General features: G+C 50.9%; 14 protein-coding genes and 9 non-coding genes across 30 annotated transcripts; 12 read left to right on the plus strand and 11 right to left on the minus strand.

The window, feature by feature from the left end:
- Nucleotides 1–543: 543 nt before the first annotated feature.
- LOC101871148 (beta-keratin-related protein-like) lies at nt 544–2117 on the minus strand. The gene is made up of 2 exons (XM_034067831.1): nt 2094–2117; nt 544–1162 (listed from the first exon to the last, which is right to left on the minus strand). The coding sequence occupies exon 2, from the start codon at nt 1139–1141 to the stop codon at nt 821–823; it is 321 nt and encodes a 106-aa protein (XP_033923722.1). The 5' UTR covers nt 1142–1162; nt 2094–2117; the 3' UTR covers nt 544–820.
- Nucleotides 2118–4204: 2087 nt separating this feature from the next.
- Nucleotides 4205–4821, plus strand: LOC117436818 (beta-keratin-related protein-like). 2 transcript variants are annotated; one of them, XM_034067856.1, is made up of 2 exons: nt 4205–4226; nt 4480–4821. In XM_034067856.1, exon 2 carries the CDS (start codon nt 4501–4503, stop codon nt 4819–4821), a length of 321 nt encoding a protein of 106 aa, XP_033923747.1. In that variant the 5' UTR covers nt 4205–4226; nt 4480–4500. The 2 variants fall into 2 exon arrangements, with proteins under 2 accessions (XP_033923747.1, XP_033923748.1); XM_034067857.1 differs by having other exon boundaries at nt 4207–4259.
- A 1503-nt stretch (nt 4822–6324) lies between these two features.
- On the plus strand, nt 6325–6406 carry TRNAS-GCU (transfer RNA serine (anticodon GCU)). Its single transcript has one exon. It is a non-coding gene; the product is annotated as a tRNA-Ser (tRNA).
- Nucleotides 6407–10743: 4337 nt separating this feature from the next.
- TRNAS-GCU (transfer RNA serine (anticodon GCU)) lies at nt 10744–10825 on the minus strand. Its single transcript has one exon. It is a non-coding gene; the product is annotated as a tRNA-Ser (tRNA).
- Nucleotides 10826–12069: 1244 nt separating this feature from the next.
- LOC117436817 (beta-keratin-related protein-like) lies at nt 12070–13457 on the minus strand. The gene is made up of 2 exons (XM_034067853.1): nt 13434–13457; nt 12070–12502 (listed from the first exon to the last, which is right to left on the minus strand). The coding sequence occupies exon 2, from the start codon at nt 12479–12481 to the stop codon at nt 12161–12163; it is 321 nt and encodes a 106-aa protein (XP_033923744.1). The 5' UTR covers nt 12482–12502; nt 13434–13457; the 3' UTR covers nt 12070–12160.
- Nucleotides 13458–15504: 2047 nt separating this feature from the next.
- Nucleotides 15505–16168, plus strand: LOC117436822 (beta-keratin-related protein-like). Its single transcript, XM_034067891.1, has 2 exons — nt 15505–15573; nt 15827–16168. Exon 2 carries the CDS (start codon nt 15848–15850, stop codon nt 16166–16168), a length of 321 nt encoding a protein of 106 aa, XP_033923782.1. The 5' UTR covers nt 15505–15573; nt 15827–15847.
- A 1892-nt stretch (nt 16169–18060) lies between these two features.
- On the plus strand, nt 18061–18142 carry TRNAS-GCU (transfer RNA serine (anticodon GCU)). Its single transcript has one exon. It is a non-coding gene; the product is annotated as a tRNA-Ser (tRNA).
- A 4317-nt stretch (nt 18143–22459) lies between these two features.
- On the minus strand, nt 22460–22541 carry TRNAS-GCU (transfer RNA serine (anticodon GCU)). The gene has a single exon. It is a non-coding gene; the product is annotated as a tRNA-Ser (tRNA).
- Nucleotides 22542–23751: 1210 nt separating this feature from the next.
- LOC117436821 (beta-keratin-related protein) lies at nt 23752–24198 on the minus strand. Its single transcript, XM_034067888.1, has one exon. The coding sequence runs from the start codon at nt 24196–24198 to the stop codon at nt 23878–23880; it is 321 nt and encodes a 106-aa protein (XP_033923779.1). The 3' UTR covers nt 23752–23877.
- A 3070-nt stretch (nt 24199–27268) lies between these two features.
- LOC101876712 (beta-keratin-related protein-like) lies at nt 27269–28022 on the plus strand. Of its 2 annotated transcripts, none has more exons than XM_034067843.1 (2): nt 27269–27290; nt 27544–28022. In XM_034067843.1, the coding sequence occupies exon 2, from the start codon at nt 27565–27567 to the stop codon at nt 27883–27885; it is 321 nt and encodes a 106-aa protein (XP_033923734.1). In that variant the 5' UTR covers nt 27269–27290; nt 27544–27564; the 3' UTR covers nt 27886–28022. The 2 variants fall into 2 exon arrangements, with proteins under 2 accessions (XP_033923734.1, XP_012983274.2); XM_013127820.3 differs by having other exon boundaries at nt 27271–27323.
- Nucleotides 28023–29775: 1753 nt separating this feature from the next.
- On the plus strand, nt 29776–29857 carry TRNAS-GCU (transfer RNA serine (anticodon GCU)). Its single transcript has one exon. It is a non-coding gene; the product is annotated as a tRNA-Ser (tRNA).
- Nucleotides 29858–33193: 3336 nt separating this feature from the next.
- TRNAS-GCU (transfer RNA serine (anticodon GCU)) lies at nt 33194–33275 on the minus strand. The gene has a single exon. It is a non-coding gene; the product is annotated as a tRNA-Ser (tRNA).
- Nucleotides 33276–34608: 1333 nt separating this feature from the next.
- On the minus strand, nt 34609–35225 carry LOC117436819 (beta-keratin-related protein-like). 2 transcript variants are annotated; one of them, XM_034067863.1, is made up of 2 exons: nt 35204–35225; nt 34609–34950 (listed from the first exon to the last, which is right to left on the minus strand). In XM_034067863.1, the coding sequence occupies exon 2, from the start codon at nt 34927–34929 to the stop codon at nt 34609–34611; it is 321 nt and encodes a 106-aa protein (XP_033923754.1). In that variant the 5' UTR covers nt 34930–34950; nt 35204–35225. The 2 variants fall into 2 exon arrangements, with proteins under 2 accessions (XP_033923754.1, XP_033923755.1); XM_034067864.1 differs by having other exon boundaries at nt 35171–35223.
- Nucleotides 35226–37319: 2094 nt separating this feature from the next.
- Nucleotides 37320–38926, plus strand: LOC101876546 (beta-keratin-related protein). Its single transcript, XM_005144284.3, has 2 exons — nt 37320–37343; nt 38275–38926. Exon 2 carries the CDS (start codon nt 38296–38298, stop codon nt 38614–38616), a length of 321 nt encoding a protein of 106 aa, XP_005144341.1. The 5' UTR covers nt 37320–37343; nt 38275–38295; the 3' UTR covers nt 38617–38926.
- Nucleotides 38927–39948: 1022 nt separating this feature from the next.
- On the plus strand, nt 39949–40030 carry TRNAS-GCU (transfer RNA serine (anticodon GCU)). The gene has a single exon. It is a non-coding gene; the product is annotated as a tRNA-Ser (tRNA).
- Nucleotides 40031–44294: 4264 nt separating this feature from the next.
- TRNAS-GCU (transfer RNA serine (anticodon GCU)) lies at nt 44295–44376 on the minus strand. Its single transcript has one exon. It is a non-coding gene; the product is annotated as a tRNA-Ser (tRNA).
- A 1815-nt stretch (nt 44377–46191) lies between these two features.
- LOC117436779 (beta-keratin-related protein-like) lies at nt 46192–46863 on the minus strand. The gene is made up of 2 exons (XM_034067346.1): nt 46833–46863; nt 46192–46612 (listed from the first exon to the last, which is right to left on the minus strand). The coding sequence occupies exon 2, from the start codon at nt 46589–46591 to the stop codon at nt 46271–46273; it is 321 nt and encodes a 106-aa protein (XP_033923237.1). The 5' UTR covers nt 46592–46612; nt 46833–46863; the 3' UTR covers nt 46192–46270.
- A 3094-nt stretch (nt 46864–49957) lies between these two features.
- On the plus strand, nt 49958–50559 carry LOC117436780 (beta-keratin-related protein-like). Its single transcript, XM_034067347.1, has one exon. The coding sequence runs from the start codon at nt 49958–49960 to the stop codon at nt 50276–50278; it is 321 nt and encodes a 106-aa protein (XP_033923238.1). The 3' UTR covers nt 50279–50559.
- A 1023-nt stretch (nt 50560–51582) lies between these two features.
- TRNAS-GCU (transfer RNA serine (anticodon GCU)) lies at nt 51583–51664 on the plus strand. The gene has a single exon. It is a non-coding gene; the product is annotated as a tRNA-Ser (tRNA).
- Nucleotides 51665–57668: 6004 nt separating this feature from the next.
- ACOX1 (acyl-CoA oxidase 1) lies at nt 57669–78175 on the minus strand. Of its 2 annotated transcripts, none has more exons than XM_005144282.4 (14): nt 77993–78175; nt 76715–76874; nt 67917–68077; nt 66117–66224; nt 65485–65604; nt 64307–64422; nt 63961–64130; nt 63497–63659; nt 62609–62799; nt 62215–62388; nt 61518–61623; nt 61286–61429; nt 60312–60518; nt 57669–59359 (listed from the first exon to the last, which is right to left on the minus strand). In XM_005144282.4, the coding sequence occupies exons 1-14, from the start codon at nt 78102–78104 to the stop codon at nt 59309–59311; spliced, it is 1983 nt and encodes a 660-aa protein (XP_005144339.2). In that variant the 5' UTR covers nt 78105–78175; the 3' UTR covers nt 57669–59308. The 2 variants fall into 2 exon arrangements, with proteins under 2 accessions (XP_005144339.2, XP_005144340.3); XM_005144283.3 differs by lacking the exon at nt 67917–68077 and adding an exon at nt 70781–70941.
- A 65-nt stretch (nt 78176–78240) lies between these two features.
- On the plus strand, nt 78241–82774 carry TEN1 (TEN1 subunit of CST complex). Of its 2 annotated transcripts, none has more exons than XM_031044863.2 (4): nt 78241–78330; nt 80306–80402; nt 80510–80667; nt 81940–82774. In XM_031044863.2, the coding sequence occupies exons 1-4, from the start codon at nt 78258–78260 to the stop codon at nt 82077–82079; spliced, it is 468 nt and encodes a 155-aa protein (XP_030900723.2). In that variant the 5' UTR covers nt 78241–78257; the 3' UTR covers nt 82080–82774. The 2 variants fall into 2 exon arrangements, with proteins under 2 accessions (XP_030900723.2, XP_030900725.1); XM_031044865.2 differs by lacking the exon at nt 78241–78330 and adding an exon at nt 78343–78364.
- Nucleotides 82775–84705: 1931 nt separating this feature from the next.
- On the plus strand, nt 84706–88865 carry CDK3 (cyclin dependent kinase 3). Of its 3 annotated transcripts, XM_005144281.3 has the most exons (7): nt 84706–84835; nt 85469–85546; nt 85922–86042; nt 86550–86720; nt 87147–87248; nt 88055–88258; nt 88694–88865. In XM_005144281.3, the coding sequence occupies exons 1-7, from the start codon at nt 84708–84710 to the stop codon at nt 88817–88819; spliced, it is 930 nt and encodes a 309-aa protein (XP_005144338.2). In that variant the 5' UTR covers nt 84706–84707; the 3' UTR covers nt 88820–88865. The 3 variants fall into 3 exon arrangements, with proteins under 3 accessions (XP_005144338.2, XP_030900721.2, XP_030900722.2); XM_031044861.2 differs by lacking the exon at nt 87147–87248; XM_031044862.2 differs by lacking the exon at nt 86550–86720.
- A 4263-nt stretch (nt 88866–93128) lies between these two features.
- Nucleotides 93129–118013, minus strand: EVPL (envoplakin). The gene is made up of 22 exons (XM_005144280.3): nt 117840–118013; nt 111940–112039; nt 111315–111469; nt 110509–110632; nt 109730–109855; nt 109409–109447; nt 108516–108677; nt 107883–107990; nt 107171–107266; nt 106656–106781; nt 105581–105727; nt 105299–105453; nt 103433–103530; nt 102438–102619; nt 101511–101689; nt 100963–101101; nt 100222–100415; nt 99565–99715; nt 98922–99005; nt 98726–98836; nt 98039–98131; nt 93129–96938 (listed from the first exon to the last, which is right to left on the minus strand). Exons 1-22 carry the CDS (start codon nt 117911–117913, stop codon nt 93489–93491), a joined length of 6093 nt encoding a protein of 2030 aa, XP_005144337.2. The 5' UTR covers nt 117914–118013; the 3' UTR covers nt 93129–93488.
- Nucleotides 118014–122774: the final 4761 nt, after the last annotated feature.

Below are 122774 nucleotides of genomic sequence, written 5' to 3' on the forward strand. Positions count from 1 at the left end.
CTTTGCTGTGAAAAAAGGGGGGTTTTGTCACACAGAACAATTCTATGACATGCAGGAATTTCCCTAATTCAACTGTGTGAGTGTGTATGTACATGTTTGTGCACGTAAATGTGTGTGTGTATTGAATATCTCCCTTTCCTTGTATGCACTAGGATTCGAGCGAGGAGGCACAGCATGAAGTCAGTATCTAATGGGAGCAGGTAAAGCTCAAGTGTTTAAAACTAGGCTTGTCGAATCCAGAGAAAATAAAGAGGTTGTACACTTTGGAAAGCATGCACCCACCCAACTCCTTGTATTTATGGAAAGGTAATCTCCACTGCTATGGGATGTCAGGGACAAAAGATGAGGCTCTCTCAAGGCCAGAAACTATGGAGAAATCTGAACATTTACAAAGGGTCAAACACTTCTGGATAAGATTGGAGATTAGGATTGGAGAAGAGGAAGAAAGATGACTCTTGCAAAGAAGATGCCCAATAACTTTATTGAGAAAATCACAGGAAACTGGAACACACAAGTGCTTAAGAAACATATTTGGAGGTCACGTAAAGCTCAGAGAAGTGCTGTAATCTTAAAAGGAACCTCCACACCAGGGAAGCTCATTTTTCTACTCCCAGTCACTGCTCTGGTGAACAGGTATCACTTGGAAGTGTTAATATGGGAGGAAGAAGGAGATTAAGGAATTTGATGGGGAGCATGAAGCAAAACAGGGTAAAAGGGAAAAAGCGGAGGTTTCATGAGGAAGAAAGGAGGCCTCAGGGCTGTCTCCAGGGCTCTCCTGGAGGCTGCTGGCGCTGGAGCACGGGCAGGCAATGCACGGGCTTCAGCAGATGAGATTGCCACGTCCCAGAGCCCCGCAGAGCCCCCGGCCCCAGCCAGAGCCCCCCAGCCCCAGGGAGCCCCCAGAAGCGATGGGCACACTGGCAGCGCTCAGAGAGCTGCCCACGGCAGCCGAGGCGCTGGATCCCACGGCTGTGCTCTGCGGGAAGGAGCTGAGGATCGGGCCCGGCAGCGTCACCAGCACTGGCGGGGGCTGGATGGCAACGCTGGAGTCGGCGCAGCGCAGGACGCACGGCTCGTTGCAGCTGTTGGCAAGCGGGGCTGGGCCGCAGGCAGCGGGCAGGCACGGGCTGTAGCACGACATGTCTGCTGGAGGGAGGAGAGCCTGCGGGACGCACACAGGGAGCAGAGGCCATGAGCTGCCGGGCCCTGTCAGGCGCCAGCTCCGCGCCTCTGGCAACGGGCACTGCCTGGCCAGGGCCAGGGAAAAGCCTTCCCTCTTCCCGCACCATCCCACCTCCCAGCAGAGGGGAGCACGGGGCATTTTCCAGCCTGGAGCCCTGCTCACAAGGACTCCACACAGGACTGGAGCAGTCCCCCTCCAGCTGCTCTGCTGCCTCTGGGTGCTCCAGGGGATGTCTGCAGGCCCTGAGGGGATTTCACTGCAATCCTACTGCTTGCTCTTGAAGGCTTGGTGGGGAGGGCCCCCAGAGAGAGTCCTCGTGAAGCCCTTCCCCAAATGAGAATATGGATGTTGGGTTTTCCAGATGGGCTGAGCACAGCCTTGACGCTGTGGCCTTAGGCAGGGGAAGATTTTCTATTGCAGATCAAGAGGATCCCTCTCCTTGGAATTGGCTCTGCACTTCCCGGCCATCAGCCCTTGTACCAGCACCCATTTGTTCACACAGCCAAACGCCCTGCCCTTGAGCCCCCTGGTCTTGCCAGGTCAGGCTCCTTTCACCCACTGCTCTCAGGAGGGGACATGGCTGGGCACAACGCAACAGGCTCCTGAGGACAGCAGCCACTACGGAGGAAGGCGTGAATGGTGGGACCGGCTCTGCTGAGGGAGCTCCTCATCCTGCCACTAGTGCAAAAGCAGCATTGCTGAACTGTGGATGGTGGAGGAAGTGCCCAGTCATCGGTTAGACGGTGCTGGCCACAGGACCTGAGCCTTGGCAAGAACCCCGGCTGGCAAAGAGACCAACCAATGTCCTGATCCACATGCCAGACCATTCACCAAGAACCAGGGAGTCTCTCACCCCAAAAAACTGTTCTGCCAACCAGGGAGACAAGAGGCAAAATGAAGTGAGACTTACCAACTTCCCGGAGCAGAGGAAGGCACGAGGAGAGGATGGAGGAGCTGGCAGTTGGGCCACTTTTATACTGCGGCCCAGAGCCCCAGGGGAGCTGAAAAATGACCCAAACACGAAGCATGTTGAGAAACGGCAATTTTGGCTTCTCAGAGCTGGGCTGGAAGATGAAAGACATGCGTCCTCTGCTTGAAATGCTTGGCTCCCTTTTCATCCTGGAAAAATCACTCCTGTCACTGTGTTGATAGCAATTGTGGTTCTCCCGCAGACCAGCCCTCCTTTGAGGTCCCATTCCAGGTGCTGCTGAAGCCTTGGGGCAGATTGAGGCCATGACTGGGTGTTGTGCAGGTCCTGCCCTTCCTGAGCAACGTGGCCGCTGCTTACTTAGCACTCTGCCTGTGGAGCAAGCGTGGAGGGCACTCAGAAGGGTCTCTCTTTGGTGGGCTCTGGCTGACCCTGAGCAAGACCAGTGCCGGCAGGCCATGGAGATGCTCAGAGCCCAGGCAGGCCCCTGCAGGATGGCTGCTCTGCTGAGGGGACTGGGAACGCCAGCGTGGTTGGGAGGTGATGTTGAAACAAAGCCCTGCTGAGCTTGGGAGGGAAACCCTCTCCCGAGTAGAAGCAGCGGCTCAACATGTCCTGGAGAGCGATGAAGGAGCTGTTGACTCATGCCTGAGTGTGACCATCACCAAGTGGACCTGTTGGCGTCGGCACACTCTTGCTAAAGAAAACAACGCTCCTCTTTGCATCATTGGAGGGAGGCTTGTTCAGGCCACTTGACCCGCAGGGTCCGGCTTGTTTTGGCCAGCTCAGGGACAGATGGGCACCTTCAGGGCCCTTTAATTGCAAGGTGGCAGCAGCAGTCACCAGAAAGTGCTGAGCCACTGTGAGAGAGCTCAGCTCCAGCTCCGGGTGAATCACCCTTGCCCTGGCACCAGGGGCTCTGGGGGAAATGGCTTCAGATGTGCAGAGGTACAGCTTCACATCCGCGTTCCTGCAGACACGCAGCTTTTGGTACGGTGTGGTCAGGAATGTCAGCGTCTTGCCCAAACACTTGGGGACTCCTTGCAACCCTGTTGTGCTCCTGTGTGAAACAGCAGCCACAGGAGGACAGCACAGACATGCCCTGACGCTCCCACTCAGAGACGTTTCCGGAGCGCAGACCAAGGGGAGGCAGGCAGTGAGCACCGTGCCTGGGCTGCTCTCCTGCTTGGCCTGCCCCTGCCCCTGCCCCGCAGCTGGATGCAGAAGGGTGGGAGCCATTCCTGTGCCATGAGGAGCTTGGCCTTGGCTGTGCCTGAGCAGAGCTGAGGCGGCTGGAGAGGGCACACGCATCCACCTGCCTCAGCATCCGTGTGGGAACGCCCGAGGGCAGGAAGCGGACACCACAGGCCCTCACTTGCTCCCCAGGAAGCCTTCTGCTTTGAACTGCAGGCACCAGAGGACACGTCCTTCCCAGGCCGGGCAAGGACACCCAAAGTAAAAAGCACCCTCAGGCAAATGCCCATGGGTTTGCTGCTCTGCCCCTTTGAGCTGGCACCGTTGGGGCTGACAACTCACTTTGGGAATGAGAATTTTGGGATTGAGAAATGACACATTGCCCTGAAGCAAGACCTTTCCCCCTTCAACCTTTTTATCCTTACTTTGAGGCCACTTCTAGGAATGCTCCCAGTGGCCCCATCATTCACACAATGGTGCTTCTCGCCATCCCACCAAGGGTCCTTCTTTGACCTTCACCTTCCAACCACCTCTGGGGATCTGAGTTCCTTTCTTTCTATGTCCCTCACTGAGAAAGGCATCCAGCCAGGGCTTGGCTGGTTACTGAGCCCTTCGGTGGCCCTGCAGAATCAGTGTTCCTCAGCCTCCGCCCTTCCACAGGTGACCCAGGCAAGTGCCCTTCATCAGCAGCGCTCTGCACTGCTGTGCTCTCACCCAATGGGCAAATGCAAATCAGATCTTTCAGATGAAATTCTCCATCTCATGGCTGTGCTTTGCAAACCTCAAATTGCTGTTTGTTAACGTGCTGCACAAAGATACACGTGTTCCACGTGTCCTGAGGCACTGGCTCACCGTATAAAAGGCCGTTCTACTCCAGGCCCTTCCATCCACATCTCTTCCCTGCTTTCCTCGGTGAACTCGGTACGTCTGAACTCCCTTCTTCTCTTCCTGCTGGTAAGGGGCGACTGCTCCAGTCCTGTGTGGGGTCCTTGTGAGCAGGGCTCCAGGCTGGAAAATGCCTCGTGCTCCCCTCTGCTAGGAGGTGGGATGGTGCGGGAAGAGGGAAGGCTTTTCCCTGGCCCTGGCCAGGCAGTGCCCGTTGCCAGAGGCGCGGAGCTGGCGCCTGACAGGGCCCGGCAGCTCATGGCCTCTGCTCCCTGTGTGGGTCCCGCAGGCTCTCCTCCCTCCAGCAGACATGTCGTGCTACAGCCCGTGCCTGCCCGCTGCCTGCGGCCCAGCCCCGCTTGCCAACAGCTGCAACGAGCCGTGCGTCCTGCGCTGCGCCGACTCCAGCGTTGCCATCCAGCCCCCGCCAGTGCTGGTGACGCTGCCGGGCCCGATCCTCAGCTCCTTCCCGCAGAGCACAGCCGTGGGATCCAGCGCCTCGGCTGCCGTGGGCAGCTCTCTGAGCGCTGCCAGCGTGCCCATCGCTTCTGGGGGCTCCCTGGGGCTGGGGGGCTCTGGCTGGGGCCGGGGGCTCTGCGGGGCTCTGGGACGTGGCAATCTCATCTGCTGAAGCCCGTTCATTGCTGCCCGTGCTCCAGCACCAGCAGCCTCCAGGAGAGCACTGGAGACAGCCCTGAGGCCTCCTTTCTTCCTCATGAAACCTCCGCTTTTTCCCTTTTACCCTGTTTTGCTTCATGCTCCCCATCAAATACCTTGATATCCTTCTTCTTCTGGAGAGGAGCCGAGCTCCGACCGCTCTGCCTGCAGGAAGGGGCCTGCGCTGCCCTTCTTTCTCTCCCCAGGAATCCTCTCTCTTCCCTTCTCTTGCTCTGCTTTCCCCTCGCATGGCACCTCTTACCTGAGATTTACTTGGCCTCCAAAATGCATTGCTCAGGTTCTTGTCTGTTCCATTTTCTCTTGATTATCTCAATAAAGACATCAGGCATCAATGAGCTCTGCAAGAGTCACCTTTCTTTCCTCCTTCCCTCTTCTCCAGTCCCAACCAGCAGGGTACCCAGAAGCGTTCGTCCTTGTTAAAGCTATGGCTTTCTCCATAGTTTCTGGCCTTGAGAGAGCCTCCTCTTTTGCCCTTGACATCCCATGGCAATGAAGATTGCCAGTCCACAGGTGCAATGAGGTGGATGGCTGGGCGCTCCGTGGCTGTAACAAGAACTCTTGTAGCCTGGCAAGGGTAGAGAGCAGCGCTCCGAGATCTGGATGTTTGGGAAGACCCCGACTGTACCCGGATCACTTCTGGGCTGAGCAGGCCTTTCCTGACAACCTGGAATAGAACTGTTGTGGAAGGCACACAGAGCCGAGGTCAGGATGGAACTGATGGCTAAAGCCAATCATCTTATGGCCCTGCAAGTAATTGTCCCAGGAGAGAGACACTTTGGGCTCTCCTGGACTGCACTGAGCTGCAAGCAGGTGGCTCCCTCTGAGTGGGGCGCCCCTCAGAGTTCATAAACTCTCAAGGTTACATTCACTGCACGCAGCATTGGCCAGGTCTGAGACTAAGATAGGGACCAGGTGCACCCAGGCTCCATAGGGAGTTTAGAAAGCAACAGGGGTCTGTTCTGAAAGCTGTCACTTAAGGGGAGGGTCCCCCTTGCCCCTGTCAACTTCAGTCTCGATACAAACACTTTAGCTTGGTTCTACCTCCATTTTCCCTTACGCATTCCATTGGACAAAATTGCTGACCAAGTCTGAGACTAGGACAAGATCCAGCCACATCCAGGCTCCGTCAGGAGTTTAGAAAGCAGGGGTATCTCTTCTGAACTTCAGGACTCAGCAGCAGGGTCTCCCTTACATCTTTATGCCTTCAGGCCCTACACTGATCCCCTTTAGCTCTTTGTCACCTCAATTTCCCTCTCTGCACTTCATCTATGTAATAAGTAGTAGAGTGAGCCTTGCCGTCAAATTCTGTCCAATCATGCCTTATTTATAAATTGCTCTTGCTAATACCTTTGACTGTCATTTTTTGAGAGACCCTAAACCAGTCATTTTCCACCACACTCTCCCACATCAAACAGAATAAAGAGCCACCAGAAGCTGGAGCAGCAGGACTGACACTGATGAGGTGGCCGAGTGGTGAAGGCGATGGACTGCTAATCCATTGTGCTCTGCACGTGTGGGTTCGAATCCCATCCTCATCAGTCAGCTCAGTGTGTGCCCCAGATAAGGCTTTGTTTTGAGATGGCAGTGGCCTGGAGAGATCTTGCAAGGTTTTCAAGTGGCTCCGCACACACCTCAACCACTTCTGCCTGCACCTAGGCAAGAGGAACGAGAAGGGAAACAAGGGACATCCACAAACTCACAGGAATCTCACTGCCGCCTTGATCCATGCAATGATTCCTTGATTCCTTTATCGTCTGCAATGATGAGGGAGCAAAAGACCTGGGAAGTGTTTTACAAGAACAGGTAGCAGAGGAAGGTGCTTCGGATTCAGAAGCATGGGTTTATGAAGTAGAAGTCACCCTTACCATGCTTGTAGTCTTCTACAGGGAGGTGAGTAGCCTGATAGAGAAGGCAAGAGCAGTGGATGCTATTCCCCTTGCCTTCAGAAAAGCTCAACAGGCGATAGGATCGAAAAAGAAAATACAAGTAAAGCTCTTTCTGTCACACATTTGAAGTAAGATTTTGTTGTGAGACATTACTCTTACCTGTTCACAGAGTCTCAGAATTGCTGGGGATGGAAGGGACCTTTAGAGATCCTTTAGTGCCAGCCAACTGCTCCAGCAGGCTCACCTTGAGCTTCTTGCTTAGCTCTATGTAGTCTAGTTTGGTTTTCAGCATTTCCAATGATATTCACCACAGGAACTTTATCCTCCTCTGCAGGGAGTAAAAGCTCTGATTTTCCTGGGCCAGCCTAGTTGGCACATCCCCTCGTGTTTACCAACCAGGTGGCTTTTGGTAAATGTGTGTCCCCACATTTGAAAGTCCCCCCACCCATAGCTCTCAGTGTAGTTTTTAACAGCCCATTATACTGTTTGATTTTCCCAGAGGCTGGTGCATGGTAGGGGATGTGGTATACCTGCTTAGTGCCGTGCTCTTTGGCCCAAATGTATGAGGTTGCTCCAGAAATGAGTCCCATTGTCTGAGTCAGTTCTCTCTATGGTGCACTATTACCTGAAAATCTGTTTCTCAAGGCCCAGGACAGTGTTCCTGGCAGTGGTGTTGGGCACAGCGCATGTTTCCAGCTATCCAGTGGTTGCTTCCACCATGGTAATCACATGGTGCTTGCCTTGGTGGGTTGGTGGGTGTGTGTTATAATCAGTCTGCAAGGCCTCCCCATATTTGTACTTCAGCCATCGTCCTCCATACCAAAGAGGCTTTAACAGCTTGGCTTGCTCAATTGCAGCACATTTCACACTTGTGAATAACCTGGGCAATAGTGCCCATTGTTAAATCCACCCCTCGATCACGAGCCCATCTGTATGTTGCATCTCTGCCCTGATGGCCTGAAGTGTCATGGGCTCACCGGGCCAAAAATAATTCAGCCTTATGTTGGCAGGGCTGAAAATAATTCACCCTTACATTGCCAATCTAAATCCGCCTGAGAAACTTCAATCTTAGCAGCTTGATCCACCTGTTAGTTGTTCTGGTGTTCCTCAGTGGCCCCACCCTTGGCTACATGGGCACCTACATGGTGTATCTTCAGCACCAGGTTCTGCACCTGGGCGGCGATAACTTCCACAGTGAAGCAGCCCAGATGGGTTTACCTCTGTGTTGCCAGTTGCTCTGCTTCTGTTGCTGCAAACACCCCCACGGGCATTTGCCACCCCCACCTTGCCACAGTGCAAGATATCCACAACCTCTCTGGGCAACCCGATCCAGTCTTTGACCCACCTCAGAGTGCTGCTGATCCCACCCCACACTGCCTGCCCCTGCAGCCTCCCCCAGCTAAATGGGACCACTGCCCCCACTGCCCTGGCTCTGAGGGACAGTGTGATTATGACACTAATGAGAATAATAAAGATAATAGTAATAAATATGATTATAATGTGGATAACAATGATAGTAGTAGTAATAATTATGAAAACAATATAGATAATGATAATGATAAAGGTGATAATTATAATTATGGCAATAGCGATAATAATAATATAATAATGTTAATAATAACACTAGTAGTAGTAGTAATAATAATAACAATAGTAATAACGGATACAACAAGGGGAGAGAATCTGAAACTAAAAAGGGAACATACAAAACCCAGCAGTGCTGCACAACACAATTGCTCAGCACCCACCAACAGATACCCAGCCTAACCCGAGCAGTGATTGGTAACTTCTGGGTGATTTTCCCCCAATTTCTATACTGGTCATGACTTGCTGTGGTATGGAATAGACCTTTGATTAGCTGGGATCAGCTGTCCTGTCTCTGCTTCCTCTCAGCTACTAGGAGGAACAAGAACTCTATCCCAGCTGAAATGAGGACAGTTTAGTATTGGGTAGCTTATTCTCCAAAGGTGACAGTGATTTGAACTTTGTTTCTGACTGGCCAAGCTCTTCCTTCTGTTTTTCCACATGCTTTCAGTTTTTCTTGCTTTATTGAGTTTTGTTTCTCAGCCTGTGTTGGTTTCTTTGCCTTGGTAGCAGGCTGATTGGTCACATTCAGTGGAAATCCCCTCCTGTGAGCTTATTTATCTTCAGCATGAGAAGAATACTGAGCCATCCTATGATGGGCTGATAAGAGACGGCAGCTGCAGTTGAATCCCAGCAGAACTTGCTCCATTTTATTTAGCTCCTGAAGTCAATGGGGCTTAGGAGCTTCATTAGTCCCCCTAGGAGACTTCTATTTGTATTTTAACTAAAATGCCACATGGTCTGTGTGGATGTGAGATACCTTGCATTCTTTTCTTATAAGAAAGATAGTGGGGAGGCTCTTTTCTTCGGGAGGGTCTTTATATTCTCGTGCTTTGTGTCGCACAGACACTCAAATACAGGAGTTAGCTGGCTGGTCTTACACCTCCAGAGTGCCTCTGAATCAGATTTCCTTAGCCTAAAAACTCACTGCAAGATGAGAAGAGCTAAAATGGGTTAAAGATGAGGCCTGATCTGCTTGTAACCACTGTCTCCTCTTACAGGTTCACGAGTCTTTCCACAAACACCTGAAGCCAATGCAAGCCAAGCTGTGAAACCTGCTGGGTTTTTTCCTGAGCTGAAAACCGTGTCCTTCCTTCAGACACTTAAATCAAAGCTCTCAAACCCTGGTAGCTGTAGGACAGTGAATAAGTGTAGCCTTTCTTTCCACTTTCTGAGTCAATGAGGTGTTTGGGGAGAGTGCATAGGGATCAATGCCTGATTTTAAAGTGCAATTCTAATGGTAAGATGTAACGTTTTAGAAATCTGGGAAAGCTTTATCTATTCACACAAGGATTGCTTTTGTGAAGTCTGCATGGGCACTCCTTTCCTGAGGTAGCTGGGAAGGAAATACTCATCCTTCTGGAAAGTAAATAACCTTCCTCCTCTGGAGCTCTGCTTCCTTCATCCTCCCAGAAAACAGCCTCATGTTTTCCAGTGCATCTTTCCACTGCCTTTCACTGCTGCATTCTCCTGCCTCCACAGGGATCTTTTCCGCAGATCCCTGCTTTGTCACACAACTGGTTAAGGGCTGTGTGTGTCTCAAGTATGAGAGGAGGCTGTGAGTGCTGTGGGAATACGGATTCTTCTCCTACCTGATGGGAGAGGATGAAGAGGGAGCCAGACTCTTCCCAGCAGTACCAATGAGAAGTGCAAGAGGTAAAGGGCACAAATTAAACACGTGAAACTAAAAGCAAATCTTGGTGTGAGGAGGGTTAAAAAGAGGAAGAGGTTGCCCAGAGAGGCAGTGGAGGCTCCATCCTTAGAGATGCTGAAAACCCAACTAGATCATGTGCTAAGCAAGCAGCTCAAGGTGAGCCTGCTGGAGCAGTTGGCTGGCACTAAAGGATCTCTGGAGGTCCCTTCCATCCCCAGCAATTCTGAGACTCTGTGAACAGGTAAGAGTAATGTCTCACAACAAAATCTTACTTCAAATGTTATCTGACAGGAAGTGCTTTACTTGAATTTTCTTTTTCGATCCTATAGCCTGTTGAGCTTTTCTGAAGGCAAGGTGAACAACATTGACTGCTCTTGCCTTCTGCATCAGGCTAGTCACTTCCCTCTAGAAGACTATCAGATTGGTGAGGATGATTTCTCCTTCATAAACCCATGCTTCTGAATCCCAAGAACCTCCCTGTGCTACCTGTTCTTGTAAAACATTTCCCAGGTCTTTTGCTCTCTCATCATTGCAGATGATAAAGGAATCAAGGAATCATTGCATGTATCAAGGAGGAAGTGAGATTCCTGTGAGTTTGTGGATGTCCCTTGTTTCCCTTCTCGTTCCTCTTGCCTAGGTGCAGGCAGAAGTGGTTGAGGTGTGTGCAGAGCCACTTGAAAACCTTGCAAGATCTCTCCAGGCCACTGTCATCTCAAAACAAAGCCTTATCTGGGGCACACACTGAGCTGACTGATGAGGATGGGATTCGAACCCACACGTGCAGAGCACAATGGATTAGCAGTCCATCTCCTTCACCACTCGGCCACCTCATCAGTGTCAGTCCTGCTGCTCCTACTGATGCCGATACTGCCACAGCTGCCGCTGCTTCTGGTGGCTCTTTATTCTGTTTGATGTGGGAGAGTGTGGTGGAAAATGACTGGTTTAGGGTCTCTCAAAAAATGACCATCAAAGGTATTAGCAAGAGCAGTTTATAAATAAGGCATGATTGGACAGAATTTGATGGCAAGGCTCACTCTACTACTTATTACATAGATGAAGTGTAGAGAGGAAATTGAGGTGAAACCAAGCTGAAGGGGATTGATACAGGGCCTGAAGGCATAAAGATGTAAGGGAGACCCTGCTGCTGAGTCCTGAGTTACAGAAGAGATGCCCCCTGCTTTTTAAACCTCTGATGGAGCCTGGATTTGGCTGGCTCCTACCTTAGTGTCAGACCTGGCCAACGCTGCGTGCAGTGAATGTAACCTTGAGAGTTTATGAACTCTGAGGGGTGCCCCACTCAGAGGGAGCCACCTGCTTGCAGCTCAGTACAGTCCAGGAGAGCCCAAAGTGTCTCTCTCCTGGGACAATTACTTGCAGGGCCATAAGATGATTGGCTTTAGCCATCAGTTCCATCCTGACCTCGGGTCTGTGTGCCTTCCACAACAGTTTTATTCCAGGTTGTCAGGAAATGCATGCTCAGCCCAGAAGTGCTCTGGGTACAGTCGGGGTCTTCCCAAACATCCAGATCTCAGAGCGCTGCTCTCTACCCTTGCCAGGCAACAAGAGTTCTTGTTACAGCCACGGAGCGCCCAGCCATCCACCTCGTTGCACTTGTGGACCGGCAATCTTCATTGCATGGGATGTCAAGGGCAAAAGAGGAGGCTCTCTCAAAGCCAGAAACTATGGAGAAAGCCATAGCTTTAACAAGGAGGAACGCTTCTGGGTACCCTGCTGGTTGGGACTGGAGAAGAGGGAAGGAGGAAAGAAAGATGACTCTTGCAGAGCTGATTGATGCCTGATGTCTTTATTGAGATAATCAAGGGAAAATGGAACAGATGAGAACTTGAGCAATGCATTTTGGAGGCCAAGTAAATCCCAGGTAAGAGGTGCCAAGTGAGGGGAGAGCAGAGCAAGAGACGGGAAGAGAGAGGATTCCTGGGGAGAGAAAGAAGGGCAGCGCAGGCCCCTTCCTGCAGGCAGAGCAGTCGGAGCTCAGCTCCTCTCCAGAAGAAGAAGGATATCAAGGTATTTGATGGGGAGCATGAAGCAAAACAGGGTAAAAGGGGAAAAGCGGAGGTTTCATGAGGAAGAAAGGAGGCCTCAGGGCTGTCTCCAGGGCTCTCCTGGAGGCTGCTGGCGCTGGAGCACGGGCAGGCAATGCACGGGCTTCAGCAGATGAGATTGCCACGTCCCAGAGCCCCGCAGAGCCCCCGGCCCCAGCCAGAGCCCCCCAGCCCCAGGGAGCCCCCAGAAGCGATGGGCACGCTGGCAGCGCTCAGAGAGCTGCCCACGGCAGCCGAGGCGCTGGATCCCACGGCTGTGCTCTGCGGGAAGGAGCTGAGGATCGGGCCCGGCAGCGTCACCAGCACTGGCGGGGGCTGGATGGCAACGCTGGAGTCGGCGCAGCGCAGGACGCACGGCTCGTTGCAGCTGTTGGCAAGCGGGGCTGGGCCGCAGGCAGCGGGCAGGCACGGGCTGTAGCACGACATGTCTGCTGGAGGGAGGAGAGCCTGCGGGACGCACACAGGGAGCAGAGGCCATGAGCTGCCAGGCCCTGTCAGGCGCCAGCTCCGCGCCTCTGGCAACGGGCACTGCCTGGCCAGGGCCAGGGAAAAGCCTTCCCTCTTCCCGCACCATCCCACCTCCCAGCAGAGGGGAGCACGGGGCATTTTCCAGCCTGGAGCCCTGCTCACAAGGACTCCACACAGGACTGGAGCGGTCCCCCTCCAGCTTCTCTGCTGCCTCTGGGTGCTCCAGGGCATATCTGCAGGCCCTGAGGGGATTTCACTGCAATCCTACTGCTTGCTCTTGAAGGCTTGGTGGGGAGGGCCCCCAGAGAGAGTCCTCGTGAAGCCCTTCCCCAAATGAGAATATGGATGTTGGGTTTTCCAGATGGGCTGAGCACAGCCTTGACGCTGTGGCCTTAGGCAGGGGAAGATTTTCTATTGCAGATCAAGAGGATCCCTCTCCTTGGAATTGGCTCTGCACTTCCCGGCCATCAGCCCTTGTACCAGCACCCATTTGTTCACACAGCCAAACGCCCTGACCTTGAGCCCCCTGGTCTTGCCAGGTCAGGCTCCTTTCACCCACTGCTCTCAGGAGGGGACATGGCTGGGCACAACGCAACAGGCTCCTGAGGACAGCAGCCACTACGGAGGAAGGCGTGAATGGTGGGACCGGCTCTGCTGAGGGAGCTCCTCATCCTGCCACTAGTGCAAAAGCAGCATTGCTGAACTGTGGATGGTGGAGGAAGTGCCCAGTCATCGGTTAGACGGTGCTGGCCGCAGGACATGAGCCTTGGCAAGAACCCCGGCTGGCAAAGAGACCAACCAATGTCCTGATCCACATGCCAGACCATTCACCAAGAACCAGGGAGTCTCTCACCCCAAAAAACTGTTCTGCCAACCAGGGAGACAAGAGGCAAAATGAAGTGAGACTTACCAACTTCCCGGAGCAGAGGAAGGCACGAGGAGAGGATGGAGGAGCTGGCAGTTGGGCCACTTTTATACTGCGGCCCAGAGCCCCAGGGGAGCTGAAAAATGACCCAAACACGAAGCATGTTGAGAAACGGCAATTTTGGCTTCTCAGAGCTGGGCTGGAAGATGAAAGACATGCGTCCTCTGCTTGAAATGCTTGGCTCCCTTTTCATCCTGGAAAAATCACTCCTGTCACTGTGTTGATAGCAATTGTGGTTCTCCCGCAGACCAGCCCTCCTTTGAGGTCCCATTCCAGGTGCTGCTGAAGCCTTGGGGCAGATTGAGGCCATGACTGGGTGTTGTGCAGGTCCTGCCCTTCCTGAGCAACGTGGCCGCTGCTTACTTAGCACTCTGCCTGTGGAGCAAGCGTGGAGGGCACTCAGAAGGGTCTCTCTTTGGTGGGCTCTGGCTGACCCTGAGCAAGACCAGTGCCTGCAGGCCATGGAGATGCTCAGAGCCCAGGCAGGCCCCTGCAGGATGGCTGCTCTGCTGAGGGGACTGGGAACGCCAACGTGGTTGGGAGGTGATGTTGAAACAAAGCCCTGCTGAGCTTGGGAGGGAAACCCTCTCCCGAGTAGAAGCAACGGCTCAACATGTCCTGGAGAGCGATGAAGGAGCTGTTGACTCATGCCTGAGTGTGACCATCACCAAGTGGACCTGTTGGCTTCGGCACACTCTTGCTAAAGAAAACAACGCTCCTCTTTGCATCATTGGAGGGAGGCTTGTTCAGGCCACTTGACCCGCAGGGTCCGGCTTGTTTTGGCCAGCTCAGGGACAGATGGGCACCTTCAGGGCCCTTTAATTGCAAGGTGGCAGCAGCAGTCACCAGAAAGTGCTGAGCCACTGTGAGAGAGCTCAGCTCCAGCTCGGGGTGAATCACCCTTGCCCTGGCACCAGGGGCTCTGGGGGAAATGGCTTCAGATGTGCAGAGGTACAGCTTCACATCCGCGTTCCTGCAGACACGCAGCTTTTGGTACGGTGTGGTCAGGAATGTCAGCGTCTTGCCCAAACACTTGGGGACTCCTTGCAACCCTGTTGTGCTCCTGTGTGAAACAGCAGCCACAGGAGGACAGCACAGACATGCCCTGACGCTCCCACTCAGAGTCGTTTCCGGAGCGCAGACCAAGGGGAGGCAGGCAGCGAGCACCGTGCCTGGGCTGCTCTCCTGCTTGGCCTGCCCCTGCCCCTGCCCCGCAGCTGGATGCAGAAGGGTGGGAGCCATTCCTGTGCCATGAGGAGCTCGGCCTTGGCTGTGCCTGAGCAGAGCTGAGGCGGCTGGAGAGGGCACACGCATCCACCTGCCTCGGCATCCGTATGGGAACGCCCGAGGGCAGGAAGCGGACACCACAGGCCCACACTTGCTCCCCAGGAAGCCTTCTGCTTTGAACTGCAGGCACCAGAGGACACGTCCTTCCCAGGCCGGGCAAGGACACCCAAAGTGAAAAGCACCCTCAGGCAAATGCCCATGGGTTTGCTGCTCTGCCCCTTTGAGCTGGCACCGTTGGGGCTGACAACTCACTTTGGGAATGAGAATTTTGGGATTGAGAAATGACACATTGCCCTGCAGCAAGACCTTTCCCCCTTCAACCTTTTTATCCTTGCTTTGAGGCCACTTCTAGGAATGCTCCCAGTGGCCCCATCATTCACACAATGGTGCTTCTCGCCATCCCACCAAGGGTCCTTCTTTGACCTTCACCTTCCAACCACCTCTGGGGATCTGAGTTCCCTTCTTTCTGTGTCCCTCACTGAGAAAGGCATCCAGCCAGGGCTTGGCTGGTTACTGAGCCCTTCGGTGGCCCTGCAGAATCAGTGTTCCTCAGCCTCCGCCCTTCCACAGGTGACCCAGGCAAGTGCCCTTCATCAGCAGTGCTCTGCACTGCTCTGCTCTCACCCAATGGGCAAATGCAAATCAGATCTTTCAGATGAAAGAGACAATTCTCCATCTCATGGCTGTGCTTTGCAAACCTCAAATTGCTGTTTGTTAACGTGCTGCACAAAGACACAGGTGTCACACGTGTCCCGAGGCGCTGGCTCACCGTATAAAAGGCCGTTCTACTCCAGGCCCTTCCATCCACATCTTTTCCCTGCTTTCCTCGGTGAACTCGGTACGTCTGAACTCCCTTCTTCTCTTCCTGCTGGTAAGGGGCGACTGCTCCAGTCCTGTGTGGGGTCCTTGTGAGCAGGGCTCCAGGCTGGAAAATGCCCCGTGCTCCCCTCTGCTGGGAGGTGGGATGGTGCGGGAAGAGGGAAGGCTTTTCCCTGGCCCTGGCCAGGCACTGCCCGTTGCCAGAGGCGCGGAGCTGGCGCCTGACAGGGCCCGGCAGCTCATGGCCTCTGCTCCCTGTGTGGGTCCCGCAGGCTCTCCTCCCTCCAGCAGACATGTCGTGCTACAGCCCGTGCCTGCCCGCTGCCTGCGGCCCAGCCCCGCTTGCCAACAGCTGCAACGAGCCGTGTGTCCTGCGCTGCGCCGACTCCAGCGTTGCCATCCAGCCCCCGCCAGTGCTGGTGACGCTGCCGGGCCCGATCCTCAGCTCCTTCCCGCAGAGCACAGCCGTGGGATCCAGCGCCTCGGCTGCCGTGGGCAGCTCTCTGAGCGCTGCCAGCGTGCCCATCGCTTCTGGGGGCTCCCTGGGGCTGGGGGGCTCTGGCTGGGGCCGGGGGCTCTGCGGGGCTCTGGGACGTGGCAATCTCATCTGCTGAAGCCCGTGCATTGCTGCCCGTGCTCCAGCACCAGCAGCCTCCAGGAGAACCCTGGAGACAGCCCTGAGGCCTCCTTTCTTCCTCATGAAACCTCCGCTTTTTCCCTTTTACCCTGTTTTGCTTCATGCTCCCCATCAAATACCTTAATCTCCTTCTTCCTCTGGAGAGGAGCCGAGCTCCGACCGCTCTGCTTGCAGGAAGGGGCCTGCGCTGCCCTTCTCTCACTCCCCAGGTATCCTCTCTCTTCCCTTCTCTTGCTCTGCTTTCCCCTCACTTGGCACCTCTTACCTGAGATTTACTTGGCCTCCAAAATGCATTGCTCAGGTTCTTGTCTGTTCCATTTTCTCTTGATTATCTCAATAAAGACATCAGGCATCAATCACCTCTACAAGAGTCATCTTTCTTTCCTCCTTCCCTATTCTCCAGTCCCAACCAGCAGGGTACCCAGAAGCGTTTGTCCTTGTTAAAGCTATGGCTTTCTCCATAGTTTCTGGCCTTGAGAGAGCCTCCTCTTTTGCCCTTGACATCCCATGGCAATGAAGATTGCTGGTCCACAAGTGCAACGAGGTGGATGGCTGGGCGTTCCGTGGCTGTAGCAAGAACTCTTGTAGCCTGGCAAGGGTAGAGAGCAGCACTCTGAGATCTGGATGTTTGGGAAGACCCCGACTGTACCCGGAACACTTCTCTGTTGAGCAGGTGTCCTGGGTTCAGCAGTAGCAGTCATTTTTTCTCCTTCTTGGTAGCTGGTGCAGTGCTGTGTTTTGACTTCTGGGCTGAGAATGGTTGCTGATAGCAAGTATGTTTTGAGTTACTGCTCAAATGTTTGGTTTGTCCAAGGCCTTTTCTGAGCTCATGCTCTGCAGGGGAAGGAGGGAGTCCGGGAGGAAGGAGAGACAGGACACCTGACCCAGGCTAGCCAAAGAGGTATTCCATACCATAGCACGTCATGTCCAGGATGTAACCTGGAGAAACCCAGAAGGGCAGGAGCTCTGGGGGAATGGAGGTGGTATCATTCGCTGCTCAGTTGGGCAGGGTGGGGTGAGTTATGTTTCAGTGGCTGATGAGGTGTTGTATTCTCTTCACTTGTTATTGGCTTTATCATTATTATTTGTAGTACTAGTAGCAGTAGTGATTTATGTTATACCATAGCTATTAAAAAATTCTTATCTGAACCCGTGGGGGCTACATTCTTTGGATTTTCCTTCCTAACTCTCTGGGAGTTGTGGGAGCAAGGGAGAGGAGTGAGTGAACTATGCGGATTTGGTTTAAACCACGGCAGCACGCATTTCCTGACAACCTGAAATAGAACTGTTGTGGAAGGCACACAGAGCCGAGGTCAGGATGGAACTGATGGCTAAAGCCAATCATCTTATGGCCCTGCAAGTAATTGTCCCAGGAGAGAGACACTTTGGGCTCTCCTGGACTGCACTGAGCTGCAAGCAGGTGGCTCCCTCTGAGCGGGGCACCCCTCAGAGTTCATAAACTCTCAAGGTTACATTCACTGTACGCAGCGTTGGCCAGGTCTGAGACTAAGATAGGAGCCAGGTGCACCCAGGCTCCATCAGGAGTTTAGAAAGCAGGGGGCATCTCTTCTGAACTTCAGGACTCAGCAGCAGGGTCTCCCTTACATCTTTATGCCTTCAGGCCCTACACCGATCCCCTTTAGCTCTTTGTCACCTCAATTTCCCTCTCTACACTTCATCTATGTAATAAGTAGTAGAGTGAGCCTTGCCATCAAATTCTGTCCAATCATGCCTTATTTATAAACTGCTCTTGCTAATACCTTTGACGGTCATTTTTTGAGAGACCCTAAACCAGTCGTTTTCCACCACACTCTCCCACATCAAACAGAATAAAGAGCCACCAGAAGCTGGAGCACCAGGACTGACACTGATGAGGTGGCCGAGTGGTGAAAGAGATGGACTGCTAATCCATTGTGCTCTGCACGTGTGGGTTCAAATCCCATCCTCATCAGTCAGCTCAGTGTGTGCCCCAGATAAGGCTTTGTTTTGAGATGGCAGTGGCCTGGAGAGATCTTGCAAGGTTTTCAAGTGGCTCCGCACACACCTCAACCTCTTCTGCCTGCACCTTGGCAAGAGGAACGAGAAGGGAAACAAGGGACATCCACAAACTCACAGGAATCTCACTGCCTCCTTGATCCATGCAATGATTCATTGATTCCTTTATCGTCTGCAATGATGAGAGAGCAAAAGACCTGGGAAGTGTTTTACAAGAACAGGTAGCAGAGGAAGGTGCTTGGGATTCAGAAGCATGGGTTTATGAAGTAGAAGTCACCCTTACCATGCTTGTAGTCTTCTACAGGGAGGTGAGTAGCCTGATAGAGAAGGCAAGAGCAGTGGATGCTATTCCCCTTGCCTTCAGAAAAGCTCAACAGGCGATAGGATCGAAAAAGAAAATACAAGTAAAGCTCTTTCTGTCACACATTTGAAGTAAGATTTTGTTGTGAGACATTACTCTTACCTGTTCACAGAGTCTCAGAATTGCTGGGGATGGAAGGGACCTTTAGAGATCCTTTAGTGCCAGCCAACTGCTCCAGCAGGCTTACCTTGAGCTTCTTGCTTAGGACTATGTAGTCTAGTTTGGTTTTCAGCATTTCCAATGATATTCACCACAGGAACTTTATCCTCCTCTGCAGGGAGTAAAAGCTCTGATTTTCCTGGGCCAGCCTAGTTGGCACATCCCCTCGTGTTTACCAACCAGGTGGCTTTTGGTAAATGTGTGTCCCCACATTTGAAAGTCCCCCCACCCATAGCTCTCAGTGTAGTTTTTAACAGCCCATTATACTGTTTGATTTTCCCAGAGGCTGGTGCATGGTAGGGGATGTGGTATACCTGCCGTGCTCTTTGGCCCAAATGTATGAGGTTGCTCCAGAAATGAGTCCCATTGTCTGAGTCAGTTCTCTCTATGGTGCGCTATTACCTGAAAATCTGTTTCTCAAGGCCCAGGACAGTGTTCCTGGCAGTGGTGTTGGGCACAGCGCATGTTTCCGGCTATCCAGTGGTTGCTTCCACCATGGTAATCACATGGTGCTTGCCTTGGTGGGTTGGTGGGTGTGTGTTATAATCAGTCTGCAAGGCCTCCCCATATTTGTACTTCAGCCATCGTCCTCCATACCAAAGAGGCTTTAATAGCTTGGCTTGCTCAATTGCAGCACATTTCACACTTGTGAATAACCTGGGCAATAGTGCCCATTGTTAAATCCATCCCTCGATCACGAGCCCATCTGTATGTTGCATCTCTGCCCTGATGGCCTGAAGTGTCATGGGCTCACCGTGCCAAAAATAATTCAGCCTTATGTTGGCAGGGCTGAAAATAATTCACCCTTACATTGCCAATCTAAATCCGCCTGAGACACTTCAATCTTAGCAGCTTGATCCACCTGTTAGTTGTTCTGGTGTTCCTCAGTGGCCCCACCCTTGGCTACATGGGCACCTACATGGTGTATCTTCAGCACCAGGTTCTGCACCTGGGCAGCAATAACTTCCACAGTGAAGCAGCCCAGATGGGTTTACCTCTGTGTTGCCAGTTGCTCTGCTTCTGTTGCTGCAAACACCCCCACGGGCATTTGCCACCACCACCTTGCCACAGTGCAAGATATCCACAACCTCTCTGGGCAACCCGATCCAATCTTTGACCCACCTCAGAGTGCTGCTGATCCCACCCCACACTGCCTGCCCCTGCAGCCTCCCCCAGCTAAATGGGACCACTGCCCCCACTGCCCTGGCTCTGAGGGACAGTGTGATTATGACACTAATTATAGATAATAGTAATAAATATGATTATAATATGGATAACAATGATAGTAGTAGTAATAATTATGAAAACAATATAGATAATGATAATGATAAAGGTGATAATTATAATTATGGCAATAGCGATAATAATAATATAATAATGTTAATAATAACACTAATAGTAGTAGTAATAATAATAACAATAGTAATAACGGATACAACAAGGGGAGAGAATCTGAAACTAAAAAGGGAACATACAAAACCCAGCAGTGCTGCACAACACAATTGCTCAGCACCCACCAACAGATACCCAGCCTAACCCGAGCAGTGATTGGTAACTTCTGGGTGATTTTCCCCCAATTTCTATACTGGTCATGACTTGCTGTGGTATGGAATAGACCTTTGATTAGCTGGGATCAGCTGTCCTGTCTCTGCTTCCTCTCAGCTACTAGGAGGAACAAGAACTCTATCCCAGCTGAAATGAGGACAGTTTAGTATTGGGTAGCTTATTCTCCAAAGGTGACAGTGATTTGAACTTTGTTTCTGACTGGCCAAGCTCTTCCTTCTGTTATTCCACATGCTTTCAGTTTTTCTTGCTTTATTGAGTTTTGTTTCTCAGCCTGTGTTGGTTTCTTTGCCTTGGTAGCAGGCTGATTGGTCACATTCAGTGGAAATCCCCTCCTGTGAGCTTATTTATTTTCAGCATGAGAAGAATACTGAGCCATCCTATGATGGGCTAATAAGAGACAGCAGCTGCAGTTGAATCCCAGCAGAACTTGCTCCATTTTATTTAGCTCCTGAAGTCAATGGGGCTTAGGAGCTTCATTAGTCCTCCTAGGAGACTTCTATTTGTATTTTAATTAAAATGCCACATGGTCTGTGTGGATGTGAGATACCTTGCATTCTTTTCTTATAAGAAAGATAGTGGGGAGGCTCTTTTCTTCGGGAGGGTCTTTATATTCTCGTGCTTTGTGTCGCACAGACACTCAAATACAGGAGTTAGCTGGCTGGTCTTACACCTCCAGAGTGCCTCTGAATCAGATTTCCTTAGCCTAAAAACTCACTGCAAGATGAGAAGAGCTAAAATGGGTTAAAGATGAGGCCTGATCTGCTTGTAACCACTGTCTCCTCTTACAGGTTCACAAGTCTTTCCACAAACACCTGAAGCCAATGCAAGCCAAGCTGTGAAACCTGCTGGGTTTTTTCCTGAGCTGAAAACCGTGTCCTTCCTTCAGACACTTAAATCAAAGCTCTCAAACCCTGGTAGCTGTAGGACAGTGAATAAGTGTAGCCTTTCTTTCCACTTTCTGAGTCAATGAGGTGTTTGGGGAGAGTGCATAGGGATCAATGCCTGATTTTAAAGTGCAATTCTAATGGTAAGATGTAACGTTTTAGAAATCTGGGAAAGCTTTATCTATTCACACAAGGATTGCTTTTGTGAAGTCTGCATGGGCACTCCTTTCCTGAGGTAGCTGGGAAGGAAATACTCATCCTTCTCGAAAGTAAATAACCTTCCTCATCTGGAGCTCTGCTTCCTTCATCCTTCCAGAAAACAGCCTGTTTTCCAGTGCATCTTTCCACTGCCTTTCACTGCTGCATTCTCCTGCCTCCACACGGGTCTTTTCCGCAGATCCCTGCTTTGTCACACAACTGGTTAAGGGCTGTGTGTCTCAAGTATGAGAGGAGGCTGTGAGTGCTGTGGGAATACGGATTCTTCTCCTACCTGATGGGAGAAGATGAAGAGGGAGCCAGACTCTTCCCAGCAGTACTAACGAGAAGTGCAAGAGGTAAAGGGCACAAATTAAACACGTGAGATTGAAAGCAAATCTTGGTGTGAGGAGGGTTAAAAAGAGGAAGAGGTTGCCCAGAGAGGCAGTGGAGGCTCCATCCTTAGAGATGCTGAAAACCCAACTAGATCATGTGCTAAGCAAGCAGCTCAAGGTGAGCCTGCTGGAGCAGTTGGCTGGCACTAAAGGATCTCTGGAGGTCCCTTCCATCCCCAGCAATTCTGAGACTCTGTGAACAGGTAAGAGTAATGTCTCACAACAAAATCTTACTTCAAATGTTATCTGACAGGAAGTGCTTTACTTGAATTTTCTTTTTTGATCCTATCGCCTGTTCAGCTTTTCTGAAGGCACGGTAAACAACATCGACTGCTCTTCCCTTCTGCATCAGGCTAGTCACTTCTTTCTAGAAGACTATCAGATTGGTGAGGGTGATTTCTCCTTCATAAACCCATGCTTCTGAATCCCAAGAACCTCCCTGTGCTACCTGTTCTTGTAAAACACTTCCCAGGTCTTTTGCTCTCTCATCATTGCAGACGATAAAGGAATCAAGGAATCATTGCATGGATCAAGGAGGCAGTGAGATTCCTGTGACTTTGTGGATGTCCCTTCTTTCCCTTCTCGTTCCTCTTGCCTAGGTGCAGGCAGAAGAGGTTGAGGTGTGTGCAGAGCCACTTGAAAACCTTGCAAGATCTCTCCAGGCCACTGTCATCTCAAAACAAAGCCTTATCTGGGGCACACACTGAGCTGACTGATGAGGATGGGATTCGAACCCACGCGTACAGAGCACAATGGATTAGCAGTCCATCTCCTTCACCACTCGGCCACCTAATCAGTGTCAGTCCTGCTGCTCCTACTAATGCCGATACTGCCACAGCTGCCGCTGCTTCTGGTGGCTCTTTATTCTGTTTGACGTGTGAGAGTGTGGTGGAAAACGACTGGTTTAGGGTCTCTCAAAAAATGACCGTCAAAGGTATTAGCAAGAGCAGTTTATAAATAAGTCATGATTGGACAGAATTTGATGGCAAGGCTCACTCTACTACTTATTACATAGATGAAGTGTAGAGAGGGAAATTGAGGTGAAACCAAGCTGAAGCGGATTGATACAGGGCCTGAAGGCATAAAGATGTAAGGGAGACCCTGCTGCTGAGTCCTGAGGTACAGAAGAGATGCCCCCTGTTTTTGAAACTCCCGACGGAGCCTGGGTGCACCTGGCTCCTATCTTAGTCTCAGACCTGGCCAACGCTGTGTGCAGTGAATGTAACCTTGAGAGTTTATGAACTCTGAGGGGTGCCCCACTCAGAGGGAGCCACCTGCTTGCAGCTCAGTGCAGTCCAGGAGAGCCCAAAGTGTCTCTCTCCTGGGACAATTACTTGCAGGGCCATAAGATGATTGGCTTTAGCCATCAGTTCCATCCTGACCTCGGCTCTGTGTGCCTTCCACAACAGTTCTATTTCAGGTTGTCAGGAAATGCCTGCTCAGCTCAGAAGTGCTCCGGGTACAGTCGGGGTCTTCCCAAATATCCAGATCTCGGAGCGCTGCTCTCTACCCTTGCCAGGCTACAAGAGTTCTTGTTACAGCCACGGAGCGCCCAGCCATCCACCTCGTTGCACTTGTGGACCGGCAATCTTCATTGCCATGGGATGTCAAGGGCAAAAGAGGAGGCTCTCTCAAGGCCAGAAACTATGGAGAAAGCCATAGCTTTAACAAGGACAAACGCTTCTGGGTACTCTGCTGGTTGGGACTGGAGAAGAGGGAAGGAGGAAAGAAAGATGACTCTTGCAGAGCTGATTGATGCCTGATGTCTTTATTGAGATAATCAAGGGAAAATGGAACAGATGAGAACTTGTGCAATGCATTTTGGAGGCCAAGTAAATCTCACGTAAGAGGTGCCAAGCGAGAGGTGAGCAGAGCAAGAGGAGGGAAGAGGGAGGATTCCTGGGGAGTGAGAGAAGGGCAGCGCAGGCCCCTTCCTGCAGGCAGAGTGGTTGGAGCTCAGCTCCTCTCCAGAGGAAGAAGGAGATCAAGGTATTTGATGGGGAGCATGAAGCAGAACAGGGTAAAAGGGAAAAAGCAGAGGTTTCATGAGGAAGAAAGGAGGCCTCAGGGCTGTCTCCAGGGCTCTCCTGGAGGCTGCTGGCGCTGGAGCACGGGCAGCAATGAACGGGCTTCAGCAGATGAGATTGCCACGTCCCAGAGCCCCGCAGAGCCCCCGGCCCCAGCCAGAGCCCCCCAGCCCCAGGGAGCCCCCAGAAGCGATGGGCACGCTGGCAGCGCTCAGAGAGCTGCCCACGGCAGCCGAGGCGCTGGATCCCACGGCTGTGCTCTGCGGGAAGGAGCTGAGGATCGGGCCCGGCAGCGTCACCAGCACTGGCGGGGGCTGGATGGCAACGCTGGAGTCGGCGCAGCGCAGGACGCACGGCTCGTTGCAGCTGTTGGCAAGCGGGGCTGGGCCGCAGGCAGCGGGCCGGCACGGGCTGTAGCACGACATATCTGCTGGAGGGAGGAGAGCCTGCGGGACCCACACAGGGAGCAGAGGCCATGAGCTGCCGGGCCCTGTCAGGCGCCAGCTCCGCGCCTATGGCAACGGGCACTGCCTGGCCAGGGCCAGGGAAAAGCCTTCCCTCTTCCCGCACCATCCCACCTCCCAGCAGAGGGGAGCACGAGGCATTTTCCAGCCTGGAGCCCTGCTCACAAGGACCCCACACAGGACTGGAGCAGTCCCCCTCCAGCTGCTCTGCTGCCTCTGGGTGCTCCAGGGGATGTCTGCAGGCCCCAAGGGGATTTCACTGCAATCCTACTGCTTGCTCTTGAAGGCTTGGTGGGGAGGGCCCCCAGAGAGAGTCCTCGTGAAGCCCTTCCCCAAATGAGAATATGGATGTTGGGTTTTCCAGATGGGCTGAGCACAGCCTTGACGCTGTGGCCTTAGGCAGGGGAAGATTTTCTATTGCAGATCAAGAGGATCCCTCTCCTTGGAATTGGCTCTGCACTTCCTGGCCATCAGCCCTTGTACCAGCACCCATTTGTTCACACAGCCAAACGCCCTGCCCTTGAGCCCCCTGGTCTTGCCAGGTCAGGCTCCTTTCACCCACTGCTCTCAGGAGGGGACATGGCTGGGCACAACACAACAGGCTCCTGAGGACAGCAGCCACTACGGAGGAAGGCGTGAATGGTGGGACCGGCTCTGCTGAGGGAGCTCCTCATCCTGCCACTAGTGCAAAAGCAGCATTGCTGAACTGTGGATGGTGGAGGAAGTGCCCTGTCATCGGTTAGACGGTGCTGGCCGCAGGACATGAGCCTTGGCAAGAACCCCGGCTGACAAAGAGACCAACCAATGTCCTGATCCACATGCCAGACCATTCACCAAGAACCAGGGAGTCTCTCACCCCAAAAAACTGTTCTGCCAACCAGGGAGACAAGAGGCAAAATGAAGTAAGACTTACCAACTTCCTGGAGCAGAGGAAGGCACGAGGAGAGGATGGAGGAGCTGGCAGTTGGGCCACTTTTATACTGCAGCCCAGAGCCCCAGGGGAGCTGAAAAATGACCCAAACACGAAGCATGTTGAGAAACGGCAATTTTGGCTTCTCAGAGCTGGGCTGGAAGATGAAAGACATGCGTCCTCTGCTTGAAATGCTTGGCTCCCTTTTCATCCTGGAAAAATCACTCCTGTCACTGTGTTGATAGCAATTGTGGTTCTCCCGCAGACCAGCCCTCCTTTGAGGTCCCATTCCAGGTGCTGCTGAAGCCTTGGGGCAGATTGAAGCCATGACTGGGTGTTGTGCAGGTCCTGCCCTTCCTGAGCAACGTGGCCGCTGCTTACTTAGCACTCTGCCTGTGGAGCAAGCGTGGAGGGCACTCAGAAGGGTCTCTCTTTGGTGGGCTCTGGCTGACCCTGAGCAAGACCAGTGCCTGCAGGCCATGGAGATGCTCAGAGCCCAGGCAGGCCCCTGCAGGATGGCTGCTCTGCTGAGGGGACTGGGAACGCCAGCGTGGTTGGGAGGTGATGTTGAAACAAAGCCCTGCTGAGCTTGGGAGGGAAACCCTCTCCCGAGTAGAAGCAACGGCTCAACATGTCCTGGAGAGCGATGAAGGAGCTGTTGACTCATGCCTGAGTGTGACCATCACCAAGTGGACCTGTTGGCGTCGGCACACTCTTGCTAAAGAAAACAACGCTCCTCTTTGCATCATTGGAGGGAGGCTTGTTCAGGCCACTTGACCCGCAGGGTCCGGCTTGTTTTGGCCAGCTCAGGGACAGATGGGCACCTTCAGGGCCCTTTAATTGCAAGGTGGCAGCAGCAGTCACCAGAAAGTGCTGAGCCACTGTGAGAGAGCTCAGCTCCAGCTCGGGGTGAATCACCCTTGCCCTGGCACCAGGGGCTCTGGGGGAAATGGCTTCAGATGTGCAGAGGTACAGCTTCACATCCGCGTTCCTGCAGACACGCAGCTTTTGGTACGGTGTGGTCAGGAATGTCAGCGTCTTGCCCAAACACTTGGGGACTCCTTGCAACCCTGTTGTGCTCCTGTGTGAAACAGCAGCCACAGGAGGACAGCACAGACATGCCCTGACGCTCCCACTCAGAGTCGTTTCCGGAGCGCAGACCAAGGGGAGGCAGGCAGCGAGCACCGTGCCTGGGCTGCTCTCCTGCTTGGCCTGCCCCTGCCCCTGCCCCGCAGCTGGATGCAGAAGGGTGGGAGCCATTCCTGTGCCATGAGGAGCTCGGCCTTGGCTGTGCCTGAGCAGAGCTGAGGCGGCTGGAGAGGGCACACGCATCCACCTGCCTCAGCATCCGTGTGAGAACGCCCGAGGGCAGGAAGCGGACACCACAGGCCCACACTTGCTCCCCAGGAAGCCTTCTGCTTTGAACTGCAGGCACCAGAGGACACGTCCTTCCCAGGCCGGGCAAGGACACCCAAAGTGAAAAGCACCCTCAGGCAAATGCCCATGGGTTTGCTGCTCTGCCCCTTTGAGCTGGCACCGTTGGGGCTGACAACTCACTTTGGGAATGAGAATTTTGGGATTGAGAAATGACACATTGCCCTGCAGCAAGACCTTTCCCCCTTCAACCTTTTTATCCTTGCTTTGAGGCCACTTCTAGGAATGCTCCCAGTGGCCCCATCATTCACACAATGGTGCTTCTCGCCATCCCACCAAGGGTCCTTCTTTGACCTTCACCTTCCAACCACCTCTGGGGATCTGAGTTCCTTTCTTTCTATGTCCCTCACTGAGAAAGGCATCCAGCCAGGGCTTGGCTGGTTACTGAGCCCTTCGGTGGCCCTGCAGAATCAGTGTTCCTCAGCCTCCGCCCTTCCACAGGTGACCCAGGCAAGTGCCCTTCATCAGCAGCGCTCTGCACTGCTCTGCTCTCACCCAATGGGCAAATGCAAATCAGATCTTTCAGATGAAAGAGACAATTCTCCATCTCATGGCTGTGCTTTGCAAACCTCAAATTGCTGTTTGTTAACGTGCTGCACAAAGACACAGGTGTTCCACGTGTCCCGAGGCGCTGGCTCACCGTATAAAAGGCCGTTCTACTCCAGGCCCTTCCATCCACATCTCTTCCCTGCTTTCCTCGGTGAACTCGGTACGTCTGAACTCCCTTCTTCTCTTCCTGCTGGTAAGGGGTGACTGCTCCAGTCCTGTGTGGGGTCCTTGTGAGCAGGGCTCCAGGCAGGAAAATGCCCCGTGCTCCCCTCTGCTGGGAGGTGGGATGGTGCGGGAAGAGGGAAGGCTTTTCCCTGGCCCTGGCCAGGCAGTGCCCGTTGCCAGAGGCGCGGAGCTGGCGCCTGACAGGGCCCGGCAGCTCATGGCCTCTGCTCCCTGTGTGGGTCCCACAGGCTCTCCTCCCTCCAGCAGACATGTCGTGCTACAGCCCGTGCCTGCCCGCTGCCTGCGGCCCAGCCCCGCTTGCCAACAGCTGCAACGAGCCGTGCGTCCTGCGCTGCGCCGACTCCAGCGTTGCCATCCAGCCCCCGCCAGTGCTGGTGACGCTGCCGGGCCCGATCCTCAGCTCCTTCCCGCAGAGCACAGCCGTGGGATCCAGCGCCTCGGCTGCTGTGGGCAGCTCTCTGAGCGCTGCCAGCGTGCCCATCGCTTCTGGGGGCTCCCTGGGGCTGGGGGGCTCTGGCTGGGGCCGGGGGCTCTGCGGGGCTCTGGGACGTGGCAATCTCTTCTGCTGAAGCCCGTTCATTGCTGCCCGTGCTCCAGCGCCAGCAGCCTCCAGGAGAGCCCTGGAGACAGCCCTGAGGCCTCCTTTCTTCCTCATGAAACCTCTGCTTTTTCCCTTTTACACTGTTTTGCGTCTTGCTCCCCATCAAATACCTTGATATCCTTCTTCTTCTGGAGAGGAGCTGAGCTCCGACCGCTCTGCCTGCAGGAAGGGGCCTGCGCTGCCCTTCTCTCACTCCCCAGGAATCCTCTCTCTTCCCTTCTCTTGCTCTGCTCTCCCCTCGCTTGGCACCTCTTACCTGAGATTTACTTGGCCTCCAAAATGCATTGCTCAACTTCTCATCTGTTCCATTTTCCCTTGATTATCTCAATAAAGTCATCAGGCATCAATCACCTCTACAAGAGTCATCTTTCTTTCCTCCTTCCCTATTCTCCAGTCCCAACCAGCAGAGTACCCAGAAGCGTTTGTCCTTGTTAAAGCTATGGCTTTCTCCATAGTTTCTGGCCTTGAGAGAGCCTCCTCTTTTGCCCTTGACATCCCATGGCAATGAAGATTGCCGGTCCACAAGTGCAACGATGTGGATGGCTGGGCGCTCCGTGGCTGTAACAAGAACTCTTGTTGCCTGGCAAGGGTAGAGAGCAGCGCTCCGAGATCTGGATGTTTGGGAAGACCCCGACTGTACTCGCAGCACTTCTGAGCTGAGCAGGTGTCCTAGGTTCAGCAGTAGCAGTCATTTTTTCTCCTTCTTGGTAGCTGGTGCAGTGCTGTGTTTTGACTTCTGGGCTGAGAATGGTTGCTGATAGCAAGTATGTTTTGAGTTACTGCTCAAATGTTTGGTTTGTCCAAGGCCTTTTCTGAGCTCATGCTCTGCAGGGGAAGGAGGGAGTCTGGGAGGAAGGAGAGACAGGACACCTGACCCAGGCTAGCCAAAGAGGTATTCCATACCATAGCACGTCATGTCCAGGATGTAACCTGGAGAAACCCAGAAGGGCAGGAGCTCTGGGGGAATGGAGGTGGTATCATTCGCTGCTCAGTTGGGCAGGGTGGGGTGAGTTATGTTTCAGTGGCTGATGAGGTGTTGTATTCTCTTCACTTGTTATTGGCTTTATCATTATTATTTGTAGTACAAGTAGCAGTAGTGTTTTATGTTATACCGTAGCTACTAAAACATTCTTATCTGAACCCGTGGGGGCTACATTCTTTGGATTTTCCTTCCTAACTCTCTGGGAGTTGTGGGAGCAAGGGAGAGGAGTGAGTGAACTGTGCGGATTTGGTTTAAACCACGGCAGCACGCATTTCCTGACAACCTGAAATAGAACTGTTGTGGAAGGCACACAGAGCCGAGGTCAGGATGGAACTGATGGCTAAAGCCAATCATCTTATGGCCCTGCAAGTAATTGTCCCAGGAGAGAGACACTTTGGGCTCTCCTGGACTGCACTGAGCTGCAAGCAGGTGGCTCCCTCTGAGTGGGGCACCCCTCAGAGTTCATAAACTCTCAAGGTTACATTCACTGTACGCAGCGTTGGCCAGTCTGAGACTAAGATAGGAGCCAGGTGCACCCAGGCTCCATCAGGAGTTTAGAAAGCAGGGGTATCTCTTCTGAACCTCAGGACTCAACAGCAGGGTCTCCCTTACATCTTTATGCCTTCAGGCTCTACACTGATCCCCTTTAGCTCTTTGTCACCTCAATTTCCCTCTCTACACTTCATCTATGTAATAAGTAGTAGAGTGAGCCTTGCCGTCGAATTCTGTCCAATCATGCCTTATTTATAAACTGCTCTTGCTAATACCTTTGACGGTCATTTTTTGAGAGACCCTAAACCAGTCATTTTCCACCACACTCTCCCACGTCAAACAGAATAAAGAGCCACCAGAAGCTGGAGCACCAGGACTGACACTGATGAGGTGGCCGAGTGGTGAAGGAGATGGACTGCTAATCCATTGTGCTCTGCACGTGTGGGTTCGAATCCCATCCTCATCAGTCAGCTCAGTGTGTGCCCCAGATAAGGCTTTGTTTTGAGATGACAGTGGCCTGGAGAGATCTTGCAAGGTTTTCAAGTGGCTCCGCACACACCTCAACCACTTCTGCCTGCACCTAGGCAAGAGGAACGAGAAGGGAAACAAGGGACATCCACAAACTCACAGGAATCTCACTGTCTCCTTGATCCATGCAATGATTCATTGATTCCTTTATCGTCTGCAATGATGAGAGAGCAAAAGACCTGGGAAGTGTTTTACAAGAACAGGTAGCAGAGGAAGGTGCTTGGGATTCAGAAGCATGGGTTTATGAAGTAGAAGTCATCCTTACCATTCTGGTAGTCTTCTAGAGGGAGGTTACTAGCCTGATGGAGAAGGCAAGAGCAGTGGACGTTGTTCTCCATGCCTTCAGAAAAGCTCAACAGGGGAGCAATAACTTGCCACAGTGAAGCAGCCCAGATGGGTTTACCTCTGTGTTGCCAGTTGCTCTGCTTCCATTGCTGCAAACACACCCACGGGCATTTGCCACCACCACCTTGCCACAGTGCAAGATATCCACAACCTCTCTGGGCAACCCGATCCAATCTTTAACCAGCCTCAGAGTGCTGCTGATCCCACCCCACACTGCCTGCCCCTGCAGCCTCTCCCAGCTAAACGGGACCACTGCCTCCACTGCCCTGGCTCAGATGGACAGTGTGTGGGAGATGACATCAGTTTTGATGATACTACTGAGAATAATAAATATAACAGTAATAAATATGTAAAAATGAGAATAATGATAGTAGTAGTAATAATTATGAAAACAATTGTGAAAATAAGAATGATAAGGATGATGATATTTATGATGACAATAGCAATAATAATAATAGTAATCGTAATAGTAGTAATAATAATAATGGATGTAACTAAGGGAGAGAATCTGAAACTAAAAAGGGGACAGACAAAACCCAGCAGTGCTGCACAACACAATTGCTCAGCATCCACCAACAGATACCCAGCCCAACCCGAGCAGTGACTGGTATCTTCTGGGTGATTTCCTCCGAATTTCTGTACTGGGGATGACTTGCTGTGGTATGGAATGGCCCTTTGGCTAGTTGGGATCAACTGACCTGTCTCTGCTTCCTCTCAGCTACTAGGAGGAACAAGAACTCTATCCCAGCTGAAATGAGGACACTTTAGTATTGGGTAGCTTATTCTCCAAAGGGAACAGTGATTTAAACTTTGCTGTGAAACCTCCTGTTTTTTTTCCTGAGCTGAAAACTGTGTCCTTCCTTCAGGCACCTAAATCAAAGCTCTCAAACCCTGATAGCTGTAGGACAGTGAATAACTGTAGCCTTTCTTTCCCCTTTTCTATGTCGAGGAGCTGTTTGGGGAGAGTCCATAGAGATCGATGCCTGTTTTTAAAGTGCAATTTTAATGGTAAGATTAACTTTTTAGAAATCTAGGAAAGCTTTATCTATTCACACAAGGATAGCTTTTGTGAAGCTGCTAAGTGGAGACAAGTTGTTGTCAACTGGAAAGGTAGCAGGGTTTTACTAAGAGGTAGCTAACAGCCCTCCATCCATGGCTTCTAAAGAGCAGTTATGTCCTCCCCCCAGAAAGTATCAATGTCTTGATTTTGATTTTTGTCGTGGTTTAAACCAAGTCCCCCAACTCCTGGAGAGTTAGGAAGGAAAATCCAAAGAATGTAGCCCCCCTGGATTGAGATAAGAACGGTTTAATATCTAAGGTATAACATAAATCACTACTGCCACTAGTACTACAAACAATAATGATACAGCAAACAACAAGTGAAGAGAATACAACACCTCACCAGCCACCAACCCATAACTCACTCCACCCTGCCCGGCTGAGCACCACGTGCTACCTCCTCCATCTCCTCCAGAGCTCCACCCTTCCAGCTCTCTCTCTCCCAGTCGCATCCTGGGCATCACATGGAATACCTCATTGGCCAGCCTGGGTCAGGTGTCCTGTCTCTCCTTCCTCCCGGCCTCCCCTCCTCCCCGGCAGAGCACGTGCTCAGAAAAAGCCTTGAACAAAAACACCCTCAAAATATGCTCGCTATCAAGCAACTGTTCCCAGCCCAGAAGTCAAAACACAGCACTGCACCAGCTACAAGAAGGAGAAAAAATGACTGCTACTGCTCAACCCATGACAAATTTATTTTTAAGATTAGCACCACCTCTCTCCTTGTTTGGCAAATATTTATGCTCCCTAAAGCCTCCTGCATAGCTTTCTGCACATCAGTCTGCATGGGCACTCCTTTCCTGAGGTAGCTGGGAAGGAAATACTCATCCTTCTGGGAAGTAAATAACCTTCCTCATCTGGAGCTCTGCTTCCTTCATCCTTCCAGAAAACAGCCTGTTTTCCAGTGCATCTTTCCACTGCCTTTCACTGCTGCATTCTCCTGCCTCCACACGGGTCTTTTCCGCAGATCCCTGCTTTGTCACACAACTGGTTAAGGGCTGTGTGTCTCAAGTATGAGAGGAGGCTGTGAGTGCTGTGGGAAAACGGGTTCTTCTCCTACCTGATGGGAGAAGATGAAGAGGGAGCCAGACTCTTCCCAGCAGTACTAACGAGAAGTGCAAGAGGTAAAGGGCACAAATTAAACACGTGAAATTGAAAGCAAATCTTGGTGTGAGGAGGGTTAAAAAGAGGAAGAGGTTGCCCAGAGAGGCAGTGGAGGCTCCATCCTTAGAGATGCTGAAAACCCAACTAGATCATGTGCTAAGCAAGCAGCTCAAGGTGAGCCTGCTGGAGCAGTTGGCTGGCACTAAAGGATCTCTGGAGGTCCCTTCCATCCCCAGCAATTCTGAGACTCTGTGAACAGGTAAGAGTAATGTCTCACAACAAAATCTTACTTCAAATGTTATCTGACAGGAAGTGCTTTACTTGAATTTTCTTTTTCGATCCTATCGCCTGTTGAGCTTTTCTGAAGGCAAGATGAGCAGCATCCACTGCTCTTGCCTTCTGCATCAGGCTAGTAACCTCCCTCTAGAAGACTATCAGATTGGTGAGGATAATTTCTCCTTCATAAACCCATGCTTCTGAATCCCAAGAACCTCCCTGTGCTACCTGTTCTTGTAAAACACTTCCCAGGTCTTTTGCTCTCTCATCATTCCAGATGATAAAGGTATCAAGGAATCACTGCATGGATCAAGGAGGCTGTGAGATTCCTGTGACTTTGTGGATGTCCCTTGTTTCCCTTCTCGTTCCTCTTGCCTAGGTGCAGGCAGAAGAGTTTGAGGTGTGTGCAGAGCCACTTGAAAACCTTGCAAGATCTCTCCAGGCCACTGTCATCTCAAAACAAAGCCTTATCTAGGGCACACACTGAGCTGACTGATGAGGATGGGATTCGAACCCACACGTGCAGAACACAATGGATTAGCAGTCCATCGCCTTCACCACTCGGCCACCTCATCAGTGTCAGTCCTGCTGCTCCTACTGATGCCGATACTGCCACAGCTGCCGCTGCTTCTGGTGGCTCTTTATTCTGTTTGACGTGTGAGAGTGTGGTGGAAAACGACTGGTTTAGGGTCTCTCAAAAAATGACCGTCAAAGGTATTAGCAAGAGCAGTTTATAAATAAGGCATGATTGGACAGAATTTGATGGCAAGGCTAACTCTACTACTTATTACATAGATGAAGTGTAGAGAGGGAAATCGAGGTGAAACCGAGCTGAAGCGGATTGATACAGGGCCTGAAGGCATAAAGATGTAAGGGAGACACTGCTGCTGAGTCCTGAGGTTCAGAAGAGATGCCCCCTGTTTTTTAAACTCCCGACGGAGCCTGGGTTCACCTGGTCCCTATCTTAGTCTCAGACCTGGCCAACGCTGCGTACAGTGAATGTAACCTTGAGAGTTTATGAACTCTGAGGGGTGCCCCACTCAGAGGGAGCCACCTGCTTGCAGCTCAGTGCAGTCCAGGAGAGCCCAAAGTGTCTCTCTCCTGGGACCATTACTTGCAGGGCCATAAGATGATTGGCTTTAGCCATCAGTTCCATCCTGACCTCGGCTCTGTGTGCCTTCCACAACAGTTCTATTCCAGGTTGTCAGGAAATGCCTGCTCAGCCCAGAAGTGCTCCGGGTACAGTCGGGGTCTTCCCAACCATCCAGATCTCGGAGGGCTGCTCTCTACCCTTGCCAGGCTACAAGAGTTCTTGTTACAGCCACGGAGCGCCCAGCCATCCACATTGTTGCACTTGTGGACCGGCAATCTTCATTGCCATGGGATGTCAAGGGCAAAAGAGGAGGCTCTCTCAAGGCCAGAAACTATGGAGAAAGCCATAGCTTTAACAAGGACAAACGCTTCTGGGTACTCTGTTGGTTGGGACTGGAGAAGAGGGAAGGAGGAAAGAAAGATGACTCTTGCAGAGCTGGTTGATCCCTGATGTCTTTATTGAGATAATCAAGAGAAAATGGAACAGATGAGAACTTGAGCAATGCATTTTGGAGGCCAAGTAAATCTCAGGTAAGAGGTGCCAAGCGAGGGGAGAGCAGAGCAAGAGAAGGGAAGAGAGAGGATTCCTGGGGAGTGAGAGAAGGGCAGCGCAGGCCCCTTCCTGCAGGCAGAGCGGTCGGACCTCGCCTCCTCTCCAGAAGAAGAAGATTAAGGTATTTGATGGGGAGCAAGAAGCAGAACAGGGTAAAAGGGAAAAAGCAGAGGTTTCATGAGGAAGAAAGGAGGCCTCAGGGCTGTCTCCAGGGCTCTCCTGGGGGCTGCTGGCGCTGGAGCACGGGCAGCAATGAACGGGCTTCAGCAGATGAGATTGCCACGTCCCAGAGCCCCGCAGAGCCCCCGGCCCCAGCCAGAGCCCCCCAGCCCCAGGGAGCCCCCAGAAGCGATGGGCACGCTGGCAGCGCTCAGAGAGCTGCCCACGGCAGCCGAGGCGCTGGATCCCACGGCTGTGCTCTGCGGGAAGGAGCTGAGGATCGGGCCCGGCAGCGTCACCAGCACTGGCGGGGGCTGGATGGCAACGCTGGAGTCGGCGCAGCGCAGGACGCACGGCTCGTTGCAGCTGTTGGCAAGCGGGGCTGGGCCGCAGGCAGCGGGCAGGCACGGGCTGTAGCACGACATGTCTGCTGGAGGGAGGAGAGCCTGTGGGACCCACACAGGGAGCAGAGGCCATGAGCTGCCAGGCCCTGTCAGGCGCCAGCTCCGCGCCTCTGGCAACGGGCACTGCCTGGCCAGGGCCAGGGAAAAGCCTTCCCTCTTCCCGCACCATCCCACCTCCCAGCAGAGGGGAGCACGGGGCATTTTCCAGCCTGGAGCCCTGCTCACAAGGACCCCACACAGGACTGGAGCAGTCACCCCTTACCAGCAGGAAGAGAAGAAGGGAGTTCAGACGTACCGAGTTCACCGAGGAAAGCAGGGAAGAGATGTGGATGGAAGGGCCTGGAGTAGAACGGCCTTTTATACGGTGAGCCAGCGCCTCGGGACACGTGGAACACCTGTGTCTTTGTGCAGCACGTTAACAAACAGCAATTTGAGGTTTGCAAAGCACAGCCATGAGATGGAGAATTGTCTCTTTCATCTGAAAGATCTGATTTGCATTTGCCCATTGGGTGAGAGCAGAGCAGTGCAGAGCGCTGCTGATGAAGGGCACTTGCCTGGGTCACCTGTGGAAGGGCGGAGGCTGAGGAACACTGATTCTGCAGGGCCACCGAAGGGCTCAGTAACCAGCCAAGCCCTGGCTGGATGCCTTTCTCAGTGAGGGACATAGAAAGAAAGGAACTCAGATCCCCAGAGGTGGTTGGAAGGTGAAGGTCAAAGAAGGACCCTTGGTGGGATGGCGAGAAGCACCATTGTGTGAATGATGGGGCCACTGGGAGCATTCCTAGAAGTGGCCTCAAAGCAAGGATAAAAAGGTTGAAGGGGGAAAGGTCTTGCTGCAGGGCAATGTGTCATTTCTCAATCCCAAAATTCTCATTCCCAAAGTGAGTTGTCAGCCCCAACGGTGCCAGCTCAAAGGGGCAGAGCAGCAAACCCATGGGCATTTGCCTGAGGGTGCTTTTCACTTTGGGTGTCCTTGCCCGGCCTGGGAAGGACGTGTCCTCTGGTGCCTGCAGTTCAAAGCAGAAGGCTTCCTGGGGAGCAAGTGTGGGCCTGTGGTGTCCGCTTCCTGCCCTCGGGCATTCCCATACGGATGCCGAGGCAGGTGGATGCGTGTGCCCTCTCCAGCCGCCTCAGCTCTGCTCAGGCACAGCCAAGGCCGAGCTCCTCATGGCACAGGAATGGCTCCCACCCTTCTGCATCCAGCTGCGGGGCAGGGGCAGGGGCAGGCCGAGCAGGAGAGCAGCCCAGGCACGGTGCTCGCTGCCTGCCTCCCCTTGGTCTGCGCTCCGGAAACGTCTCTGAGTGGGAGCGTCAGGGCATGTCTGTGCTGTCCTCCTGTGGCTGCTGTTTCACACAGGAGCACAACAGGGTTGCAAGGAGTCCCCAAGTGTTTGGGCAAGACGCTGACATTCCTGACCACACCGTACCAAAAGCTGCGTGTCTGCAGGAACGCGGATGTGAAGCTGTACCTCTGCACATCTGAAGCCATTTCCCCCAGAGCCCCTGGTGCCAGGGCAAGGGTGATTCACCCCGAGCTGGAGCTGAGCTCTCTCACAGTGGCTCAGCACTTTCTGGTGACTGCTGCTGCCACCTTGCAATTAAAGGGCCCTGAAGGTGCCCATCTGTCCCTGAGCTGGCCAAAACAAGCCGGACCCTGCGGGTCAAGTGGCCTGAACAAGCCTCCCTCCAATGATGCAAAGAGGAGCGTTGTTTTCTTTAGCAAGAGTGTGCCGAAGCCAACAGGTCCACTTGGTGATGGTCACACTCAGGCATGAGTCAACAGCTCCTTCATCGCTCTCCAGGACATGTTGAGCCGTTGCTTCTACTCGGGAGAGGGTTTCCCTCCCAAGCTCAGCAGGGCTTTGTTTCAACATCACCTCCCAACCACGCTGGCGTTCCCAGTCCCCTCAGCAGAGCAGCCATCCTGCAGGGGCCTGCCTGGGCTCTGAGCATCTCCATGGCCTGCAGGCACTGGTCTTGCTCAGGGTCAGCCAGAGCCCACCAAAGAGAGACCCTTCTGAGTGCCCTCCACGCTTGCTCCACAGGCAGAGTGCTAAGTAAGCAGCGGCCACATTGCTCAGGAAGGGCAGGACCTGCACAACACCCAGTCATGGCCTCAATCTGCCCCAAGGCTTCAGCAGCACCTGGAATGGGACCTCAAAGGAGGGCTGGTCTGCGGGAGAACCACAATTGCTATCAACACAGTGACAGGAGTGATTTTTCCAGGATGAAAAGGGAGCCAAGCATTTCAAGCAGAGGACGCATGTCTTTCATCTTCCAGCCCAGCTCTGAGAAGCCAAAATTGCCGTTTCTCAACATGCTTCGTGTTTGGGTCATTTTTCAGCTCCCCTGGGGCTCTGGGCCGCAGTATAAAAGTGGCCCAACTGCCAGCTCCTCCATCCTCTCCTCGTGCCTTCCTCTGCTCCGGGAAGTTGGTAAGTCTCACTTCATTTTGCCTCTTGTCTCCCTGGTTGGCAGAACAGTTTTTTGGGGTGAGAGACTCCCTGGTTCTTGGTGAATGGTCTGGCATGTGGATCAGGACATTGGTTGGTCTCTTTGTCAGCCGGGGTTCTTGCCAAGGCTCATGTCCTGCGGCCAGCACCGTCTAACTGATGACTGGGCACTTCCTCCACCATCCACAGTTCAGCAATGCTGCTTTTGCACTAGTGGCAGGATGAGGAGCTCCCTCAGCAGAGCCGGTCCCACCATTCACGCCTTCCTCCGTAGTGGCTGCTGTCCTCAGGAGCCTGTTGCTTTGTGCCCAGCCATGTCCCCTCCTGAGAGCAGTGGGTGAGAGGAGCCTGACCTGGCAAGACCAGGGGGCTCAAGGGCAGGGCGTTTGGCTGTGTGAACAAATGGGTGCTGGTACAAGGGCTGATGGCCAGGAAGTGCAGAGCCAATTCCAAGGAGAGGGATCCTCTTGATCTGCAATAGAAAATCTTCCCCTGCCTAAGGCCACAGTGTCAAGGTTGTGCTCAGCCCATCTGGAAAACCCAACATCCATATTCTCATTTGGGGAAGGGCTTCACGAGGACTCTCTCTGCGGGCCCTCCCCACCAAGCCTTCAAGAGCAAGCAGTAGGATTGCAGTGAAATCCCCTCAGGGCCTGCAGACATCCCCTGGAGCACCCAGAGGCAGCAGAGCAGCTGGAGGGGGACTGCTCCAGTCCTGTGTGGGGTCCTTGTGAGCAGGGCTCCAGGCTGGAAAATGCCCCGTGCTCCCCTCTGCTGGGAGGTGGGATGGTGCGGGAAGAGGGAAGGCTTTTCCCTGGCCCTGGCCAGGCAGTGCCCGTTGCCAGAGGCGCGGAGCTGGCGCCTGACAGGGCCTGGCAGCTCATGGCCTCTGCTCCCTGTGTGGGTCCCACAGGCTCTCCTCCCTCCAGCAGACATGTCGTGCTACAGCCCGTGCCTGCCCGCTGCCTGCGGCCCAGCCCCGCTTGCCAACAGCTGCAACGAGCCGTGCGTCCTGCGCTGCGCCGACTCCAGCGTTGCCATCCAGCCCCCGCCAGTGCTGGTGACGCTGCCGGGCCCGATCCTCAGCTCCTTCCCGCAGAGCACAGCCGTGGGATCCAGCGCCTCGGCTGCCGTGGGCAGCTCTCTGAGCGCTGCCAGCGTGCCCATCGCTTCTGGGGGCTCCCTGGGGCTGGGGGGCTCTGGCTGGGGCCGGGGGCTCTGCGGGGCTCTGGGACGTGGCAATCTCTTCTGCTGAAGCCCGTGCATTGCCTGCCCGTGCTCCAGCGCCAGCAGCCTCCAGGAGAGCCCTGGAGACAGCCCTGAGGCCTCCTTTCTTCCTCATGAAACCTCCACTTTTTCCCTTTTACCCTGTTTTGCTTCATGCTCCCCATCAAATTCCTTAATCTCCTTCTTCTTCTGGAGAGGAGCCGAGCTCCGACCACTCTGCCTGCAGGAAGGGGCCTGCGCTGCCCTTCTCTCTCTCCCCAGGAATCCTCCCTTCCCTTCTCTTGCTCTGCTCTCCCCTCACTTGGCACCTCTTACCTGAGATTTACTTGGCCTCCAAAATGCATTGCTCAAGTTCTCATCTGTTCCATTTTCTCTTGATTATCTCAATAAAGACATCAGGGATCAACCAGCTCTGCAAGAGTCATCTTTCTTTCCTCCTTCCCTCTTCTCCAGTCCCAACCAGCAGAGTACCCAGAAGCGTTTGTCCTTGTTAAAGCTATGGCTTTCTCCATAGTTTCTAGCCTTGAGAGAGCCTCCTCTTTTGCCCTTGACATCCCATGGCAATGAAGATTGCCGGTCCACAAGTGCAACGATGTGGATGGCTGGGTGCTCCGTGGCTGTAACAAGAACTCTTGTAGCCTGGCAAGGGTAGAGAGCAGCCCTCCGAGATCTGGATGGTTGGGAACCCGACTGTACCCGGAGCACTTCTGGGCTGAGCAGGCATTTCCTGACAACCTGGAATAGAACTGTTGTGGAAGGCACACAGAGCCGAGGTCAGGATGGAACTGATGGCTAAAGCCAATCATCTTATGGCCCTGCAAGTAATTGTCCCAGGAGAGAGACACTTTGGGCTCTCCTGGACTGCACTGAGCTGCAAGCAGGTGTCACCCTCTGAGTGGGGCACCCCTCAGAGTTCATAAACTCTCAAGGTTACATTCACTGTACGCAGCGTTGGCCAGGTCTGACACTAAGATAGGAGCCAGCCACATCCAGGCTCTATGAGAGGTTTAAAAAGCAGGCGGCATCTCTTCTGTACCTCAGGACTCAGCAGCAGGGTCTCCCTTACATCTTTATGCCTTCAGGACCTGTATCAATCCGCTTCAGCTCAGTTTCACCTCGATTTCCCTCTCTACACTTCATCTATGTAATAAGTAGTAGAGTGAGCCTTGCCATCAAATTCTGTCCAATCATGCCTTATTTATAAACTGCTCTTGCTAATACCTTTGACGGTCATTTTTTGAGAGACCCTAAACCAGTCATTTTCCACCACACTCTCACACGTCAAACAGAATAAAGAGCCACCAGAAGCAGCGGCAGCTGTGGCAGTATCGGCATCAGTAGGAGCAGCAGGACTGACACTGATGAGGTGGCCGAGTGGTGAAGGAGATGGACTGCTAATCCATTGTGCTCTGCACGTGTGGATTCGAATCCCATCCTCATCAGTCAGCTCAGTGTGTGCCCCAGATAAGGCTTTGTTTTGAGATGGCAGTGGCCTGGAGAGATCTTGCAAGGTTTTCAAGTAGCTCTGCACTGGGACATCCACAAACTCACAGGAATCTCACAGCCTCCTTGATCCATGCAATGATTCCTTGATACCTTTATCATCTGGAATGATGAGAGAGCAAAAGACCTGGGAAGTGTTTTACAAGAACAGGTAGCACAGGGAGGTTCTTGGGATTCAGAAGCATGGGTTTATGAAGGAGAAATTATCCTCACCAATCTGATAGTCTTCTAGAGGGAGGTTACTAGCCTGATGCAGAAGGCAAGAGCAGTGGATGCTGCTCATCTTGCCTTCAGAAAAGCTCAACAGGCGATAGGATCGAAAAAGAAAATTCAAGTAAAGCACTTCCTGTCAGATAACATTTGAAGTAAGATTTTGTTGTGAGACATTACTCTTACCTGTTCACAGAGTCTCAGAATTGCTGGGGATGGAAGGGACCTCCAGAGATCCTTTAGTGCCAGCCAACTGCTCCAGCAGGCTCACCTTGAGCTGCTTGCTTAGCACATGATCTAGTTGGGTTTTCAGCATCTCTAAGGATGGAGCCTCCACTGCCTCTCTGGGCAACCTCTTCCTCTTTTTAACCCTCCTCACACCAAGATTTGCTTTCAATTTCACGTGTTTAATTTGTGCCCTTTACCTCTTGCACTTCTCGTTAGTACTGCTGGGAAGAGTCTGGCTCCCTCTTCATCTTCTCCCATCAGGTAGGAGAAGAACCCGTTTTCCCACAGCACTCACAGCCTCCTCTCATACTTGAGACACACAGCCCTTAACCAGTTGTGTGACAAAGCAGGGATCTGCGGAAAAGACCCGTGTGGAGGCAGGAGAATGCAGCAGTGAAAGGCAGTGGAAAGATGCACTGGAAAACATGAGGCTGTTTTCTGGAAGGATGAAGGAAGCAGAGCTCCAGATGAGGAAGGTTATTTACTTTCGAGAAGGATGAGTATTTCCTTCCCAGCTACCTCAGGAAAGGAGTGCCCATGCAGACTTCACAAAAGCAATCCTTGTGTGAATAGATAAAGCTTTCCCAGATTTCTAAAACGTTACATCTTACCATTAGAATTGCACTTTAAAATCAGGCATTGATCCCTATGCACTCTCCCCAAACACCTCATTGACTCAGAAAGTGGAAAGAAAGGCTACACTTATTCACTGTCCTACAGCTACCAGGGTTTGAGAGCTTTGATTTAAGTGTCTGAAGGAAGGACACGGTTTTCAGCTCAGGAAAAAACCCAGCAGGTTTCACAGCTTGGCTTGCATTGGCTTCAGGTGTTTGTGGAAAGACTTGTGAACCTGTAAGAGGAGACAGTGGTTACAAGCAGATCAGGCCTCATCTTTAACCCATTTTAGCTCTTCTCATCTTGCAGTGAGTTTTTAGGCTAAGGAAATCCGATTCAGAGGCATTCTGGAGGTGTAAGACCAGCCAGCTAACTCCTGTATTTGAGTGTCTGTGCGACACAAAGCACGAGAATATAAAGACCCTCCCGAAGAAAAGAGCCTCCCCACTATCTTTCTTATAAGAAAAGAATGCAAGGTATCTCACATCCACACAGACCATGTGGCATTTTAATTAAAATACAAATAGAAGTCTCCTAGGAGGACTAATGAAGCTCCTAAGCCCCATTGACTTCAGGAGCTAAATAAAATGGAGCAAGTTCTGCTGGGATTCAACTGCAGCTGCTGTCTCTTATTAGCCCATCATAGGATGGCTCAGTATTCTTCTCATGCTGAAAATAAATAAGCTCACAGGAGGGGATTTCCACTGAATGTGACCAATCAGCCTGCTACCAAGGCAAAGAAACCAACACAGGCTGAGAAACAAAACTCAATAAAGCAAGAAAAACTGAAAGCATGTGGAATAACAGAAGGAAGAGCTTGGCCAGTCAGAAACAAAGTTCAAATCACTGTCACCTTTGGAGAATAAGCTACCCAATACTAAACTGTCCTCATTTCAGCTGGGATAGAGTTCTTGTTCCTCCTAGTAGCTGAGAGGAAGCAGAGACAGGACAGCTGATCCCAGCTAATCAAAGGTCTATTCCATACCACAGCAAGTCATGACCAGTATAGAAATTGGGGGAAAATCACCCAGAAGTTACCAATCACTGCTCGGGTTAGGCTGGGTATCTGTTGGTGGGTGCTGAGCAATTGTGTTGTGCAGCACTGCTGGGTTTTGTATGTTCCCTTTTTAGTTTCAGATTCTCTCCCCTTGTTGTATCCGTTATTACTATTGTTATTATTATTACTACTACTATTAGTGTTATTATTAACATTATTATATTATTATTATCGCTATTGCCATAATTATAATTATCACCTTTATCATTATCATTATCTATATTGTTTTCATAATTATTACTACTACTATCATTGTTATCCATATTATAATCATATTTATTACTATTATCTATAATTAGTGTCATAATCACACTGTCCCTCAGAGCCAGGGCAGTGGGGGCAGTGGTCCCATTTAGCTGGGGGAGGCTGCAGGGGCAGGCAGTGTGGGGTGGGATCAGCAGCACTCTGAGGTGGGTCAAAGATTGGATCGGGTTGCCCAGAGAGGTTGTGGATATCTTGCACTGTGGCAAGGTGGTGGTGGCAAATGCCCGTGGGGGTGTTTGCAGCAACAGAAGCAGAGCAACTGGCAACACAGAGGTAAACCCATCTGGGCTGCTTCACTGTGGAAGTTATTGCTGCCCAGGTGCAGAACCTGGTGCTGAAGATACACCATGTAGGTGCCCATGTAGCCAAGGGTGGGGCCACTGAGGAACACCAGAACAACTAACAGGTGGATCAAGCTGCTAAGATTGAAGTGTCTCAGGCGGATTTAGATTGGCAATGTAAGGGTGAATTATTTTCAGCCCTGCCAACATAAGGCTGAATTATTTTTGGCACGGTGAGCCCATGACACTTCAGGCCATCAGGGCAGAGATGCAACATACAGATGGGCTCGTGATCGAGGGATGGATTTAACAATGGGCACTATTGCCCAGGTTATTCACAAGTGTGAAATGTGCTGCAATTGAGCAAGCCAAGCTATTAAAGCCTCTTTGGTATGGAGGACGATGGCTGAAGTACAAATATGGGGAGGCCTTGCAGACTGATTATAACACACACCCACCAACCCACCAAGGCAAGCACCATGTGATTACCATGGTGGAAGCAACCACTGGATAGCCGGAAACATGCGCTGTGCCCAACACCACTGCCAGGAACACTGTCCTGGGCCTTGAGAAACAGATTTTCAGGTAATAGCGCACCATAGAGAGAACTGACTCAGACAATGGGACTCATTTCTGGAGCAACCTCATACATTTGGGCCAAAGAGCACGGCAGGTATACCACATCCCCTACCATGCACCAGCCTCTGGGAAAATCAAACAGTATAATGGGCTGTTAAAAACTACACTGAGAGCTATGGGTGGGGGGACTTTCAAATGTGGGGACACACATTTACCAAAAGCCACCTGGTTGGTAAACACGAGGGGATGTGCCAACTAGGCTGGCCCAGGAAAATCAGAGCTTTTACTCCCTGCAGAGGAGGATAAAGTTCCTGTGGTGAATATCATTGGAAATGCTGAAAACCAAACTAGACTACATAGTCCTAAGCAAGAAGCTCAAGGTGAGCCTGCTGGAGCAGTTGGCTGGCACTAAAGAATCTCTAAAGGTCCCTTCCATCCGCAGCAATTCTGAGACTCTCTGAACAGGTAAGAGTAATGTCTCACAACAAAATCTTACTTCAAATGTGTGACAGAAAGAGCTTTACTTGTATTTTCTTTTTCGATCCTATCGCCTGTTGAGCTTTTCTGAAGGCAAGGGGAATAGCATCCACTGCTCTTGCCTTCTCTATCAGGCTACTCACCTCCCTGTAGAAGACTACAAGCATGGTAAGGGTGACTTCTTCATAAACCCATGCTTCTGAATCCCAAGCACCTTCCTCTGCTACCTGTTCTTGTAAAACACTTCCCAGGTCTTTTGCTCTCTCATCATTCCAGATGATAAAGGTATCAAGGAATCATTGCATGGATCAAGGAGGCAGTGAGATTCCTGTGAGTTTGTGGATGTCCCTTGTTTCCCTTCTCGTTCCTCTTGCCTAGGTGCAGGCAGAAGTGGTTGAGGTGTGTGCGGAGCCACTTGAAAACCTTGCAAGATCTCTCCAGGCCACTGCCATCTCAAAACAAAGCCTTATCTGGGGCACACACTGAGCTCATCGACGAGGATGGGATTCGAACCCACACGTGCAGAACACAATGGATTAGCAGTCCATCTCCTTCACCACTCAGCCACCTCATCAGTGTCAGTCCTGGTGCTCCAGCTTCTGGTGGCTCTTTATTCTGTTTGACGTGGGAGAGTGTGGTGGAAAATGACTGGTTTAGGGTCTCTCAAAAAATGACCGTCAAAGGTATTAGCAAGAGCAGTTTATAAATAAGGCATGATTGGACAGAATTCGACGGCAAGGCTCACTCTACTACTTATTACATAGATGAAGTGTAGAGAGGGAAATTGAGGTGACAAAGAGCTAAAGGGGATCGGTGTAGGGCCTGAAGGCATAAAGATGTAAGGGAGACCCTGCTGCTGAGTCCTGAAGTTCAGAAGAGATGCCCCCTGCTTTTTAAACCTCTGATGGAGCCTGGATGTGGCTGGCTCCTATCTTAGTGTCAGACCTGGCCAACGCTGCGTGCAGTGAATGTAACCTTGAGAGTTTATGAACTCTGAGGGGTGCCCCACTCAGAGGGAGCCACCTGCTTGCAGCTCAGTGCAGTCCAGGAGAGCCCAAAGTGTCTCTCTCCTGGGACAATTACTTGCAGGGCCATAAGATGATTGGCTTTAGCCATCAGTTCCATCCTGACCTCGGCTCTGTGTGCCTTCCACAACAGTTCTATTTCAGGTTGTCAGGAAATGCGTGCTGCCGTGGTTTAAACCAAATCCGCACAGTCCACTCACTCCTCTCCCTTGCTCCCACAACTCCCAGAGAGTTAGGAAGGAAAATCTAAAGAATGTAGCACCCACGGGTTCAGATAAGAATGTTTTAGTAGCTACGGTATAACATAAATCACTACTGCTACTTGTACTACAAATAATAATGATAAAGCCAATAACAAGTGAAGAGAATACAACACCTCACCAGCCACCGACCCATAACTCACCCCACCCTGCCCAACTGAGCAGCGAATGATACCACCTCCATTCCCCCAGAGCTCCTGCCCTTCCGGGTTTCTCCAGGTTACATCCTGGACATGACGTGCTATGGTATGGAATACCTCTTTGGCTAGCCTGGGTCAGGTGTCCTGTCTCTCCTTCCTCCCGGACTCCCTCCTTCCCCTGCAGAGCATGAGCTCAGAAAAGGCCTTGGACAAACCAAACATTTGAGCAGTAACTCAAAACATACTTGCTATCAGCAACCATTCTCAGCCCAGAAGTCAAAACACAGCACTGCACCAGCTACCAAGAAGGAGAAAAACTGACTGCTACTGCTGAACCCAGGACACCGGCTCAACTCAGAAGTGTTCCAGGTACAGTCGGGGTCTTCCCAAACATCCAGATCTCGGAGGGCTGCTCTCTACCCTTGCCAGGCTACAAGAGTTCTTGTTACAGCCACGGAGCACCCAGCCATCCACATCGTTGCACTTGTGGACCGGCAATCTTCATTGCCATGGGATGTCAAGGGCAAAAGAGGAGGCTCTCTCAAAGCCAGAAACTATGGAGAAAGCCATAGCTTTAACAAGGACAAACGCTTCTGGGTACTCTGCTGGTTGGGACTGGAGAATAGGGAAGGAGGAAAGAAAGATGACTCTTACAGAGCTGATTGATGCCTGATGTCTTTATTGAGATAATCAAGAGAAAATGGAACAGACAAGAACCTGAGCAATGCATTTTGGAGGCCAAGTAAATCCCAGGTAAGAGGTGCCAAGCAAGGGGAGAGCAGAGCAAGAGAAGGGAAGAGAGAGGATTCCTGGGGAGTGAGAGAAGGGCAGCGCAGGCCCCTTCCTGCAGGCAGAGCGGTTGGAGCTCAGCTCCTCTCCAGAGGAAGAAGGAGATTAAGGTATTTGATGGGGAGCATGAAGCAAAACAGGGTAAAAAGGGAAAAAGTGGAGGTTTCATGAGGAAGAAAGGAGGCCTCAGGGCTGTCTCCAGGGCTCTCCTGGAGGCTGCTGGTGCTGGAGCACGGGCAGGCAATGCACGGGCTTCAGCAGAAGGGATTGCCACGTCCCAGAGCCCCGCAGAGCCCCCGGCCCCAGCCAGAGCCCCCCAGCCCCAGGGAGCCCCCAGAAGCGATGGGCACGCTGGCAGCGCTCAGAGAGCTGCCCACGGCAGCCGAGGCGCTGGATCCCACGGCTGTGCTCTGCGGGAAGGAGCTGAGGATCGGGCCCGGCAGCGTCACCAGCACTGGCGGGGGCTGGATGGCAACGCTGGAGTCGGCGCAGCGCAGGACGCACGGCTCGTTGCAGCTGTTGGCAAGCGGGGCTGGGCCGCAGGCAGCGGGCAGGCACGGGCTGTAGCACGACATGTCTGCTGGAGGGAGGAGAGCCTGCGGGACCCACACAGGGAGCAGAGGCCATGAGCTTCCGGGCCCTGTCAGGCGCCAGCTCCACGCCTCTGGCAACGGGCACTGCCTGGCCAGGGCCAGGGAAAAGCCTTCCCTCTTCCCGCACCATCCCACCTCCCAGCAGAGGGGAGCACGGGGCATTTTCCAGCCTGGAGCCCTGCTCACAAGGACCCCACACAGGACTGGAGCAGTCGCCCCTTACCAGCAGGAAGAGAAGAAGGGAGTTCAGACGTACCAAGTTCACCGAGGAAAGCAGGGAAGAGATGTGGATGGAAGGGCCTGGAGTAGAACGGCCTTTTATACGGTGAGCCAGCGCCTCGGGACACGTGGAACACCTGTGTCTTTGTGCAGCACGTTAACAAACAGCAATTTGAGGTTTGCAAAGCACAGCCATGAGATGGAGAATTGTCTCTTTCATCTGAAAGATCTGATTTGCATTTGCCCATTGGGTGAGAGCAGAGCAGTGCAGAGCGCTGCTGATGAAGGGCACTTGCCTGGGTCACCTGTGGAAGGGTGGAGGCTGAGGAACACTGATTCTGCAGGGCCACCGAAGGGCTCAGTAACCAGCCAAGCCCTGGCTGGATGCCTTTCTCAGTGAGGGACACAGAAAGAAGGGAACTCAGATCCCCAGAGGTGGTTGGAAGGTGAAGGTCAAAGAAGGACCCTTGGTGGGATGGCGAGAAGCACCATTGTGTGAATGATGGGGCCACTGGGAGCATTCCTAGAAGTGGCCTCAAAGCAAGGATAAAAAGGTTGAAGGGGGAAAGGTCTTGCTGCAGGGCAATGTGTCATTTCTCAATCCCAAAATTCTCATTCCCAAAGTGAGTCGTCAGCCCCAACGGTGCCAGCTCAAAGGGGCAGAGCAGCAAACCCATGGGCATTTGCCTGAGGGTGCTTTTCACTTTGGGTGTCCTTGCCCGGCCTGGGAAGGACGTGTCCTCTGGTGCCTGCAGTTCAAAGCAGAAGGCTTCCTGGGGAGCAAGTGTGGGCCTGTGGTGTCCGCTTCCTGCCCTCGGGCATTCCCATACGGATGCTGAGGCAGGTGGATGCGTGTGCCCTCTCCAGCCGCCTCAGCTCTGCTCAGGCACAGCCAAGGCCGAGCTCCTCATGGCACAGGAATGGCTCCCACCCTTCTGCATCCAGCTGCGGGGCAGGGGCAGGGGCAGGCCGAGCAGGAGAGCAGCCCAGGCACGGTGCTCGCTGCCTGCCTCCCCTTGGTCTGCGCTCCGGAAACGTCTCTGAGTGGGAGCGTCAGGGCATGTCTGTGCTGTCCTCCTGTGGCTGCTGTTTCACACAGGAGCACAACAGGGTTGCAAGGAGTCCCCAAGTGTTTGGGCAAGACGCTGACATTCCTGACCACACCGTACCAAAAGCTGCGTGTCTGCAGGAACGCGGATGTGAAGCTGTACCTCTGCACATCTGAAGCCATTTCCCCCAGAGCCCCTGGTGCCAGGGCAAGGGTGATTCACCCCGAGCTGGAGCTGAGCTCTCTCACAGTGGCTCAGCACTTTCTGGTGACTGCTGCTGCCACCTTGCAATTAAAGGGCCCTGAAGGTGCCCATCTGTCCCTGAGCTGGCCAAAACAAGCCGGACCCTGCGGGTCAAGTGGCCTGAACAAGCCTCCCTCCAATGATGCAAAGAGGAGCGTTGTTTTCTTTAGCAAGAGTGTGCCGAAGCCAACAGGTCCACTTGGTGATGGTCACACTCAGGCATGAGTCAACAGCTCCTTCATCGCTCTCCAGGACATGTTGAGCCGTTGCTTCTACTCGGGAGAGGGTTTCCCTCCCAAGCTCAGCAGGGCTTTGTTTCAACATCACCTCCCAACCATGCTGGCGTTCCCAGTCCCCTCAGCAGAGCAGCCATCCTGCAGGGGCCTGCCTGGGCTCTGAGCATCTCCATGGCCTGCAGGCACTGGTCTTGCTCAGGGTCAGCCAGAGCCCACCAAAGAGAGACCCTTCTGAGTGCCCTCCACGCTTGCTCCACAGGCAGAGTGCTAAGTAAGCAGCGGCCACATTGCTCAGGAAGGGCAGGACCTGCACAACACCCAGTCATGGCCTCAACCTGCCCCAAGGCTTCAGCAGCACCTGGAATGGGACCTCAAAGGAGGGCTGGTCTGCGGGAGAACCACAATTGCTATCAACACAGTGACAGGAGTGATTTTTCCAGGATGAAAAGGGAGCCAAGCATTTCAAGCAGAGGACGCATGTCTTTCATCTTCCAGCCCAGCTCTGAGAAGCCAAAATTGCCGTTTCTCAACATGCTTCGTGTTTGGGTCATTTTTCAGCTCCCCTGGGGCTCTGGGCCGCAGTATAAAAGTGGCCCAACTGCCAGCTCCTCCATCCTCTCCTCGTGCCTTCCTCTGCTCCGGGAAGTTGGTAAGTCTCACTTCATTTTGCCTCTTGTCTCCCTGGTTGGCAGAACAGTTTTTTGGGGTGAGAGACTCCCTGGTTCTTGGTGAATGGTCTGGCATGTGGATCAGGACATTGGTTGGTCTCTTTGTCAGCCGGGGTTCTTGCCAAGGCTCATGTCCTGCAGCCAGCAGCGTCTAACCGATGACTGGGCACTTCCTCCACCATCCACAGTTCAGCAATGCTGCTTTTGCACTAGTGGCAGGATGAGGAGCTCCCTCAGCAGAGCCGGTCCCACCATTCACGTCTTCCTCCGTAGTGGCTGCTGTCCTCAGGAGCCTGTTGCGTTGTGCCCAGCCATGTCCCCTCCTGAGAGCAGTGGGTGAGAGGAGCCTGACCTGGCAAGACCAGGGGGCTCAAGGGCAGGGCGTTTGGCTGTGTGAACAAATGGGTGCTGGTACAAGGGCTGATGGCCAGGAAGTGCAGAGCCAATTCCAAGGAGAGGGATCCTCTTGATCTGCAATAGAAAATCTTCCCCTGCCTAAGGCCACAGCATCAAGGCTGTGCTCAGCCCATCTGGAAAACCCAACATCCATATTCTCATTTGGGGAAGGGCTTCATGAGGACTCTCTCTGGGGGCCCTCCCCACCAAGCCTTCAAGAGCAAGCAGTAGGATTGCAGTGAAATCCCCTCAGGGCCTGCAGATATGCCCTGGAGCACCCAGAGGCAGCAGAGAAGCTGGAGGGGGACCGCTCCAGTCCTGTGTGGGGTTCTTGTGAGCAGGGCTCCAGGCTGGAAAATGCCCCGTGCTCCCCTCTGCTGGGAGGTGGGATGTTGTGGGAAGAGGGAAGGCTTTTCCCTGGCCCTGGCCAGGCAGTGCCCGTTGCCAGAGGCGCGGAGCTGGCGCCTGACAGGGCCCGGCAGCTCATGGCCTCTGCTCCCTGTGTGCGTCCCGCAGGCTCTCCTCCCTCCAGCAGACATGTCGTGCTACAGCCCGTGCCGGCCCGCTGCCTGCGGCCCAGCCCCGCTTGCCAACAGCTGCAACGAGCCGTGCGTCCTGCGCTGCGCCGACTCCAGCGTTGCCATCCAGCCCCCGCCAGTGCTGGTGACGCTGCCGGGCCCGATCCTCAGCTCCTTCCCGCAGAGCACAGCCGTGGGATCCAGCGCCTCGGCTGCCGTGGGCAGCTCTCTGAGCGCTGCCAGCGTGCCCATCGCTTCTGGGGGCTCCCTGGGGCTGGGGGGCTCTGGCTGGGGCCGGGGGCTCTGCGGGGCTCTGGGACGTGGCAATCTCTTCTGCTGAAGCCCGTGCATTGCCTGCCCGTGCTCCAGCGCCAGCAGCCTCCAGGAGAGCCCTGGAGACAGCCCTGAGGCCTCCTTTCTTCCTCATGAAACCTCTGCTTTTTCCCTTTTACCCTGTTTTGCTTCATGCTCCCCATCAAATTCCTTAATCTCCTTCTTCTTCTGGAGAGGAGCCGAGCTCCAACCGCTCTGCCTGCAGGAAGGGGCCTGCGCTGCCCTTCTCTCACTCCCCAGGAATCCTCCCTTCCCTTCTCTTGCTCTGCTCTCCCCTTGCTTGGCACCTCTTACCTGAGATTTACTTGGCCTCCAAAATGCATTGCTCAAGTTCTCATCTGTTCCATCTTCTCTTGATTATCTCAATAAAGACATCAGGCATCAATCAGCTCTGCAAGAGTCATCTTTCTTTCCTCCTTCCCTCTTCTCCAGTCCCAACCAGCAGAGTACCCAGAAGCGTTTGTCCTTGTTAAAGCTATGGCTTTCTCCATAGTTTCTGGCCTTGAGAGAGCCTCCTCTTTTGCCCTTGACATCCCATGGCAATGAAGATTGCCGGTCCACAAGTGCAACGAGGTGGATGGCTGGGCGCTCCGTGGCTGTAACAAGAACTCTTGTAGCCTGGCAAGGGTAGAGAGCAGCGCTCCGAGATCTGGATGGTTGGGAAGACCCCGACTGTACCCGGAGCACTTCTGAGCTGAGCAGGCCTTTCCTGACAACCTGGAATAGAACTGTTGTGGAAGGCACACAGAGCCGAGGTCAGGATGGAACTGATGGCTAAAGCCAATCATCTTATGGCCCTGCAAGTAATTGTCCCAGGAGAGAGACACTTTGGGCTCTCCTGGACCGCACTGAGCTGCAAGCAGGTGGCTCCCTCTGAGTGGGGCACCCCTCAGAGTTCATAAACTCTCAAGGTTACATTCACTGCACACAGCGTTGGCCAGGTCTGAGACTAAGATAGGGGCCAGATGCACCCAGTCTCCATCAGAGGTTTAGAAAGCAGTGGGCATCTCTTCTGAACTTCAGGACTCAGCAGCAGGGTCTCCCTTACATCTTTATGCCTTCAGGCCCTACACCGATCCCCTTTAGCTCTTTGTCACCTCAATTTCCCTCTCTACACTTCATCTATGTAATAAGTAGTAGAGTGAGCCTTGCCATCAAATTCTGTCCAATCATGCCTTATTTATAAACTGCTCTTGCTAATACCTTTGACAGTCATTTTTTGAGAGACCCTAAACCAGTCATTTTCCACCACACTCTCACATGTCAAACAGAATAAAGAGCCACCGGAAACCAGAGCAGCAGAAGGGCACTGACGAGGTGGCCGAGTGGTGAAGGCGATGGACTGCTAATCCATTGTGCTCTGCACGCATGGGTTCGAATCCCATCCTCGTCGATGAGCTCAGTGTGTGCCCCAGATAAGGCTTTGTTTTGAGATGACAGTGGCCTGGAGAGATCTTGCAAGGTTTTCAAGTGGCTCCACACACACCTCAACCTCTTCTGCCTGCACCTAGGCAAGAGGAAGAAGGGAAACAAGGGACATCCATAAACTCACAGGAATCTCACTGCCTCCTTGATCCATGCAATGATTCCTTGATTCCTTTATCGTCTGCAATGATGAGAGAGCAAAAGACCTGGGAAGTGTTTTACAAGAACAGGTAGCAGAGGAAGGTGCTTGGGATTCAGAAGCATGGGTTTATGAAGAAGTCACCCTTACCATGCTTGTAGTCTTCTACAGGGAGGTGAGTAGCCTGATAGAGAAGGCAAGAGCAGTGGATGCTATTCCCCTTGCCTTCAGAAAAGCTCAACAGGCGATAGGATCAAAAAGGAAAATACATTTGAAGTAAGATTTTGATGTGAGACATTACTCTTACCTGTCCACAGAGTCTCAGAATTGCTGGTAATGGAAGGGACCTCCAGAGATCCTTTAGTGCCAGCCAACTGCTCCAGCAGGCTCACCTTGAGCTACTTGCTTAGCACATGATCTAGTTGGGCTTTCAGCATCTCTAAGGATGGAGCCTCCACTGCCTCTCAGGGCAATCTGTTCCACTCTTTGACCCACCTCACACTAAGATAGTGGTTTCCTGCCTTGAATTTCATGTGTTTAATTTGTGCCCTTTACCTCTTGCACTGCCCGTTGGTACTGCTGGGATGAGTCTGGCTCCCTCTTCATCCTCTCCCATCAGGTAGGAGAAGAATCCCAGCTCCCACAGCACTCACAGCCTCCTCTCATACTCGAGACACACACAGCCCTTAACCAGTTGTGTGACAAAGCAGGGATCTGCAGAGCTGGAGGCAGGAGCCAGCTGTGCTACCAAGGGCTCTGCTGTCCCGGGTGGTCAGGAGCAACTTGGCTGAGGTCCGAGGGCCAGGAATGGTCCAGGGTGGGCCTGAAAGGCTCAGAGGCAGCTGGAGCTTCTTCCTGCCAGCACCACCTCCCCTCTCTTACAACACATTTGCACTGCTGCCTCTCTGAGCACCTGCCTCCCTCCTAATCCCTACACATTCCCTCGGGATAGCTCTTGCCACAGCCATGAGTGGGCCTTTTGCTCTGCCCACCCTGCCCCACTCTGGACACACTTCCCAAGAGCTGGCACTGCCAAGAATGCCTCGTGGCAATCGGTACCTGTGACCAGCACACAAAGAAGGTTCATGGGAGAGAAGGGATTGGGCTTTGGTCAAAGGGCCCAGAGTGCTGCTGATCCCACCCCGCACCGCCTTCCCCTGCAGCCTCCCCCAGCTAAATGGGACCATGGCCTCCTCTGCCCTGGCTCAGAGGGACAGTGTGTGGGAGAGGAGATGCTTCATCGGCACCTTCGTCTCACAGGCCAGGCTCAGGGAGGAGCAGACGGGCAGAACTCTCAGAGACAAGCTGGTTGGTTGGGGAGCCCTGGAAAATCCCTCTCTGCTGGGTGCCCCTGCACCCTGTGCCCAGCAGAGCTCCGGCTGCCCCAGCTCCAGCCTGACGTGGTACAAACCCAGTACCTCAGCACTGTGCACCCTGCTCCCAGCCCAGGCTGGATGGGGAGAATCAAAGGAATGGAAGAGCCACAGGGTGTGATAATTATATAATGTTATATATAAGAATAACATTAATAAGAGTAATGATAACTACAACAATAATAACAATAGTAATAGTGGAAATAATGAGGGGAGATAACCTAAAACTAAACAGGGGACACAGAGAACCTGGCAGTGCTGCACAATACAATTGCTCAGTACCTGCCATCCAATACCCAGACAGACCCAAGCAACGATCAGTCCCTTCTGGGTGACTTCCCCTGATTTCTCAAGTTTTTTAGGTAACAGCACTGTTCAGGATCCCCAGATCAACTTCCCTTGCTCTAGTCCTAAAGTAGCTACACATGCCTAACACAAGCAAAAACCAATGTACAGCAGTTACCACTAGAGCTTAGTGCTGTGCAAAGGAAAGTGACATGCAACTATAGAAGTTTCATCACCTCTCCTGCTCACCAGCTGTACTTTAATCTGTTCCAGCCTCAGCTCTTATTTCTTTGTTTTTCGTGAAGTTCTAACAACTACTTTTGCTTTGCCAACAATTGCTGCCTTATCACTTTCTTCTGTGTCCAATTCTCTTCTATCTCAGGAACAGCTGGAGGAGCAGAAGCACCAGAAGCAACAGCAGAAGAGGTGCATGTCCTGGGTTCAGCAGTAGCAGTCATTTTTCTCCTTCTTGGTAGCTGGTGCAGTGCTGTGTTTTGACTTCTGGGCTGAGAATGGTTGCTGATAGCAAGTATGTTTTGAGTTACTGCTCAAATGTTTGGTTTGCCCAAGGACTTTCTGAGCTTCATGCTCTGCCAGGGAGGAGGGGAGGCCGGTAGGAAGGAGAGACAGGACACCTGACCCAGGCTAGCCAAAGAGGTATCCCATACCACAGCACGTCATGCCCAGGATGTAACCAAGAGTTACCCAGAAGGGCTGGGGCTCTGGGTGTTGGAGGGGGTATCCGTCAGTGCTTGGTCAGGCAGGGTGTGATGAGTTATGGGTCGGTGGCTGGTGAGGTGTTGTATTCTCTTCACTTGTTATTTCCTTTATCATTATTATTATTGGTAGTAGCCGTAGTGATTTGTGTTATACCTTAGTTATTAAACTGTTCTTATCTCAACCTGTGGGGGCTACATTCTTTGGCTTCTCCTTCCCAACCCTTAGGGAGTTGGGGGAACAAGAGGGGGGAGTGCACGAGCTCTGTGGGGCTTGGTTTAAACCACAACAGTGCAGTAGATTCATCTGCCTAAAACAAAAGTTACATTTAAAATCCTGATGGAATAAACTAATTCCATCTCGTTTAACTGTGATCATGACCCAGTACTGGAACTTAGTTTGTACAGCAGTTATAAACTGCATGTTTAATGAAAAATATAACTGAAATAATTCATAACTTTTGCCCCATTACAATTTCCCTGCTGGGATGGTGTCGCTTCATATGAACTCATCATCATTCCAAATCTAGAGCAGTTTTGAAATCTGAACCCCAAACCTATCCAATATTCTGAATTCAGAAAGTCCTCTTGCCTGTCTACAAGGGTTAGATACTTGGAGCACTGTGTGCAGTTCTGGTGTCCCCAACGTAAGAAGGACATGGGACTCTTGGAGCAAGTCCAGAGGACACAAGGATGACCAGGGGCTGGAGCCCCTCCCATACAAAGATGGGCTGAGAACACTGGGGCTGTTCAGCCTGGAGAAGAGAAGCTGCGTGGAGACCTCAGAGCAGTTTCCAGTGTCTGAAGGGGGCTACAAGGATACTGGGGAGCAACTCTTCATCAGGGACTGTAGTGATAGGACATGGGGTGATGGGTTCAAACTGAAACAGGGGAGTTCAGGTTGGATATAAGGAAGAAGTTCTCCCCTGTGAAGGTGCTGAGGCGCTGGCACAGGTTGGCCAGAGAAGCTGTGGCTGCCCCATCCCTGGCAGCATTCAAGCCCAGCTTGGACAGGGCTTGCAGCAACCTGCTCTAGTGGAAGGTCTCCCTGGCCATGGCAGGGGGCTGGAACTCGATCTTAAGGTGCTTTCCAACCCAAACCATTCTATGATTCTACAATACTTCACTCTGAATGTACTCAATTGTCAAAAAGCAGCAGACAAGCAATGACAACTACAACGTATTTCAAGTAGTGAAGAATTACTCTTCTGTTCAGCTTTTCCCCATTTTCTTTCTCCTAGAAGAAAGCAACTCACACTTTGGGTGCAATAATGCACTTCTATGCACATTGTCAGGCAAAGGAAGAGGGGAGAAGAAAGTTTACCTAACTCACCTAAAGCGCATTTAAAGGTTAAGAGATGCTGATCTTGGCTAAAGCACAGGCTTTAACAACCAGATCTCAGCTGTGCCAAGAAACCGTTGCCCCAGTCTGGAAGCTGGGCAGAATCCCCCTGACACAAGGGCTCCCCAGTGTTACAGACAGTCATTAACAACCAAAGAACATGTGAAAATGCAAATGTCCCCAGGAATCATCTCCAGAACAGGGCCTGTGGAGGAGCAGGGCACTTTGGGGACAGGCGTATCCTAAATGCAACCCCTCTGGCTCTCTTCCCACAGAGATCAAGAAGATCCCACCAGGAACACTTTGTAGCAGGGAACAGCCAAACCCTGTTTGGAGGGAGGCAGCAGCATGGCTGCTCTCGCTGCTGATGCTAGCGTTGTAATCACAGCCTGGTAGGAGGCCAGGGATCTCCCAGGGGACAACACATGGCCAGAACAACACTCCCCCAAAAAGGGACCAGGAAAGGGATTTTCAGGAACAAGACCATTTCGTGTTCCCTATCCTACACAAAAACATGCCCTGCTCATTTGCAAGCAGGCTGTGAAAAGGAAAGCTGAATCTCCTTGTTAACTTTCTCGGGAGCCAGGTGCTTCCCTGCGATTTCTACTTCTCCTCCCAAGAAGTCATTTCCCAGCATCTTTCACAGGTGTCTCCCCTGGCCTAAGACTCATTCTGGGCATTGCCAGGATCAAAACTTCTAGGTCTTTCATGGACTGGAAAGCAAGAGGACAAGGATGGGAGTAGGGAGGGTGTTGCTCACATGGCTGCATATAATGCATGTAACTGCTCCTGGCTGCAGCATACATGGGGCTGAGATGAAGCATATTTATGCACACAGCGCCTCAGTCTACAGCAGCTCTGTCAGGAGTACTGGATTCCTGCATGCCAGGGAGGAGAAACATCACAGATGAGCAGATGTTGGAAACTCCTCACCCCTCACTCTGGCTCCTGGTTTTCCTCCCTTTGTGGGGTGGAAGAATGCCCACTCAACCCCCGCCATATCCCAATTCCTTAGCTGAGATCCTACTGCCCCGGGAGAAGCACCAGGAACACCCAAGGCCATCTTCCCCACCCCACACGGGTGCTGGAGAGGGTTTACCTCTTCAGCCAAACTTCACTGTTCACCCCAGATACCCCACTGCTGACTTGCATGGGGCAATACCAGGGGCAATCCCATCCCAGCTCAGCCCCAGCCCTCGGGACATCCAGGCTCTCTCCTGAAATTCGGGCTTACCTCTGCAGCTCCCTTGTTCTCTGCACAGCTCCTGCTGAAGAAATCCCCAGGAAGGCCCTGTGATACAAGCAGGGGGTCAAGATGCACTCAGCTGGGGGCACCCAGCCTTTGCTGGAAACTTCTGTTAGCTCTTAGGCCCAAGTCCTTCCCTGTGAGGGTGCTGAGGCGCTGGCACAGGGTGCCCAGAGAAGCTGTGGCTGCCCCATCCCTGGCAGTGTTCAAGGCCACGCTGGGCTTGGGCAGCCCAGAGGGATCTTCCGGTGGGAGAGGCTGTGTCTGAATCGCACTCACTTCTCACTGCCCTGCAAGCTGGTGCCCAGGGCTCTCCTCCTGCCTCGGCCCGGCTCGGCATCCCCAGCGAACCCACAGACATTTTGGAATGAAGGGAGCCTGAAACGAGACAAATTCAAGCTCGGTTCCACCGCTGCCCACCCCGGCTTCCCCTCCCTTTCCCCGCCCTTGCCATCCCTCCCCTCCGCAGCCCTCCACCGCAGCCGATGGGAAACGCAAGCTCCGGCAGCCGGGGCCGGGCGCTGCCTTTCCCGCAGCGCTGCACAGCCTGTGCAGAGGAATGAGCCTGCAGCGCTGACAGACAGCGCACAGGCACCGCTCGCAGCTCAAACCGCCGCTAGTGGCCGGTGCGCCCGGCAAGACACGGGGGACACTCGAGTACCACCGCCACCAGCGGCAAGATGAACCAAGTGGCCAATGCCCTGCCCCGGCGCAGGGCAGCACAGCATCAACACACACATCGCCATCCGGAAACACGGCTGAACCAATCCATCAACAGCGTATGTGAGTTAAAGCTGCTCCTGCCCGACACCACCCTCACAACTCTGCTACTTTACATGAGATCCTGAAGGCAGTGCACAAAATAGACACATTTTGTCTGAAAACAGTTTGGTCATTTATTATATCTATACATAGTTCACCAGTACTCTTCTCAGCAGTGTAATTTTAACCTGCTCCTCCATCACCTCTCCCCAGGTCTATCAACTGAACAGAAGGCAAAGCGCCCCTTTGCCTCCTTTGGTATCCATTCAACCTGAAAGACTCTGCAGCCAAAAGGCAAGTTTAATCATTTTATTTAACATCTCTTTCTGTTTAGCTCCTGCAGGTGGAGGCAAACATTGTGTCTGATCATAGTTAGTGCCAGGAAAAAGTAATCCCAAAAACTGATCCAAAATGAGAGACTAACAGATACCAAAGCCGTCAGAGCAACAGCTCCTCACAACTGCAGGATTTAGGTCTACACTAAAAGCTTTTTACCAGTTGAAGCTCTGAGATGCTCTTCTCTGCATGAAGAGAGCTTTTATTGTTACTGGACAAAGTTAGTGGTGTTGAAGAATAGCAATGAGTTTGCTCAGTGGCAGTTGCACTGATGGCCCAGGGCATCAGGAGGTTCTGTTACAAGTTCAGTCTTTGTCCCGTTAAATTCAGACAGCTCTGTCCAAATCCCAAGTCAATATAAAATTAAAATTAAGCAAATCAGAGAAAGCTCCTTGGAAATGCACAGGTAGGAAAAAATCTGGACACTTGGGATTGTCAATTTCTCTAAGAATGTCTTTAAAAACCGGAAGGACCTCCCTGAGGAACCAAGGACCTTGGTCAACCGAGTTCTGCTCTCAGATACTGGCTTCATCATTCCAGGTCAAATTTGCCGTTTCTAGCACTCCACGCAGTTTTTCACATCGAATCTTCATTGCGTAACATTTGTAAAGTGCTTTGAAATAGTGCCATGAAAACACTAAGTTAGAGGAAGGGCAAAATATCTCTTAGCAGCACCTACCTGCTTACTACTACTGCATGTTTCTTTCCCCCCCCCCCTCAGAGCAGCATCACTATATTCTCCTTCACCTTCACACTAAGAGTCTGGAGCCAGCGGTGGAGAAGGCACACAGCAAAAGTTGTTGCTGCAGGGCAGTGGAAAGATGCACTGGAAAACATGAGGATGTTTTCTGGAAGGATGAAGGAAGCAGAGCTCCAGAGGAGGATGGGTATTTCCTTCCCAGCTACCTCAGGAAAGGAGTGCCCATGCAGACTGATGTGCACAAAGCTATGCAGGAGGTTTTAGGGAGCATAAATATTTGCCAAACAAGGAGAGAGGTGGTGCTAATCTTAAAAATAAAATCAAAATCAAGACATTGATGCTTTTTGGGGGGAGGACATAACTGCTCTTTAGAAGCCATGGCCTGAGGGCTGTTAACTACCTAGTAGTAAAATCCTGCTACCTTTCCAGTTGACAGCAACTTGTCTCCAGTTAGCAGCTTCACAAAAGCAATCCTTGTGTGAATAGATAAAGCTTTCCCAGATTTCTAAAACGTTACATCTTACCATTAGAATTGCACTTTAAAAACAGGCATTGATCCCTATGCACTCTCCCCAAACACCTCCTTGACTCAGAAAAGTGGGAAGAAAGGCTACAGTTATTCACTGTCCTACAGCTACCAGGGTTTGAGAGCTTTGATTTAGGTGCCTGAAGGAAGGACACGGTTTTCAGCTCAGGAAAAAACCCAGCAGGTTTCACAGCTTGGCTTGCATTGGCTTCAGGTGTTTGTGGAAAGACTCGTGAACCTGTAAGAGGAGACAGTGGTTACAAGCAGATCAGGCCTCATCTTTAACCCATTTTTAGCTCTTCTCATCTTGCAGTGAGTTTTTAGACTAAGGAAATCCGATTCAGAGGCACTCTGGAGGTGTAAGACCAGCCAGCTAACTCCTGTATTTGAGTGTCTGTGCGACAATATAAAGACCCTCCCGAAGAAAAGAGCCTCCCCACCACCTTTCTTGTGAGAAAAGAATGCAAGGTATCTCACATCCATACAGATCATGGGGTATTTGAATTAAAATACAAATAGGAGAGGTCTCCTAGGGGGACTAATGAAGCTCCTAAGCCCCACTGACTTCAGGAGCTCAATAAAATGGAGCAAGTTCTGCTGGGATTCAACTGCAGCTGCCGTCTCTTATCAGCCCATCATAGGAGATACAGTCTGTCCAAATCAAACAGAGGCATCAAAGGCCATTGAGCCAGGATGTAGACCTCTGCTTTGGCTAATGGAAGAAGGACACTGCCTCTTCTCAGCTCAGTTTATTTTATTAGCTCAGATGCAGACATGCAACACCTGACACTGAAGTACTACTGAGAGCAATTTATCTTCTCCAGTCATTTTGCCAGGAAGAAGGTAGACTTTCACAGCTGCAGTCACTAAGCAGAATTAACAGCAAGTGATAACTGCTTTTAAATTCCATGAGATGACTCCATTGTTTCTCTGTGGAGCATGATTTCCTCCCTCTTGACTGAGAAACTCTGTTGTCCCACAGGGTGCATGTGAAGTACACAAAGGAGAGGAACTAAGTATGCTGAAAGCAGAGGAGCAGAAGCTGGGTTGCTAATTTGGTCTATTATCACCAATGACTTTTCTCCCCCCTTCATCAATTCCTTTTGATCCAATGGTCTCAGCACAGAACTCTAAATGGAGTTATTTCTCTAGGCACACATGGCCTGAAACAAAGAAGTAAGGTTCTTTACCTCTGTTTTGTTCAGTGGGGATTTCTTTGCCCACTCAAACATGTTCTCATAGACATTGCCATCGTAGCGGCCAAGCACCGATCCCAGGTGACTGTCATGAAAGTCAAAGGAGTCCACCAGGGCCACAGCATTGGGACGAATCGCAGCCAAGAGCTCTTTCACACGCTGCTTCACTTGAGTAATCTGGGCATCAGTCAAGATACCCGCCTTTGGGGGTGAAAAATGGACATTAGCAGAAGAGAATCCAGGCCACAAGAACCTTCCCCTCCCCTGTGTTCTAACACAGGTCAACCTTTTCCTCAAACACAGCAGTTCACAGAACAGTGGATTTTGGTGTTCTTCCCCAAGTGCTAAGTAATCAAATTTGCCATTGTGCAGAAGCAAAAGAAGCTGCCTAGCATAACTCACAATGCTGCCCAGCTATTTAACCCTGGGTAGAAGACTCATTCTTTAGACTGCCTGAACTTACTTTAGTAGCAAATGTCCTGAAGAATATGCGTAAGTGCATATTAAATTCAGCCTGGTTTCAGGGAACTAAAAGCAGCGAAGAGGAAAATGGGAAGACAAAATATACTGTGCCTGCCTGAAGACAAAGTAAAACAGTGCTGCACAAATACATTCTCAAACAGAGAGAATGAAGTAATGCCTGATAATATAAACCCGTTCACTGAAGTCTAACATGCATCTCCTTTACTGACTCCTTGGTTTCGAACATACAGCACCTGGTCATCAACTGTAAAACACTCAAGCTAACCTAGACTGTTGCCACATTATCATTTATCATCCAACTCTGCTTCTGTAGCAGATCGCCATTAAAACTTGACAAGAGCTTTCCATCAGACCTGCACTGCTAATGGCCTTCTGGAAGTCACCAAAACTTACCCAAAACACTCATGCAACTCCACATTTAAAGCATCTTTGCAAACAATGAGTCTGGTTCTAAAAGATTTAAAGTGTTGGAGGAAGGCACCAACCTGCAGGAAGTCCCCAGTGTTCTTGCTGATGCCACAGAGTGCATACAGGAGACACAGCTCAGTCAGGACAGCACGGACTGCTGCATTACTGACCTCAGCCAGCTTTGCTGCGAAGAGCTTCACTATCACATAGTGACAGTGTGCCTACAAGAAACAAAAAGGGAAGTGAATCAGGTTCATGAGGAGGTGAGAAGTTCTTCTAGTGCTTTCCTTTATCAGACATATCACTCACCTCAGATGCTTGTACAAGATCAACAGAAGTTTTATTCCAGGCATCCTCCTTGCTCCTTCTGTGGTTCAGTTCAGCTTCCAAATTCTTTGCTGCAGCTTCTACAAGCCTGTTTCATAAAAGGAGGAAAACCAGATTACACAGTAACATTACAGTTAACAGGATTACATACACTGAATTCACATGAATTTCAGACTAACACATCTGAACTACTCTGAGATCATGTGCCACAACTGAATAAACTGAGTGAAAAGTTGTGGCTCTAAATCATCAATCATCACTGCTGCAGCTAGAGAGTAAGAGCTCTAGTTGGATAGCATATCTGTGGTACCTGAATATCTACTCCGTGTAGGCATCTGTTCTACTCTCAGACTTCCTTCACAACAGGCTTTAGTATCAGGATTGTTTCTCTCCAGATACATCTCTCAGCAGTTTGAACAATGGATTTGTATGCGTAAATGTATTTTACATGCAAGTAAGAGATACTTCAAAATGGGACAGAGAACAGAGGAGCTAAGGAGCCTCTTTAACCTCAAAACCACTTGACACTGACTCTAATCTGGTAAAGCGTGTCACTACCTGACAGCAACACATGGAGCAAAGCTTTGCAAACCACAGTGACAGGGCAGTGCATCATCATCCCCTCCCGAGACACACAGTTTGACTGGTTCTTGGCTCAGTCTGGGAAGCATGAACTCACCAGGCAGCACGTGCTTTGTAGGCCTCTACCAAGCTGACTGGATCATTAAGCATCACAGTCCTGGCAGCCACATGCTGTGGCTGGATACGTTGCCTGGAGAGATCATTAAGGTAGGACACCATGCCAGTAACCCGCTGCCCAGAACTAACTTGGGTGTAGCTTTTGACAAGGAATCTGGAAATAGAGACAACAGCAACTCTTACACAGGAGTTGTTTGAATGACGTCAGCTTACCTAGGCTCAGACTAGCAAGGAACTTATTTTCTGTCAAAAAAACAGGGCAAGGGACAGAAACAGAAGATATGAGTTTCACGGGAAAATGGGATACTCTTCTGTTCATCACTTCAAAGATCATAATGTCAAGGCAAGCATGCCTCTGGACAGAGCTATCATACCTAGCTGTCTGCAGCATCATGACTGTGTTTTCTCCCTCATAGGTGCAGGATGGGGTGAATGTGACATAGATGTCAGGAATGCCACTGCAGCGAGAGTAGCCATGCCCACCACACGCCATTCGACATTCCTCAATACCAGCATTGGCAGTCCAGGAAGTGAACGCCTTCAGCCCTGCTGTCAGTGCATGGAGCTGATGGACAAAAGCAAAGCCAGTTTAGATATTTATTTTCCAGTTTTAGCTTGCCCACATGCCCAGTACTGTGGCTCCCAGAAAAAGTAGAGTCAACACCACCCTGCCACTGTCCCACAGGTTCTGGTTCATCTTCTAAGTACTCTTCCCTGAGGAAGACTTTGTGAATACCTCTGTAAAGACTTCTTTTGAGTAGCCCATTCTTTCTGTCCCTACACACTGCATGTGCAAAACTCTCTTCAATTGTCTGTTGTCACATTGGGTTCTCAGACAGAATCCCTAACTGAAAACTACCATTATACAACCCTAACCCCTCAGTATAGTACTGATACCTTTGATCAACACCCTAGTCACCTGGAAGGACAATCGAGGAGCTACAGCATAAGCCTAAGACCAGTCTTATCTCTGCTCTCAAGCAATATGCAATCATTCCTGAAAGTCACCTTGTAAAAGAATATATTCACAGGAGCTTTCTCACTGTGCATTAATTCATATTTTTTTAATAAAAGGCTGCTAAATTAACAGTGCAAATAAAGAAGTCACAAGCACATAATGGGCCTGGGATCTCCAAATCTCAAGCAGTACAAGTCATCTCAGGAGTGAAAGCCATAAAGGCTTGAGGCCTTTTTTCCATGCTACAAAGAAACCTTAGGTAAGATCCAAAACCACCCCTCTGATTGGCAGAGGACACAAGTACCTCTGGCAGCTCACTAAGATCCCCTTCATTGATGTCTCCACTAATACGACGATAGGTGTCTTTTATGTAGGCTCCCACAAAATGAAAAGCATATGCTGTTGCCAGGAGAGGAAAGAGTTTGTATTGCTGAGTCTGATAATCCAAGATCTGGGGTTCAGGCTCCCTAGGGCAAAATACAGATGAGTTAGCATGCCAGCAGCTAACAAACTGCTGCAGAATTCCTGTTCAGCTCTCAATAGGTTCTCAAGTACAAGCTGCAGCCATATCAAGCCAGACTAAGACTCTGGCAGGAGGAAGACATTTGTCAAGAATGTCAAGAATGAAAGATCACTCACTTCCCAGGATGAAACAGTGTTCTGAAACTATCAAGTACTAAAGCAAACATCAGCCACAGTCCTTCTTCCCTCCAGTACTTGAGGTTTTTCTCTCAGCACTTAAGGCTGCTCTTATTTCACTGCACTCACCCTGGCTTTAACTCAGACTGGTGTCTCACTGCACTGTAGCGGATGGCAATGGTACAAGCCCGAGACAGTGAGTGAGCAGAATCGCCTACAATGAGCGACCGAATGAACACCATGGTCCCATAGGTTAGCTTGTCACTGAGTGGCTTCACATAGGTGCCATCTGGTTCAACCTACCAAGAAAAAGACACAACAAAATACAGCCTATTGGTTTCTTCACATGTCAAGCTCTAAACTCACCAAGTAGCACCTCAAAGTAACCTACAATCTTTTTGTTACACAATTCAACCCCACAAGAGCATATGAAATGTCCTTTTGTAACAGCATATGCTGGAATGCACTTGTTTACCTGGGCATACTTCATCAGCATGTTTTCCCGAGGAATTCGGAAGTTGTCCATTTTCAGGTAGCCATTATCCATTTCATCATAACCAAACTTTGGCCCTATGTCACCCACTGTAATACCTGCCACAGACAAAGCCATGTTAGAAAATGGGAACTAAACATCACACAAGAGGTTCGAGCTTTCTCCAGTAAAGAAACTGGTTTTCTAGACAGTCCTGGGATTGTTAGAAGTCACAGCTAACAAGGACATTCACCTCTTTGATGAGAAAGCATTTTCCTGATTTTGGCTGGGACAAAGTTAATTTTCTGGTGCAGTGCTGTGTTTTAGATTCAGGATGAGAACAATGTTGATAACATGCTGAAGTTCTGGTTGTTGCTGAACTGTGCTTACACCAAATCAAGGACTTGTCAGTTCCTCACACTGCCCTGCCAGCAAGCAGGCTGTGGGTGCACAACAAGCTGGGAGGGGACACAGCCAGGACAGGGGACCTTGACTGGCCAAAGGAAGATTCCAGATCATATGGGGTCACACTGAACAATAAAACTTGGGGGAGCCTACCAGGGATGGTGGCTGCTGCTCAGGGACTGGCTGGCATCAGCCAGCAGGTGATGAGAAACTGCACTGCCCATCACTTGCTTTCTGTATTCTTTTATCATTATTATTAGTGTTATTTTCCCCTTCCTTTTCTGTCCTATTAAACTGTCTTTATCTCAGCCTACAGATGTTACCTTTTTCCAGTTCTATGAGGGAATGGCTGTGTGGTGTTTAGCTGCTGCCAGGTTGAACCACAAGTGGACATCAAAACATGGGGATCTTCATATGTGCAGTCCTCCTACTGAGGCAGTTAGTTCTGAAGATCATTCACAGCTCACCTCTAGCTAGATGATGATGAAAGTCACCCTTTCCCTTTCAGAAAGTGGGACATGCTGCCTCACAGAATGCAGGTCTGGGAAATACTGGGATCAAATTCCAAACTAACCTTCCCATTGAAAGCCTGACATGAAAAATGACTCAGTGGTAGTTCAGTCATAAGAAAGACTCCTTTAGGCCTTCTGACCTACTAACTAATCACTGAAATCAGCTACTGAAAGAAGCCACATACATCAAGAAGACACACACAGCTGTATATAGCTAGAGAAGAACAGATCAATCATATTCCAGGTATATTCCTTAAGTTTTACCTGGCAAAGGTTCGTGGGTGCCCAGCTGCCGTATGGGAACAATGAAGGCATGCAGCCCCTTGCACTGGCCCTGGGTATAGAGCTGAGCCAGGACAATGGCATGGTTTGATGTCTTTCCAACTGCAAAAAGAGTGGGAGTCAGAAAGAAAAAAACAAACATAACTCCATACATAGAGTGTCTTTGTTTAAAGCAGGATCTGAGATTACCTTAAGCATATCATGCATTAGAGAACTGGATTTACAACACGTTATCAGCAAAATTGTATGGCAAGAAAATGTTGCTTAAGTCAGTGAAACCTGCACGATATGATTCTCTTGACTACACAATAACAAGTCCTTGGCAAACCTGTCAGTGAAGCCGAAGGAAGTCTAAACTCTGATACAACCAGTCAAAAATTACACCAAATCCATGGAGTGTGAATGATTCTGAGAAACAATTCAGAGCACATAGACAATGCAAAGTTTTAGTAGGCTCTGCCAAGTCTGTTATTTGTTGTGCAAGAGGAACTGCCTTTCACCCAACTCTTTGGACTGCCTTTCAACCACCACCCTGTAGACAGAACACACAGGACATCACCTCCCTAAGCTCTGCTATACATATTCCAGATTTTGGCACACAGTGATGCACTTACGTCCACCAGGCCACCACTTAATGGAGGTCACAGTGGGGCTGTTGAGGATGAATTCCTGGGTAGCAGGGTCGTAAGTAGCTGTAGTTTCTAGACCTCGAAGATGAGTTCCTAAAAATAAGCAAAACACATTGTTTTGGCAGAAAGTCAGTCACGAGAGAGACAAGGACAGAACTGGACAAACGGAAGTTGAACTCCACTAGTAATGTACCAATTCAGAAAGAACAAGTGAGAGTCAGACCATATTCTGGGACCTGAAGCTAATTCTCAGAAAACATGTTCTTGTTGGTTTGGGGCTTTTTCTTCCCCCAGTGGTCTAAGACGAATTTTCCAAGCACCTCCAAACTGACACCTTTTCTATCTCAGACCCCAGAAGCTCAGTTCAAACAGTCCAATAAAGTGCACTCACCTGGATGTCACTAGAGCTGCAAATTGATTGAATGGAAAAACAGAACTCATCTACCTTTCAAGCACAAGATGAAAGAATTAGCACCTCTCATCTCTTTCTTCCCTCATCAGGCTACATTCTCCTCACTTGATGGAGCAGTTTCTCCCAAACAAGATCATCCGTAGCTCCAAGACAGCACATATAGCATGAATATGCTAGGATACTGATGCAGGTAGATGAAGAGACTGCAAAAAGATGAAGGTAACCAATCCAGGAAAGCTCTTTGTCTTCTGCTCCCAACTCCTTACACTTCACACACAACTGCCTCAGCAGTGGCATTGTTCCTACACATGTAAATCCAAAAATCACTGGGACTACTTGCTTGAACTAGAAAGCTGTGAACACTCCTGAGTCTGGACTGACAGAGCCAGTAACTCTACATGAAAGCTTCAACATGAAATCACTTTGATGCAACCACATTTCCAAAGCATGGAGTTCATGGTAGACTTCCACAGGCAGCTTAACACAGACTTACTTTGCTGGTAAAGAATCTTCAAACCTCTCTAAGTTGCAGGAGATTCTCCACAGGCTTGCTGTTAATTTGTGCTTCATTCAGTCTCTACATTTCACTTCAACACAAAGATGAATCCCGCTCATTTTTAGAAAATTATTCTCATCTGCAACTCTCAGATGTCAAAAAACAAGATCCCCAAAACATAGTATCATCCCTTTGAAACCTGAATTAAAATTGTTGCAATCACAATACTGCTGGAGTTATCAAAATCCACTTCAAACTTGAAAGCAACAGAAAAGCAATAGAGAACAAAGTCTACTTGAGACAGACAATTAAAAACATTTTGTGGTCCAATTAGAAAGAACACATGGGAGTGAACTAAACAACTGGGAGAATAAAGCTCCCCACAAAACATGAGCTTTGGAACCAAGTCATCCACATGTTCTCTGGTCCAAGGTCAGTCCCAGGGTGACAAGCAACTCAATACCTTTCTTTTTAGCATCTTTCAGTACCTTAAAGCTCTGTTCTTTGTCTTCACACTGACCATTAAGCAGAGAAAAACAGAAATCACACTGGAAAGAATGGTAAGTGTAGAAATGAGCAGATGTCATCAAACTGACATCACCACAGCCACATGTGATAGTCTATACTGGTTTGAATGGCACAAGAGCATTCAGTATGCTCATCTATAGAGCTACAGACACTAAACTATCCTATAGGAGATAAAAGACAAACAGCATGTGGCACAATGATCCATTAAAAATTCCAGCAGTCCACTTGTCCCTACAGCCCCAGCTGCACACGTGAAGACTGGGGAAAACACACACCATTTTTTCCCAGGCAGGAGACTCCTTTGAACACAAACTATTCTTAGAAAGAGCATTTAGTGAATGTACTGTACCATGGCCCATTTCAGTCTGGGCATAAGTGCCAATGATCTCCAGGTTCCAGGCAGGCATGAAGAAGCGATCCTGCTGCTCTGGGGTTGCCTGGGTGAGAAGGGTGGGGAGGAACATGCCCAGATGAAGGTCCAGAGGCTCAGGCCGTCCACGATGAACAAAGCTGTGAAGAAGTGCCATGGGATGGGAGTGTGAAGGGAATGTTATGGGAAGGAAGCAAGCATGAGGATTATGGTGGAGGTTCAGAAAGAGACAAAAAGAGAAAAAAAGAAAGATTCAGGTGTAAATCAGAATTCAGCAAATGTATTACAGAAACCAGAGCACTGTCCTTTCCCAGGCTGAATAACTTACCCTTACTCTGAAATAAACATCCTGCAGTGCATTTCCTGCTAATGCTACATAAAACATATTTGCAGCATTCCTGTATTTTTGGTGCACCATGCTTCTCAGATATAAAGAAAGATACAAAGTCCACTTTTTCCTCATTGTAGAATGAGGTAGAACTCTCAGTTTATCCAGCTGAGTGAGCCAAGTTTCAGCGGAGCTTGTTTTTCTTATTTTAAAAAGGCACATCCTACCTGTCTATGCTATCTAATTTCTCTTTTTTATTAAAGATCAGATGCAACTAGAGTACATTCAATTCCAACTCCTTCAACTTTAGCTATGTTTAAAAGCTCTCTTAAAAGGACAGTGCTCTGTATGTGTAAGTCAAAGTTATGAACACAAACAATTTGGCAAGAAAGCCAACGTTCTTCAATCATCACAGTCTCTCCCATTAAATATGTTTCATTAGAGCTACTCTTCCTCCAAGCTCTGTCAAACTCCATTATTAGTAAGTGGTCTATTAAGGTTTTGTGATATACAGAATTAAATGCATGTTAAACCTTTAAATTTTATAGCTTTGAGTATTAAAAAAGCAGGGATATAAATGGAGGATCAGTACCTTCTGTATAGAGGTTGTCCATCTGGTTCATTTATGTATGAAATAATTAAATAGGTCTAACAGGAATACATAGATTTAAATAAGAGGTACTTATGGAAAGAGCAACTGACCTGAGCTTAGCTCAAACTCAGCTGACATTCTTAGCAAAGTGGGAAGAACACATCCTCATGTTACCTCTAAACACATTAATAGGAACTAGCTCTACCTCTACAGCTTCCTAAGAACTGTAGCATTTTTCTTTGATATCTCAGACACCTACAAATAAATTCAACCATCTAATAAACCCAGTAGCAATGTTTCCTAAGCTTTCTGACTGAGCAGTGACCAAGCTCAACAGAGAGTTAATGGCTTATCAGGAATACCAGAGTTCAGTACTGGTAAGAAGTACACAGCTGACAGTCAATGACTGAAAGAAAACCCTGTTTACTAGCAAAAGCTATGACCCAGGTAGAAACAATACAGTAGTGTCAATACTCCTGGTTTCTTTTATAGCCCTGTGCTATTTGTCCTTTTTCTTTCTTTAGTTTTTTTTTCCAAGAGACATGAATTTATTATGTATTAAAATTAGTTCATTAAGATAAAACTGAGTAACCCATCCAGGCTAGGATTCAACTCAATAATGCAGAGGTCTGTTTCCACATCACCAGTTTCTAACTATCAGGATTAAATTAAGGGGAGCTCAGTGACAATTGCTGCAGCAGCTTTACTGATAAAATAGTTCAGATACTCAACATTCACCACAGGAACGCCAAACAGTTGCATGTGAATTATTCAGCATGAAGAGATTTTACCACACTATCACCATATCCGCCCTATTAAGTGTCAAACTACTAATTTTACCACCAAACAACATGAGAACTATGAACTATAATCAAACCAGACCATCACCAGGCAAAGAAGTGCATTGATATGATGTGAAATAATGAGTAGAACAAATCACTTTGGTGTGAATGTGTGTCTGATTTAAACAAGTTGGTGTGATAAAGCAAAGAAGGTCAACGGGATTCTATTGGTGCCACCCAGGTGTGCCTCAGCTTCCGATGCTAAGCCAGGTTTGTTCACTCCATCTCTCCCAAGCAGAACAGACTCAGGATTCCCTCTGTTGCACCTTTTACAAACATTTCAGCTACCACAAGTAGCTGTAAGTGAACAGCAACTGGCATTACCAGCTAACTTCTGCAGTTGTCCAGACTTGTACGTATTCCGCTTTCCAAGTTTAGATGCCAGCACAAATGCTGCTTTGTTGAACTACTCTTGCACATATTTAACAGCCATAATTCCAGGTTCAGGGCTAAAAGACTGTTTTGTGATCCATTAAATGTTCTTCCAGTTGAAGAATGAGTCATTTTCAACAGCAGTAGGAATCAGGTATTTTTCTTCTTTGAAACCAAGATCTTTCCATGAAGTTGTATAGCGGCAATCAAGTAGGATCTGGAAGAAAAGTGCCTGGGGCAAAGCATATCTTACTCTCAAAAACAAAACTGTACAATCTCACCATGCTGCATTGCATCCTAAGGTGTACTTCTGACCTGTTTAAGCAGGGCAGTCATGCACTAAGAACCGAGATACACATGACCCAAATTCAGGCAGAAATCAAAACCACAGTACTGTTGACTAACATGTTCCAACCAGTTCAAGTGAAATTCAGACTCCCACAGCTTAGAACCACCTCCTCACCTTAAAGCAAAAGTAAACTACAAAGTCAGTGATTAGCTAAGATGTGCATTCTGGAAAAGACCAAAATTAACTCTGTGATTGTTAGGATGTGAAATGAAGCAGCTGTCTAGCTACAGGACAGGAAATATCCACAGTTAACCAACCCATTTTACTTTCCCCCTTTTAGCTTTACCTAGGGAGCATCATCCATTTCCAAAGGGGAGTTACAGAACAGAGGTTACCCATGCATCCCTTCAGGGAACTAACCATGTCCCATTTCGGTTTGGGCGTAGGTGCCAATTATCTTGACTCCACGGACCAGGGGCAGCCATTTCTCCTTCTGAGCATCAGTCGTTTGGGTCTCTAAGGTTTTTTGAAACATGCTGAAGTGGAGACCGAAAGGTTCAGGAAAACTGCCCAAGCATGTTCTACAGGAGAGAAATAGAGGGATCTGGAGCTCAGTCTGAATGTGATCCTGAAAGGCTTTTTGCCAACCCTAGAATAAGATAATAATTTACCTACTTCAACCTCTTTTTTTGTCCCACAATCAGCCTCCAAATCTGGAGGCATCAGGATCATAGAATGGCTTGGGCTGGAAAGGACCTTAAGACCATCTGGTTCCAAACCCCTTGCAATGGGCAGGGACACTTCACTCTAGACCATGTCACCCAAGGCTCTGTCCAACCTGGCCTTGAACACTGCCAGGGATGGGGCAGCCACAGCTTTTTCTGGACACCCTGTACCAGCACCTCAGCACCCTCACAGGGAAGAATTTCTGCCTCAGATTTAACCTGAACCTGTTTCAGTTTAAATCCATCACCCCTTGTCCTATCGCTACAGTCCGTGATGAAGAGTTGCTCCCCAGCATCCTTGTAGCCCCCTTCAGAAGCAATGCTGATGAGGAAATAAATGTTTCTTTCAGGCATTTTCTTCACTCAGGAATCCTGCTGTTACTATTTAACTGAAAAAAAAAATCTTCTACAAAGATTCAAGGGGAACTCTAAACTGAGGACATGAAAATAAGTTATCTTCTCCCCCACCTCTCAGGCTTGGTGGGAATAAATCCCACTGCTGCTGGTAGCCTAAAACTAGGCCACTTGTAGCTACAAGCACTATGTATTGAAAAGGGAAAAGCTTCTTGGGTGACCAAGTGCTTCTCAGAAGAGCTCTGTGTTCCATGTAGCTGCTTCTACCCAATACAGAACTCAACTTCAATTAAAATTACTGTTACAGGCTAGTGCTGGAGGGGATGGAAGGAAGTCAGACATTTTAAGTGTGCCGCATCAAAACAGAAGGTATTTCATGAGAGAACTCTAGCAATTTAGTTGCCTCAATGGCAGGCAAAGTACATCCCTAATTACAAGCAGCTCTGTAACACAAACACGTTAGAAAGTTTCACTGTGTAGAATCTGTGTGGTAAATGACAACGCCTTCCCTTCAACATTCTGCAGTCTGAACAGCTTTTCCACCTTCAATCTACCGTACACAAACGTGTTCCATTCTAACCCTAAGCTGGAGAAAGGAAAAAACGAGTTCCCTGCAGGAACAGAATTCCCCACTTACTCAAAGACACATCCTTCATCCCAAGGTACTAATACCTGCCCAGGGAGCATATTAAAGAGCTTGTTGACAACACAGATCCACATTACATAGCAGATGCTGTGCATAGTTTGTCAAATTACAGCATTTGTGATTGGCATTTTACACCAGGACTGGAATAAGTGCTTGGGAGCAGAGAGCACATGCTAATTCAAAGCCACATCCCTTCTATAAGCTGTGGAGCTCAGCCTTCGGGCAAGAGAAAGCAGCACAAAACTTCTTCAAGCACCAGTGAATTGCACACTGAAGATGCTTGTTTTAAATGGAACAGTTTTCCAATAGACAAGACTGAAAAAGTGATGGATTTTTCCAGAAGCAAAACCAATCATATAATATAAAGCTGGCGTTCAACATATTAACTGGGCTTTAAGCTGGTGTCTAGAGTGTTTGCAATCAAAGCAGCTTTCTTACCAGAAAATATTCTGTTGCCTACAGGAACACATGGTTACAAAGTCAAACTTAGGGTGACCAAGGCCTTAAAATGCTACAAGGACAGCCAGACAGAGTATTTCAGCATTTCTGTGGTTTCCTACATGGGTTATTTACTCTCAGATCTATATAGCAAAAGGAGCACCCATCACTTCCTCACTGCTTACAGCACAATTACTTTGTATCTAGTCCTTGGGCCCAAAAAGGACAAACACACAGAGGGAAACCAAGTGTTGACTATGAAATGCACTGCTTCAGGGCAGCTTGGGAAGAGTGTGTGCAGTTCTCTGCATGTTTTCAAAAGCCATCGAAAGAACTTGTGAAAAAGGCGCAGCACTTGCTTTGCTGTCAGAAAAAGCAGGTCAGACACTGCTGCTTTGAAGGTAATACTCCAGAAATATCTTCTTAAAGGTCCCACCAGCAACTGTCACTGCCTATCATTAAACCTTAATCACAACTGCCAAATGTTTCATGCTTAACTAGCACCTTCTCTGACAGTAGTAAGAAGAATGACATTTTGGGAGTGAATACTTTAACATCCCTGTGTCAGAAGGTCATGCTATTTCACTAAACACAGAACTGAAAGCTAATATACAGCAGAAACTTCTCATCTCTGCATACTCCACATGGAATGTTTAGGATTTCCTTAATGTGCCCTTTAACAATTTGAATGACAAAGAGAATCCCATTTTCCTTGTGACTCAGGGCAAACAAAAGCAGTATTTGCTGTGAAGGGAGGAACAAGTTTTCTTTCCTTCTTTTTCCTCTCTCAAATCCTTACTCCTTCCCAACTTCTACATTCCCACTACTTACACAGCTTGTTCCCCAAAAGCTGCATTGTGTAACTGTTCAAGGACTTTGCTACATCAGGATGAATGTGGCATCAGCCATTTGGTCAATGAGCAATGGCCCTGTCAGTCTGAAGTCAGACTTGCCACGACAATCAGCAACTCAAGAGGAGAGCTGCAGCTCCAAACCCACTTATGGGAGAAGGATGTGGAGTAATAACACTAATTCGGCAATAATAGATCCTTCTAGATTTCACTGCAGCCAACACCACCGACAAAGTAACAGGCAGTTGTATTGGACAGATGAGTGTGACAGTGTTATCTATCAGTGAACAGAGTACAACAGAAGCGAAGTCTATGTTTTCAGACTCCAAAGATAAATGAACAACTGCAAAGATTCTCAGGCTGCAGAACTAGGTCACAGAATGAGGCCATTTACTTTATAACACAATCTGGAAGCAAGCTTTTCTAGCTTTTTGTGGTTCTTGAGGTAACCCTCTCAAAGAAGAGCATGAAGGGCTTCAGTGTTAACAGATGTTATGGTAATAAACCCTTTTTCTAGCTGTATCAAAAAGACTCATCCAACTCCAGATTAATTCAGCAGTGGTTAATAGGGCCCTACTGTGCTTTTGCTGGTTTGATTTGCTGAAAGCTACTCCAGGTCCTAACACTAGATTCAAAATAAGAAGTACATATTCTGACAGGCAAAGTCCACATTCATGCAATGCTTATGAACACAGGAATCATCTGTTGATTTGCAGCTCTCAGATCTTCTCTTCTTCTCTGACTCAGTTTCTCACAACTGTTTTTCTCTTCTTCATTTACTCCCCTTTTCCTCAGTGAAGGTTATTTAAACTTGAAGGTGAATTAAAACTGACTAGATTGCTCTCTTCAGACTTGTGTAGCACAGAACAATTCCCATTTTCCATGCTAACTTACACTTTCCTGCAGCCAGACTGTGAAGAAAATCATAACTATTAGCACTTTTAGGCTGCTGGCCTTCAGAAGCTGTAGCAACAGCAGCAACTGCAGTGTTCCCACATGTTAAGCCATGAAGAACTAGCTGAAAAGCAGTAAGAATGATTTCTCATTGTATTTGATAGATCTTCTTACGTTTTGGAATGCAAAGCCCTTTGGAAACAGGAGGAGAAGCTTTCAGTTGGACAAGTCACAGCAGCAACAACTGTTTATCTCCAGGACAGTTGAAGGAAGAAGCATTTCTCCTCTCCTGTTCATAAATTAAGCTATAAATTCAGTCAGTCAGACACAAAGCTCCCTGGGGAACCTCTGGCAGTATAGAAAAGCCACAGGAAAGTAACTAGCTCAAAATCCCCAATTTGCTTATGTGAATAAATCTGTTTGGGGGTAATCCAAGGCATGGGAAATTGATGGCAAAATATCTTAAGCTTCCATATGTAAAAATCTGATGGTCAATCACAATAAATACAACTTGACATCTGAATCAAGGACTTCCATCTATTTCAGTAACTCTGTCCAAGGCATGTCCATGTCACACCATTATACCCATTCAGTTTGGAAAAACAAAACCTCAGTTTCTCAGTCACCTTTTACACAAATAAAGTCCCTTATAAAAAAGTCCCAAATAAGGTTTTGCAAGTTGGGTGGAGTTCACTAAATTTAAAAAGTGTCTGGCACTCAGCAGGAGAGAAAGTGGGGACAGATACTGAAATGGAAATGAAATCAAAGGATGGAAAAAATAATCCATTCATTTCTTCCCTTTCCTATGCAGCACAAAGCAAAGAGCCTCCCTTGCAAACACCAGGTGTTAAAGTAAGGAAATCAGGAAGATGAACGGAATACAGTTTTCAGAGCAACCATACTCCACTTGCAGGCAAGAAGTGTATGTGCTGCTCTTCATTCTTTGTGTTATTAGAGAAGATACTGGAAAATGCAGTTTGTAGTAACGCAATTGTCTCTTGAAACCCACAATGCTCACAATTAAGTAATCCTTCCCCATGGTTTCAGTTGATTTTGGGTCATGAGCTCTGACTAGTCACACCTAACTATTCATAGCACATAACATCTGGATGTGATATTTGGTACCTATATGAAATACTAAGCTTTCATCCATTTAATGTTAAGAATTGCTGACTTCTAAATAAATTTATGGAAGGACAAAACTAGAATCTAACATTTGACTACTTCAGAAAGTCCTATCTTCATAAAGTATTGTCAGTACCAGAAGACAGCACTGATACTGCAAGCTTTGTTGAAGTCTGATAGCTGGCATGCTGGATAGGCTGCTCTGAGTTTCCTCCATAAAAATAACAAAATCTTCCCTATCACGTCCAATAATCCCCATATAGGAAAATGTTACTGATTAACTTCTGCCACACAGTACCAGAGTAACCCAATGCAGTCACTGAACTTCCTTCTTGTTGTCACTGTCCCCCAGTGCCAATTTTCAAATAACATTTCCATTAGTGCCATGAGAGCTTTCATGAAGCAGGTCAGTGTAGACCAAGTTCTTTGAAATTCAAACTCCATCAGACAAGTTTGATTCCCACTCGCTACTCCCAATATTCATGCACTGAGGCTAACAACAGCTTTCCCACAGATCCAGTCAGAGGGGGCTTGTGATGCTACCACTGCATTATTTCATGTGCAATGCTCATTTAACACGCCAGAGTATTCATATTATGTCCAGATGTGTCTAGAGCTGTGCAATCTCCCTCTGTTAAGCAGTTTCTGTCTGATTATGTGAGAATGAGTTTAACAGAACTAAGGGTAAAAATAGGTTAAAGTCAGGAACTTACTTCCCTGCAATCTGCAAGGAATCAAACTCAGATATTAAAAACACTTTTATAAAATTGATCCAAGGGTAATACTATCAGATAAAGGTCATATACAACAAAAAGCCTCTAGGTGAAAGGGAGCCACTATAGCACCAGGAGCCTGAAGCAGGAAAATAGGAGAGAGTTATAAACAATAAACATAAAAGCTATCCTGGCACATTTTCAGCTATGCCTGTAATGTAGCTTTATTAGGTCTAAGTGCAAAGTGAAGTCATCAGTTTTAAGAGATTTCATTAGAAGCTGCAACCTTATCATATCTGTCCAGATTCAAAATATTTCTGTATAATTTTTATTTCTTTTGGAAAAGAAAAAAATTATCAGACTATGAGTTCTATTTTTTTACTTTCTGCATCATATATAATAAACAGGGTATGATTATTAATGGTGCATTTCTAGTCAAAAATCTAAGGTAACACAATATTCAGGGTTTCAGCTGCAACGTACTGAAGCCAAACCTTCAGGAAGCTTTTACACAGGTCTTGAGCTTTCTTAGACAGCAAACACAGCGAAAAAGCCCAACTCTAACACCCTTGGTGATGATCCAAACAGCAAACTCCATAGCGAGGTACCTTTTAAACCAGTAGATCTCCTCTGGGTCTGCAATTCCATATTCTCTTAACTTCATCACCATCAAAGAGCTCTTCCTGATGGCTTGCTCATAGCGCTGGCTACGGGACAGGAAGTTCAAATCCTCATGCTGGAAGTCAGGGTCATTAATAACTAAGGCCTCTGGAGACAGAAGAGGAAAACAAACTCAGCTTCCACAAACTTCAACAGGCAGCAGGTGAGAAATGATTCAGCGTTCCACTTGCTGGACCGCTGGGTACAGATAACAGAATATTCAAAACAACAGCTAATGCAATTAGAAAGATATCAGAGCTCTTGGAGAACGGGACTCTAGCAACAGGGCATTCTCCCATTCCACACATAAAACACATCTTAAGTTCAAACCACACCTGGCAGGAGGGTAAGTCACTAATGAGGTCCTCAGTTTACCTGCAAGGCCCCTCAATAACCATCTCAAAGCCTCAGATAATCACCCTTACTGCCAACAAAGCTGCCTCATGAACTTTGATCCTTGCAAAAGGGCACATCTATTACTCCAAATATGCCAACTAGAAACCATGATACCCAGAAGCCACAGTCCCCTTTGACACTGAAGTTACACAACCCTCTGGAAGTCTCACCCCAGTGTGGGCTGGGAAGAAGATGTTGGTATTCTTTCATTAATCTCAAGTATCATAGGAATGGTGACAATCATGTTGTACATGTACTGTTGGGCACAAGTGTACTAGAAAGAAAAAAGGGAGAGGGCCCAAGAAATACGCCCATGGGAAGTTGCCTCTGAGCCGCTGGAGGAAGGGAAATTGAGAGGTAGGACACTGTTCTGTTACGGCCACCCTAATACTTTTAGCGAAGGGGAGAAGACAGGGATCAGGGACACAACACTGCTCCTGTCTAACCCATCAAACAGAAACCCCTCCCTCAGGCAGCACCCTTCCCCTGCAAGCCCTCTCCTCACAGCTTCCCCTCTCCCGGCGTCTCTCCCCAGAAGTTCCTACCCACGGTTTCCCTTCCCTGCAGCGAGCCGCCCCACTACCCCCTCTCCGGGTCTCCCTCTCCCCACATCCTCCCCCCTCCCACTCTCTCGCTGGTTTCCCTCTCCTCAGAAGCCCCATACCGGGCCTCCCTCTCTCCCCGCAGCCTCTTGCCTCCCCACACACCCGATTCCCCCTCCAAAAACCTTCTCCTCCCCTCACAGTCCTCCACGAGCTGTCTCCCCCCCTCCCCCCTCAGGACGCCCTCCCCTCAGCGGTAAAGGGTCACCGGGCCGGAGCCATTCCCACCGATCTCCTTGCGGCGGCGGGTGCGGTCGGGGCCGCCATCCAGGATGTGCGTGAGGAGCTCGGGCTGGAAGGTGGCGGCGGCGCGTTCCCTCCGTAGGTCCGCGTTCATCATCCTGGTGACAGCAACAGCGGCGGCTCCGCTCGGCCTCAACCCCAGCTCCCTCCCGCCCGCTTCGGCCTCCACTCCGCCGGTCACGCCCCCACACACGTCACGCCCGGCCACGTGACCGTTCCCACCCGCGGGAAGAGGCGGAGCGAGCGGTGGATGCGGAGCGGTGCGAGGTTGAGCATTAAATCCCGCTTTAAAGGGGCCGGCCCGCGGGCTGCAGGCTGGGGAGGTGGGTGAGATAGACGGACGGACGGATTAGATACGTAGGTAGATAGACAGACGATAGAGCGTTGCAAACGTTGCATACAATGTGCTGCGCCTTGGAGCGGGTGCGTAGTGAACTGCGCGCAAAGTGCTGTGCTGGACGGAAGGTCAGGGAGCTGGGCGTGTATGAAATTGGGCATTACACAAAATCAGCTAGGTTGGAAAAGAACTTTAAGATCAGTTTCACAGCACATTGAGACTGCATCCTGCACCTGCAGCCAGGCATTTTGTGGTTCATTAAATAAGTAGTTCATTAAGAGCCCATGCTGCTCTTGGTCATGCATTAAGTACTACATTAGGTGTACATATATCAACATGTAACGTGCTTCACTTGGGGCTAAGTGTATGGTAAATGTGCATGCAACATCCTGCAGTTGAGGTTACATGTTCATTAAATTGTGCACTGAGCAGGCACATAGGTGGGCATGTGTTAAAAAAAGCATTAAATGCTCATTGGGCATCCTACATTCCTGGCTGATCCCACCGTGCTGCACAGCTCGAGCAAGGTAGGACAGCCTTTGCCCTGTTAGGCAGGTGTAGACTTGAACATGCTTTTTAAATCTGGGTTAAGTAAGGTGGAGATGAAGGGAGCTGCAGACTGTGTGAAGGAGATCCACCCCCATCACTCCTGATTGGGATCCTGTCAGAGGGGTTTCATGGCTGTGCACAGGGACATGGGGCAACCAGACCCAGCACCCAGGGTTGTGCAGGAACAGGGTGAGCAGGATCACCCTGGTCTCAGTGGCTTCCCACATCAGGGATGGCAGTGGGGCATTTTGCAAGTTTGCAACCCCTGACCAATGTATGGGTTGACCAGGCATTAAAACCACAAGGTTACAGCTCACTGTGTCACTGCTGCTGCATAATCAGTATTGGGGTCCTCGAAGCTGCTGGGATGGCCCCCTATGTCTGCATTGCAGGATACCTGGGCCATTGTGCAGCTCTTGGGGGTCCCTCCCACGGGGGCAAACACCAGGATGAAAAACAGTAAATGGAGCATGGAGACATGCCAAACACAGGCCCTCTGCAAGGGAGATTGGAGGAAAAATTATGCCAAAAGAAACCACTTTGGGGCATAGCAACAGCCTAGCTATGGCACTGGTTAGCCTGCATGTGCTGCATAGTCACTACATGGTCCTGGGAGAGGCTGAACATAGGGAAGGTAAATGCTTCAGGCACCAGTGCCCTTTGCTGTTTGCTGTTCAACAGCTTCTTCATGGCTCCCTGTGTACACGGTGAGACACGCTGTCACTGAGGTTGGTGTTGGCCAAGGCAAGCCTCTGGTCACACAAGTGTGTGATTCAGGGCAGGAGCAGCCTGTCTCTCCCGGTTGACCATGAGAAGAGCCACCACCATTATTTTGCAGCTCACAGGAGGCCCCACTTGAGTCTTGTCTTGAGGTAAATCAGTCTAACTCATTGCTGCTTTCTAAATCCTCCTAGACTCCTGATGAAGACAGGCAGGCTTGTATCCAAGTAATTGTTCTCCAGCTGCAGGATCAGACACTGCCAGAATTTCTTATCCTGCAGAATAAGAACAGCCTTGGGATCATAATCTTGCTGTGTGGTACCCCATTACCCCAGCAGCTGGGTCTGTTCCTTCATCTCAGTCCCTCAGACTCTCTGAACTTCTCAGTCACCATTTTTTCCACTTACTTAACCTTTCTCAACCCATCCATAGCCTAAGGGAGACCTGGAGGATCTGGTTGTTGCTGTTGATTCTGGACTGTGGTAGGGGAGGGTAGCCCCTCTTCATGCCAGGATGCTGGGGGCTTCGCATGTGCACTGAGCTGCCAGCAGGACTCAGCAGAGAAGCTATGAAGCTCCTGCAGTTCTCTGGGTGGGAGGCCCTGGTCAAAGACAGAGTTCTGGAGCAGTGTCACCTGGTATCTATGTCAGATACTGGGGTGGTATGAACTCAGATCTTACACTTTATTGCAGGCCTGACAGAGATGCTGCCAAGTGCCGGTGTCTATTACTTTCCATGGGAGATCAACAGCTCAGTCCCAGAAGGGGAGGCACTGAGAACATTTGGCAGGTGAGAAGGGAGCACTGCTCTCCTTGCAGGCCAGGCTTTTCCTTCACTGGCTGACCCCCCTCCCTCTGTAAGTGTTGTATCACTCCAACCAAACCAATCATTCCCAGGTTATGCTGCTATGACCTGGCCCGGTCTGAAGCTGTTCTCACCGCTCACCACAGCTCAGCTCAGTACCAGGTTTGTGTCGACACCAAGTTTGTGGAGCCATTTCAAGCCCAGGTGGGATCTTGCTACATGGTCCTGGGAGAGGCCGAACATAGGGAAGGTAAATGCTTCAGGCACCAGTGTCCTTTGCTGTTTGCTGTTCAACAGCTTCTTCATGGCTCTCTGTGTACACAGACATGCTGTCACTGAGGTTGGTGTTGGCCAAGGCAAGCCTCTGGTCACACAAGTGTGTGATTCAGGGCAGGAGCAGCCTGTCTCTCCCCATTGACCATGAGAAGAGCCACCACCATTATTTTGGTGAAAATCCAATGCTCTGGCACAGATTTTGTTCTAAAAAAGAAGCACCTCAGCAGCATCACTGGCTTAGTGAAACCTGTACTGGAACCTTCTGGCATCATTGCCAGCCACCATATCATCTTCACTCCAAACGTGGCTGATTGCAGCAATACCTCACTGTGAGCTGGCTGGGTTGGTCTTTGCCATCCTTGAAAGGCTCCAATTATATCCCTGCCCTCAGATACAGGGTGTGAGGAATGCAGCAGGCTCTGTTGTGTAGCAGGGAACCCTGTTATTTCCTTTCCTGGGTGCCCTGAGCATTACTCCAGCTGCATGGTTCTTTGCCTGGGGATTTGATCTGGGCTGGGCTGTGCGGTTGGGAAGCAAATCTCTGCTGTTGTCTTGCCCACACCTGGCAGCAAGCATTCGCATTCGTGCCATTGAAACCCTCAGTGGCATGTGGAACGCTACACTGCACATGCACTGAGTAACTGGCTAAGCCACTGCTGTGGAATTCCTTTAGAAAGGCATACTACTTTGTTTATCACAGCTTAGGAGTGAGTTGTCCCAATTTTGCAGGGATGGAAGGGGAGCAGGCTGAGATGGTGGCTGTGTCACCAGGGTTTGGCCTCTTTTGTGCATCTCTCTTACCATTTGAATGCTACCAACGAACTGTCAGTTATAGGCAACACTGAGCCTGTGCTAAGCCCAGCTTTGTTCTGTCCTTGTCTGCATGGAGGCATTCAGAAATGAGCTTAGAACCCATCCCTGCTGCGTTTCAGACAGGGAAGTCCAAACTTCATCCAGTCACAAAGTAAACAGATGCTGCATGGTAGGCATTGGCATGTCCTAGGCTCAGTGTTCCCCAGTGCATGGAGAGCATGGTGTCAGCATTTTGTAGCCAACAGGCACATCACTAAATTAACCTGCTCCTGGGCCTGCTGCTCACACTGGTGGCTGGTCCAGTCTCCTGCAAGTTCTCAGGCTATGATTATTTGGCCAGCTGGAGCCATATGCTGCCTGAGGGAACTTCTCTGTTTGCCTCCGAGCTGCTCCAGCTGGTTTTCCTTATACAGAAACTTCCTGTTTTTCCCAGGTGAGGGTCCCGTGGTAAAGGCACGAATATTGACCTGCGTGGAAGGGCTGAACATGCCCTTGCTGGAACAAGCCATACAGGAGCAGAGGAAATACTTCAGCGAGAGGCAGGAGAAGAAGATGGGAAAGAGCACGTCCTGACAGCAGCTCTGAGACCAGCCATATGCTGGTCCTTGCACTGCCATTTGCAACAGCTGTGTTAAAAGTTAATTTAGAAGGTGGGTTTGCAACATACTGAGGTTTGCTGTGGTAAATGGCAAAGTCATGATGAGGGAAACGCTTGAAGACTGTGTGAGTCAGTGTGTGCCTGTGGGTTGCCCGTTCATGCAGGTGTCATCACTAAAAATAACCTCTGGGAAGTAGGTTAGTTTGTTTAAAAAGGGTGGTTAAGGAAAGGGAGCACTTGGGTTATACTGGTCCTTTTGTAATGCAAGGCTTGGAGAGGTCAGAAACAGGGTAAGTCTCTGAACCTGGAGTTAAGCAACTTACTCTCAAAGCTCAGCAGCGTATGGGCTGTTGGCAGATAGAGGGTGAAGGGCATTAGCACAAAGTTCATGAGCCCTGTGTGGCTGCAGGTCCATGACTCCATGTGTTTGGTTACCGTGACTCAGCTTCCATACAGGAACATTCCTGGCAAAACATTCACAGATCTGGGCTGACCAGCAAAGAAACAAGAAAAACAAAAGAGTTACTATTTCCAGCAGCACTGCCTCCTCAGGTTTTCAGGAGCTGGTCTACAAGGGGGAGGGGTTAACTCTAAATATTTGCAATGCCCTGAGAATCACAACTTGACTTTCTTCCTTGACACAGCTAAGTTTAGGAGACCTTAAATCATTTTTTTGAAGCTTTTGATTGATATATTCCTAAATAAAGATTAAAAAAGAAGGCAGCCTGTCTTTTCTTGCTAAGAAAAATGCATAATGCAAAGGCCTTGCAGCAACCCCTGGATTTGCTGGATGGATGATGTAAGAAAACTTGGCGATGTGCAGTTTGCCTCCTCCTCAGCACTGGGTGTATAAGGAAGGGCTTGGCTTTGAAAAAGATGCAGGAAGAGGAGTTGAAGTTACATCAGAGCCACTCTGGTTTAAGAACATGGTGCCCAGCCCACCTGGCAGAATTAAACCAGCGACAAAAAGAACGAAAATCACTAATGTGAGATGAGAATAAGTTAGTGCAAGAGAGGAGACTCCTGTGCTATAGGAAACCCTGGACCTGGAGGCAGCTGGGACTGTGGTTTGCAGGTGGAATTCAGCCTTTTCTGCTTTTTGCTGGTGAAATGTTCAGAAAATAGGGACTGAAGCAGTACAATGCACAGCAGCAGATCAAAACACAACACATATTGGCAAAGTTCCCTGTTAGCAGCAGGCTTGATTCAAGGGCCTGAGCTAGCTCAGTAATTACAGTACTTTCTATAATCTTTAATCTTAGTTTAGCCTAGAATGTTTTTCATTCACACAGTTACAGAAATACAAAAACCCTGTCTCAGCACACTTTGTTCTGCCCAAGTCCAAAAACATGAACTCAAGAGCCAAGATTTTAACCTGGTTCTTGAAGAGACAGTGATGAGCCTGTCGTGATGGGTTTATGTTTACACCTCATCTCCTGTCTCTTCTGCCTTCCTCCCCATGCTTAAATTTTATCCAAATGACCAGGCTTGCCAGAGGGTTGGGAATAGCCACGATGCCAGGATGGGGAGCAGCCAAAATACCAGATTCCTACAAGTGTTATGAAGAAAACTTCAACCAGGAAATCAACCAACTATGAAGAAGAGAGCAGATTTAGCAGTGACTTCAAGTGGAGACATGAGAACAAATTCAACCTTCACAATCCACTGGGGAACCCACACTGGAGTTGGCCATAGCCTTGTGGATCCCTCTGCAGCCACAGAACAACCGCCCTTTGGTTCTTTCACGTTGCCAGAAATCAGGATCAGTTGCACAAAGATGTTAAGCTGGCTCAGCAATGGGTTAAAACAGTCCTTTGGAGGTCACCTGGAAGTTGGGGTCTGCACTGTGGATGCACACACCCATGACCTGCTGTGCACACCCAGAGACATGGAGCCCCCAAGCTTTCCAGAGGATGGGCCCAATGGCTCTGTCTGTCTGCAGAATCTTTATAATGGTTTTTAATCTTGCTCTCTGTCAGCTATCAAGTCAATGATTAACCCCCACCAAGGACATCTGAAAGGCTGACTGAGTGGCACAGCCCACAGCGGGAAGCTTCAAGGGACAATTGTGAAGAGAAAACAAACACATGAAACAAGAAATGAAGGGGGAAAAAAGACATTTCTGCTGTATGTGTGACCTGAGCATGCCCAGGGAACCTTCACTCTTCCCTGCATCGCCTTGCTGCCGGGCACTGTAAAAGGGCTGAAGAGCCTCCCTCAGGCTGCACAGTCCCTGTGCCGCAGGCCCAAAGCACCCTTTGCCTCCATTTTGCCCTATTTTTGCTTTAGCCAGCACACTGTGGGTCACACTGTGGCCAGTACTGGTTGCTGCACGGTGTGTTTGGTGTTTTGGGTGGGCTTGAAGACCCCCAAACACCCCCCAGACTCCACCAGGCTCTGTCTGCCTGCTGCTGCCTCAGCTGAGGGCAGGCCCCTGTGCTGGGCGAGCAGCAAGAGGGGACCCAGACCCCAAGAGCAGCTCAGGGGAAGAGCAAATCCTTTCCACACACATTTGGCTCTAGGTTTTTCCCCCCTGCTTCCTTTTTCTCCTCAGAAAGCAGTGCCAGCCACCCCCGCTGCCATCTCAAGGCAGTGGCAGCATCATGGACCCCTTCCAGGAGGTGTTCCAGAAGCTGGAGAAGATCGGGGAGGGCACCTATGGTGTCGTGTACAAGGCTCGCAACAAGCGCACGGGGCAGCTGGTGGCCCTCAAGAAGATCCGCTTGGACTCGTGAGTGGGGAAAAGCCCATGGCCCAGGAATGCCATGCACAGGGTGCTGAGGGGAGGGGGGGGGGGAAGGAAAGCAAATGGCTCCTCTGGGGCCTAAGGCCTGTCATGGGGGTGAGCAGGAGGCTCCTGAGCCCTGCCCAGTGTCCGAAATGGGGCAAGAAGCTCAAAAAAGCCTGACAGGAGGGAAAGAAATGTCTCTTATCAGCTCATGCAAGCAGCTGGGGCCTGACCTGGCCCTGCATGGCTCTGGCTTCACAGTACAGGGCAGGGGGAAGCAGCCACCATTTTGGGAGGTGTTCTGTTCCTCAGGGGCATGGTGCCTGCAACACTTCATCTCTCTCAGAGACAACTTCAAGGGTCAGGCATCTCAACCACTGTTCCTTCTGCAAGTGTGCCTTCAGGTGCCCTAAAACCAGCTCTGCCTCAGAGGTTGCACTAAGACCACCCTTTCCTTCTCCTTCCCCATGGCTCCATTTCCCCCTGCCTCATTCCAGCCTGCCTTATACACAGCTCCATGGGTGCTCAGTAAGAGACACACCGCCCCACACAGGGTGATGGGGTACAAAGGGAGGGAGAAGGGACACAGCTGTGGGATCCCGGGGGTGGGTGCTATGCAGCCTGTCTCTGCCACAGGGACTCGGAGGGTGTCCCCAGCACTGCAATCCGAGAAATCTCACTGCTGAAGGAGCTGAAGCACCCCAACATAGTAAGGTAAGACCTGGATGAACCCTCCCCACCAGCTCATGGATGAGCGCCTGCTCTGGGAGCTCTGGGAGCTCTGGGTACAGGCAGCAAGAGAGGTTTTCCCGTCCTTCGTGACTGCAGGACAGGAGCCAAATAAAGAGGAAAATGCAGGAATCATTTACACTTCCCTGGTTCTCAGCAATAGCTCACAGCACTGCTACTTCACTCCAGCAACACAGGCTGGTCCAAGCTGCTGCTGTCCTGTGCTAGATTCTCCTTTTGTATCTGTCTCTCCCTGCTCCGATGGACTCCCAGAGCAGAGCCTTCTGTGGGAGCAGGGATTTCTGGGTCTGGAGGACGTGCTGAAAGGTACCCAAGGGAGCACTTGTATTTCTTTTGCAGGCTCCTGGATGTCATACACAGCCAGAAGAAGCTCTATCTGGTGTTTGAGTATCTAAATCAGGACCTGAAGAAATACATGGACTCATCCCAAACCAGAGGGCTTCCTTTAAGCTTGGTCAAGGTACAATGTGGAAGGAATGCTAACAGGCAGGGCAGAAGGCATGTGTCCTTGCTGCCTTCTGCTGGGCAGAGCCAGCGCTGAGCTGCTCATACCTGGGCTGCATCTGAGGAGGCTCATCCTTGGCTGGAGGCATTCAACCTCTCAGACCTCCAACATTTCTGCTGGGAAACCCTCATGACACTATTGCTCAGTGCTTCCTTTTCCCAGCTGTTTCCAGGCTCTCCAGCCCATCTCACTGCAGCACAAACTGCTCTTAAGAGGACAACTGAGGGATCTATTACTAATTGCCTTGTTACAGAGTAATAGATGTGTGGAATGAACTGCCACTGGACTGGAATCTCTGTATCCATGTAGGGTGGGAGTGGTTTGTGTGGGTCTCTGAGTAGTGGCCCACCAGTCTAGTGTTGCATTATAACAAAGTCTTTTTTCCCGTTCAGGTCTATAAATGAGATCCAGCCTTCAAAGTAGTTTCACTGTGGCCTTGTTTGAAATCTTTTCTCTCCATAGAACTACGTTTTCCAGCTGCTGCAGGGTGTGAGCTTCTGCCACTCACATAGAGTCATCCACAGGGACTTGAAGCCGCAGAACTTGCTCATTAATGAAGCAGGAGTAATCAAGCTGGCTGATTTTGGGCTGGCAAGAGCTTTTGGTGTCCCCCTGCGTACGTACACTCATGAGGTACTGTTGAGGCTCTCTGCTACCTGAGAGTGGGGTACACAATCCATAGTGAGTGAACAAAAGCAGCATAAGTTACTCATCCATAATGGAGGCACAGGCCTGCACAAGCACATGCTCTTAACATCAGCTGCAGCTACAGGGCTACCTCATGTCCCATGGAGTGTGCTGACTGCTCCTATCCTAGCCTGCCTGCAAGCTGGGTTCCCACCTTCTCTGCATTGGGTATATTTATTTGTTGCAAAAGCTCCTGTTGAAGGATGATCTGTTAATCCCAATCTTGCTGTCACTAAGGTATTTGTTAATTCAGCCTGGCCTTGGCATGCTCTGGTTTGTACAGTCACTGCATTATAGCTGAGAAAAGAGGATCCCATGCCTCTGGTTTCATCCAGGGAAACAACCAAAGCTTGTTTGTTTGTTCCTTACCAGGTAGTGACTCTGTGGTACCGAGCCCCTGAAATACTGTTGGGATGCAAATATTACTCAACCCCTGTGGATATCTGGAGCGTCGGCTGCATCTTTGCAGAAATGGTAGAATGGGTTTAGTCTTTTTAATGAGCAGGGAGGATGCAGCTGCAATGGGAAGTGGGGAAGAAGGGGCAAGACATAGAGCATCTGTGATAGTGTGGTCCCACCCTATGCTGGGGTGTGTTTTATGGGTAGTACACTAAAGATGATCTTAATGTCCTTTCCAACTCAAACCTTTCTATGATTCTATGACGGTTAGCTGATCTTTAACTGTGGGTTCAGAAGGAAATCTGCCACCCTCATGGGCCTGGCAGAAGGCAAAGCCTCGGTAGTCCGGCTGCAGTTCCAGGTGGGCGGGAATTTGGTGCCTCCCCTTGAAGAAGGGGCAATTTCAGTCTTTTTGCTTCAGCATTTTGATCCTGGGAGGAGATTCCTCTTGCAGGTGTTCCTATAATAGGCTGCAGAGGACTAACACTCATAGCATGACAGAGTGGATCTCCTGGGGATCCATACACCACTTTGAAGGGCTCTTGTTATCCCTGCAGTGTAATAGCACTATCCCTAGCTCCTGAAGCAGCTGGAGCTGCCAAGCAACAGAGACTGGGCAAGTAAGAGGGGAAGGAGCTAACCTGCAAGAATGGGTGTTAGGGAACTGGAGACAAAGAATAAGGCACTGGCTGAAAGGGGGGGCAGCCTCAGGGGAACATAGATCCATGGAGAGGAGTTGGAAACAAGCAGCCAGACACCTGTGGCTTTCCAAACCACTGACCTGCCTGTGTAGTTGTTTGCATCTGCTGGGACATAGGATTGCTTACAGCAGGAAATAGAGCTGATAGAAAGATGGGAATTGGCTTTTCTTTCCCCTGCAGGTGACCAGGAAGGCCCTCTTTCCAGGGGACTCTGAGATCGATCAGCTCTTCCGGATCTTTCGCACTCTGGGCACTCCCACTGAGGCGACCTGGCCTGGAGTAACCCAGCTGCCTGACTACAAGGAGAACTTTCCCCAGTGGGCAAGGAAGGAGATGATGGAAATTGTTCCCAGCTTAGATCGAGATGGTAGAGACTTACTGATGGTGAGTAACAAATGCACTGTTTTTAGGGACTTTTCTGACCACAGAGTCACCAGAACAAGACCCTTGAGACATGCAGGACCTTTTCAAACTGAGAAAAGAGCAGGGACATTTGGGACTGATCTATCTGGATGTGCATTAGCTGATATGGCTCTAATGCTCATCTCTGCCATTGCAGAAATACCAAATCATCAAACAGGGCTCAGTCCTGGCTCTAAAGTGGGACTGTCATTGCAGGTTCCTCTAGGAAACCACTGCATTGAGGGTGAAGAAACCCTTCTAACATAATTCCCATGGTAACTCCAGCTGTGGGTTACCCTGAAAGCCTGGAGAGGAGGAAAAGCAGGACCAACATCTGCATCTGGGACCAGCCACATGCAGGTACAATCCATCATTTTGTTTCTAAACTGCTAAATCTTCTGGGTTTGCTCTTGGCAGCAATTGCTCCTGTATGACCCCAGCAAGCGCATCTCGGCCAAGACAGCCCTCAGTCACCAGTACTTCTTCCAGAGAAGCCCTCAGAAGCCTGAAGAGCAACATGGGCGGCAGAAACGCTGCAGATGAGAAAACACAGTTGGGATCCCTTCTCCTGAGGAGCCTGGAGGGGACATTCTCACATTTATTGACTCTCAGCCTGTTGCTGGGGGAAAGTTGGAGTTACAGCCAGTAGAACTCTTTCAAATGGGTCACGTGCAAAAGTGGGGGGGTATTTGTCAGCGTAAAACATTGAAATATAAGTGAGCGATCATCTTTCAGAGGTTTGTCCTTACGTTAGTGAGCTAAGGTGACACAGTGATATCTGCCAGCACTGGAGTCATCCCCGCACCCCCAGCACCAGCACATCCCCAGGTGTGCGGTGGCAGTTTCTGACAGCAGGGTGTGCCGGAGCTCCACTGTGGGGACGGGAGCACTTACCTCCTCTGCTGCTGTTACCAAAGCCTTGGTTTGTCAGCACTAGACAAGTTGTTTAATCTGAGCTGTTTAACAGAGCTGACAATCTGTTCTTTCATAAGCTGAAGTGCACTATATGATGTCTTAATTTGTACATTAGCTGCGACCAAGAATCCGAAAGATCCAGTTAACATAAAGTACAATGCATACAGCTGGAAACAGGAAACAGTAACAGCTAGAACATTGGTTGTCTGTCATCAGTCCAGGCATAATGCTGTTTCCTTCACTTTATCATCTTGAAAATGTTTTTTGTTGTTCAAATGATTTGAGAATTGTCCCTAACTTTTGGTGTGGTTTTTACATCTTTTTCTTTTCAGTACAGAAGAAAAATAAAGGCTTGGCATTTGTTCTTTGGTAGAGGCAGCCCATCAGCTAGTGAGGCAGCCCAGTCTGGCTCATCCTTTTTTCCCACAGAGCTCTTGTCCTTTTCTTATCTCTTGTTCTCTTTCTTTCATCCTTTCCAGCCCAAAACCTTGGCAGGTGCAGAGATGTGCTCTCACTTCCACTGTGGACACTGGGCTGCTGGTTTTGCAGGCCAATGCTGTCTCGATATGGTAAGCTGGGCTTGCTTTCCATCAGAGGTTCCCACAAACCAGTTCAGTTATGTTCTACTTTTTAAATACCCAAAAGACAGATCTCTAATGCAGGGAAGACAAACTTCTGTGCTTCTGCTTTTCATGCACTCACACAGGTGCCCTCCTAATGACCTTGATCCTCAGAACTGATTTTAGCATAAGAATGCTATCCAAAAAGCCATCACATTCATAGACTTTCATGACAGATAAAACACTGCAGTAATGGAGAGGGACACATAGAGCACACAGAGCTGTAGCAACACTCTCCTTCCACATATACCACATACAAGACAACTTGCACAGGGGAGGGAAACTTTAGAATATGTCCTGAAAAGTCCTCTCAGCCCAAGACCTGCCTGTATAAAACCGAGTTCAGCTGTTCCTTGGCATCATAGAATCATAGAATAGTTTGGGTTGGAAAGGACCTTAAGATCAACCAGTTCCAATCCCCTGCCATATGCAGGGCCACGTCCCACTTAAACCATGTCACCAAAGGCTCTGTTCAGCCTGGCCTTGAATACCACCAGGGATGGAGCATTCACAGCTTCCCTGGGCAACCCATTCTACTGCCTCACCACCCTAACAATAAAGAATTTCTTCCTTATATCCAATCTAAACTTCCCCTGTTTAAGTTTCAACCCATTACCCCTTGTCCTATCACTACAGTCCCTAAGAACAGTCCCTCCCCAGCACCCCTATAGGCCCCCTGCAGATACTGGAAGCTTGCTCTGTGGTCTCCATGCAGCCTTCTCCAGGCTGAACAGCCCCAAGTTTCTCAACCTATCTTCATATGGGAGGTGCTCCAGCCCCTGATAATCCTTGTGGCCTCCTCTGGGCTTGTTCCAACAGTTCCATGTCCTTTTATGTTGAGGACATCCTCCACCATTCATTCCTCTTCCCCACCCAACACGAGGCACCGAGTGGCTCTGCTTAATTCCTGACATCAAAAAGACCTTTGCAATCCCTATTGCAGCAGCCACACCTCCTGACAAGTCCCAGTGACAAAACCCTAGGATACCTCCTGACACATCCCAGCAGTGAAACCCTGAGACAACTCCTGACAGATCCCCACAGTGGAACCCTGGGACATGTTGCCAAACTGCCCCTGGGCTGGGCTCAGCAGCAGCCTCCAGAGCTGCGTGGCAGGAAGACTGAGAAGCTGTGCTCCTGCAGCATCTCATAGCCTCTATGTGACAATGTCCAGCTCACAGGGGCACATTTGTGAGACATGGATGAGTTCTGCTACAGGAATATGCCCTTGCATATGTTTTTTTAGGTTATTTCATTTCATAGAGGCAATACTCTGTTGCTTCCTCTATGTAAGAAAATGCTTGTGTTGTACCAGACAAGCTGTTTTTAGAAGAAGTTGCTTTTTTATTTGTTTTCTTAAGATCTGCATTAAAAAATAAATACCAAGGACATTCATAAAATCAGAGAATGGTTCAGGTTGGAATGGATCTTAAGAGCATCTAGTTCTAACCCCCTGCTACAGGCAGGGACACCTTCCACTAGACCATGTTGCCCAAGGCTCTGTCAAACCTGGTCTTGAACGCTGCCAGGAATGGAGCATTTACCACTTCTTTGGGTAAGCTGTGCCAGCTCCTCACCACCCTCACAGGGAAGAACTTCTGCCTTATATCTAACCTGAGCTTCCCCTGTTTGAACCCATCACCCCTTGTCCTATCACTACAGTCCCAATGAAGAGTCCCTCTCCAGCATCCCTGTAGCTCCCTTCAGATACTGGAAGCTGCTCTGAGGTCTCCATACAACCTTCTTCCAGATCAGAAACAAATAAAAATACCAAAGCTCATCTACCCCAACAAAATGAAGCAACAGCCTGAATTTCAAATATTTGTGACCCAACTCCACTGCCAACAAAGGAACCCAACAATAGCTGTGTCGAAACATGCACTCTGGAAAAGCCATGATGCAGCAACATCACCCTCTGCACAGGAAGGGAGGAAAAGCACTACCTGGCTCCTGAGGAACTCACAACCTACCTGGGCTCTGGGGAAGCTCCATGGCTGTGTGGTGCTTCCTACAGACACATCAGGACTACGTGATACCAGCTATTTTCTGCAGGTGAGGACCACTTGGTATCAAAGAAAAGGGGTTTTAGTGGGGTTTTATTCTGAAAGTAAAGGCAGACCAGCCTTGAAAGGAGCCTATTCAAGCACCTGATCATCTCTTAATGCCTTAACCCAGCCCTGGGTGAACACCTCCCACCTCACAGCTGGGGAACACTTTATCCACACTAATTAACTGACTGCCTAATTACCAGGACTTCAAGTCCTTCAGTTACAGAGCACTTCCCCAGAATCATTTAATCAGCACTTCAGGAAAGAGTCACCACGTGAACATTGTGCATTAAAAGCAAGCACTGTTCTATCTCCTTGGCAAGAGGGGCAGTCCTACAGAGCTGGGCAAGGGAAGGCTGAAGCAAACTCACCTGCTGGGCAGAGGTGAACTGCAGGAAGGCAACAGCCCTGCTGCTGATGGATCTTCCTGGTGTTCAGCCAGCCAGGGGGAGAAATCTGGAGCAGAGCAAGGCCACTCACAGCAGCTTTGAGGAGCTGGGACCCACACTGGTTGTGCTGGGATGTGATCCTCATCTGGCTGTGTTCCTGTGCTCCAAGGGCTGTTGGGTTTGCTCTGGCAGGAGGTCAGGCCAGAATTTCTCTCCTGATGTGTTCCCTGGCCCAGACCAGCCAGGAGGGGAGTGCAGTGCACTGTGTAGCAGCAGTACTCTACCAGGAGGAAACTGGCTGGGAATGTATGGATGCTCTAGGGTGTGTGCATCAGTTTTCTCCATTGTAAACCAACAAATTGACCTCTGTTAATCATGGCAGCTGAGATGGCCACAGACACCAGTCACAGGCCTGACAATAAACACAGACCCTGCCAGGGATGGGACAGAGCCCAGGCAGATCTTGGACTGTAAATGGCATTTCTATACAGGACTCAACTGTTAATGTTGAGCACTACCGCTACCTACCAGCAGGAAGGGAATGGGACGTGTGACTGTGCTGTACTTGCCAGCATGAGAACAACATCTTCTTGGAGCCCAGACTTCAAATCCCAGCTAGGCTATATGGAAGCAGAGGCTATGCTGCTGCCCTGATGGGGGAAGGAGAGGGGAGAAAACCTCTACCCTTCTGGATTATTTTGGGTGTGTTAGAGTTCCCAGACAATGTCAGCTAAAGGAGCCCTCGGGAGAGGGGGAGAAGCAGCTCATGTCAACAGAAACTCCTCTTTCTCATCCCCCAAAGCCAGGGGACGCTCCACAGTGTGTGAGCATCCTCAGCCACTTTGTGCCTCAGCCTGCAGAGACAACACAGCCACAGAGACACACTTTCTATATTTATTGCATGCAGAAGAATGACCCAACTAGAAAACACCCTGGCTCTTCCTTCTTTCTGGCCATAAATACATTTAACCTACTGCCAGTGAAGTTCTCACAATCAACCGCCCTTTGCTGTCACAGCAGCATCCGGGGGGGCTGTGGAGACCCCTTTTACGCACTCACGATCACATTTTCTTCCTCACATGGCCAAGCTGCATTGGGAAGCAGATAGCTAAGATGGAACAGTGTGCAGCCCTAAATGCTAGATGCTCTGTTCCTGTGATCGCTGCTGCCTCCATGAGGAGGCATGTTTTGAAGGGAAGAACTCCTGAAAGAACCAGATCCAGTATGTGCCTGAATCCATTCAGTGCCTGAACCGTGAGAGCTTGGGGGAACGGCTCGCCTGCTGGTACCGCTGATAACCCTCTGAGGCAGCTGGGAGCAGCAGGAAGCTGCTCAGAGAATCCTTCTGGCACAGAGCCATGGCCTCCTTGTAATTTATCTTCTCTTTAGTGATAGGGTCAATGAGATCCTTTTCATAGTTGGACTCATCTTGGAGCCTGTTGGCCAGGTTGCCTGTTATCATCCCTGTCTGGACAGCTTCCAGCACGGGGATGCGACCGGTTTTCTTGGGATCGATGAGCCCTCCAGTTAGATGCTGGACCTCCAGATAGGGGAAAGCACTCTCCTTGGTTATCCATCCCTTCTGAACTGCTTCCCCCACAGACAGCCTTCGCTTGGTCACTGGGTCCTCAATCCCTGTGAAAGCTTTCTGGGCATTAAGCAGTCTCTGCATGTAGGTCCTGTCGATCAGCCCCCTCTCAACTGCCTTATGGACTGAGAAGCGGTCCCGAGAAATGAGGTCTATGATGCCCCCTGTGGCAGCCTGGGCTTCCAGGAGCTTCTGAGCCGTCATGGGATCAAGCAGCTTCTTTACAACAGCAGTCTTGATGTTGTACTTGGTGTCAGTGGTGGTGTCATACACCCCAGCAATGGGCGATGTGTCATCACAGAAGCCCTTCTGTGAGGCTGGGGGGAAGAAACTTTGGGTTTGGTGAGTGGTGGGTGATGAGACTGGGGATTTGGAGATGATGGAACCAATAGAGAGGGATGGGGGAGGCTTGGTTTCCCCAGCCACCAGCAAGGCAAATTCAGAGATGGGAATCTTGCCATCCCGATACAGCTGATATTCCTCCTTTGTGATCCTCCTCAGCCTTAACGCATCATCAATGGAGTACTGCTTCCCACTTTTCTTGTCAAGGAGCAATGAGACTTCCCCGTTTGGGCCCAGGGTGGTGATTTCCTCCCAGTCACACTCCAGCTCTTGCAGCTGGATGTACTGACCTCTGTCTATAATACCTCTCTTATAGGCCTCGTAAGGGGACATATCCTTCCCTGTCTCAGGGTCCAAGATAGAGATCTTGGTGGAGAGGTTTGTCTCTCTCATCTGGGTCTCATGGTTGATTTCTTCCCGGTTGACTCTTGACTGGAGATCTCGAATGAACCTTTCCTTGTTGTAGATCTGATCCTTCTCCCTAAGGATGTCTGCCTCCAGCAGGGAGAACTCATGTTGCAGCTGCTTCTTCTTCTGCCTGTCATTCTCTGTCCGTTGGTTGAGCAGTTTGGACTCCTCTCTCAGGAAGAGGACTTTCTGTTGTTTCTGCCTCTCCAGCTCCCGCAGTTCACTCTCCAAGTTGGCTCTCTCCTGGATGGCCAGGTTCCTGGCTTTCTGCAGCTCCGTCTCTTCGCGAGCCCATGTCCTCTTCATGCCTTCAGCTCTCTCAATCTTCTCCCTAAGCCGCCGCACCTCCTCTTCTGCCTTTTGCTTGGCTCCCCTCTCCCTGTTCAGCAGCTCCCAGATGCGTGCACGTTCACTCTCCAGTGCTCTGTCCTTTTCTACTCGAATCACTTCCTTGTAAATGGTCTTCTCCTGGGATTTTGTTTTCTGCAGGACATCAACTTGCATCTGCAGATTCTTACATTCTCTCTGCAAGTTCAGCACCTCCATCTTCTCACGGTCCAGCTCCAAGCGTAGGTTGCTAGCAGACTGTTCAAGGACTGGATCCTTCTCCAACTTGACCACTTCTTCCATAATGATCTTTTCTTGCACTGGGGCTGGGCTCTCCTCCAGCTCTTTTATTCTCAGTGTAATTTGTCTCATCTCCTTCTCCAGCGCAAGCCTCTTGCTTCGATCCTCCTGAAAGTTGAGCAACTTCTCCTGCTCTTTCACCAGCGCACGAACCTGCTGCACATCACGTTCCAGACGACGCCTGTTGCTCACCTCCTCATCCAGATTCCTGCGCAGCCTGTTGTGCTCATCTCGGAGCTTCGGATCCTTTTGAGTCAGTATCACCTCTTGAACTACTACCTTTTCCTCTGGCTTTCTCCTCTCCAGTAGCATGTATTTATTCTGCAAGTCATAGATTGCATCCTCTGCAGCTCTCCTCTTTTGAGACATGTTACGCACCTCTTGACGGAGGCGATCAGCTTCTTTTTCCAAGAGTGGATCATTCTCATAGCGGATTACTTCCTTGTTGACTAGCTTGGTTTCCACCTTGGATCTCTCCCTCTTCCATTCATCCCTTTCACCCTGCAGCCTAATGAGCTGCTCTTGGGTCCTGCCATTGGTGTTCACAAGTTCATTGAGCTGCTCTTTCAGCCTGTCTATTTCTCTGAGAATCTCTGGACTCTTCTCATGTTTCACCACCTCTTCTATAACCTCCTTAAGTTCCACCACTGGTTTCTGCAACCTGAGGACATTGAGCTCTGCTAAGGCCTCCTCCACTTCACTGTCAACCTTTGTCCTTTTCAGAGTAACTTCCTGCAGCTCCCTTTTCAGGTGTGCAATTTGCCGCTCTGTTTCAGGATCCACCAGGAAAATCTCATTGACCCTCTCTTTAACCTCTACCCTTGGTTTTTGTTTCTCTGCGATACTGTACTGGTTCTGCAGCTCTCCCAGCTCACCTGTAAGCATCACGTTTTTGCTCCTCTCTTCTTCAATCAGAGTTTTCAGCTTGGAAGACTCTCTCAATAACTCCGGGTCCTGCTCTACCTGCTTCACCTCTTTAACAATAATTTTGGGTTCTGTCATTTCAATTAGTCTTTCCACCTCCTCAATCTTGTTCTTCACTTTCACTATGGCTTCCTCTGCAGACTTCCTCTTGAAGGATTCCTCATCAATTTGTAGCTGCAGGGTCCTCACAGACTTCAGCATTTCTGGGTTTTTCTCCAGTTTGATCAGCTCCTTCACCACCACTTTCTCTCGGATGTTGGGCTGCTTTCGCTCCAGCATGTGCAGCTCTCTCTTATGCTGCTCAAGTTCAGAAGCAGCAGCCAAGCTTTCCTCCTGGAGATGTTTGATCTCCTGACGAAGACTGGCTGCTTGGCTCTCTAGGCTTGGATCTCTCTCAATTTTTGTGATCTCTTTGGTGAGGAGCTGGGCAGGAATGTCTTTCTTCTCACTCTCCATCTGGGCAAGCTTCCGGCTCGTCAAGTCAATGTCTTCTTGCAACCTCTGCCTCTTTTTGCCTTCCTCTTCAATCTGCTGTGCCATCTTAGACAGGTTGCTTTCCACCTGTGGGTCTCTGTAATATTCTATCACCTCCTTTTCTTCCACTTTTTCAACAGGCTTCTGAGTCTTCAACATGAGCAGCTTGTTTCTGTGTTCCTCCAGGTCCTCTTCAATCTTGGCCACTTTCCTCCTTTCCTCCTCCAGCTGCGATTTCAACCCCTCAGATTCCCTGCTTGTTGTCACTCTACTTTCCGATTGCTGAGTTTGCTCACGTACAGCTTCAATGTCCTCATGCACTTCCTTCTGCAAGGGAAAATCAAAAAGGAATTAAACAAAATAAAAAGGCAAGGAAATTGACTCCCTGGATCTGGCATTGAGGCCTTTCCATACCAAGGCACAGCAGGAGACAGAAAGACAGAACTGGCACAGAATCCACAGAGAATCACCAAATAAAACTGTTCATAAATGGCAAAGGGTTGGGATTGTTCAGCTTGGGGAAGAAAAGGGAAGACTTCAGAGCAGCTCCAGTACCTAAAGAAAACTGGAGAGGAGCTTTGGACAAGGGCCTGTAGGGACAGGTCAAGGGGAATGGCTTGAACCTGCCCGAGGGGAGACTGAGATGAGCTCTTAGGCAGAAGCTCTTCCCTGTGAGGGTGCTGAGGCGCTGGCACAGGGTGCCCAGAGAAGCTGTGGCTGCCCCATCCCTGGCAGTGTTCAAGGCCAGGCTGGACACAGGGGCTTGGAGCAAGCTGCTCCAGTGGAAGGTGTCCCTGCCCATGGCAGGGGTTGGAGCTGGAGGAGCTTTAAGATCCCTTCCAACCCAAACCAGTCTAGGTTTCTATGACACATTTTCAATATCTTAAGCAACTGACTTGGTGTTTTCCCTCTGTCCTGGAGGTGCTGCAGCAGCCCTAGTAGGTGCTTTGTGCTGCCTTGTATCTGCAGATGCGGGAGGGTAATGTGGCCAGTACCCGCTGTAGAGCTGGTTCATGGCAGCATCACAGAGTGCCCCAGTTTAATCTCTTGTCCTTCCTGAGCACATTGAAAGTCATACAGCCCAGAGATTTTTAATACAGGCAAATCAAGCTCTAAAAAGGCATAAAAGTTCTATTGCTTTGGAATGTTTCCAGAAGTTTGTGAGCACTAAATACCAGCCACAGCTGAATCTGAAACTCTCAATCTGTGAACATCGATTAGATGTAGCTGAGAACAGGACCAGTGTCAGTGAAACTGTGGTAACTCATGGTCTTTATCGCACAGGGGTTTCCATTCCTGTCCTTCCTCACACTTGGATGTGGAGATATGGGGAGGGAGTGGTACGATCCCAAACTGAGCTTTGAAAAGATCATTTCAATCCCCAAGCTTAAGTACCCCAGTCTTGCCAGGAGCTGTAAAGCTGGTACCTTCTCAACAATCTTCTTGGCAAACTCCAGCCGGCTGAGCTGCTGTTTGTTTGCTGCTGCCAGCTCCATGTAGAGCTTGGCTACATCGTTTTCCTGAAACAGAAACAGAAGTGAGAGCTTTGTCCCCCTGGCACTGGCACAGCCGTTTGGGATAGCACACTCTGCCACCCCTCCTTTCACCCTGATGCACTTTGTGTACTGCAATGTTCCAGGGATTTGTGTCTTCACATCTGACCTTCTAGAAACATAGAGTCTAAGGACTCATGTAGGAGATCCTGTCCCCTTCAGCTGGATGCCTGTTAAATGCCTGCTAACCTATATATGGTCCAAACTTCCAGATTCACTTTGGGCCACACATGGATAGCAGTGGGCAAACAGCCCAGTGTGATGCAGGAGAACTTGGGTGCGATTGGCAAGAGCACACAGGAGCTCTGGCTCAGTCCTGTCCCCACACACCTACCCTGTGATTTATCTTCACACACCATATCGTAAGGAGGCATCATCAGCAACCTCAACCACAGGTACCAGGCACACCCCTAATTCTGGATCACATGCTGCTTTGACCGATAGACAAAGAGATCCCTGATGATGCTTGATTTTGGGATTAGGACCATGGTCACTTTAAGGCTGGATTAAGGCTTTGCAGAGGATATGAAGCTTGGGCTTGCCTTTATCTTAATATTTTACCTGGGCCTGGATGCTTTCTTGCAGGGGGGTCACACGCAGCCTCTTTGCAGCGAAGTCAGTCAGGTTAGGGTCCAAAGAAGAGTTGTATTTGCCTGCTTGGAGCTCATAGTCCTGTTCAGAGCAGAGACAGAAGAATCAGTTGGGATCTCTCAGGTGAGACACTAAGGGAGTGCTACCTGGGAACACCCAGCCATACATTGAGCGTGGACTGCACGTTCCGGGATAGTCTGATCACTGCGTTCTTCTCTGGCTCCTTGCTTTTGATCTCCTCCACCAGCCTCTGCAGAAGACACACACGATGTTAAGGACAGGCTGAAATACAGAAATCCTGTAACACTCTTGAATACACAAGCAGTAGCTCAGCCTCGTACTGGAATGGTGGGAACAGGAATACATTTAGGAAGAGGTTTCAGAGGATCTCAGCAGCACTCCCACTTGCGCAGGACCTGCCATACTGATTTATCATGTATGAGATAAATACCAGCCAACACAAAGACCTCCACATCTCATTCTCTGAACTAGTCAGCTTAGGATCTCCTCAGGGAGAGAAAGATGCAGGACCCAGATGCAACATCTCAGTTCAAGGTACAATCTTTCAAATCTGTGTGTGCCCTCTCCATGGAGAGGTTATCAACCTGGGGGTGACTGGCACAGATGAGGATAGCAGCACTGAGGATGAAGGCAGCTGGGTGAGATACAGCATCTGTGGCCTGCAATCACTGCCTCCTTTTTCTAGTTCATTCACTGTGATGGGTGCAGCACACAACTAGGAGCTGTTCACAAGCAAATTCCCCAGCCCCAGTAACATTACAGGTTATGACGCTTGCCCTGGAACACACCTTCTGTGCCTGCAGCTTGTAGTTGATCTGGCTTGGCCCATCAGTGGTCTTCACTTGGTGCTTGGGTAGGTTGTTCATCCAGAACATTAGGTTCTCATTGGAGTTTTGGAACTGCTGGTAGGTGAGGCTGATATTTCTGAGGGTCTTCTCTCTGCATAGCACAGAAGTGATCAGGAACATAAAGGAGAAGGGCAAAGATTCATGTGCAAGTTCCTAAAAAGACACTATGGTGAGAATGCCACCACAACAAACACCAAGACAACAAAAATAAAGGGGTGATAACTGGTCCCCGAGTGGGGAGCACAACTCTGCACATTGTGGTTGCTACTGCAAAATGGGAGGATGAGAGAAAGAAAAAGGCAAGCAACAGCAATGCCTGTGAGAATTATTAAGCATCAGGGTCTCTCTGGGCAGGACCATGGATCAGGCAGAGGCCAGCACTCAGCTACTTAAGGCCACCTTCTCACAGCTATCTGGAAGTTCAAAGCCTCTGCTGTGCATAGGAAGGTGGCAACTACACAGCAAGACAGACCTAGTCCTCAGTATTCTTTGATAGTGTTCAGGATTGTTCTGCAATGAAGAACATATTCCTGGGTCTCTGACTAATGTTGGTCCATGTCAGCTAAGAGAAGCAGAGATGATGCCATAGCTCCTCACCGCTGGTCCAGCTGGTCTGCCACTGCATGGTAGCGGTCATTGAGGAGCTGCACCTCCCGCTTCTGCCTCGGCAGGTCAGGGCAGTACTCCTGGAAGTTGTTCTGCACAGCACTGCAGCTGTGCTCAGCATCCTTGAGACCCCGGTTCAGCTTCAGCACACAGTCCTCTTGGGCTACCACCTCCCGCTTCATCTTCTGCAGAGGGAAACAGGACACCTCCAAGTTTGCATCAGTCTATGCATCAACCAGAAGTACTTAATACTGTTACTCACTCTGCAGCACCTGGGGGTAGTCAGGCTCTCCAAGAGACATGCAACATGGAAGAGATGGAGCAGTGAGACTTACTCAGTAAAGAAGGTGGGAAGCAAGGTGGGTTGGACAGTGCATGGAGCAGAAGGGAAATGTTTTGAGGAAGGCAGAAAAGGATCACTGTGAGTGCTAAGGATGGGGCAGGGAGATGGGGAGCAGGAAAGAATGGGGTGAGTGTAAAGCAGAGCAATGCAGTTTAGATGCTAAAAGGTTCATCGTGTATTTTAGGGACCCCAAAGGTAACCTTGGAGGGACGGAGCTTTTTGCTAGAAAGTGAGTGCAGGTCAGCCTGCAACACCAATGTAAAGCCTTCAAATAACTGCTCCTTAGAAAGGTTTGAGGTGCTCAAATAAGCAAAGTCCAGCTATCCTCACTGGTGCTACCTGAGCTCAGAGATCTCCCTTCCTTCATGAAGACCCTACTGTTGCCCTACCTGCAGATCATTGGCCCGATCCTGCAGAGCATTGGGGGATGCAGGAATGATGCTGTCCTGAGCCAGCTTGGCCTCAAACTTGCTGACAATCTTGTCTGTGTTATCAATCTGAGTCTCCAGGTTCAGGGCAGCCTTAGCCCTGGGTAAGGGAAAACCAACAAGGTTAGCTACAGAAGACCCCATTCTTCTCTCTGATTTTGCATGTTTAAGATAATTTAACATCAGAGCTTCTGCAGCATGGCAGAGAACAAGCAACATGCACACTCACCGCCCTGTCATGCTACCCAGAAACCAAATATGTTGCATTTCACTGCATACAGCAGAGCTGGGACACACACGCATTCTAGTGGACTGTCCAGAGATTACACACAGGAACTCCTTCAGAGGTGCATTTAATGATGAATAGGAGGTTTGCAAAATGCACTGCCTGGTATGGACCTCAACCAATGCCCATATAGACCAAAGCATCTTCTCATGCCTCTGTGTTGCTAACTCTGTGCAAATACTTCCTTCCCTCATCCCCATCAGGCCTTGCCATCATCACTCACTTCTCGTTGTACAGGCTGGAGAGCATATTGACATCATTGTATTTGCTCCTGAGGGCATTCAGTGTGACAGGGAGCTGGGAAGCCGAGGTGCTGGTGGGTTTCTTGGAAAGGAAGGCCTCACACTCCTTCTGCAAGGCATCCTTGGCTGCCCCCAGGTTCTCAAGTTTCTTTGTTGTTTCCTGGCACATCAGATGGGAGCAGAGTCACCCAACACAGTCATAACAGGGCTGTTGCGAAAACGTCTCCCTCAGGGACAGGTTTTGCTGTGGGGATAAGGGTGCAGGATCCCTCTCATGAGGAGCTGGCCCCTGGGGCAGAGCCCCAGCCAGACTGTGGCTGTCTGGCAGTGCCAGGGTGTGGGAAAGGGATCCAAGTAGGCAGAGATGGAGGAAACATATGTGCCTGAGTCCATCCCTCTGCCAGGGTTGGATAAATACCCACAGGTGACAGTGTAACAAGCTGAACTGCTACAGACCCAGACCTTATCACAGAGGAAAGGAGGGGGGCTCCAGGGCACTGTCTCTTTTCCTGTCCCCCCCACATCCACCAGTCTGTACTCCCCATCACATGAGCCAAAGCTGGTCCTTGGAATAATTCCCTCTATCCCAGTCTTTTATGCTTGGGAGTGAAGGGTGACAGCATACGTGTGGCAAGGCTGAGGGCACCCCAAAACCAGCTCTGAAGCAAATGGACCATCTTGCTACAGAGCTGAGCTAAGAGAAGGGCCTGCATTTGCCTAGGATTTGGCTTAAACTGTCCTATTCCAAGGGCTCGAGCCAGCCTAAAAGCCTTGCAACAGCAGCAGGGTGTTCTTTAAAGGACAAACTCTCATCTCCCATCTAATTCCTGTATCAACTTCTCTGGGGCCAAGGACACAGCACTACCAAACTGACCCTGCTCCAGCTCTGCCGCAGCAGCAGCACTCACCTGCTGGTGTTTGATCCTCCTGGCAAGGTCGTCTGTGGGATCATTGAAGTTCACTGGAGACCTCACGCGGTTCAGCACCTCCTTCTCTACCTGAATCAGGTCCTTGCCAACACGATCCAGGCTACTGAGAAGCTGGTCAGCTTGAGGGTCATCCTGGACTACAGGGGGGCTCCTGGACAGAGCTGCAGTGAGACATAGATGAGGTTAATCCCTGTTTCCCATCTGCCATCCCAGCCTAGGTGCATGGCCCTGAGAGCTCTCCCATGCATGGTCCCTGAAGCTCCCTCTCATGACAGCCCTGCTGCAAAGCTCTGCCCTTTGTGTTTTGCAGCTCTGAGGCACAAAGGCTTCTCCTGAGCATGGGTTTTGATGGAACCATAAAAGATTCAGTTACCATTTCTAATCCACAGAGGATCATGCAGATGCAGGTGTCTACCCATGGCAAAGGCTTAGGAAAATGGTTTTATCTCTGTTTTGGTCAGCCAGAGCTCACATCCAAAGGAGGGACACACACATCCATATGTTGCCATATATACACATCCCTGCTCAGCTTTGCTGGGAGCTTTTGAACTGCAGCTTAGCCTGGGGTTAAGATTTAGCCATGGCTGCCTGCTTATCCCACAGCCCCCAGCTAGGGAAGAGAACTTCAAGGGACCCAGATCCCAAACGAGGTTTAATTAAGGCTTCTAGATAAGCACATCCCCCTGCAACCCTAAATAATACCCTGCAGCTGTTGATGGAGCTGAGGTTGAGAAAGGCAACAGAGAATTTAAGAGAATTGCCTGAGACCACACAGGGAATCCTTGGCAGTACTAGGAGGCAGGTTATCCCATCAGCTGCTTTCTTCCATGGAGCAGAAGGCACCCTCACACTTGTACAGGTACTTCTGCCTGCCCAGGTGGGTGCTCTTCTTCCAGCCAGGTTTAGGTGTTCCACAAGGAACATCCACATGGGATGGCTTTGGAGAGAGCTCGACTAACAGTGGACATACACACCTTGCTGACTGGGCTGAACCTGCTCCTTGTGGCTCTGTTTCAGGGTGCTCTGAACCGCTGCTCGCTTCTGCTTCACCGTGTCCAGTTCTGCTTCCAGCCTGTGAACAGAGGAGCATCATCAGCCAGCAGCATGGAAACCACTGAGCAAGCCTTGATAGAGCCCGGCCCAGCAGCAGCTTTGTCCTCTCAAGGGCAGGGACTGGCTGGAAGCCTGCAGCCTGTTGTAACTCAGAGATGTCCCTCAGGAAAGGGGACAGCAGCAGGAGCAGCTGGTTGGTTTGAGCAGCACATTTCTCTCACTGGAACCTGTGTTTCCAGCTCTCAGCAGCAGCTATCACAGCTGGACATTTATTCCATATCACTGCAATGCTTTGCAGTTCTACAGGAAACAAGTACAAGCAGCTGCTTCTGTGGCTGCTGCACCAGAAATGCCAAGTCTCATTTGTAAGGATGGTTCCATTCTAACTGGAATCAGAAGGAGCTGGGAAGATCAAAAATACCTCTGGCTGAGAACAGATTGATGGAACCAGGGGCCTTTGAACCATGGAATCCTGGAATGGTTTGGGTTGGAAGGACCCTTAAACCCCTGCCATGGGCAGGGACACCTTCCACTGGAGCAGCTTGCTCCAAGCCCCTGTGTCCAACCTGGCCTTGAACACTGCCAGGGATGGGGCAGCCACAGCTTCTCTGGGCACCCTGTGCCAGCGCCTCAGCACCCTCACAGGGAAGAGCTGCTGCCTAAGAGCTCATCTCAGTCTCCCCTCTGGTTCAAGCCATTCCCGTTGGCCTGTCCCTATAGGCCCTTGCCCCAAGCCCCTCTCCAGGTTTCCTGTAGGCAATATGAAGGACCAGACTAGCTCACATCCCTGCTCTGCACTGTTCTAAATGCACTGTGCTCTAAAACCACCACATCCCAGCTTGCTGGGTGCTGTCAGGTGAGAGCTGTCTCTCTGCAGGAGCAGGACATAGCTCCATGCACACGGACTGAATGATGAAAGAGGCTGGGAAATACAACAAACATTTTGTATGTAGGAACGGAAGCAAAGACTGGGAGATGAAACAAGCTGTCAGACATGGCCTGGATAGGGTGAGTGTTTTCCAGGCAATATCTATAGAGCTGTTATCCAGGAGGATGTGGCAAATTTTTCCCTATTTTAAAACACAGATGAAACCCATAAATCCAAAGGATTCAGTAATCCAGGATGTGTGAAGTTTGCAGTCAGGAAGAGCAGCACAATGAAGTAATCACACACGGCTGAGTGGGGACCCATGCTCCCATCACAGGCATGCCCAAGGAGCCCTGGATCTAGGCTGTGGGCTCTTCCCGAAGACTTGAGCAGCACTGATTTATCCCAACACCCAGGGCCATCATTATAAAGGTAATGCCAGGGCTCCCTGCACCAGCACCCCATATTGTGGGAAGCACAGGAGCTGACTGGGCACCCCAGTGGTGGAGCACATGGTGGTTCAAGGAACACTTCTCAGTTTCCATCTGGGGCTGGCTGAGAGGAGATTCCGCAGATAACTTGTCCTGTTTGGCAAGTTCCAAGCTCCAGACTGATTCTGCAATGAATTTAGTCAAACCTATGCAAGTCACATGTTTGGGTGAAGAAATCAAGCCCGGCTGCCAGAAAACTCTTTGACAGCAAGGTCTGTGTAGCATGCAGAGCTATCGAGGAATGGCAGGGACCCGGATGAGATAGCTGGGTACAGGGAACAACCCCTCCCCAGGAGGGATTTCATACTAGGCAGTGCAGAGGTCTGTTCCCAGCTGCTATTTCTCTGCAGATGAGGCAGCCAGGCTGACTACAACATAAGAGCAAGTCTGGACATCTCTGTAAGCCAGGCCCTTCACTGCAGACTCACCTATTGACCCTGTCTATGGACTCGGGGTCTGGTGGAGGGATGGAGAAGCAAGCAGAAGGTGCCTCCTGGACCACACCGGTGCTGCTCTGCACCACCCACATCTCTGGGTTGCTGTTGTCTTTCAGAGTATACTTGTCACCTCTGGCCAGCTGCACCTGGGACAAAGACACAAAACCCGCTGGGAGACTTGGCTCCCTGGCACCAGGCTGGTTTCTCCCATCACAGGGCCAAGATCTGGAGCAATCTTGCCTCTTCTGAGGGTACTGCCAGTCAAGCCCTCACCTCCCCAGCATCCCAGTCACAGAGGGTGTCCAAGGTGAGGGTCTGAGATGAATGCATCCGGCGTAGTTTCAGTGGGCTAATCTCTTTACTCCTTCTCTTCAGGTCTGTGATGCTCTTCTCCACCTGCTTCACTGCTTTCTCCTCATTCTAGACAAAACAGGGAAGAGAGTGGTTGTGACCAGGCTTGGATGAGAAGGAAGGGGAGGGTCACACTATAGTGGGGATGCTGGGGCCAGTTGTCCACCCCTGGATGATCACTGCTGTGGTGGAGTCAGGAATTTCTCCATTCTTGACCCCTCCATGTATTTTCTTCCCCTTTTCATCACCAACACTCTCCTCTGTTTCCTTCTCTCACAGCAGGTCTGCCCTTGAGGGCACAGCCTGAGTTAACCTTAGGTGATTCCGCTGTCATTTTCTATCTCTTAGAGAGGTTTTTCTTCTCAGAAATGGAACAGAGACCTGCCAAGAGGTGGCTGCATCCCAGTGTCAGAAGGTACCAAGATCCCAGCACCAGAGCGAAATGTGCTGCATGCATGGGAAGACACTGTGTTGAACACACCCCCTCCCTCTCTCCCAGCCAAATATTCCCCTCCTATCTGTATCTCACCCCTGAGGTCAGATTTCTTTAATCTCTCCCTTGCCTTCGGCTCATGACACTGCTGAGGAGATGGGAGGACCTTTCCCTGCTCTTTCAGTGCCAGCAGCTCTGCAGGGCCTCTAATCCAAGTGTCTCACTTAGGATAACATGCAGCTCCTCCCTGCACTTCTTCACTCTGATAGTGACCTGGGGCCAGGCTGTGTGTCACTGATGAGGACCAGTCCCTTCTCATGGGGTCACTGCCCCACAGCATGAGCAGTGCAGACCTTTGGGGGCTACAGGGACTCAGCATCCAGAGCACAATACTGCCATAGGCTTCCCCCTCATCTGGGAATGAGCTGGGATGAACAGTCCCACTAGATTCAGTAGGGTTATTCATCCACCTCTTCCCCTTCCCCACTGTTTTTTCCTGGAGAGGATGTGACATTTGGTCTGCCCCTTAGGTCTGGTGAGTGCCACCAGCCCTGAAGACCTCACCTCCAGCTGAAGCAGCAGGTCTGACACCACCCCAGGGCTGTCTTTGTTAAACTTGCTGTATTTGGTGTCCAGGTCAGAGCTCATCTTCTTCAGGGAGCGGCTCACAGCCTCAGCGTCATCCTGGAACTGGAGTGAGTAGGGAAATGATCAGGGATGGGCGGACATTGCTATCTCCAAGTCCTGTTGTGGGTCTCATTTCCCAGCACATCTCCTGCAGCCTGTCTGGGGCTCACAAGGCCCTGCAGACCACCCTTAAGTGATAACAGTGATGTGCAGACCCTCCCTGCCCCTCTTCTCCAAGCCAGCCCAGCAGCACAACAGGGTTGATGAGATGGGAGCCATCCTTCCCTGCAGCACTAAAGGACTGGTCTGGAGGGGTGTTTCCCCAACATACCCTCACTAGATGTAAGCAAAGGAGCTCCCATCCTCATCCCTTTTCTATCCCTCTAACCAGCTTGCCCACTCAGGCCTGACCCTGCTGCCCCAGCGCCTGTGCTCTCCTCATTGCTTTTTACCTTCTTGTAGCTCTCCACATTTTTCAGTTGACTCTCCTGGCAAATGCAGAGGTTCAGGAAATTCTGCCACTCATTCTTCAAGGCTTCCTGGTGAGCCTGTGGTGGGACAGAACAGGACTCGGTGGGCTCCAGCTGGTCCTACCCCCCCACCACTGGTCTCCTTTCCCCAGAGATCAGAGCAAGAGTGAAGGCTGCTGTTGAGCAGAGACAAAGCTATGCCCAGGTATTGCCTGATGCTGAGCTGAGCAAGGACACTGCTCGACAAGGACCTGGCTCATACAGAGCAGCCACCATTTCCCAAGGGGCCTCAGCTCTGAGCCCACTTCAGCTTCCCACCGTGTCTGTGGGCTTGCAAATGGAGATCTAGGGCTGGTTTGACTTGGGAGAGATTGTGCCATGTCATAGCTGGAGCTTCACAGCAGCAGGAATGTGGCTGCATCAGCCACATCTGAGCACCAGAGCAGGAGCTGGTCCCAGCACACTAATGTTAGCCACTGTCTCCTGGAGGTTTCTGAAAGGGTGAAGATCCTGCACTGCCCTCAGCTTCCCCCTAGGGCTGGAGCAGGCAGACTGATGCTGTCTGTCTGTGGCAGCATGGAAGGAAAGAGTAACACAGCATCTCTGTAGAAGAGGTCTCCTCCAAAGCACCTTCTGGCTCTCAATGCAAAGACATTCATTCTCTTACAGGATTTGGGAGGACCCCTTTCCTTACCTGGATAGGTTTGACAGCTGGGTGCTTTAGCTCAATCATCCTATCCCCATCATCCTGCAGATTGTTCACAAACTCCTCCTGGCTGAGCAGCTCCTTTGACTTGAAATCCTAAAAGGGAAGAGAGATTCCATGACCATGGGAGCATGCAGGGAGCACAGAGCAGTCTCCTGCGACATCAAAGCACACACATCCTTATTGGTTTGTTTTTAAAGAAAGAAGAAGCTAAGAAAGGCTACAAGAAATTACACACGCTTGGGCCTCAGAGAGCATCAGGGCATTCATCCAGAAAGCATTTTCCTAAGCAATTATCACTCCCCTTTTTCCGGGTCCCAGCATACAGCTGTCACTGGCTGCTGTACTTTGGATGCGGAGGCTGACATGATGCTGAGCCTTTCCCTCACCAACAGCTCTCTAATGTGTGATCCCACATGCCAGCTCAGGGGACGCTCAGAGTGGCTCATCCTTAACTCCAGTGTGGACCCAGAGCATCCCTTTCACCTCTTTTTCTGTGCCTGAGAAAGCAGCAGGCTCAGGGCTGGTGGTGAATGTCCAGGAGGTTGGGATCCAACCTCGGATGCTGGGTTTGGCCAGCCCCCAGCAGCCAGGACACGCTGCCACCCCCCAGGAGCCCACCTCATACTCCCGACGCACGCTCTGGACGTCCATCATTTGGTCACTCCAGTCCTGCTTCAGGATCCTGGTCTGCCGGTCTGTCAGGTAGCCCAGCTCCTTGGTGCAGCCCTGCAGGTGCTGGTAGAGGCTGCCCAGGCTCTGCCCTCGCCAGATGGAGGCTTTCTGCCCATGCACACAGGGGAAAGACAGCGTTGGTGCTCAGGCTGAGGAGACACTTCCCCTCCTCCTCCCCAAGATCCCCCTCACTGCATATCCACTGGGAGATTCCCAGAGCCCTTGGTGAGACATCTCTGCCACCGCTTGCTCTTATCTGATGGGGCTGCCAATCCCTTTTCCCTCCGTCACAGACAGGCTGTGTTTGTCTAACCAGAATCTCAGGTGTGGGCTGGTGCCTGGGGCAGCTGAGGGCTGGCCCCACTCTGCTCTATTTCTCACAAATGCCATTCTTCAGCATCAACCTTTCCAGGCCCAGCTGGCTAAACCCAGCACCTTCTTCCCAACCACCTCCTTTGTTCTAGCTGCTCATTTCCTCCCTGGAGCCCTTGTCAGGGATCACTGCAAGCCTCAACATCTGCAATCCTGATTTGGAGCAGTGTGGGCTGGGACAGGGTTTCCTGCTGCTGCACCCCTACCCCTGCACTCATGGACACACAGGCAACTCCAGACCAGCAATACATGAGGAGGAGACACACAGATCTCATCCACAGCACTGCCCTGAGGGCAGCAAGTGTGCTCTCAATTTACACTGCAGGTGGGGAGGAAACAGGGCAACAAGATGAGGGACTCAAGCAGAGGTAGCTCCTGCCCTGAGCCAGGCATTGCCTGTCCATCAGGGATGATGTTTCTCTGCTGTGTGACCCCATCATCTGCTCAGAAAACCACTGGAAGCTTACCAGCAAGTCCTTGTACTGGCTTTTTAAATCTGCCACATCCTGGGTTACAACACAGCCAAGATCCAGGGGAAAAGAAAAGAGAAAAAAGCTGTTACCAAACACATGGTAGATGCTGATGGGCTGATTTATGGGAAGTGCTTTAGAAGCCATTCAGGAACCACCTCCCTGGCCCCTGCATGGTCTGGTCTGTCCAAGCTCAGGTCTCCCCATGCCCTCTGTGGAACAGGGGTGATATTCACCATGCAGAGCAGCAGAGGAGCAGAGCCTGCAGGGTCCCAAGCAAAGCCAACAGGAACAGGGAGGGGACGGAGGGAACCTTACCCCAGAATGGAGGTTCTTGATCTGGAGGCCATAGGCTTCAATCTCCTTCTGGAGGATGTTGTGCTCAGCTATTTGCTTTTCCAGCTCTGACATGCCGGGGCCATACTGTCCTGTGCTGACTTGTTTCTGTGCAAAAGGAGTTGAGGCAGGCATTAAAGCAGGAGACTTTATTTCAGGGAAAAGTCCCAGTGAGTGCTGGCAGGGAATGAAAGGATCTGGGATTTGACAGCAGTCCAGGAGGAAGGGAAGGGATCTGGTTTACCATGATTGTTGTAGGTTGCCATTTCCCCAGCCATATGCAGGGCAAAGATAACCAGGACATATAACCCTGGTGTACAAACCTAAACTGAACCCGCCAGCCTGTGGTGGCTGCATTGGATGCACACAGTTACCACCCAGCTTTCAAGGGAATCCAAGTTGATTCCAAACTGGGCACTCCAAATACCTGAGACTGCAGTATGAAGCCCTAGGATGTAGGGCTGTAAAGACCCTGAAGACATCACCTTCTCTATCCTTTGATCCCACATCAGGGCACCTTTACCTGGTCCCCCTCCAGCAGCTCTTAATATGAAGGGGTCAATCAAGAAGATGCTCCAGAGGGTTTTAAGAGGTGGGAAGAGAATCCTTCTCCTACCCAGAGCAGTTGAGTTACTTCCACCACCCCAAATGTCCTAGCATGATGCTGAGCACACGATAGCTCTCAGAGCCCTACAGGCAATAGCAGACATTATCTGGTCTTGCAGGATATGGGAGATGCATCTAAAACCAGCAGCTGTTACCATCTTTTGGTCCAGGATCTTGGCCCAGTCTACCCTGGGCCCCACGTCAGGGATGTTCAGTTGTTCATAGAGGGCCCGGTACTCTGCACAAAGCTGTGTCACACGGTCATGGAGCTGCTGGATGCTGCCAAGAGAAAAGGAACATGCCTCAGGGTTCCGTTTGGAAAGGGGAGAACCAAAGTGGGGGTTCTGGAGCCCAAATTTCACTCGTAAGACCCTTTGCTGTCCCTTTGTGACACTGGGCTCCTTCAGCAGCGGAGGCTCTTGTCCTGGTGCTCTCCGTCTGCAGGACTGTCTCAGAAATCACCCCCCAGGAGAAAGGAACATGCAGGGAGATCAGGGCTGTCCCTTCCCAACTAGGAAACAGCTCTTCCTTCCTGGCTTCCACCTAGAGGGGCTGGAGAGAGAAGGGGAGCAAAGCACCAAAGGCCAACTAAAGCCCTTCTCCCATTCCAGCCACCACCTCTGTGCTCGCCTGAACAAAAGGCATTCATTTTAGGAAAGGCAGAGGAAAAGGGGATTTGCTCTGCGAGCAGGGCCATGGTTTAGCTCTGCATTTTTTGGATACCTTTCACAAGAGCTCCCAAGTAAGAGTGGGCCCTGTTGGGTGATCACATTGGAAGCCACCCTACACACCCCTCTCTTTACAATATATTGGCAAAATCCCTGAGTTTAAGGATAAAGTCTATGGAAGAAAGGGTGAAACTCAACCTCTCACAGCAGTGACTGGAGCTTAATCTAGGTCTCAGCAGGGTTCTCAGCTGCTTGATGCCCCCATCACACGAGTCCTCCCCGCTTGTACTCACTCCTTCTCTATCTCAGGAGCCTGAGGGTGTTTCAGCCGCTTGGCACGGTCCACATCCAGGAAGAGGTCCTTCAGCAGGGTCTCTGCTTCCTTCAGATTCCTGGCATTCTCTGGCTGGAACTCAAAAGCCTTGCTCTTCTGGTGATTGCTGGCATCCTGGAGACCAGGGAAGACGGGAAAAAGCCTGGTTGGACCACACAGACCCCACAACATATTCCTTGGTCAATGCACAGGGCCTGGATGCTCAATGCACTGCCCCCAGAGGAACCCCACCGAGATGCAAGGGTGCAGCCAAGCTGTCTGCTTCAGCATCTCTTCCACCCAGGGCCCAGTGTGGGTCAGGCTGGCTGCCTGCCTCTGGGGTTGCTGGGAGGCACAGGGCTGTGCTGCTGTGGATGAGACAGCCTTGGCTGTGGGAAGCATGAGGTACCAAGCAGAAAGCACAGAGACTGGAATTTGGGAGGCCCTGGTATGCAGCCCCAGGGCTGGGAGGCTCTGCAGGGTGCTCTGTTCCTCCCCAGCCTCAAGTCAGCCCCCAAACCCACACCAGCAAGCTGATGCACACAGAGCAGACACCTGACCTGCTGTCCTAGACACTGTAAAGCCTTTCCCCTTCGCACCCTCACCTGCCGGAGCCTGGACTGGGTCTCCAGGATGTCCCTCTCCACCTGGTCAGCATTTGTCTGCATGCGGGAGATGAGCACGGCCAGCTCATTTGTGGAGGACCTGAGAGAGGGAGCAGCAAAGCAATGGGTGGGTGAGGGCAATTCTCACCCTCTTCATCACCACCCAGGACCTGACATGGCAATGGTTCTTCACATCTTCTCCCTGTGCCTTTCCTGGTCTCCAAAGAAAGAGTCTAAACATGCCCAAGGTGTATATGGGTGGTGGATGCCTGGCTGTTGTCTTCAGCCAAGTGAAGGTATAAGGTGGTGTGCTCAGAGCAAGCAGACGGTGGCTTTTTGTGCACCACGCAGCTCATTGGCACAGCTCCTTGCTGCAGGACACTGCAGGTGCTCCAGAGTTTGAGTGGATTCAAAAAGCAGTAAGAGTGGAAGAGAAAAGGAATCTCCTGTAGGGCTCCCAAGTACACCAGCACCACATCTGGGTGGGGAAGACCTGAAGCCACAGACAGCTGAAGGCCAGGAGAGCACCCTGCAGAGGCAGCCCAACATGCTTGCCCTGTTTGGAGGCACTTCCCTGAGTGTGTGCCCTTGGCTGCTGGCAGAGGTGGGTGAGATGTCCCCTCAGCCTGATCCATTGCTGCCATCATGCTCAGTGCTCTGCAGTTCAGCCCATTGAGATGCTGCAGAGCCCAGTGCCACCCCAGGACTGGGTTGCAGTGGACAAGGACTTGTGACACAGACAAGAAGCCCCTCTGGGCACTGTGCAGCTGCTGCAGTTGTGCTGCTTTCAGGGCCTGGGAACAAATCGCCCAAGCCCAGAACCAGTGAACATTCACTGAATTGTGACCATTCCCTATTGTCTGTCATCTCAGTGCCACCACACAACCGATGGGCACCATCACAGCCCTCACTCCATCCCCACCATTATGGGCACGAGAGCTCTGCTGGACCCAGAGACCACAGCAAGGCACGGGATGGTTCCCAAAGCTCCCTGCGGACAAGCCTTGGTGCCACCTTTGTCTTCATGTCCCCCTGAGGACAGTGCCCTCCAGGCAGGGAGAGCGCAGCACTGCCAGGATGTGGGACCAGAAGCATCATCCAGGGATGAGCCCTTGGAGAACTGCTCATGGGACAAGGTTCAGCAGAGGCTCAGCTCAGTTCCTGCTGACTCCAGGGTCTGAGGCCAGAAGGAAAGAGTTTGAGCAGCAGCAATGGGACACTGCAAGGGGTCAGCTGAAGGGGGAGGGGCACTTCTCCAGGGCTGGTTGGTACCTCTTTGGTGGAGGAGGAAGGTGCTGGCCTGCAGCAGAGCCACCCACATCTGCCCTCCAGCCACGTGCTTTCCTTCCTAGCCCCTGAATCCAGCAGAGGACAGAGGAAAGCGGTTCCCTTAACGGCTCTGTCACTGCATCATGGCTCCAGCTATGCCACGGCTCATACCAAAGGCTAGAGCAGTTGCTGGGATGTTCATTTATTACAGCCTCAAGTGACTGTAAAGTGCCAGTGAGTGTTACAGTCACCCACAGTCACCCGAAGTCAAGCACTTGGATGCCACAGTCAGAGCTTGTGCTTCAAGTCAGCTCAGCCCATGCTGATCACAGCCAAGCCTGTGTAACACTGGATGAGCAGCGCTCCTGCTCACAGCATCCTCCTGTCCCCTTTCTCCAGCTCCTCCCTTGGCTTGGATTTCCCAAGAGGGAGGTGTGGGCCTGCAGCACAGCAGCTCTCAGCTCCCTCTGGGTTTGGGTTGGCAGCGTCTCCTGGCCATACCTCAGCTTCCCTGCCTGCAAAATGCATGTCAGCAAAGAAAAACGGGGACTGCTACCCTCTTCTATGGGGTCTAATTCTGGGGATCATGGAGTCAAAGAGCCCAAGCAGAGCATTCATCATCACCATCATCAAAACATCATTGCCTGCTGCAATCTGTCTTTGATACCCCATTAAATATCCCATCTGTGGCCCGGGGATGCCTGTCCTTGGGTCAGCTGCAGTGCCTCAGGAGGTGACCAGCAGCCCCAAGCCCCAGCACCACAGGGCGGATGGAAGCAGCATGGAGCCAGGGCTGGCTGCCCGTGAGCCTGAGCTTGCAGCAGGCTGGAAGCTCTGCAGGTGCCCCCTCCCCAGCAGGTTACACAATCCCCCTCTCATCCCAGACACGCCTGGAATGAGGTGGTGTCCCATGAGCAAATACTTGAGCTCCACCCAAGTTTCCTGCTCAGGCTCCCTGTGCAGGGAGGAGGGAATGAGTCATGGGCTGGCCCATCCCAGGGCATGGACGCCTGTCCCGATGCGCAGGGGGAGCATCATGCACCCGAGAGGGCTGCTGAGCTCAGCTCCTGCCAGGGAAGGGCAGGAATGGAGTGTCCAATCTGAGCCCTGCTGTGATGTGACTGTGGATGTCCCTGCAAGTGCTCACACTCTGTGGAGACGAGGCCCTCAGTGCCATGGGGCAGTGGTGGCCTTGGCAGGGCTGGGGTAAGGGTTGGACTGGATGAGCTTAAAGGGCTTTTCTAACCTGGCTGATCCTCTAATTCTAAGAGGGGAGAAGTGAGCATCCATCTTCCCAGGGATGGGGAATTGCCAGTAGATTCCTGCTTATTTCTGGTGGCACCTCCTTCCTGGCTGAAGAAAACACTGGGACACCCCCTCCCTTGGTTCAGAAGGCTGGACACACAAATCAGCTTTATTTAGGCCATGCCACAACTAAACTATGGACTGAGAAGATCTCAGCAACCTCCCAGTCACAGGGACTCAGCCTTCCCCATCCCCACTTGCACTGCCTTCATATGGGGTGCCTGAGGTTAGGAACAAGGATGCTGTAGCAAACAGCCTGATCTTTAGGGAAGAAGTGATGCTTCCTGCAGAGCACTGTCTCAGGAGCAGAAGAGGTCTCCCCTGTGTGTCCTGGATTGGAGAGTCAGGTCCCCTTGCTGGCCAAGGAAGGAAGCCTGGCAGAGGAGGACACCATGGCCCTGTATCCAGCAGCCAGGCTGGAAGCAGCTCCCCAGCCCTATGAGCACCTGAACCACTTCAGAGTCTACAGAAGAGCGGTTTGGATGCTTGAGGACACTGGAGCCAGGTAAGGGATGTCTCCTGGGAGGAGAGAGGTGTCTGCACACTGCCCTGGGGGCCAGAGTAAGGCCTGAAGCCATCTCAGCTGAGCCTCCCACCCTCACATTGCTCCGCTGTCAAGGTGAGAGCAATACTGTGGAACCCACTTGGTCCATGCATGCTTAGAGAAGTGCTCAAACCACCACAGACCCTCTTATCCCATCCATAGACCATGGCAAAAGGAACGTGAGTGTCTCCTGTCCATGCCAACACCCATCCAGAGAGCCTGCAGTGACACAGACACATCTCTGTCCCTCCTGCTCCTGGGCAGAAGCCCTCACTCAATGACCTGAGCACAGCTTGGCCCCACCTTTCAGGGTGGCCACGCTGACACTTGGGCTGCAGGGAGGCTTCAGGTGAGATATGAGGAGCCACAAGCTCACCTGTGCTCACACTGGGCATCCCTCAGCCCCCTGGGCTCAGGTCCTGCTCCACACACAGTGTGAGCCTACAGCCACAGCAGCTCCTCCTCCTCCTCCCTAGGGCTATCTCCTGCCTGCAAGAGGCAGAGCACAGTTATTATCATTATTAATTGGTTCATTCCTCACAGCACTTTCTGCCTCCTAGACAGTCCAACCTCACAGCAGGGACAATGTCTGAGCAGGAGCAGGATTGTTCCCTATTCTGGGTCACTCCTACCAGAGCATCTTTGGGCAGGACCACAGCACCCAAAAAACTTCAGTCCCTGACCCCCTCTGTCCCTTCTTTTCAGTAAGCTTTGCTTTATAGCCATGAGGCAGAGCACAAAGATGGGTCTGTTCTCCCCAGCACACAGAAGTTCTCATACACTCTGATCTTCCAGCCCAAGCAGCAATCCCAGATGATAAAACCAGGACCCAACTTTCCATCCACCTCCAAAACCACCCACTGCTGGTGTCGAGATCACACCCGAGCAGCCAGTCCAGCCAGATCTGATTCAATTCCACCTTCCCATGAGGTTTTCCTTTCAGCCCTGCATTGTGCTTCCTCCAGCACCCTGTGAGGATGCTCCTTGGGGACAAACCTGTGCCTGCCACTGCCTCCCTGGGATCCATCCACCCTGCAAGCCGGGATGCTCAACACCATGGTCCCAAAGACCTAGACAAGGACCCTCTCTAGGGGTCTGTGCCAGCAGCAGGACCATGAATCGTGCACCCCTGGAGGCAGAGAACCCCAAGTGCCACCGAGGTTCTGGCCTTGGGGCCACCAGGAGCAGCAATGAAGAGTGTGTGCTGGTGGCTGCTCCTCAGACAACTCATTCACCTTCGTTCTCTCAGCTAACACTGGCACTGACCAAGGCCCAGGCCATGGCCAGGAGAATCAGCCTTTGTCTGATGGCTGGTGCCTCCTAAAACAAGCACAACTAGCTCAGTAATTGCAGTGCTTCTGGCTCCAGGCTCCATCCCGCACAGGGGAGAGGTGTGAGGTCTCACCAGGATGCAACTCCAGTTATCCCAAGAGGCTCATGCTGGGGAAGAACCTGGCTCAAACCACAGGGGCTGCAGTGAGCCTCTCCCAAGAGAGGTGAAATCCTCATCCCAGGTTTGGAACCCAGATGGTGAAGGGGATAGGTTGCATTAGCAAGACTAAAACCTGAGGCTGACACAGCTCCAGGACTCCTGGGGAGGGGACTCACTGCAGCCAGGCCCCAGCAGAGGTTTGGTGCTCAGAGAGCCCCACATCTCTCTTTGAGGTGAGTTTGTAAGTGCTCAGCTCCACTGAGGCAGAAGCTTCCCTATGGCAGGGCTCCAGCTCCCAACATCTACATGGGGAGGCCTCAGCCTTTGTGTGGGCCACTTCTCCCCCTTGCCCCACTGCCCTGCCCAGCAGCACAGAGCCACCACCCCCCTGTTTGCTGTCTGCTTGCAGGGTTTGGCCCCCATAAACAGTGCAGTTGGGTGCCAGCACCGTGTTGTGTCCACCCAGGAGTCTGTCTGCTCACACACCATCCTGGGCTGCTGCTGACCCCAGGAGATGGGGCCAGCACCCTCTTCTCCCTGCAGGTACCCCCTGCTCAGAACTGTGATTTCCACAGCCTCTCACCCTGGCTGGCAGCAGGGATTCCCACAGAATCGATCCATGAGTGTATGAGAAGTGGAACTGCTGAGGAAGTTGGAAAATAGCCCTGAGTTAGCAACTGCTGAAGGGAGGGATGAGCCCTCTCCCTGCAGGAGCACTCTTCACAGGGGACACCCTGCTTCAAGGGAAGCATCCTGGTCCCATCGCACCCAGCTTAGAGAATCTTCAGAAGGAACAGAGCTGTCAGATCCTTTCGGTGCCACCTCAGCTCTCTGACCTGCAGAGACCCAGCCTGTCACCAGGATGGATTAGAGCAGTCACCAGCAAACCTGCTCCTCACCCATCTTCACCACCTCAGCAGCACCGCATTGAGCATCCTTCTTCACAGACCCCAGGTCCGAGGGCAGCATTGCAACAACCTCACACAGCCAGTGAGTCCTGAGATCCCAGCTCCAGGCTGGTATCTGCTTCACCATCGAGCAGATCTCACTCCACCCAAGCAAAGAGGCTGTTTTATTCTCCCTGTTTCCTTCCTACCTACCCAAAAGGGGTTTTGCAGCACTGCCTGCCCCAGGGGCTGCGCAGGTTCTTCTGGTCTAGAGCACAAAACCCACCAAAGACAAGCACAAGAAGTGGAGCTGCACATTTTAGCAAACCCCGACTTCCCAGCTGCTCCACAAAGAAGAATAAGTTCTGGTTCTTTAGGGTGGCCTAGGACACATGGAGCACTCTCCCCTCATCTCCCCCAGGGCCCCAGGACAGCTTAGGGCGAGGAGAGGACCCACACTTACTTGCTTGGCTTGACAGGGGAAGCTCTGCTGGGGGAGCTCCTGCTCGGGGAGCCTTTGCCCACCCCTTTGAACATGTTGGCGAGGTCCCCGCGGGTCTCCGGCCGCCTGCGGGGTCGCGGTGTGCGCTGGCTCCGTGCTCGCTGTCGGGATGGGAGGACGGGACTCGGCCGGGGCGGGCGGGCGGCAGCCGCTAAAGAGCAGTCTCCGGGAGGCTCCTCCCCGAGCGCAGGTGAGCGGCGGCGATGGAGGCACCGGAGCAGGCACCGGATGAACCAGTTTGGGGGGGAAGAGCAGGGCCCCGGGGGAGGACGGGGCTCGGACCCGCCCTGGCTTGGGGAGTGTTTCTGCGCGCACAGCCCCAGCCGAGCAGCAGCTCCCCGGCGGAGAGCGGCGAGCACAGCAGCGAGGGGAACCGGCACCAGCCTCCCCGAGGGATGCGCTGCACGCCCCAAACACAGTGTAAGGCATCTTCTTCCAGTCACTGTTTTCAATGCCAGAGGGGCAGCAGAAACCCCACAGAAGAAGCCAACCGAGAGTTTCCCAAGGCAGCTCAGCACTGTGGGAACCATGATGTTATGTTGCGGTTCAGGGAGGTTTTGGCCCAGGCTCGGCGCAAGGCAGCCTCAGCTCTAGCAAAACACTGACAGGTCATGGCAGAATGAAAGTTGGAGGCTCCGAGCATCACAAAAGCTGCAGTCAGTAGGATTCAGGCTCTGAGACAAACTCTGGTCCCAAAGTCCCCAAGACCTGGCTCTGAGGCTCTATTGAAACACCCAATCTGTGCAAGACCTTGGAGCAGGCTCTGCCTCTGAGCAGCTGTTTACCCTGTGGAGCAAAGGTTGAGAGTCCCAACAGGTTCCCAGTACAGCCCAACAACACTGGCATCTCCATGGCTTCCAGGGGTGCCCATCCAGGATGTGCTGCACCCCATGGCTCTCCTAAGCCAGCACAAGGTTGGGCTGGCATCTACATCCTGTGGGTTTCAGACAAAGCAAAGTTCAAAGACCCCCAGAAATCAGGAAGGCTGCATTTCAGGTTGATCCTACATGGATCCCACAGCCACATGGGATCCTTATCCAGTGCAGGACCAGAGAGGAAGGGCAGAGGATGGAGGAGGCAGACAGGAACAGATGGGGACCGCAGTCCCCACATAAGCACCAGCACCCATGATGCCAACACACATCTGTGGCTGTTCTTCCCCATTTCATGTGACCCAAGAACAATCGGAGCCAAAGACCAGAGGGTCCCTCATCACTTCCTGGGTGACCTCTTTGTCCTCTTTAAATAGGCACAAACCAAATCATGCTTATCTCAGAAGGAAAGACATGCACAAGACAAGGCTCCTCTGCAAGTGACTTGCTCTTCAACAACCTGCAAAGCCATGCTTTTTCATGGTGGTATCACAGCTTGGGCCCTGCTTCTCACACCAGGATTTCAAAAGCCTGAAGATAGGAGGTCCCCACAGCTCAAAGCACTCGGAGGCCTGGACCTTAGGAGGACCTCTCCTCCAAGGGGGCTGGAGCTAGCAGAGACCTGCCTCAGGGCCTGTCTTTGCTGTGTGAAGGTCTACACACAGGCTGGAAAGCGGTTCCAGAGATCACCCCTTTGCCATTAACATCCAGTTGACAGCAATGATGCTCTTTGACCGGAGCTGCTGGAGGGCCCCAGGCAGGAGGAACCAGCAGAGCACCTATAGCCCACAGGACCAGACCCTGCTGCATTTGCATTCAAAGCCTTCAAGCAAGATGAAGCCTTGCCAGGGCCAAGAGTTGAGAGCATCTGAGGCCCAGCAGACCTCAGGCTGTACCCACACAAAGCAGATGCAGGAGCCCATGGCTGCACGCTACAGCCCCTCTCTTCAGGGCAGCTGCTTGCACAAGCCAGGAGGGATCATAGAATCATAGAATAGTTTGGGTTGGAAAGGACCTTAAGATCATCCAGTTCCAACCCCCTGCCATGGGCAGGGACACCTCACACTAAACCATATCACCCAAGGCTTCATCCAACCTGGCCTTGAACACTGCCAGGGATGGATCAATCCCCTGGGAATTCAAACCGAACAAACTAAATTGAACCAGATTGACTGCCTGCAGTGCCTTGGACCACAGCGCGCTTGTAAGTAACACAAACAGCAAACCAGGCACATCCCAACACCCCCCAGGACAAGCTGCTTCCCAAGCCATCCGTCACCCACAGCCTGGAGCTCCTCACCCACAGAGCCTTAAACCAGCACCTCCCTCACCTGTGTTTAACAAGGCAGAGGCTGAGCCTTCCCGCCAGCCAAGCCCCAGCTGGCAAGGACCAGACAGAGCACTTTGGAAAGCTCACAGTTTGATTGCAGCCCTGTGCACACACAGACACGTGCTCTGGCTGGCAGCAGCATCCTCTGTGCCATACACAGACAGAACAGACAAACACCAGCTAATCTTGGGCTGACAGGGGAAGAGATCAGCAGAGGAGCACCCATCTGCTCACAGATGGTGCAAGACTCAAGGCCAGATCCCACCTGGGATGTGAGCCCTGCTCCAGGAGCAATGCCAAGCACCCATCCTGTGTCATGGAGGTGAAGGGCCCCGACTCCTCCTTGCTTAGACAGACACGGTGGGAGGAGAAGTGGCAGAAGCAGCACAGAGTGGTGCCACAAGCAGGCCTCACACAGCCCTCAGCAAAGCACCAAGGGGTCTGTCACCATCCCAGCCCCAGGACCAAGAGTGGCAGGGGGAAGCCGCAGGGAGAGTCCAGGATGGCTGCAGGTCCTGACAGCCTTGTTCCAAGTGTCTGTTGCAGTGAGGGATGCTCTGCCTGCTGCCAGCCCGGTGACAGCCACCACGACCTGCACGTGTGAAGGGGATGCAGCTGCAAGACTCCTCAGGGGTACACTTGTGATGGGCACTGCTAGCTGCAGCCCAGGTCACTTCCAGATCTCAGTGGGTTCTGTCCAGACTGGCCCCAGCCGTGCCAGGGCAGAGTACAATGGTTCACCCAGGCCCTGCAAGAAGCAACAGGCAAGGAGACCAGTTCAGCCAGTTCTCCACCACAGCTACCCACACACTGTGCCTGGCACTTGGACCCCAGCCCAAAACCCAAGATGTGTTTGCTCCTTGGAGCTGGAAAACTAAGCACAGCTCTCCAAGACAGCCATCCAAAACAGCACGTCCCGACTGCCCCAGCTGTATTCCCAATGGGATCACTTTGCACTGCAATGGGGACCAAGCTCCCTGCTGCCACAGCCAGCAGAGCTGCCCTGCCCCAGCAAGATCATCCATGTTAAGGATGGATCCAGGTCATTCCTGGTCAGGGGTGGGCAGCCTTCACTTCATTCCCAGTGAACCAGCCTTGGAATGCTGCTCACGATCTACAGATAAGGCCAATGAAGAGGAGGTTGTGGCTTGCCTGGGTAGGTTCCAGATAGGCTACAGCTGAATTTGGGGGGTGAGATGGATCTCCTGGGGGTACAGACATGGGGCTGGCTGCTCTGGCTCCAGGAACAGCAGGAGATGATTTGGGAAGTCATATCACAATCATTTCATTCACTTTCCAGAAGAGGACCTGGGGATCCATCCCAACAGCCTGGAGCTGCGCCAGGATGCAGATGCCTGGGTTTACAGAGCAGTCCTATAACCAGGTGCTCTCTTGCTGCTCACAGCGATGAGTAGGTGCCTGCAGGGACAGACAGCAGGCACAGCTGCATAGAGGGCCTTGGTGAGCAGGTTACATTTTGGGGAATGAGGATTGCAGGAACAATCCTGGACTAATCTTTCCTAAGAGCCTGGCAAAGGAAAGACCTATGTCTGTTACCGCCCAGGTCAGGCTTTTACAGGGGAGGTGATGGCTTAATACGACCCATAAGTTATTCACTCTTAGCTGTTCAGACCATTTGCCCTTCTGAGTGACAACTTTCTCACCTCCTCTGCACCCCTCCTGACCATCCTCCGCACACCAGGGCTCTGCCTGAGCTATCTTCTCACTTCACCTCCTTGCTGTTGAGCTCCTTCATCCTTGAAAGGATTCTCCTGAGAAGCCATGAGCTGAAATCAAAGCAAGGAGCAGAGCCCTTACCCTGCACCAGCCTCCCACGTCCCAGCACCGAGAGCTGCTCCTGGCCAGGCACTGCAGGGAAAACGCCATTGCTAAGGTCCTAAATAGCCCTGTAGAAGTGATGGGTGCCTACAGCAGGAAATTCAAGGCCCAACTGAACAGTTGGGAGGTGGGAGAAGAGCAGGAGCCATCAGTGAGCATGGATGCAGGAGGGTGGTTGAGGTTTGGCCTCCAGGACACCCAGAAAGAGCCTTGATTTGCTCTTAAAACACCACCTATGGACAAGCTTTAACACGTTTCCTCCCCCCATAAAGCCCCTGCCAACGGTCACCCACATTTACACCAAGTAATGCCAAGGCCCTGCCCACCACCACGGCCCCAAGGACAAGGTCAGCAAGGGTTTCACAGCCACGGGCTCAGAGGGGAAGCACCCAGCAGCTGGAGGAAGGTTCCTCACTGCGTCACCTCCCACCTTCACCCCATGGCACAGCAGGGATCAGTCACAGCCGCCCCTGCCTCTGCCCAGCAGCTGACTTTTGTGTCTTGGAGAGATGCAGGAGCCCTCTGTAACGTGGCAGATGCTTTGCTACACAGAGATGCTGCTTGTTTGGCAGCAGGATGGGCAGGTACAGCCAGCCCAGACCAAGGCTTGTTGCAAAGGATGCCTGTTGCAAAGGATGCTTGTCAGCCTCTTTACAACTGCAGACAGAGGCTGTAAGAGTTGAGCTGCCCTCAGTGAGAGGGAAACCCTCCTAAGAGTCTCCAGAGCTGTGGAGAACAGGGATGCAGGAAGAGGGCAGCCACAGCAGTCAGGAGCCAGGGGCAACACACCAATGTCCACTCCCTTGGGAGGTATCAGAGCCTGTTCTCATTGAGCCCAAGTCAGCCACATCCTTC

The sequence above is a fragment of the Melopsittacus undulatus genome, chromosome 11 (assembly GCF_012275295.1).
Source record: "Melopsittacus undulatus isolate bMelUnd1 chromosome 11, bMelUnd1.mat.Z, whole genome shotgun sequence".
NCBI lineage: Eukaryota > Metazoa > Chordata > Aves > Psittaciformes > Psittaculidae > Melopsittacus > Melopsittacus undulatus.

Bases quoted from the DNA above. Each gene is read 5' to 3' on its own strand.
- TEN1 (XM_031044863.2), top strand. From the start codon at position 78,258: ATGCGGAGCGGTGCGAGGTTGAGCATTAAATCCCGCTTTAAAGGGGCC. The intron at 78,331-80,305 runs GTGGGTGAGATA...ACTTTATTGCAG, and splicing joins GCGGGCTGCAGGCTGGGGAG to GCCTGACAGAGATGCTGCCA. The intron at 80,668-81,939 runs GTAAATGCTTCA...TGTTTTTCCCAG, and splicing joins AGAGGCCGAACATAGGGAAG to GTGAGGGTCCCGTGGTAAAG.
- CDK3 (XM_005144281.3), top strand. From the start codon at position 84,708: ATGGACCCCTTCCAGGAGGTGTTCCAGAAGCTGGAGAAGATCGGGGAG. The intron at 84,836-85,468 runs GTGAGTGGGGAA...TCTCTGCCACAG, and splicing joins AAGAAGATCCGCTTGGACTC to GGACTCGGAGGGTGTCCCCA. The intron at 86,043-86,549 runs GTACAATGTGGA...TTCTCTCCATAG, and splicing joins TTCCTTTAAGCTTGGTCAAG to AACTACGTTTTCCAGCTGCT.
- LOC101876712 (XM_034067843.1), top strand. From the start codon at position 27,565: ATGTCGTGCTACAGCCCGTGCCTGCCCGCTGCCTGCGGCCCAGCCCCG.
- LOC117436822 (XM_034067891.1), top strand. From the start codon at position 15,848: ATGTCGTGCTACAGCCCGTGCCTGCCCGCTGCCTGCGGCCCAGCCCCG.
- ACOX1 (XM_005144282.4), bottom strand. From the start codon at position 78,104: ATGATGAACGCGGACCTACGGAGGGAACGCGCCGCCGCCACCTTCCAG. The intron at 64,423-65,484 runs GTAAAACTTAAG...TGTCTGTGGCAG, and splicing joins CACCCACGAACCTTTGCCAG to GTATTACAGTGGGTGACATA. The intron at 59,360-60,311 runs GTAAAGAACCTT...CTCCTCTTACAG, and splicing joins CCCCACTGAACAAAACAGAG to GTTCACGAGTCTTTCCACAA.
- LOC117436817 (XM_034067853.1), bottom strand. From the start codon at position 12,481: ATGTCGTGCTACAGCCCGTGCCTGCCCGCTGCCTGCGGCCCAGCCCCG.
- LOC117436818 (XM_034067856.1), top strand. From the start codon at position 4,501: ATGTCGTGCTACAGCCCGTGCCTGCCCGCTGCCTGCGGCCCAGCCCCG.
- LOC117436819 (XM_034067863.1), bottom strand. From the start codon at position 34,929: ATGTCGTGCTACAGCCCGTGCCTGCCCGCTGCCTGCGGCCCAGCCCCG.
- LOC117436779 (XM_034067346.1), bottom strand. From the start codon at position 46,591: ATGTCGTGCTACAGCCCGTGCCTGCCCGCTGCCTGCGGCCCAGCCCCG.
- LOC117436821 (XM_034067888.1), bottom strand. From the start codon at position 24,198: ATGTCGTGCTACAGCCCGTGCCGGCCCGCTGCCTGCGGCCCAGCCCCG.
- LOC117436780 (XM_034067347.1), top strand. From the start codon at position 49,958: ATGTCGTGCTACAGCCCGTGCCGGCCCGCTGCCTGCGGCCCAGCCCCG.
- EVPL (XM_005144280.3), bottom strand. From the start codon at position 117,913: ATGTTCAAAGGGGTGGGCAAAGGCTCCCCGAGCAGGAGCTCCCCCAGC. The intron at 107,991-108,515 runs GTGGGCTCCTGG...CTTCCCTTTTAG, and splicing joins GCGTGCGTCGGGAGTATGAG to GATTTCAAGTCAAAGGAGCT. The intron at 99,716-100,221 runs GTGAGGAGCTAT...TGTGCTATGCAG, and splicing joins GCAGACCAGCTGGACCAGCG to AGAGAAGACCCTCAGAAATA.
- LOC101871148 (XM_034067831.1), bottom strand. From the start codon at position 1,141: ATGTCGTGCTACAGCCCGTGCCTGCCCGCTGCCTGCGGCCCAGCCCCG.
- LOC101876546 (XM_005144284.3), top strand. From the start codon at position 38,296: ATGTCGTGCTACAGCCCGTGCCTGCCCGCTGCCTGCGGCCCAGCCCCG.